Source organism: Drosophila eugracilis, unplaced genomic scaffold, assembly GCF_018153835.1.
Source record: "Drosophila eugracilis isolate 14026-0451.02 unplaced genomic scaffold, ASM1815383v1 contig_2152, whole genome shotgun sequence".
Lineage (NCBI taxonomy): Eukaryota > Metazoa > Arthropoda > Insecta > Diptera > Drosophilidae > Drosophila > Drosophila eugracilis.
The window spans coordinates 2,426,404-2,561,948 of NW_024573036.1; the positions used below are offsets into that span (position 1 = coordinate 2,426,404).

General features: G+C 44.8%; 3 protein-coding genes across 3 annotated transcripts; 1 reads left to right on the top strand and 2 right to left on the bottom strand.

The window, feature by feature from the left end:
• Positions 1–5,646: 5,646 nt before the first annotated feature.
• LOC108110470 (60 kDa heat shock protein homolog 1, mitochondrial) lies at positions 5,647–7,808 on the bottom strand. Its single transcript, XM_017219538.2, has one exon. It carries the CDS (start codon positions 7,701–7,703, stop codon positions 5,751–5,753), a length of 1,953 nt encoding a protein of 650 aa, XP_017075027.1. The 5' UTR covers positions 7,704–7,808; the 3' UTR covers positions 5,647–5,750.
• Positions 7,809–22,114: 14,306 nt separating this feature from the next.
• On the top strand, positions 22,115–88,687 carry LOC108110826 (protein dachsous). Its single transcript, XM_017220062.2, has 12 exons — positions 22,115–22,816; positions 29,563–31,544; positions 70,735–71,407; positions 72,493–73,085; positions 73,637–74,090; positions 75,132–75,634; positions 78,042–78,401; positions 78,588–79,362; positions 79,483–79,890; positions 80,054–80,426; positions 82,945–84,224; positions 84,358–88,687. The coding sequence occupies exons 2-12, from the start codon at positions 29,664–29,666 to the stop codon at positions 87,717–87,719; spliced, it is 10,662 nt and encodes a 3,553-aa protein (XP_017075551.2). The 5' UTR covers positions 22,115–22,816; positions 29,563–29,663; the 3' UTR covers positions 87,720–88,687.
• Positions 88,688–131,635: 42,948 nt separating this feature from the next.
• On the bottom strand, positions 131,636–132,345 carry LOC108110570. The gene is made up of 2 exons (XM_017219666.2): positions 132,127–132,345; positions 131,636–132,064 (listed from the first exon to the last, which is right to left on the bottom strand). The coding sequence occupies exons 1-2, from the start codon at positions 132,260–132,262 to the stop codon at positions 131,793–131,795; spliced, it is 408 nt and encodes a 135-aa protein (XP_017075155.1). The 5' UTR covers positions 132,263–132,345; the 3' UTR covers positions 131,636–131,792.
• Positions 132,346–135,545: the final 3,200 nt, after the last annotated feature.

Consider the following 135,545-nt stretch of genomic DNA (forward strand, 5'->3'; position numbering starts at 1 on the left):
GTGTGTGGTGCGGCGAGCGTACACAGGAAGAAAAGTCTGGGACTAACAGCTGGCATTAGCTAGATATTCATATCTTTCTTTTACTATTTAAAAATAATTTCTTTATACCAACAATTGGTAAATATAAATTTCACTTTTCAATAACGACTTGATCTTCCTCTGTTTTTTTGTGTGTGCCATGCAAACGGATCAAAATTTTCGCCTCGGCCGCTTTCAGAAGTGCGCAATTGCAAACTCGAGCTGTCGAGCGTCGAGCGTCGAGCTCTCTTGCCAGTCCAACTGTCTGCCCCCCTGGCATCTCGTTCGGGGGCTCTTGGGCCCCTTTAGCCCCCCTTGCCACCTGTCCAACTGTCCCACTGACTGGCTGAATAATGCTGAATGCCGAATGAATGCTCTTGTGACTGCGTTGGCTGCGACGTTGCTCCGACTTTTGCGACTGAAGCTGGCGTTGGAGTGTTTGGCGTCTGAAGGTCTACTTGGCAGCGGCTTTGGAGTGTGTTGGCGTTACGTTGGCCCCCTTCCACCGACCCCGACCCCGCCCCTCCCACTTCCTCATCCATTTTCCCTCCGTCACTGCCCGCTAAAATGAAATACGAGTGCAAATAAGCAAAGGGAAAGCCGAAGGAAACTATCGAAGACTGGATACTCTGAAATATGAATTTGGGAAATATTTTGGGTATTACAATTCCACGTCAATCTTATCAGCATAAGCTTTATCAGTGAGCTAGGGGATTATCTGCACCTCCTTAAATGTCAAGATGACCTTGATTCAGACGGAATCATTGGCACTCCGTTGATCCCAACACCAGTGAGCAGAGAACAATGTTCATAGCTCGACCACTGGCATTTACCATAAAAGGGGCCGGTTCCCCTTCTTCGTGACTCCTCCGGCAATCGAGAACCCCCTTTGCGTGTGACAAAGTTCGTGATCGACCCATTGGACCCTATATAGGGCATGGGTATTCGTCGGGGGTATCTCATTGTGGAATTGTGTGAAGAAACAAACGGCGGCTGCTTGACTCAAGTTCCGAGCTCGGCCTGCGGCGCATTTTGAAGAATAATGGCCAAGGCACATGTGTGCCAGCAGAACACGGCTAACAGAACTTGGCTCACGATATATTGACACTTGACACATATGGCATGCAGAATATATCTATGCAGAATGCATTATAAAGCCGTAGTTCGGGTCTTAGCCGAGGCATTTGCATAAGCGCAAGCTAATTAATTCAATTAAGAGGCGAGTCAAAGCAAATCTCCGCCGGGGCGGTTTCACTTTCTTGGCTGGCGATTTGTGATTTGCTTTGCTCGATTCTTGATTCTCGATTCCCAGTGCTCCACTGCTCGATTCTCCAGGAATGATTGAGCACTGGCGGAAGTTGTTCTCGTGTTGACAACGACAGCGCGCTTATCGCCATGACGATTGACTGGGATTGAGATTGACTCTGATCGATGCGGTCGGCAGCTACAGCTGCAGCCCAAGTACAGATGCAGATTCGGAGTCGGAATCTGGCGGAGATCCAAGGCACTGGCACGACTCGCTGCCGCTGCTCGGACATGAGTTTATGGCCAATCTGCTCGTCTATAAATTTGCAATCAACTTTTATCAGCCAGCGTCCAGAACGTGCCTCCACTAACGTTTCTATTCACACGCTGCCGGTCAGCGCGAAACGGGATTGTGCCAGTCCCAGTGCCAGTGCCACTCTATCTCAAGTTGTGCACTGAAAGAAAATAACGAGTTCTATGCAAAAGCTAACTTTTATTTTAACTTGACAAATTGATTAATCCTGCAAGGCTAGGATAGTTTCAATCTTATGGCAAAGATTATAACTATTTTACTGATAACTTCACTATTAGGATAAGATAAGATAACACTCAGACAGTAAATTTTTGAGTATATATAAGTTAAGGGATTTCAGTATTTTCTACCAGTGCATGCTCCGCTCTACTGCAGACAATATTTTGTTGGTGTGACTTTGAGCGGTGATAGATTGGCCCACATTCGTCGCGTTGCAGTTGCTGGTGCAGATCATGCTGCCCCTGTTGGTTTCCCTTGGCCAGTGGAAAATGCAGTTTCCCCGCTGCAGCTTCATGTGTTGCATCATCCCCATCATCCGCATCATTCGCATCATCATCGTCGTCGTCGTCGTCGTCGCCAGCCTGGTAATCTAACCAAATTACTGTGCTGTTCACAAACACGTTCTCTAAACGGTTTCATAATAACAACGCGCTCCTCAAAAGAATTTCCAAAGCGGGCTTTCTGGCTTTCTGGCTTTCTTCCAGCTTCCTCTTCTCATGGATTACATATCTCGGCGTATATCTATATACCCCCTGTTTCGGTGTGTTGGTCTAATGCAAATTGCAGTAATAATTGGCCTATTATGCCACAGAACACAACTGAGCGAGACGGCGAGAGAAGTGGACAGGGTATCGAATCTGCAGTAGGTCGCCTCCTCATCTGCCACGCCCACCCCGTACCCACTACGCCCCCTTTCGCACAACAGAAGGAAGCGGCGAAAGCCATTTAATACTGTGCTTTCATACTTAAAAGTTGGCATTAGACGCGCTTACACCAAACCAAATATGGTTATGAAACGGCCAAAGGGGCCGAGGAGGGGTTAATATGCCTTAACCCCCGGAGGCGGAGGAAGAAGCAGAAGCACCGGGAGTAGATTGCATTGAATATTGCGCTCATTAATTAGCCGACATTGCAAATTAATGCCTAATCAAATTTTATTGAATTATAAACCAGTCGGCAGTCGAAATGCCAAAATGCAGAGCCAACTGAGAGCTGGGCCCAAGGGAGGGGAGGGGTGGGCTCCTCGCTCGTTGTTGGTAATTAATGTGCAGCAAAGCGGCCAACAGGCATTAAAATTAATTTGATTTTGTCAAAGGCAACAACATGGGAAGCGGAGCTTTCGAGGTCTCAGCCGCAGCAGCAGTCGCAGTTTCTCTCGCCGAGACTCAGTCCCAGTCCCTGAATACAACCTGACAAGTGTTGGCAGTCTAGCCGAAGTGCACAGCGAGAAATTATTGGTGCTTAAAATGATCAGTACACGTTTAGACCTATGAAACTTCAAGAGGAACCTGGCTTCGCTACCTGATCAAAGGTCCAAAAGCTTCCAGTGTATACCCGAATCCTTAGCCACAGCTATAAATGATAGACTTTGCATATTCCCTACTAGCAAGGCACCCTTAGATTGATACAACATCGTTCAAAGCCATCAACTAATGATCTCAAATAAAGTCGAAAGATCTGCAGGGAATGCCGAGAGGGAGTATCACCTCCCGGGAGTAGAAACTCCCCTGCAGTATCCCTCCATCCTCCCATCCACCTTGGCACCCTGCAGGGTATCAGACGGGGCCCATGGCCAACTTTACAACCTGGCCAACAGATCGTTGCTATTTTAATTAACTGCCCGGTCTGTGCATTAAAATTGTTTTGACTTTGTTAAATGCTTGCAAATCGCAAAGCGACATGAAAATTTACGCGCCAGCCGAAGAAGCGGCCAGCAGATGAAGATGGAGATGCATTTGGCTGAAGACGAATAGGAATTGGGATCCAGAGGAGCGGTACTGGGAGCGGTAGCCTGAAATCGATACTGCGAACATATACCAGCTTTAGTCGCCGCATTCGATGCGGACATTCGCCATTTACCATATGCTATTTGCTGACTGCTATTTCTGGCAAGATGTTTTTCCACCCAGCTGACCGAGGCAAAATACCGCAATCAGGCAAATGGCCAAGTGGATGATGCACTGCCTCATCACCAGTTCCAGTCCATCCCCGGTCCGTCCTCAGGCCAACCCATCCCATTCTCAACGCCAACCCCTTCCCATCCGGACACTGAGAAAAAGCCAAAGTCTGTCAAATCTTTCAGCTTAGTAAGCTGCGCTGATGATAGATGGCGCTTGAAGACTTTCACTTAGATCATCAATATATTTTCTCAGTGCAGTAGCATTGTTCTACACCACCCAGGGAACGCGAAAATGTTTGCCAATGTAATTAAAAATGCATTTGTGTTAAAGAGCAGTGAGAAGTGAGCGTAGGCCGATCGGCCAGAAGGAAGTGGATGCTGGGATGCTGGGATGCCGGGATGGTTGGATACCAAATGCTGGATCTGTAATCGGCGATCAGTGCAAATTGTCGTGAATTAGTCGGTCACTCAAATCTATGGCATTAGCCCAGAGTCCGATCTGCAGTCACATTAAAGCGCCGCCGCCCGTTTTTGGGGTCGCGATCGGGAAAGACCAAAACGGGAGAGAGCGAAAAGTAGTGCCACATCACACATACGCCGTGTATGACGGCGGACTTTGAGGAGCAGTACGCGTGAAATGTCAAAAGCTAAAAATGCCATTTGCTGTGCTCCAATCACTCGTTGGCCTTTCGGCGCTCTACACTGTCAGAAAATGTGATCTAAGCTGTAAAGATGAGTTTAGAAAAAAGAGAAGTTTGGAGATTATATTGTCATAGCAAGTCTTGCCACAGTGCAATATAATATCGCAATTTATTTATTTTAATACCGTTTTTAATCTCTTAATATGATATTAAACACCCAAGGAGTTAATGGGGTGTTCTTAACGAGGCAGCACTCTGAATGCGGGGCTTGAACGCGATTAATGAGATAATCTAAAAAACTAGTTTGATTGCTTGTCAGCTGCGAACTTTGCAAGTGTAAATTAGATTGAAAAGCCGATAATAATTATTTCTGAGTACCATACAAAATATTTTGGTTTTGTCGACGTGTAGAAGAAGTTGACGACAAGAGGGGTCCATGCAAAGTGCCCATGATTTGCTCATTGTTGTCATTGTCCGCAGACTCACACGCAGGCAAAAAAAAAGAGGGAAAAGGCAAGACAAAAAGCCAACTTGCCTGCACATGCAGATTGGCCAAGAGCGATAGCGATAGCCTTTTATTTGCCTTTCGTCTGTTTTTGGTTTTGGTTTTTGGAGCTCGGTTTTCCGACTTGCGGAATGGAGTTGTTGCTGAGCCTCGGCGATGGTGCCCAATATGTTTGCCAGATGAACAATTTCCTTTTCGACGCGAAACCACCAAGCCACCTGACTAGGATCGAATCGCGAGGTCCGAGAGGCTGTGGCTTTTCCCTGGCCCACGCTCGATGGGTCCACCATTTTCGGTTCGTTTGCGGGCCTCGATGAAAAATTTGCAAATTGGAATTATTTATTTATTGATGCATGTTTGATGTGACGCTTTTGTGGAGGCTCCGAGCTCCAGGCCCCCCTTTTTGCACATTCACTCTCATGTAACGAATCGCTTTTTTAGCTGCGGGCCACAAATGCAATCCGCTAACACAGAAAACCCAAATACGAAGGGGAGCAGGCTGAGAGCGGAGTACGGCCGCACATGTGTGAGAAATTGCTGTTTGTTTTATGCAAATGATCATCGCATTGCAGCTGGATTCGCTCTGCCGCTCGCCGTTCCAAATTTTCGGCTTTTGCAATTAAAAACCGAAAGTGTGAAGGAAGCGGAGTCTTTTGTAGACCAGCATAATGAACCGATTGGACGAGAATTCGAACGGAAAAGTGCGGGCCAGGGAAATGGCAAAGGGAAAATGTCCACAAATCAGTCTCACTTTCTCACTGTTTTCCTAAAGGAGAAAGGTTTTTAAATTTTAAGACAAATAGAATTCCCAACTGAAATTTATATTTCCAAAAAATAAAATAAACAGCACTTAAAATTTAGCATCCTCCAAACAACAAAGTCAAGTAGAATTGGAAATCGTTGAGGTTTCTACATAGCTGCACTGTCAATGTCATGCACCTCGACCTGCTCCATTCCAGGAATAGCTTTGACCATCTCGTTCATCTCCTCGGCAGTGGGTCCCCCGCTGCTGGAAGCGCTTTTTCCACCACCACCTGCCATTCCGCCGAAACCACCACCCATTCCTCCCATGCCACCGAATCCCCCCATTCCTCCCATTCCTCCCATGCCACCCATTCCACCCATTCCACTAAGGGCTGCCAGCTCCTCCAGTCCACCCATGTTCATGTCAAGACCGTCATCCATTCCGCCACCCGCTCCTGCCAACTTGGCCAAGAGATCATCATTCCTCGAGTCAGTGATCACCACCTCAGTGGTGCTAAGAAGGGACGCCACACCAGCTGCGTCCGTGATAGCGGTCCGCAACACCTTAGTGGGATCAATGATGCCCTTCCTCACAAGAGGACAGTATTCATCGCCCATGGCATCGTAGCCGTAGTCTCCTGAGCCAGCCAATACCTTAGCCACCACCATGGCGCCATCCACTCCAGCGTTCTGGGCAATGGTCTGGCAGGGCATCCTCAAGGCATTGCAGACGATATCAACGCCCTTCTGGAGGTCTGTACTCTCCACTTTGAGTTCCTGGAGATGGGGAATGCAGCGCAGGAAGGCAGTGCCGCCACCAGGAACAATTCCCTCCTCGATGGCCGCTCGAGTGGCATTCAAGGCGTCTACCACACGGTCCTTTTTCTCACCCACCTCCACTTCGCTTCCTCCGCCAATGTGAAGCACGGCCACGCCCTTCGTTAAGGCAGACAGGCGTTGGCGCAGACGATCCCTCTGCTCCGCTTTGGTCTGCTTGTCAGCCAGTTCATCCTGAATCTGCTGGATGCGCATTTCCAGAAGTCCTGCCTTGGGCTTGCCCTGCAGTAGGATGGTGCTGTCCTTACTGATCACAGCCTCACCCACCTGACCCAGATCCTGCAGTTTAGCCTCTTCCATCTTGGAGTAGTTGATGTCATCGCCGAAAATGGTTGCTCCCGTGGCAGCGGATATATCACCAATGAGCTCCTTGCGATGGTGTCCAAAACTGGGCGACTTAACTGCGCAGACCTGCAGACCCAACCTTAACTTGTTGAGAACCAAAGCGTTCAGGGCCTCGCCGCTGATGTCCTCGGCTATGATTATCAAAGGACGTCGTTGCTTCATAGATTGTTCCAGACCCTTCACGATCTCAGAGAGTGCAGTGATCTTTTTCAGGGAAATCATCACAAAAGCGTTGGCGAACTCCACCTTAGAGCCCTTAGCGCTGTTAACGAAGAAGGGCGACACATAGCCAGTATCGAAGCGCAGGCCCTGGATAATGTTAAGTTCATCCTTCAGCCGCTTGCCGTCCTTCACAGTAATAGTTCCTTTAGGCCCCACTTTATCGGTGGCCTCTCCGATCAGACGACCAATCTCGGTATCTCCATTTGCGGACAGGGTGGCTACTTGTTGGATCTCCTCGCGGGTTTTCACTGCCTTGGACATCTCTTTCAGCTTATCCTTCACAACGTCCACGGCGAGCATTACACCTCGACGAATCTCGACTGGATTTGCTCCGTTGTTGATCTGACTGAAGCCTTCTTTGGCAATCGCTCGAGCCAAAACAGTTGCTGTGGTGGTGCCATCTCCCGCTGATTGATTAGTGTTGTCGGCCACATCCTGGACCAACTTGGCGCCCAGATTCATATGCTGATCCTTCAGGGCGATCGAACGAGCCACCGTAAAGCCATCCTTGGTGATCTTTGGTGAGGTCCAGGGTCGTTCCACTATCACACTGCGACCCTTGGGACCCATTGTCACAGCCACGGCATCCGCCAAAATATCAACTCCCCGAATCATCAGGGCTCGGACTCCGGGTCCGAAGCGCACTTCCTTCGAGTACATTCGCGTGAAAGAGAGGCTCGAGCTGATAGCCTGCGACACACACGAACGGAACATCTTGTAATTAATATCAAAACCGCAACAAATGGAAAATACGCAGTAATTCAATGTTTAAATATTTGTAGTTTGATTTCAGGCACGAAATGAGAACGAATAACAAGTATGGAGACTGTTCAAGCAGCTGTGACGTTCTGAAAGGCTATCGATCTAGGCCTACTGTCGCATGGCTTTTCAATCCTATTAGAACGGTGACCCAAAAATAACACCCTGCCAGGGGGCCAGGTCTTTAGAAGTCGGAACTTTGAGTTAGATATTATACTTTTTTATGGGAGTTTCAGCTTTGTAAGATGAACTTTGTACCCCGTTCGCATGTACTTTGCAAAAGTAGGAAGCATTCTTTAATTTTATTGATTTTCCTCGAGCACTTTTCGGACTGTTCATTTGTGTGTAGAAGTTTTCAGGCAATCGCCAGTTTTCACAACTTGCATTGGTCTGGCGCCTGGCCGTCTGCGATCGAGGCTCTGAAGTCTTCGACAACAGAAGCCCGGCCTTCTGTTTGCCGGAATAAATTAGCGTGCAGCTAATAAGCCCCGACGTTCTGGGTGGAGTCTGCCCATTTGCAGTTCTTTTCGGCTCTATGGGCTGACCCACAAACAAGTCCGTAGACTGCAGATTTCCCAGAACTGCTCTGGAGGATGGATGCATTTTCCTTGGCTGGCCGTTCCCATTTCGAAGGCAGCTGTCAAAAATTGTTTGCTGCCTACTGCAAGCCAAAGAAATTCACACATGTTGCTCGTAGCCAAATAGCAAATGGAAATGGGGAGTTTGCGACGGAGACGGAGATGGAAATGGAGATGGGATGGAAATGTTGAGTGCACAGCGCTCAAAAAGCCATTATTTTCACACGAAGAAGCATAAACAAAAAATATATTTTTTATTGCTAATATTTTCTGTTAATAGCCAAACCATTTACCACGTTAATGCATTTGGAGGACTAGTGTTGGGGGAGACGGTTATTGTTTAAAATCGATGTATCATAGAGCCAAATCTGCTTAAACCCAATATAAAAGTTTGATTCCGTGACACAGTCCATCGATTTAGGTTGCATATTTTCTCTCTGTGCTGGAGACAGGGATCTCTCTCTATTGGAGTTGGGGTCGGAATCGGGGTCCGTTTCCTGGCCGCTTGACGCGTTGATTGCCATGTGCAAGCGGTAGCATAGTAGCCGGGTTTTGTGTCAAAACCCCGTCACCGATTTCGGGGGAAGGGCGGAGGAGCTGATTGATGAGGCATTTGCATGTTCGACTCTCGGGGAAGTCGAACTTCCCTTCCCCTCTCAACATTTCTCTGTGGCTTTGCAAACTCTGCGACATGTGAAAGTGTCCATGGACTCAAGACCACCTGGTGGGCCTTACGATAATCGAAGCTGTAACCCATCTGCAGGGTCTCTGGTGGGCCTCAAATTACTTTCGCTGAAGAAGAGCCTCGATCTATGATTAATTGCAGGCCATCTTCGGGGATTCTCCAATTGATTTCTGTGTGTTTTTCGTGGCTTAAATTAACCCATTGACCGCTGCAGCGGTCGATGATTTCCTATTTGGTTTTGCCAGAGTTTTGCCCAGTCTGTCATTAGCCGCGGATCTCCATGGATCGAGCAGATGAAGTCGTTCCGGTAATTGTGGAGCAGACAGCGAAGAAAGTTTTAATGAGAAGTGGGTAGACGGCAGACTGGCGGTTCAATCTGGCGATTTGCGTAAGTACCAGGGCAGACGGAATTCCAGGACCTGGGATCTGGGGCAGCCAAGTGCAGATTGAGCTCATGGGATCGATCAATCGATGAGGTGCACTAAAAGAAATGTTCAGAACTCTGAAAGACAATAAGGAGTAAATATTTTGTTTTATTAACTACTAGCTGGCTTCTTACAGAAGTTGCAAGAAAACAACTCAGACATGTCAAATTAAAATGTTAGCTGGAGCTTACACCATTTGTCAGTGCATATTTCTGAGTGCATTAGGGCAGCGACAGCAGCGTCTCAATTTAGCCTTTGCTCCCAGGTTTTTCAACTCAACTGAGGAAAACTGCGCGCCTCTGAAAGACTGCCTCTCATATTGTCACGTACCGGGCGGTGTCAAGAGTGCATGAAAATCGTTTGCCGCATTGACTGTAATTAACTTTTTGACTCGATTTGACTGCAGTCGGGAGCTGGGGCCCAGTCCGACCGGCCACCGTGTCGTATGAGCAACTGGCACCGTTCCCAGCCCCCGAGGAAACGGAGAGCAGGTGCTCCGAAGCTCGATTTCGGTGGCGGGGCAATTAAAATTCCTATATGGCCTGCCGATCTGTGGCCAATCGAGTGGCCAGGAATGCGTGCGGCGTCCAATTCGATTTCGGTTTCAATTTGTGTTTGCTTATCAGCTGGAAAAACAATGCACAAACAAACGTTCGCTGGCTAATAATTAAAATTACTTTACACGCCGCCACTTAAATGGCATCGCTCATACGCCGCGTTAGCCGCGCTGTCCCCCGCGGTTGACTTGCCAAATTGGCTGTCAGTGGGCAGGCGAACAACTAAAGCCACACAACGGCTTTAACTTAAAGTTAGACAACTGCAGCAGCCGAACGGCAGCCTTTGTGGCAGCAACGGTGGCAAAATAATTTGCATAACCCGCAATCTGTGTAATCTCCCGAGTTGGTGGCATAAATTAAAAGGAAAATGTCAGACTAGGCCGAGGGAAAACTTCAGAGGCAGAGTGGGCGGAATTTGACCCAGCTCTCACGGCAAAGGTTGATCTAATTAAGTTTACTAAAGTAACGATTATAAAACTTTAAATTAACCTTTGGGTGGTCTTGATTTCTACCTTTGGTTTCCATCTGAAACTTTGTTAAGTCAACATAAGGATATTGTCACTTATGAGTGAGCCCCTCACTAACAGAAAGTGATTCTTCACAAATCCACAAACTGGTGAGTAACCCCCTGCTCCTGCCCATGGCCACAGAAATCCAGCCACCCACTCGTCCAGCGATTTGTATTGTCACATCGCAACGAGTGTCGTACGAGTGTGGACAAAAGAGTTGACCCGGAGAGTCAGAGTCGTCGGAATGGAGACGGCACTTCACACGCCGCCGTGGCAAAGACAACTTAATGCTTAATACTTATTGTCGCGCCTTAATCTAGATACACTCGGCACTAACAACTAACAACCCACCGCCGAGCAGCCAGGGGATGGGGCGAGGGAGCAGTCCAATCCCAGCCAATCTGCAGCTCGTGCTCGTCCGGCAAACATAAAATTGAGTGGCAAAATGTTTTCCTCTGTGGTTTTTTCGTTTTGTTTTTGAACATTTTGTTGTCACGGCTGTCGCCCCTGCTCCGCCACACATGCCAAAAGCCGATGGCCGGGACTGTCAGTCTTCCTATGACTTCCACTCCCGCTTTCAAAAACCAGAAAGAAACAGAGAAAAATCCCAACCCCAGTCGGACTGTAAATCTGCATGCGCGTCGCGGTGTCAAAACTTTTTTAAACAAAATAATTAAATGTAGAGAAGAGGGAAGCCTCGGCAACAGCGCATAAATAGTTGCATGGTTTGCTGCCCCCCACAAAAACCCGTCTCGGAGTCCCCTTCGATTCCCCACAAAAGCTCATGCAAAGAAATCCGCTAGAAAGTCATGTTCGTGTGCTGCAACTTCGAATTGAAGCTGCAGAATCAGCCGAAAAATGCGCCTGCCTCTCATCCACATATTTATTCCCCTCTTCAGAGGTGGATGCGTGATCGGTCCACTCACGACTGATTCCTCTAAAAGGAAGAAGGATTAAAACCAAATAATATTTTCAAATGCTGAAGAAGTAAACTATTAATTTAAAACACAAATATTAGTCAGACAAAAATAGTTCTGATTTGTAGTCCTGTTTCCATTAAATTAGGTCATATTTTGGACATCATCTCCCTCTCCCCATCATCAAGAATCACGCGACCATCTCAGGCCGAGAGACTTCTGCTTGCTGCCTGCTGCCTGCTCCCAGCTGCATAATAATTTATGATCGCGTCCAAGATGTGGGTTAATCGTGTTTTGGGCTAGTTTCTTGCCCCAGCTTGTCTCTGCACAAAGACTGAATCCCCTCCAGTCGCCGCCATCTAAATACAATCCCGAGATTGCTGCTGGTTGGCTTTCTGCGTTTTGGCATGTTCTTCACATCCAATTACTGGGTCAGGGACCTGCAAGTCCTGATCTGCACTCGGCAATTTCCACAACGAGATACTCCCACCTCAGGCCGCCTTCTTTCTAGCCCACTTTTTCCCGCCGCTCACCGTCAGTCAGTCAATTTCAAATGGGGCATTTAATCTCTGGGAATGCGTAACAGGCGTCTACAGGCCACGCACGATTCCCAAGGCAATTAGCCATGGAAGATGGCTATTGGCCAAGGACCCCAAGTCCCTCTTTGCCACCCACCTCTGCACCACCATTGCCATTTTGCAGTTTCATTCTGCTGTGATGAGCCGCCAAAAAGCAATAAAATATCATTTTATTAGCATGCGGACTCGACTCCAGTGCCAAGGTGGAGGCGTTCTCTATTTCCACAACACCCTCCCGCTCCGCCTTTTTGTGGTAAATAGCCTCCTTTGTGAGCAGCAACAAAAGCACGACGCGTGCACTTGCAACCAAACGAGTTGGGCTTAAATTTCAGGACAATTAAAGTGACATAAGTGCGAAGGGGAAATACCCTGACTTAACTTTCTTGTTATCTTGAAAAATTTGGTAAGCAAGGCTCTATCTTATCAATAAGTTACAAGCGTTTCGGGAATGGATCATCCCGTGATTTTGCTTCCAAAATATAAGTATTTTTCTCATAACAGTGCCAAAAATGGTTGGAATATCGAATGGGATACCTCCTTAAGTTTGTATTTTAATTTCCAATAAAACTGTATTCACAGTTTAAAACGTAATTTTTTGGCCATTTTTCGTAAAATTAGACGATGCTACCCCTTTCCGAAAATGAAAAATTCGGTCCACCCTGATTTCCCCCCTAAAATTCAGTATTTTTCTCATTGCAAAGCCAAAAATGGTTGGAAAATCGAATGGGATACCTCGTTAAGTTTGTATTTTAATTTCCAATAAAACTTTGTTCACAGTTCAAAATGTACATTTTTTGACAGTTTTCGTAAAATTAGACGATGGTACCCCTTTCAGAAAATGCGAAATTTGGTTCACCCTGTTTTCCCCCTAAAAATCAGTATTTTCGTCATAGCAAGGCCAAAAATGGTTGGAATCTGAGCTGGTAATTCGATTCCCAATAAAACTGCATTTAAAGCTAGAAATGAAAAGTTTAAGCCACTTTTCGCGAAATGAGTTGGCCAACTGCAGAGCAAACTGTAGTCAGTATTTAGACAGGCTTAAAGATTCTGTACCCGTTTGCGGCTCTCTATGGGTCTCTGGGTCTTCGGAGACCGTTGCCCAACGTCCAACGTCCAGTGTCCGTGGCTGCTGGTTCAGAATTTATGCATATGACCTTAGTTATTGACATAATTTCGTGGATGGCGGCTCGGGCACGAAACGAAAACGAAATGCGCATAAAAATGCTGGTTGGATGCCAAAAGGGAGAGGGGTTTCAGATTCCCCAATTCGCCAGTTACCAGTTGCCGATTGTGCGAAATGTTCACGCTGCCTCGGACAAATGCGCAAATTTGTATGGAGGAGAGGATCCAGGGGGATCGGATCAGGTGATTATCACGGCCTCCTCCTCGCCGGGGCATTTGTCAAATTTTCCACTTAATCCGACGTCAGCCGTGCTCGCATGGAAAATTGTCACAGGCCCCGCGTAAAGGCAGGTAAAAGGCGCCCCACGGCGACTCAGCTCCATTGAGCTTCTCTGGATCGCGGCGCTTTAATTGGTCTTATGAAATGGACAAAGTGCGAAATGAGTTATGCGCACGCGCGCACCCGCAGCCGAGTCTCCAGTCCCCCAGATCCCGTTCCCCAATCCGGTCTCCACCCCGAAGTCCACGTTCAGTCCCGATCTCCGAATGCGAATCCGAATCCGTGGCCGATAATGAACGCATGTGGGAATTCGAAAATTGGATTTGGGTATTGTGCAACCAGCTTGGAAGCCAGTGACAGAAGGAGAAAAAAGTCAGGTGTTTAGTACACTGAGACTAAAGGGGATTGCCTTTAAAAATCGAGAAATAATTGGCAACTCAATACTTGGCTCGTTTAGGTTATACTTGTTGGTGCCTAAGTTTGCTTTTTTCCGTGCAGTGACTCTGCCGCAGTCTCAGTTTCGGATTCCCCGCCTGAATTTGTATCTTTTTCTGCTGCCGTCGCATTCGCACAGATACAAAAGTGCAGATGCGATGCAAGTGTGAGTGTGAGCACGCAAAGTATCTATTAGCGTCGCCTTTGCGCGCTGAAGTCAAACGGAATCTGTTTAGCAGCCGCTGTCTTTTGGCGTTTCTGTTTCTGTTTCTGTTTTCCACGTTCGGGTTTCGGCCATCGCGAATTATCTGTTAATTTGTGGCAATTTAGAGATTTGCAGATACGAAGCTCACTCTGTGCATTCAACGGCAGCTGCTGATACGAGAAGTCAGCGGACAGAAGTCAACAAGTGGCCAAGCGATATGGATAGCGGATGATCATCAGCAGTTGATCGGTCAGGAGGCTTTTCCAGTCGGTGGTCAGGGCTGAAAATCCTGACAAAGTCAAAGATGTAAAATCATATACTTCTAGGGATGGTTTTCGCTTCAACCAATTATCAACCCCGAAATAGAGAATTCCGTTTTCCACAGGCACCCTTTTTCACACAGACTGTCCCAGCTTTAAACTTGGCCAAGACTAAGCCACCACTGACTTGCGATAAATTCCTGACCAGCAGCAACAATCCAGCCACAAACGAGCTGCCGAAGAAGAGGGGTTCGCAGAGGGGCTTACTCGGCCTCAATACGCATGCGCAATTTTTCAAAAGCTTTTAAAGTGAAGAGCCCAGAAAATTACGATGTAATTTTTGTAATTTCTGTAATTGCCTAATTCTGATTAATTTGAATTGACGAACGGAGGAGCACTGGAACAGGCTTTTGAGGGCAGAGCTCCAATTGGGAACCGAATGCCGAACACGACTTTTTTGCCAGTGCATTGGCTTGTAGCCCCAATAAGCATTCCCTGGTTACCTTTTGTGATTTTCTCGCTTCCATTTCTATGTACAGAGAGAATTATGTGATGGTCTTTTCTTATTTGAATTAAGTAAAGAACACATCTTTAAACTGTAGTCAGGACATAGTCATTGGAAAAATCATCGCTCAGCTCAATAATTTCTGAGTTTCTTTGTAGGCATTGAAGTATAATTTTTGCCAGTGTTCTCTTTCTGCACACTCACATCTCGTGGCCAGCTAACCGCTTTAGTTACCTGGTTAACTTGCTCAGACTTCTTCCTCGGCGGCAGATTGAGAGGTCAAAACTGAAAAGCTGAAAATTATGCGCCATTGTTGGCTCGCTGCTTCGGTCTCCAGAAAAGAGGCGCAGAAGCAGCTGCAGAGCAGCAGTCTCGGATTTATCCCCCAGTCGGACTTCGGCCTTCTTACACTTGGCCTTCGCGTAATCCTTACTTATGCGTACTTTTGCATTGAGCTCAGCTCGAGCCCGATTCCCAACTAACTTCAATTTATTTGTGGGTTGCCCGACACTGCGTGGCCTTCTTTAATTTGATTAAAATTTATGAAGAACTATCGTAGATACCAGAAGAAGTTGCAATTGAAGATTCGTCTGGGTTAAAATGATAGAGATAGATAACATTCAATTGCTGGATTTCTTTAAGTTTTTAATGCTTAATGAAAGGCTGTGATTAGCATGGTTTCTATTTGCATCTAGAAAGTGTCCGGCAACTAGCCCCAGGGATCACCTCAACTTGGTTAAGCTAGTTCTGCTATCAGATAAATTGACTTGAAAGTGGTGACAAGGTCGCTGGGTTAATCCACGACCAGGGACCAATAACAGGGCCACAATAACTCAATTAAATGCCGGGCCATTAATCATACGCCAAGTGGAACCAACGCAGATGCTGCGGAGATGTTCCGGCGATTGGGGACTGCAGACGATGTGTGAAAATCTCCCGTTGCGATGAAAAATTAAATGCAACTCTACGGATCCGTAGATCATCAATGAAATTTAATATGCAAGAGCAGCAAACGAGCATCGGGAGCAGCGTTAAGAAGTAGGGAAGTTGGTAAGCTGGTGAGCTGGCTAGCTGGTAAGACAGAGAGGCGATGTCATTGTGTAGCTTAATTAGCCAAAGTTGTTGGCGACCCGCTGATTAGAATGCCATCATAGAATCGGCATCAGTCCGGGCAGTACGATCCACGATCTAAGATCTATGCTCTGCGATACACTTTCCACCGACTGGAGGCAGCGGGCTAATGAAGTCGTTGCCGAGCCTGTTGATGTTTCGGCAATTAATCAAAACTCGAATCAAAATGGAAATGGAAATTTAATGGCAGACAAAACGATTCATCTGAACGATGGGAAATTGTTGAAATCAGATGGAATCTAACGAGCGTTACACAGAAAGAAATCTTATTGATCCTATTACTACTAATAAGCTAATAACTAATGTGTATTAAAGTATGAAAATTGAAGGAAAAGTTCGGAGTGTTCTGTAGAATATTTCCACTTCACTAACTATTTTAGCTTCAAATATTGTTTTCTCTGTTTAAGAGAGAGTCGTAGTCATAATCTTGGCCATAATCGTGGACATGATCATGGCCAATCAAGCCGCACTCTCTCTTTCTGTCCAGTAACTGCAACCGCAATTTCGCGGAATGCTCAATAGACTTTTGTTTAATGCTCGACGATAATTTATGCGGCAACCACGAGGTGCAGCAGGAAGAGGAGGAGGTTGTGGAGGACCAGCTAGTACCAAGAACAAATGCGAGTTTTGGACATAATGCGCGAACTTATGCAAATGCAGGGATTGGCCGTGGACCAGGGCCTTGTCTTTGCTGGCCTGACTTATACCTGAAATTTGTCTAGTTGTCAGTAAATATGGGAAATCAGTTTGCAACATGCGTGCCACAGTGGGAAGAGGCTGCCCGGAGGAGGCGACATTGAGACTTAAGCGGAAGGCACAGCAGGAGCGTAGATAGCCAGCATCAGATACAGATACAGACGACTAGTAAATGGCGACAACATATAGCCGCAGAGAAATCCCACAAAGGCCCAGGCAAAACCTCTGTGGGGGCAGGGTAGTTGAAGAGCAGGGAACATGGAACATGGCTTTTTTCCTCCCAGAGATTGATGCCTATTGACTATTGATGCGGCGGGGTCAGCTCCTCCAAATTCAGCTGCAGCTTTGGGCTCAGTGAGTGGCATATGCATATGAGCAGCCACCGATATCCGCGGCTCTATAAGGATAATGCTCACAGAACGCAGGAGATCGCAGGTTGCTCTCAGACAGCTAGAAAATTTGCAATGCAAAGTGTGGAAAGATGTGGAATGGTACCCAGAGCCAAGTGTCTGGAAACTCTACACTCAACAGTCTACACTTTTCAGACTACAAGATATCTCTGGCTAGGATTCCTAAAGATTTTCCTTGATTTAAAAAGATGGCCATAAGACAAGGACTAAAGGTAAAAGGATTTAACCTATATAAAAATAAAAAATTCATTTTTTCAGTATTCAAAATTCAATACTTCAAAGTTAGTTGTTAGTTATATACCCATTAAAGTTTATTAGTACGTGGTATAAATATGAGAAACTTTTAGAGGTTCGCTGAACCAGCTAGAGAAGTTCTTTACCACACCCCTTAGGCTTGTGCTGCCGTTTGGCTCAGGTTTCCGGAGAACTCTCTCTGAATGCCGGCAATTTATGCATAATTTTGGTTTATGGGAAGCGTTTACATAATTTCGGCGACAAAGAATCGATCAGAGCTAGGCTCGAATCACAGAGAACCCAGGGCTCGTTCGCTTCCCGCCATAAGTCATTTGACAAAACGATGGGATTTCAATAAATTTCGCATAAAACCGGCAAGTATTCAATTCGCTTGTTGTGTAACATAAATTCACCGCTAGAATTAATCCCCAGTTGGAGTCAATTAGTATTTTATGGCGCTTTTATGGATTCAGCTCGTCTTTTTTGGGGGAACTCACAGAGAGCGAGCTAGATCCCAGGCAGACATCAAAGGCCAAGCGCCAGAGCCAAAGGTTAGCCAAATTTAGGAATTAATTTTCCCGTGCTATTATTTATACCAGATCGGCGCAGCAGTCCGACTTCATTAGCACAGCCGGAGAACCCACCCAAGTTGTCCGCTCGGCTCGGCTCATGGCTCATGTAAGTGGAACGCCGCCTTATCAGCCGACTGGCTGGAGAGAAGTCCAAGTCAAGCTGGCGGCCAAGTCGGGCCATTCTAAACCTGGCTTTATATCGAAAGCGTATTTCAATTAAAACTAAAACAGAAGGCCAAACAAGTTGCGGAACTCCCGAGATCCGAGAGAGATCTTTCTCACCCGCGAGCCTATACACTGAGAGAACTTAGTACTACTTCTTAAGTAGTTTTCCTTTAATTATTGAAGTAAACAAGGTGAATCGGGCATAAAGTCTTTACTAAACATAAGTAAAAACCTTGAAATTGGTATAAAAACTTTCATATCTGCATAATTTCATATCATTTTCTTCGAGTGTATGGCATCTTCAGAGCAGGAGGCGTACGAACGCATGAAAAATCGAACAAAATGCGCGTCTCATTAAAAATTCGCATAATTTAGAGATTAATGAACGACGCCGGGGTCGACAGAGCGACAGCGACAACGACAACAACGATGACGGCGTCGGCTACCGAAATAAAATAGCGAAATTTATTGACATTTCCCCCCAGCCCCTCTCCCAGGAAGATCGGGGCGGGGGAGGAGTCGGCGGTATTGAATGGTATTCTGGATTCAAATTATGATTTGATGATGAGCCCGTTGACAGGTCGAGATCAGAGCAGGAATTCCACCAGTTCTATCGACCAGATTTGCATGGCCATAGCGAAGGATTACGCCGGTATCTTAGAGGTGGACAGGAGCAGAATGGAGGCAAATGCGCAAATAAATAAAACTTACTATCGGGCCAGGAAATCAGCGAGCAGCAGAAACAGCAACCGAGGGGAAGGAAAAGCTACTTCAGTTGGTGGGTAGAACTCGCATACCCTATGCTGCCAAATATCTACGATGAACTTTAGGAAATGGTGGTTTAGAAAGCTTGTTCTAGAATGTTAGCAATAGAAATGTGGTTTTATACGATTATATATACTTTTTATAAGTATAAAAGTGGCAACTCAAAAGATTTGCAAAAATTAAGCTATAAAGATTAATTTATGACCATATTTTATTAGCACTTAAGGTGGCATTTTTGGCTTAGACATAAGCTGTTAAAATTTTTATTCGTTGAGAATAAAGTTAATGATATTATGTAAATGCGAAATAAAACATTGAAAGATGTTATTGCTGGTGTCCAATTCGGACCATTTAAAGCTAAAAATCCTTATATCGATCCGCGGGTCTCAAGTCTAGAATATTCCTAAAATCCATATGATGTTGAAAAGACCCAAGTCCGCAATATACATTTGGGAAGTGTGTTAAACAAGAGCCGCGCCTGCAGAGACCAACGGAAGAGAGAGCCTGGCAGGAGGGAGAGTATTTGAGGAGCCTGAATAAAGCCAAAAGACGGAGAAGGAGATGCAGTCCAAGTCCCAGTCTCATTCTCAGTCGGAGTCGGAGTCGCAGTCGCAGCCAGCAACATGTGGCTAAACAACAATTTATGATGTTGCCGCTGACAGGCGAATGTTGTTTGCAGTTGTTGATGATGACGATTCCAAGGATGATGACGACAACAACAGCAAAAAAGCAACTACAACAACGACAATGTTGCTATTGATTTTAAGGCGAATGAATGGCCCAGCCCAGTCCGCATCCCCATCCCCATCCTCATCCTCATACCATCCCATCCTCTTCCTCCATATTTTTGCCGGCTAGGATGTTGCAGCTATGTAACTTTGCATATTACTCGCATGATGGATTCCGATTCGCTTCGTTTTGTCGTTTTGTGTGTGGGCTTTCAGCAACAAGCTGGATGTTGAACGTCGATCGACGATCGCTGAAAACTGAAAACCGAGATCTGAAATGCTGAATTGTCGAGCCTTGTTCTGGGCCCGAAATGTTGACAAAGCAGGAAGCAGCTGGAGATGCCGATGCCCGCTGATGGATTGATCTGATCTGCTAATCCAATGCCATCTCCCTTCCTCTGCACCGGAGTGCCAAATTTCAATGGCTGCTGCAAATTATCCACCATAACCATCCGTCCATCCATCGCATTCCATCCATAAATCCATCAGCTCAACTCTGGCTGGGTCTCAATAGTACCCGTTGCCATTAACTGATTTGCAAGCTGCGGGCGGGAAACGTTTCCCCCTGCTTACCACAAATCCAAGTACGCCTCTGATCTGGGTCTGCGTGTGGGTGGCGGCAGTGACCAGCTTTATCCGCTCTAGCCCAGATCTTTGATGGCTTTGTATACACCTAAAAAATATATGCCAAAATTATATTTAAAATGTATCTTAAATATTTCAAGAAAAAGTTCACACTTCCAGCTAATCCACTCTCCTTTCAGGATTCCCAATAAATTATAAGATTTCTGTTAAATAATAAAAGCTTTTTAACAAACCCTTCGACAGTTTTTCTTTCTGTGCAGCCAGACATTACTCTCTTGCTTTTCAAGTGCCTGTCAAGACTGTTGTGTGCCCGGTGTTGTTGCTGTTAACTCATTTCATTTGAAAAGTGGCAAATGCAAGCCGACAGCTAAGCGACGTCATTTACGGTTTTGACAAGCGGCGAATGACCAAATGGTTAACCATTGTCCATTGTCGGTAAGAGAACCTCCCGCAATCGGCGTGATCCACCAGGGCGATTCCTTTACCATTCCCACTTGACCATTGAGCCACCAACGTGCTGCATTCCCAATAAACGAGCTTCAAATCAAACAGAAAACGCTGCAATGTTGCTGCCTGGGATGTGGCACGCACTTTTCGTGTACGTTTCCCAGACAAATTGCAGAATCTGCGAGTGCTCGAGAGTTCCGCGGAATTGGGAACGGAATCGGAATCTGCTCTGTGGCATCTCCACGATGGTCCCACCCCAAAAAGCGGGTCGGAATTTCAGCTAATGTTGCCGCAGCAACTTTTACTCGAGGCGCCAAATTTTCCGATGGTTCGTGAGGAAAACGAATAGTAAAAGTATTTAGTTCTTAAGATCTGTAATTGCTTCCATTGATTGGCAAGCGCGATGAAGGCTGCAAAAGTCAACCACTTGAAGAACGGGAAAGTGAACTTCGATTGCCCTTTCAATGGCCTGAAATTATTATATTTAACCCACATTATGGGGCTATCAAATAATTAGGAATGTGTAATAAAGTATTTGTTCTTACTACTACTGCATTTTTAATCTTTTCGCTGAAGTTCAGATTTTCTCGCTACTCTGAATATATCAGTTAGAAATTGTATCTTTGGATCGCAGCACAAATTGCCATTATCCATAGGCGATCTCTATAACTCCCTTTCCTTACCCCTTTCCTTTTTTCGTTTGTTGCAACTTACGCAACATTTGCATTGTCTGGTTGTTGACGCAACTTTGTTGCTCCTGCCTAATTTCGAAGCCCCGAAAAACGAAAAACAATGGGAAAGAACCAGGAGCAGGAGGCGTACGATGGTGCAACGGAAGGGGTTGGGGCCGGGGGTCTGCATACCAAACACTCAACGCCGCACTTTACTCCCTGGGTCCCCCTCGATCCCCTTTGACCACTCCACTGTACACATTGGAAAAATACGTGTTCGAACACGGCGGATGCCTTTTTTTTCTTTTACTACCTAAACTTAACCTACCTGGATTTTTAACTCATAAAATAAGTTTAAGTTTATGTTGCGATAAATCCAACTCTGTAACACAATTCTTCTCAGTGTAGAGCCAGCACTTCAACTGCACTCGGCAACAACAACTTGGCACACAGGTGAGCATGACTGCCAACCGGTTTATGCTGCTCAGGTGAGCTCTCTCCCTCGGAGAGCAGCTAATTTACATGCCAGAAGAGCCTGGACTCGCCACAAAAACAATGGGTAGTTATGGTGGCTATGGGCTTCTCTTGGAGCGAGAGAGCACATGTAGATAGGTAGCTCTCTTCCCTGGCTAATTGTGGACCTGTCGTCGATCTTATTTTGTGTATTGTGTGTGCACCTCTGAAATTCTTCTCCGGATCTCTGGGAGAAACCGACCAAACCACTCTGGGGAGAAACTATTCACCACGCGGCGATTCTTCGGGGCTCGCCATCTTCATTACAGCGATCTCTTGACCACAGGTGGGTTTCGAGGTGGGTTTCGGGCATCCTGAAGACAGAGAGAGCGAGCCCGGCTCCAGTCTCCGTCTCCGGTCTTCAGGGCTCGTCAGTCTGTCGTGTGTTTTCGTCGCAGCCACATTGGAGAATCGCAGCGAGCGGAGGAAACTCGTTTCTCAGTCGCGTTCTCCTCGTGTCGCCGTCGGAATTTGAATTTGAGTCCGCAAAAGTCTGGCTATAATAATAATAATAAACGTATTCAAATACGTCCGAAAGAGAGTGCAAGAAAATCCAAGTGCAGTGCAGACAAATCGAAGTAAATCGAATGAATAACCGATTATTGTAGCCCCTGAAAATCGCCGTCGCATTCTTCGCCGCGTTTTTCTTTTTGTTTTCGTCAACGTTTTTGGTCGTCGTCGCCGCTGCTTTTTCGCCGCGTGTGAGTAAAGATTGGTGGAAAATCGTAAAGGAAAATAATCAAATCGCCTAGAATATCGTCAAAAAGCTAAATAGTGTGTTTCTTAAAATCAAGCCGAGAAAATCGAACGGTGAATACACAAACAAAACACGGCGGCAGCAGCACAACAAATACACAGAGTAAAAGGCGAAAAAAAATATTGTTCAACAAGTCAAACGAGTTCTTTTTGGCTCGCTTCGGCCGTGTGGCTAAAGATACAACAACATTGTGTTTGTGGCAGCGGGTTTTCGCCCTGTTGTTGCTGTTGTTTCCCTGCTGCCGTTTGCGCCTTTGGTGAAAAATATTGGCAACAGCCGCAGCGCTCCAGCGGCTCCAAAGCAAAGGCAGCACCGCAGCAGCGAAGAGGCCACGAAATGTAAGCGAAAAGATGAGAAGTACCACCCAAAAATGAGCCAGCTCTGAGGGGGACAATGTCAAGGAGGACAGTTATCATCTCAAGAGAAATGGCCAATGAAAACACCTAAGTTAGGCGTCCGTTAGAATCCATGAAGATTGAAGTTAGACAAACATATTTGGGAATATTTAATGGGACCATAGAACGGGAAATTTCAGAAGTTAATTAAAAATAGGTTGGAAAGAAAGATAACCCTCGCAGCAATATATAAATATTATCAGTCAGCACCTAAAGCTTTTCCTAACTATTTTATACAGAAAAACGCTTAGCAATTTGGGGCAAACAGTAGGTAAACCCAAAACGGTTGAAAGTACAACATTGAAAAGCCCATCGAGAGTTAAAAATAAAAGATGAAAGGGCCCAGAATCCAAAGTAAACAGCCAGAATATGGAAAGGTATGGCTTGGCTGGGGCCTAATTAGATGTTTTCTTTTCTTTTTTTGTGCTGGGGAAACAGGAGCGAAAACAACTTGAAATAGTCAAATTGGTAATCGAAAGCGATGGACCCGAGAAAGAAAGAGGTGGTGGCTGCAGAAGAGGAAGACACACACTCGCCGTGAATGTGAACCGCCTCCTCTTGGGTGCTGCTACGGCTGTCTATTTCTTCTTCGCCTTCCACTTTGTATTCCATTTCTCCAAGTGCTGTTCGAGTTTTCCTCTTTTCCGTCGTCGCCTCTTTTTATTTTTGGTCCGCTCCCGAGGAAAATGTGAAAAACAAATAGAGTCGGTGTTCTTGGCGTTGGTGTAGTGCTGTGTGGCTGGCAGACCGAGAACGGCATTGGGAATTTTATTCTACCTGTTTTACACGTCGCCAAGCGACTGCGATTGAGGCGATCGATCTCTAATCTCCGTCGATACGGAGCGACACGTGAAGGGAATGGAAATGTGCGCAAAGTGTCGCCCAGCTGTGATTCCTGGAAAAACACCACTCTCTGTGACAATACCTCAGAATTGGAAGACAATCTGAGAAAAGAGAAGATACGAATGTGGATTAGATTGGCCAAAGGCATGGCTTGTTGAAAATAATAAAAACTTTAATTTCCTGTTATTTAAAAATCAAATGCAGTTCTTAGTTAATATGATTTGTGGTACATAGCTCTTTCTAGCCACGACAAACTATTTCATAATTGACAATTTTCGAGAAAGAAGTCCGAGGCGTGCTCGGATTTTTTAATGCTTTTCCAATTAAATTTGTGTGCGTTGTTAAATTATTACGAACCGCTCGTCCGGGGGCCTTATTCAATTTTCATGCTGCTAAAAGCCAGAGCAGTCGGACATTAGGGCCCAGTTTTTATGGCCCTTAATTTACACTTCCCTTCAAGTTGGCCTGAAACCCCGAACGGGAAAACAAAAGGCCGCCGAGTTCAAAGTTGAGCCGAGAGAGAAGGGAGAACAGAATAAAATATAATTTTCATTTCCCATTCTGTGTCTGTGTGTGTGTGTGTGTTTCCAGCCCCGCCCCTTCTAAATATTTGCTTTATCAGACCTAACGGTCACGGACTCGAAGTTCATCTTACGGTTTATCTCTGGGCGGCAGGTGTTCGTCTAAAGGTGCGGGCGCTCAAACGAAAGACTGAGGACACAAACTTGCAAAACGCAGTTTAATGCGCTTTAAATTGCTCCAGTGTCCGCCGGCTTTCCCCTTTCCCCACTAATTGCCGCAATGCTTAGTGCTGTACAAACAAAGATTACGCTTTAATCTATTTTCGCATGTGTGCGGAGGAAAAAGCCATCAGAGCGGACCACACACATTCAGCTCGATGTGCCGGGAAAATTACATTAGACGATGCCGATGTCTACACGGCAAGAAAAAAAAAGCAGCAAATTAGAGACATATTTTTATTGGTGTATTTAATTTCTGACTAAAATAAAAGCACATCCTGAATAAAAATAAAATAAATTACTATGATCATAGTATCCATATATTTCCGCAGTAATATCTTTATACATTGAGCGCATCGTAAATATTTTCCTTTCTGTACGGAGAGACACGCACCTGCTGCAAACACCCGCTCTGGAAAGAGGGAAAAGGGGATTTTCCTCGCGCTAATTTCTTTGTTGAGCTTCATGCGAGTTGGCACCGCGGACATTCGAATGTGACTTGGCCTGTGATTAGTCGGCGAATATGTTCATCGTCCGTCGCTGGATGAAGACACTTCTCTAGCTGGGAAAAGAATGGAACAGGTTGTAGTTTCGACTCGCGTCCCCATCTCGTGCCAGGTGGGCATAAATATTTGCTAACACAATAACCATCTTAATTCGAGCATGTCGTATTGAACCACCTGAGACTCGGGCCCGTTTTATGGCCCACATGTGTTGGCCCTGATATTGCACGGGCAAAGACCATTAAAACGAGATTAAATTCGGAATGATATCAATCAGATCAGAAGACAGAATCACAATCAACAGAACTTATAGCTTGAAGAAGAGTTTTCTAAAATAAGTTAAGTAACAATATTTGTAATATGAGTACAGAGAAGCTCTACTGTAAACTGAGTGTATTTTATGGATATTCTACCCAGCTTAGGGAAGCTGTTATTCGTTTTAAATTTTCACACTTGTTTCTCAGAGCCATAAACATGTTGGCTACATAATTTGATTTGTTTTATTGGTCAGCCTTCGTTATAGAACCAGAATGAAACGCCCGAGATAAACGGGAACGGAACGTTATATACTCGGTTTAGCTTCTATCGAAATCGGATGCTGATTGAGAAATATTTGTGTGTTTACGACGAGGGGCGGGTGCTGCTGTGGGTTAATGAACCCCTCTCCGGATCGAGCGGTCGGGGATTAGCATTATGGGCTGCCTTAATGGCGACCATAAAACGCGCCAAACAATGGCCAAAACCACACTCAGCCATGACAATCATTGCTAAATGCTTTCGGCTACCCAAACACAACTTAGGAACTGAGTCAGCGAGAAGATGATGCCGTGGACAGGCTTCCGGTGATGGAGTAAATCTATTAATACCCCATATAATTCTAGCGGAGATGCGCTGCCCACGGTTAGGTCGAGTCCCCTTGATAGGTTGGGACTAGCTAAAGAATGAAACAGTTGAAAATGAAAATATACTATTCCCTTGTTCTGTTTTATAAAATAAAAAACCATGTCATACGAATTCTTGATGCAACGCCTTGTAACTTCAGAGGAGGAAAACCCCAACTGCAACTTGTGGATGCTGCCGCTGTCGTTGTGGCGATAAGATATGATCCTCAACATCTCATCTGTGTCCCTGTTTTTCGCTGTCACTTGCCACTAATTAGCGCTCATTATGCTGTGCGATTCCTCGCCAGAATCAAGCATCCTCCACTGGCAATTAAAAAGTGTCAATCCCACTTGATTTACACCGGTTAAGGGCCTTTAAAAAGTGAAATGCAATAAATGCAAAACGAAATCGAAATGAAAGCGAAAATCTTTGTTTGCCACTCGGTTTCACTTGCATTTTCGCACTTTTCCTAGCAGAAAAACTATCGTGTCTACTTCACGCTTTCGCAGGTCTGAATATCTGACGTGATCCACGCTTGGTTGGCTTTGGATCTGGCCTGTCGGATCTTTTGGATTTGCATCTAAATGAGTTCGATTAATATGCGGACAATTAAAGTTTCGCTGTTTATAGCCCGCCGTCTCGTGTGTGTCGGACAATTAGAAAGTCATTAGAAGTAACTTATTAGCTGGCAGACTGGCCGTATATAAGCCCAGACTCCGGTCTCCGATCTCCGCCCCCCTCGGCAGTTTTCATAAATTACTCAACATTTAATTAAACACGCTCTAAAGCGTCTACTTACCACCTACTTAGCCTCTGGTTTTAGACAACAATTTTGCATAATTTGCAGTTAAATCACGAGCGGAACCCCGGCAACAACAACATCCCAGCCCAAACAAGTTGATTTGCCTCTTCGACTCTTTTAATTGTTCGAGTAGAAAATCTCGGCTACATGTGTAATGTGCATGTTAATGAAGTCTCTAAAGAGCCTTTATTTTGTCTTAGCTGCCCGCTGTTTGGCCAGTGATTAAGCGTTGGCAAAACACTTCTTCCGGCTACCGATTCTCCCATTTTTTGTGGCCATGCGAAACTCTTGCTCCAGTAAAGTTTCCCATTTGATTGCCGGTTGTTGAATCCACGGCTCCTTTCAGCCCATAAATTGGAGCGTAAACCCCGGCAGTGGATTAGCCATTTGGCTCTTAGCAACGACAACCACACTAGCAGACAGACTGACCCACGATAGAAAGTTTCGATAAATAGAAGACTTAAATAATATTTGCTCCTACTCTTTGTATGCAGTTTCCCAAAGCACACTGATTTTTACGATTAATATTAATGAAAATTCCCCTATTGCAGTTACAGTAGCTTTCTGCCAGCGAATTCCCCCGGATTGGGACTCATCCTCTAGGTTTCTGCATCCCGAGGCTCCCACCTCCCTCTCCTCATTCCCAGACTAATTAGTTGGACTGTAAAGTTTACGCTGTTATCGTTATGATTGTGTACGTTTTATTTCGCTCTACAGGGCTATGGGTATTCGCTGTTACCTTTATTTGCTATTAACTAGATTTTATTGATGCCGCTCTGTTTTTGTTTCTGATTTTTCAGCTTTCCTCCTTTTTGTTGGTACGGTTTTACGACCTTTTGTGCGCTCGTAAAAACAACGAAAAAAAAAAGAAACAGAAACATCAAAAATTCTCCCGGGAAAAGGCATAATTTTTAATGGCCCGAACCTGGGTTGGCAACGTGAAATTGTTAGGAACTCCCTGGAACTCCAGCAAACAACTGGAACCACAAATATAATTACAACTTTGTCATTCGATATTAGATGCCGGCAGAGTGCACAGAACCCCAAGATACCCATTCTGCCATATTCACTCTTTTATTAGTGCACAGAAAGAAATATTGCCCACCAGACTGGCTGTTTAATGGGGGTTTATACAAAATCAAATCAAGAGATTTATATTCCTTGAAACATGCTTTAGGCAGTCATATTTTATTAGAGTTGACTTACTTCTTACTTCTTCTTAGATGATGGGGTAGATCTTAACTTATTTTCTCGCAGTGCTAGCTCCCATTTGTTCCATCCACTGGTCATTCCCACAGCCCTCATGGTCTGTCCACTCCACCATTTCCAACGGATCTCAGATCTCAGGTGCAGCCACACGCAAGGCGACCGACCGCCAGCTGGCACTCAAATCGGACTGCTCTACGATCCCAGATCTGCGCATCTGGACGGGAGCTGTCCACCTTGGGGCGCCAGGGATCGGGATCGGGAGCGGGACTTGGGGATCGGTAACCGCTCCACGGGCTTTCTAATGTGTTTGGGTATTAGCAGTTCATCTAAACTTATGACAAGTGCAAATCAAACTGACGTTTCCGCAACGGCAGCTCACTCTCCATCTCCATCTCCATCTCCATCTTCATCCGTCTTCTCCTGGGGTAATTTGCGTATCACAGAGTTCAGACCTAACGTACTCCTCGACTTTTTGATGGAGGCCCCGTTGCAGTTTATTAAATTACGCCTCATGTCATGCCTCATGGAAGGAAGGGACATGATCATTATAAAGTTATTAGATACCTAATGGTAGCGGCATCTCTCGATGGACATGAAAGACTGGCTCCGGCTGGCTAATTTATCCGCAGAAATCTCTCTTTCCTCAGAGGATGATGGTCGTATGTCAATCACTGGAGGGGAAGAATCCGACAGTCTTCTAACGCCAAGTTTGATCTCTTCGTTTCCCAAGACTCATTAATTCGGTTTTAATTGCTAGCCACGATCAAACAGGATCATCTGGGCCGAGTTCTCGAGCGGTTGGAGTTAGGAGATCTCTATCTGATCACGAAATGAAACTTCTAAGGCATTCCCAAAATAATAATCATAATTTTATATATTGTTCGTCTGCGCGCCCTCCCTTTTCCTTTTATTATTTTCGCTTATCGCGCGAGAAAAATCTTTCCAAATTGCAGTGGAAACAAATGTTGTTTTGGCCACTCAAAAAAAGTGTTAGTCATGGTCTTGTTAACTAAATTGTTTGCCACGAATTGCTCGGCCGTCGAAGCGTTCCCATTTCGATTCCAATTCCAGCCACATGGCATTAGTTCTGAGTCTGGAATTGGTCATCCAGCAATGGCAACTTTGGCCGAGGAATTGTTTGTTCGATTTCTCTCGGAATGTGTGTGTTTGCGTCTGCGTTTGTGTGTGCCAGCCATATTTCATCGAGGGCCCAAAACCGAAAACCCAAACCCAAACCCAAACCCAATCCCAAAACCAGAACCAGTATAACAGAGGTCCGAAAAGCATACCGAGACCCTTTTAGCCTTTGAACCTTTCGCACGCAGGTAGAATCGACATCGTCTGCGTCTCGGGTCTTTTGTCTTCGTTCCTGATCTTTCTTGGCCGTCTATTAGCATTTCAAATTCCCCCAAATGGCCAAATGGAAATGCATCCACCATGCGTAAGCCTCCATCTCCAACCTCACCATCATCATCGTAGCAGTCATCAGGCGGAGCTAAGCGCATTGGGGCAGTTATCAGTCTATTAGCTGCGACTATGGGTTCTGCTCTTGGGGGTTCTTTAAGTTGGCTCTTTGTCTAGGTGCAAGGCTTTAAGTGTGGGCGGTGATTATGGTCAGCACATTTGTCACTAGTACACTGCTAAAAATTTATGCATTTTCATAAGTTACCAAAAATTAATTGATGGAATCTTTTTTTGGTTTCCTTTTAGATTTACCATGGCCATGCTGGACGGAGGCAATCTCAGTCAAGGACGCTCTTAGCTCCTGTTAGTTTCTTTCGAAACATCCACCCAGAGTGGATCCGTCAGCCATGAAAGCCGCATTGGGTTCGGCAGTCGCCGGGAAAATGACGAGGGGTAATCACCAGCCGAAGAACTTAACAATGTTCCATCGATGCCGGAGACGTTCCAACATCAAATCAAAGCTTATGCCACCCGCCCTGCATCCCTCACACCTGCTGAGGAGTAGCTTACTACATCTGCTGTTGATTCTGCTCCTGGGATCCACGCAGGCTGCCTCTAACGATAAAGAGAGGGAGCGAAAACTGGAGGTCTTTGAAGGCGTGCCTGTGGATCACCAGATCGGTTACATAGGGGACTTCGATGGGATAGATAGTGGTCCGCCGTATATAATCGTGGCAGAGGCGGGAGTGGAAACGGATCTGGCTATAGATCGAGCCACAGGAGAAATCCGCTCTAAGGTCAAACTGGACCGAGAAACTCGAGCTTCTTATAGTCTGGTGGCCATTCCGCTGAGTGGCCGTAATATTCGAGTGCTGGTCACGGTGAAGGATGAGAATGATAACGCCCCCACGTTTCCACAACCCTCGATGCACATAGAGTTCCCAGAGAACACCCCAAGGGAGGTCAAGAGAACTCTGCTCCCAGCTAGGGACCTTGACCTGGAACCATACAACACTCAGAAATATAATATCGTGTCGGGGAATGTTAACGAAGCCTTTAGGCTGTCATCCCACAGGGAGAGGGATGGTGTCCTGTACTTGGACCTGCAAATCAGCGGGTTTCTGGATAGAGAAACCACACCAGGTTACAGCCTCCTAATCGAAGCTTTAGATGGCGGAACTCCTCCGTTGCGGGGGTTCATGACCGTCAATATTACCATTCAGGATGTGAACGACAATCAGCCGATTTTCAATCAGAGCAGATACTTTGCCACAGTTCCAGAAAATGCCACTGTGGGTACGAGTGTTCTTCAGGTGTATGCCTCAGACACGGATGCCGATGAGAATGGCTTGGTGGAGTATGCTATTAATAGGAGGCAAAGCGACAAGGAGCAAATGTTTCGGATAGATCCTCGGACAGGAGCTATTTACATCAACAAGGCCCTGGACTTTGAAACCAAGGAGCTTCATGAACTCGTGGTGGTGGCCAAAGACCATGGTGAACAGCCGCTGGAAACAACCGCCTTTGTTTCCATAAGAGTTACGGATGTGAATGACAATCAACCGACAATAAATGTGATTTTCCTCAGTGACGATGCCTCCCCAAAGATATCGGAGTCAGCTCAGCCGGGGGAGTTTGTGGCCAGGATTTCCGTACACGACCCCGATTCGAAAACGGAGTACGCCAACGTGAATGTGACTCTGAACGGAGGAGACGGTCATTTCGCACTGACCACCAGAGATAACAGTATTTACTTGGTGATAGTTCACCTGCCGCTGGACAGGGAGATGGTTTCCAATTACACCCTCAGTGTTATAGCCACCGATAAGGGAACTCCCCCGCTGCACGCTTCCAAGTCGATATTCCTGAGGATAACCGATGTCAATGATAATCCACCTGAGTTCGAGCAGGATCTTTACCACGCCAATGTGATGGAGGTAGCTGATCCGGGTACATCGGTGCTACAGGTTCTGGCCCACGATCGCGATGAGGGCTTGAACTCGGCGTTGAGTTACTCGCTGGCCGAAACACCTGAAACCCATGCCCAATGGTTTCAGATTGACCCACAAACGGGCTTGATCACCACCCGATCGCATATCGATTGCGAAACGGAGCCGGTGCCGCAGCTAACAGTCATCGCCAGGGACGGAGGAGTTCCGCCCCTCTCCTCCACCGCCACCGTCCTGGTAACCATCCACGACGTAAATGACAACGAACCGATCTTCGATCAGAGCTTCTACAACGTTTCCGTCGCTGAGAACGAACCCGTGGGCAGGTGCATACTCAAGGTGAGTCATTAGCTCAGTACTATTTCATTTCCAGCTCCCGTTTTCCCAATGGTGACCCACTTTCCGGGCGGGTCATTAAAACGTTTGTCTCGCCAACTGCCTCGAATCCACACAACGAGCGTCGCTTATGGATTTTCCACGTACTTGGGCCCCAAAACTAATCTCATGCATCAATTACCCGCTCCCAGTCAGATCAGTCAGTCGGACATCAGACATCGGACGTTGGACATCAGAAATCAGACATCGGGCCTCAAACATCGACTTCGACATCCGTAGGGAGTCGTGAGGGGAAGGGGGTTAGATGGAAGCGGTGCATGCCACGAGTTGCAGTTAGGCTCGGAAGGGTATGTGGAAACCATGTTGAGGTTGGTAACGTGGGTAGTGCAAATGCAGATTTTAAAAATCTTTTACTTAGCCACATAGGATCAGGTCAGATCACTTTAAAACTTCAATAAAGAACATTCATTGGTAATAAAAATATTGAAATATTGTGGAAAGGGTATTTACCACACTGATTGAATGCCTTGAAGTGCTGTTAACGTCTTGTTAACTTCTTTGAGCACAAATTCCAAGCAGTTCCCGTTCGGAGTCCCTCCAGAAAAACACCACCCAAATCCCCCCAACTACCATCCTCATTCGGACCCTGAGCCAAGCAGGCTTCTCACTCTTTTGTAGTTAATCCATTCATCATCGGGTAATTACATTTTTATAACATTTTTCTCCGCTTACAAAAACAAAATGGGCAGCCCAAAAATAGGGAACAAAGTTTGGAAAAAAACATCAACAACGGAGATACAAGGCCTGAAACCGTTGCCAGCGCTTAACGAAGGCATTTTGTTCGCTCTTCCCTCTTCGGCGGCTGGGCCCATTCTTCTCTGAACACATAGATATATCTACCAGAGCGTCTCGAGACGTCGACAAGATTTTTGTTCAGACTATCAAATGTGACCTCTCTTGTCTCTCAGAAAACAACTAAAAAACAAACCGACAACGAAACGGAGGGAAAAACCCGCGACCGACTGACTGAAAATGTAGCCGCGATTCCAAGCTTCCCAGCAATTTAACAACAACACGAGTTTCAACTCAGTGCAATGTTTACAACAAAAAGTAGGCAAAGGCGAAGAGTACATTACTATCGAAAAGGCTAGGAATTTAGTTAAAAACGATGAATTTTTATGAAAACATAGGTCAACATTAGGTTTGTGATAATCTGATTCACTCAATATCTAGTTAATGTTTCCCCATTTTCTGGGTGTAATTTGGTCCGGAATGCCTATTTTTGGCAGATCCAAAGCACCCTCCGAGCTAATTTCGTCTTAACTACACAGATCCCTTCTCCTCGCCCGTTGGCTTAGATGATTTCCGCAAATCAAGGCAAATCAAATCGAATCAAATCTCATCAAAAGTACAACAACGTGAGAGAGACCAAATTAACGGACACGGGGACAGAGAAGCGAAGCAACAATAAGTTGGAATAACAACGCCAATTCTCGACAACGAAGAGATTTGATGAAATCTGACAAAAAGTCACGTTTCCTTAATTACAATGGAGAAAAATCAGATTTGCTGCCGCTGATACCCGGCTCTCCGAAAATTAACCACAAACGAACAAAATTCGAGATACAAAACGCATAATTGGCTCACGCAAAAATAAAATAACAGAAACAGAAACAGAAACCGAAACCGAAACTGAAATGATGAGGTCTGAACTGGGCAATCTAAAGAATTGAGAAAGAGATGGATAACCGTCCATACTAAGGGATCTCTCAGTATCTGGTGCGATTTGGGAGCTCAATAATCATAAAATGCGTCCGCAGTCCGAGGCAGAGGCCCTAAAAACTAAATTCGAACGCCCGCGGTCCCCTTTCCTTGATCTTTTCGTTATTTGGCCGCATATTGAAGCCAATCTGTGGTCGTGAAGACAATAAAAGACCCAAAAACCCAACCCAAGCTTGAAAAAACGCAAAATCGGAATTTCGTATATAAAAACACACACAAAATAAGAAAAAAAGCGAAACAAGAAGCTCTGGCCAAAGGGCCAGACTTTCAGCAAACTTTTTTATGGCCCGCAACTAAAGCAAATTAAAAACAAGCAACGAAAAAAGTCGTTGAAAGAATCACATACGAATATAAGTCAGGGGAGGTGCTCTCCGAAAAAAGTCAATAATTCTAAAAGCAAAAGCCACAAATAGTTGCACCAAGTCTCCGAATCCCCGAAGGCTGAAAGAGAGCACTTCTCGGCATAACTGCCACTCGCTTTTAGTGAGAAGCCGAAATACTTTGCCAGCTGCTCGTCATTGTTTTGGCCCGAAAGTTTGCATCGGATTCGAGCCATCGAAAGGAATTTGCAATTATCGAAGATAATTGCGGGAGAAACTGTGGGGAATAAAGAGAATACTTGAGAGGAACTTCTCTAATTTGGGAAAACTTTTGGATTGAGTAAAGGCAGTTTAAAAGAAAAATCTTATTTAACGCTTATCTTTGGCGTTCATAAACTGCTTTAGATTCTAAGATAATCATTTGGTTATATATCCTATACATATCATTCGCTTAATACTCTCTGTAAATTCCTTATTCTTTTTGGCCATCTTCCCTTTCCTTTCCCTTCGCCTTTTTTCGGGCCACACCTTTCGCTTCTTGGCTACTACAAGCAGCTGTTGTTGCCTTTACTGCCGCCGTATTATTTTCTAGCCGAAGAAGCGGAAATGCTATTTAATTAGAGGCGATCAAATGCCGCCATTCCGGCTCCGTAGTCGTCTCTAGCGCGTCTGACCAGCTAATGGCTAACCAAATTACACTTTAATTCGGGCCACGAAACAAAAGACTTAGGCAACGAACTTGCGTCCAAGTGGGAGTGTCGTTGGGGGATTACTCATCATCCCATCCCGCTCGCTCCCTCGCTCCATTTGAAATTATTATGCGAGCGTAAAAATTAAAATCTCATTATGCAAATTACAAGAAAAGGAAAAACTAAATAATACAAAAATGCGGCCTACGCCTGCCCTCCTGGCCCCCGTTTCCCTCCACTCCTCCGCCCAATTTGGAGTTTCCTTTTGGCAATGGAAGAAGTGGAAAAAGACAGCATAATTTGCTCGTCGTGTGGTGGTTGTCATCTTAGATTTGTTGTTGCAGTTGCAGTTACACACTAAATTACAGGCAATTACATTGGGGGAGAGGGTGAAAAAGGGAGAGTGGGGCTATCTGGGAACTGCACTCGCAGATTCCTAAGACGTTCTGCCCCCTTCGGCGATCCCCTTTTCACCACCCGAAACGAAAGCCAGCGATTTGGCAGCTGGAACCTCGGACTGCCAACAAGTTCGGAATAAGTTCGGTGCCTTAGTGGCTTTAACATCTAATTTCGATGTTATTGCTGTTGCAGAGAGAGAAAAGTCCACTTCGAAATATAAGTAGAAGATATTCAGCAGAAAAATGTGGACCTATCCAATTTCATTTTGAATCAATCTTAGGACAACTCGTAACTTTTGATCTTTGATTGACCATATAAAGAAAAACAACTTTAAGGTTTCGCTTTTTACATTTTTTGCGCGTGTTCCTTGGTGTTGCAATTTCACATTGTTTGGCTAATCTACGTAAATCTCATTTTCGGGTGGCTCCCACAATTACAACATAGGGTTGGCGGGGGCAGTGGCGGTGGTGCAGGGGAGCCGTAGAAAGGGGAGGGGAGCCAAAGGGAACACGATCTGCCCATTTGGCCAAGTTATGTGGTCGCTCCTCTAATGCACAAACACTCGCACAAACGCACACACACTGAACTGGTTTTTCGCTGGCGGAGGGTGCAAGTGGCAGGTTCCCCTGCCGCCCCGTTAACCCCTTTTCTCCACCTTTCCTTGATTGCGTATGCGGCGCTCAGTGTGCACCAATTTTCTTTGTCTCTTGACTCAATTCACTTTTTTCTAAACATCGATGCGATGCCCTTTTATGTGGCTATATCTCGGCATTTTTCTCAGGGAGTTAAGGAGAGAGGCCCTCTCTCTCCTCGTCTCGGGAGAGTATTTACTCAACTTCTCTCCTTCTCTCTTGCGTTTACGCGACTTGTTCTGCACAATTTTAATTTTATAAACACCTTTAACGCATTTTTGAGCGCTCACATTCCATAAATGCCAGCCCAGAGAGCGCGAGAGAGAATTCAGGAGAGAACTGGAGAAACTCACCTCGAATTCGCCGCACTTCGAATGTGTCCCAAGTCGCTGCCATTCAGAAATTCAGCGATTTGGAGCGAAATAGTTTTGTCCACGATCTCTCTCTCTCTCTCTCTCTTCTCTCGGCCTCTCGCCTTCTCTCTTTATCTCTGGGTTAAGACAAAATGGTTGGAAAAATCATGGCGTAGCCGGTTTTTTCAAAATACGGTTTCAGCTTTTTTCCTTAGTGTGATTCCATGATATACTCCAACCACATGGCTGAGAGCCCACTCTCCGTCTCCCTCTCGCTCTGAGTTAATATTTTAATTAAGTTGCGAGGGGAGACCGAGATAAGAGCCTTGAATGGCCATTTGCCGTCACACGACAACATAATTTTTGACACAATTTCGCGGGCCAAGTTAAGCATCGGGAGATAATCGCCTCTCCTGGCCCATAACAAACACCATAAGGAAGCCACCGAGGAGCCGATCAGCCATTGAGCTGAGCAGAAAGAACACGGCGAAAATAGCCGAGAGCGCTGATGGCTATCAAAACATCAATAAACCTTAACTGATAGGCTCGAAGGAAGGAAGCAGGGGGTTGGGAAGGGGGTTCGGCGGGGCAGCGCAGAGAAAGAGCTTTCATTTTGCATATTTGATCCAAGGGGAGAAGGACCCAGAGAATCCGCGACGTCGACGCATCAAATGTGCATCAATTTGCGGGCCAAACGCGACAACAGGCAGTCAGCCACGCGTGCAATACTGTGGATGCCACTGACCAAGCAGATTCACTGAGAAAAACGTTTGATAAGGTCCATCGAAGATTCTTGTCAGCACATCGGATAAAGAGGTTGTACTAAGTAGTAAGGTAAGGGTGCCATTATAAATGAAAGGATAGATTACAGATTCCCTCTTAATCAAGGATAATAAGAAATCGATGACTGATTTCTGCCAGTGTGCCGTGGCTCCTGGGGCTGCCTCTGTGGCCATATTTAGTAAATACCGCTTCTGTGGCTGCTTTTAAACGTGCAATTAAAGCGCGCACACACACAGTCGCGCGAAAGAGAAAGAGGAAGAGAGCGAAAGAGAGGGGGCGTGTGGAGGACTGAGACGGAGATACTGGGATCTGAAATGCTCAACGCGCGCGCACACATCACAACAACCCGAGGGCATTGGCTACTGCATTTGCATAGCCGCCAAGAGCTCAAAGCTCCGAGATGAGACTTCCGCGGGAAGAGCGGAGAAAGGAGTGAAGAATGGAGAATCGGAGGGAAGACAGCTCCTCCAAGTCACGGAGACAGCCGGGAAAAGGAGATGCGCGATTCGCCAGGCAGATGCCAAACTGAAGAATTCGCAGCAGCCGAAGAGGTTACACCTATTTCAGGGGATTACAGGGTACTACGGGTTGTAATGGATAATACAATGAAGATAGCATTTTAGTTCAAGTAACAAGAAGAGGTTTTAAAAGCTATTTCTTGAGTAGTTTAATCCGTTCCGCACAATAACTTTAATCCGTTCCGAAGGTCATTGCTTAGTCGAGCTATTACGGTGTCCAGTTCTGGCCACTAACTTCATTTTCCGTCCATCAATCGCAAAAAGCTTCTATTCTTTTGTTCCACCCATTTTTTGGGAGGATGCTAGTGCTAGCCTGGCTCAAACAATTAACTCGTCTCGCTGTCCATTAGGCCGGACTTGTCGGCCAAAATCAATACGCTGCCAGATGAGCTTCGCTAGCACTTTGTGGTCTTCTCGCAACGGCAGCACAGAAAACTGAAAGTGTGTTGATTGATGGGCCAAAGTGGAAGTCAAAGTCCGCGGCTCAGATGAGCTGCCAAAGTCTGAGGTCAAGATACGTATGCTTGTGACGGTCTTCGGTCCCCGATTCTTCTGCTCTTCAGCTCATCTGCATGCGAATGGCAATCAATGCAATCGCTCCGCCCCCTTCGAGAGCCAAGACTCTTAACAACTTCTGGGGAAAAAACGTGCGATTCTAAATGAGCATATCAACAGCTTACAAGACCCAAGAGCCCAAACCAAACCCAAACCCAAAGCCAGGTCTGTAGAGCTGGAAAGCCCGGCCAGAGATGCTCCGTTGATAGCTTTTGCATATCGTTGTTGCCTGTAAAAGTATTTACCACAGCCACACAAAAAGCAAACAAAAAAGGAAGAAGAAAAATCAGCAGCCAAAGGCTGGCAGCTTATTTGGCCCTAATGTACCCAGGTCCTGCGACGAGAGCCGCAACAAGCGGGTTCACAATTTTAATTAGTTAATTATTTTTACTTTTAAGCAAACAAGATTTCAGAGACAAATAAAAAGGGGAGCTCAACGCGAGCCAGAGACACAGAGCAAAGCTTTTTCCAATCCCAAATCTCGACCCAGCTTGATCCCGAAACATTGTGCCCCAGCTGGGGATTTGCTTTTTCCTCCCGTTCCTCATTTTTTCCACCTTTTTTCGCCAAACCTTGGAATGGCCGGCAATCTGCATACGTGCATCTCGACCAGTCTTCGGGCTCCCTTCTGCCATTCTCCGTAGCCTGTAGCCTGTGGGCTGTAGCCTGCATTCTCCTATCTGCTGTCTACTGTCTACTGTCTTCTGTCGTTTGTCTCCCGTCTCATTTGTCGTCACCGGCGGAGAGCTGTGCTTCCAACTTTACAGATTCCCGAATCTGATTTTCATTCCTTCCTCTACACTAGAATGCGGCCACATAGTTGCCGAAGAAAGTGTTCTGTAATTTTTAATATTTAAGAAGATTTTTTTGTTTTTAAAGTTGTTTTGACACTTGAACTTTACTTTATTACGACACACATTAGTCCACTTTATACTCTTTCTTGTCAAGTGCAAAAACCAAAAAAGAAAACCAAAAATCTTGACCAGCTTGTGGACGAAAAAATTCCTCGTGTGGGTTGCCCAACATTCACAACATCGAATCTGGCCCATTGTTGCTGAATGCTGGCGATGATGATGATTATGGCCAAACGGATTTGCATATTTTTGTGTGTAGAACACGGCCCATACAAAGCCAAGTATTTCATAAATCCCCACAAGAGTTTTTGGCTTGCAAATTAAATTGTCAATCATTTTTATAACTTGGCCCGATCGACGTGTGCGTGAAGAGAAGTTAATGCCAAAATGATATGTGAAAAGCGGACTATGGGCAACAACAACCACTGACTCAAATACCAAATATAAACGATAATTTTTTGTTGAATTTTTAAACAGTCATTGGCTTGTCTGGTCTTTTGTCTCTCGTCGCTGTTGTTGGCACTTTGTCGGTGGTGGCCAAAGATCTAAAGATCTATCAAGATATCTCTGGCTATGTTTGGGCCAGAGCCACACATAAATAATGAATTATGCCCGATTATTAGGCGACTTATGCAGAGGCCAAAACGACACAACACAAAAACCAGCGACTGCTAAAAAATTACCGCGATTAGTTGATTTGAGTGCTCATGGGAAGTGTTTATCTGGGCTGGCTACTGGAGCTATGCTGGCCGAACATAAATCAAATCCATCTTCAGGTATTGTCAACCTTTTTCGAGTGTTTTTTCAAATCCGGCTTGAATGTGTAACATTAACGAAAGCAGTGGAAATCGTCATCAGCTGGGAGATATCATCGCATGAGCTCATTTCTCAGGGTGCCGCCGCCTCAATAAAACCTGCAACATTGTAGCATGTTGATGGGCTGCCACGACAACCCGAAGGCCTTCCACAAGAGAGAGGGTAGCGGGGCATATCCGCACAGTTATTGATTAAGAGCCATAACAAAGGCAGCGGAGCCAAAAATTACTGATTGAAAGCGGACAGAACGTGTCGAAAGCAAGGGATCGGCAACAACTGAGCCTGGAATAACTGTAGAGCCCCGAAATTCGTGTAATTGCAGTTGCAATTTGCAAGGGAACAAAGGGAAAATTGCAGAAAAAATGGGCACGGGACTCGGGCCGAAACTCCGCCCAGCCCCACCCTCTGCTGGGCTGTAAATGCCCTTGAGGAAAGTCAGAGAGCAACAGAACTTCCCCTTGAGGCAGCCAGTCGTATGACGTCCTTACACTGCAGGAAACACCAGGAACTTGGTTCCAATTAACATTCCGTAGTGGCTTGGGAATTCCATTTGCTGTCACCATAGATGACTTACTTTTAGAACTCAAACTAACTTTTTGCGTAATAAGTGTTGTGATTTTTCTATCTGCAATGTCAGAACCCCATCATTTTAAAACCCACTTTGAAAATGGAGAGCTCCAACTTTGACCCACTTCGATTCTGGGTCCCTCAGCTTGCCCCAAAGTTCCATAAATTACCACATCGACTTCCTGCCACTGGCGGGCAATTCATAAATTAAAGCAAGTTAATATTTCAGTGTCCGGAGTGCAACACCTCCGTGGCCTCGGATATTAAAATGCTTAATTGAATTTGTAAAGGCCAGCGAATGGCCCCCGATAAGGATAACTCTGGACTGGAGACCCGGACGCCTCCTCATCTGGATTTTGGAGCCCATCCTCCTGCCTTTTCGGGCTCACCATAAACAAACGCGCAACTTTTATTGCCGCTGATTGTTAATTTGTGAAGCGATAACGCGTTCGCGGATAGCGACCCCAATTTCTCAGTGTCTCTCCGCCTCAATTCTCTACTCCGTGCTCCGGACTTTTCTCCCAGTGCGAATTTGTGACACCCTTGAGGGGAACTCCTCTAGATATCCCTTTCTTTTGCGATGCAGCGCGTCGTATCGATAAACTCATCCTTTTCTTGCAGGGATCCTCCTCCTCTCCGAGTTCCAGTCTCCTCCATATGCTGTTTCCTGCCCCGCCAGAAATGACATGACAAATGTCTTTGACCAGGGCCCAGAGAAGCACAGAATCAGAGAACCGCATCGAACTCTCGGATCCCCGCAGGCAACAGCCCCCCTCGCCCAGCCTTCGCCTTTTGTTGTTCAATTCAATTTATTGTCGAAAGTTCGTAGTTGAAAGAACATTTTAATTTGGCCAGCAGAGGCATAAGAGAGAATTCGCCAGAGTCGAAGAAAAGGTTGCAGCTTTGGATCTCTGGGCCTGTTTTCCTTATAGTTTATGTGGCATGAAGTTGCAAAAGTCTCGTGTCGAGCGTTAAATTCTTTTCGACTTGGCAAATTGAACGAGCACTCGTACACCGGAAGAAATAAATTCATCCTCTGTCTGGAATTCAGCATTTGATCATACTATCTTGTGTTGTCTGTTATTCTATCTAAGACAGAGTTTTATTAAAGAAATTGAAAATATGCTCCCAGAACACACCTTTATTTCTTTCTCTGCATCCGTGTTTTGATCCACGCTGCGGATGAATTCGAAAAGTAACTGTTGTGCTCAGTGTCAGGCTGCAAAGTTCGGGGTGTCGAAGCGTCCCGAGTTCTCTTATTTAAACTCTTATTTATGCACACTTGCCGGGGCTTTCGTCTCCGCATTGCGATGCCCCTTTACGGCTGCAATTCCTTTTTTGTGGCTTCATTTCTGCAGACAAATTTATTTGCTGTGGTCGTCGCCACACTGGCCTGTGAGCTGTGGTTGCTGTTTATTAGTGGATTTATGACGTTTGCCCCCAGTGGGGCTCTCTCGTTAGTCGAATTGTGATCACTCTGCGCCGGACAGCGCCGTCAATTGCCATCAATCAATCAAGTGGGCCGCTCTAACTGTATCTTTTTGGGTGACTTGGCAAGCGGGTGAGGGGGTGACGAGGTGTGGAGGGCAGACCTATGCGGATGCCCAGATTTGAATGCTGAACAAAACTGCGCCTGCTTACCGGATCATAAATTTCTGTGCATTCGTCTCATTAACCAGCAAAAAGGGAACGAAAATATCAAATTACCTCTGGCGGGCTCTTCTCTTTTCTCCCCTGCTCTTTCTGCTTCTTTCTGGTTCTTTCTTCAGAAGAGCAGAAGAAAGCGAGGCCGGAGGAGAACGCAGGAGGAGGACGCAGGTTGATGGACAGGAAAGTGTATCGTTGTTGGCATGTTTGAAATTTTATACACTTGGGATTGGCGGATTAAGAGATTTTCTTCCTTTAAAGAGCTGCCAAGCCAACAAAAATCCCTACTTTCATTTCACTTCCAAAAAAAAAGAAAATAAACGGAACGAAGCGAGCAGAAGAGGGAAGGCGGTGGGGGAACGGATCCCAATCCCAAATTAAACTTAACAAGACAGAGTGTTAATGAATTATTTGGAGGACACGCTGCAATGTCACAGAACCAAACCGCAGACATAAAAAAGAGCAGCGACAACCGGCAAACGAATTTCATTAAAAACTTGCCACAAACATTGTCGACAATTAAAAAGCTTCGAGCAGAAAGCCGCTGCGTACAACGCTCGTACAACCGGCAAAAAACGAAATACAATCGATGTCGCTGGGGATGAGCTCTGGCTCGGCTCTGGCTGGAGAATCGCAATCGGAATCGGAGGAGTCAAGGTGGTGCTCCTGATGTTGCAACCGCAGAACCACCGATCTTAAGTGGCTCACTTGGCTTTCCGGCTATTTTTAGGACCTTGCAACGAGGCCTGAAACCGAAAGTGGGAACTCTCTGGAGCATTCGGCTCTGAGCCTTGTTGGTTTTCGATTTTTCTTATTGTTCGTACTTTTTGTGGACGGCTCCCTATGCGGTTTGCCTGAAAAAACCAAGCTTCTGAAGGTTAAACAGTCGCATGAATAGACAGGGAAACAACGATATCCCAAGCCTTTTAAAATCTACTTTAATTAAGAGGATATGTTACTTAAGACTTAACAAACTCATGTCACAGTATTTTAAAATTGCCTTAATGACACTTCTCTTAGCTATTTTATCCCAGTGTACCCTGGGGACTCAAGCATATTAGCAAACATTTAATCCTCAAACACATTTCGAGTTCGTTGCCCAGCAAGTCCTTCGTTGTGTTTGGAGTAACGAGTTGCCTGCCAAGAAGTTTTGTTTGCGCAGCTCTCGTCCGGCCAGAGAGCTTGAAATTGAGCTTCTTAAAGAGCTCAAATATTGGATCTGCTGCTGGCCTCTAGTGGGTGGCCATTCTAGGCACCGCAGCCTTGCTAATTTATTTGCCTTAATATCTCCATTCGAAAGGTGATTAAAGGCACCTCGAGAGCTGAACCAATATGGAAAACGGAAAGCCACAGCTGATTTTGGCCAGACGCAGAAATAAGGCAAATTAAATATGCAAATTAAGCCAGAGACTAATCCCCACCGGAGGGGATAGAAGCGAAGTTCGGGGAGAGAACAGCAAATCATAGCTACTGACATTTGTTAAAGTTCATTAAACGCGACTCGCGATGCGAGCGCAAAGAATACCAAATAGATGATTCTAAATGTGAAAGAGACGAGACGGCTGCAGAATGGGTGGAGTAATCACACTCGAGGCCCACCAGCGGCGCTTCATTGCGAATCGGACTTTAACTTCTTTCTTTAAAAAGCAGCAGACGAGCAGAAATTGCCAACATTTTTGCCAGTTGACAACTTAATAAATTTTGAACGGAGAGAGAAAGAGAGAGGCACTAAGGGGGCAGCAAAGAAGAGCAAGAGAGATCGCTCGAGTTGGTTATTAAACTCGCATATTTCTAATAATTTGCTCTGTCCGTTTGTCCGCGTTTTTCTGTTGCTGCTGCTGCTGCTGCCGCTGCTGCCACTGCCGCTGCCGCGCTTCTTTCTGCCATCGTCTTCTTGCAGACATTTCCTCTATTTATCAGAAACGCATACATTTCTAAAATATTTCTTCTTCTTCGGCGGCGGCCACGACACCGAACAAGAAAAAGCGCGAGCAACAACACGATGCAGCTGAAGATGCAAGAAGTGGCCAAGAAGCGGCAGAAGATGGCCAGGCTGCAACACACGTGCACGGACTGAAGGAGGTAGACAGTGGGACAGAGACGGAGTAGAGCAACAAGTTGGGGTTTGAGATCGAACTTGGAGTGCAGTGAGAGATCTTTGGGAGGTAGTGTTGATAGTGTTGTCCCATTAAAAGCTTCTGGATCTCCAAGAGATCGGCAATCCGAATTAGGTATGTGGCTCTATTTAAGGACTTCGCAGACCTATAATATCTACAGATGTCTATATCCTTACAGGATATTGCAAAACTCAACTCCCACGTTAGAAGTTCTCTCAGTGTGAGCGGGGAATGTGACCAAAACTTTTTCCGATCGTGGTTAGTCAATAGTTACTCCCTAAACTCCTCCAGGACTTTTCGCTCAGTGCCCTTGCAGTTCTTGGTTCTAGCATTTCATTTCAACACCAAACGTAAATTTGTACTTCCTCAAAGGAGTCAGCATGATGTTACTGTTACCCTCCCTAAAGCCCCCTTGCCAGCTCACCACGCTGAAAGGAGATTTATGTTCATTATAGATTATTTCTGTCTGATGATGTTAATTTTGTTGCATTTCTCGCATTTGCTTGCAGCTCGGCTGCCTCCCCTGCCACTTATTTTCTCGTCTTCAGCTGTTGCTCGCATGTGTTGGTTACAGTTTCCAGTTGAAGAAATACCTGCCCAGGTGGGGCCCAAAAAGAGAAAAAGGGGCAGAGCTGGGGAGAGGTGAGTTCAGCTGGCGCTGCTCATAAATGTTGTACATTGTGCTGCCTGGTGTTTGTGTTGTTGTTGTTGATGGCATTGCATGGTCAGCATTTGATTTGTTGCGCGCACGCCTTGGCAACATTGTTGCCGCAGAAAGAGCAAGCTACAGAACCTAGCCGAACGAATGTCCAATGTTGCCAAAGATCAAACGCAGAATATCGGGGCTTGTGGTATTCCTGTGATCGGTATCGAAAAGAGTGTAAATGTCGCGATAAAAACGCCTGGGTCTCTGGATCGGAAAGAGTTCGGTCCGCCAAATTTGGGCTGTGGATTTCATACTTGTTACTCACTCACATATATTAAAGCATCTCTATTTTACAATACCTTTTGAACTAAACCCAGCTTAACACTAATCTTCTCTATATTATCTTTTATTCCAGGTAAGTCCCCGATGTGCGATGAATCCATACGAATTGCTTAACTAGGCGTGAGTATTGGGTGACTGTAATTCTTCTTTTCCATCCTCACCTTTGTTTCGGATTCAGTTTGCTGCCTTTGTTGGTTGTATTGTTTGTTGTTTTGTTGGTTGTTCTGTTGGTTGTTTGTTGGTATGTGGCTGCCTGTCGTCTGTCAAGACGTTTGTCAACACACAAAGCAACATGTCGAACAAATGATGTGAGCTAACGATGCCGACACGAAAAACAAGAGCATCAGAGTAGAAGAAGCAGCGGCTGCCACAGAAACTAAATCAGATCGGACCACGCCCCCTTGCAACGCACTCCCCTCGGAGATGCAGCCATATTAGTGCCATGTTCACTCGCTGTTGCACGTCACTCAAAAGTGGTTCGCGCTAAGGTCACCACCTCACCCGCTTACCCCCTTTAGGATGCAGATAGAACCCTAGCCCTATCCAATATTCATTTCTATAAGCTTAAGTTAGGCAGGGAGTTAACTACTCATTGAGACTTAAATCATTTCTTGACCTTATCAGGGGAAGTAATAGGCAAAGAGATATCTTCAGTGGGGATAATCCACTGGAAAAAACTGTTGGAGATGTTTGATAAACTAAGTCCCAGGCTTAGGCACAGCTGGTTGCGCTCTCCAGTGAAGAGGCATCTGTGCGCGAGCTTTTATGTGCACCTTAAACTTCACTAATGAAAATTATATAGGAGCGGGTGGCACGGGGTCTTCAGGGGAATCCAATCGAGATACAAGAAGGTGGAAATCGAGACGAGAAAGGGAAATAGAGCTGCCCTAATACGAATAGGGCCCGATGCGAGTGTTGCCGCTTTATGGCCGCGTTGACATTTTTATTAACGCTGGTCTTAATAACAGCAGCCCGAAAGAGAGATCCCCTGGAAACCCACGCCCCTGTGTTGTAGATTTATGATGGCCATAACAATGAATTAAATGTGACATCGATTGCTATCGATAGAGTTGTGGCCAGCGTTCTTTATCGCCCGTCTCAATCGATGCATATGAAAATGGAACTGGACAGCATATAGATATTTATGCATGTGTGATCAGGATGGGTATCCCGTTCTCCCGCTGCGAGGTTATGCAATCGCCTGCCTCGTATTTCAAATCGCCTGACAACCGCATTTCAACTCCACTCGAGGGGAACCCCGACAACTCCTTTCCCACTGTGGCGTCTCCTCTTTGCACTATATAATTAGCTTCATCAACGCAATAATCATGCTGTAAACAAATGCAGGGGATCGCAGGGCATTAAAGCTGAAATTGCCCCCCGAATGGGAGCCCAAAAAGAAGAGGGTCTTGAAGAACAAACCGAGGCAAGGCTTCGATATAATTATTATTTTATCTCCACAAAGTAGAGAAATTCTACCTCTTATAATGACGGGTTATTCTCCCGGCCATCCAATTCGGATTGTGTGGGTACAAATGTCTGGCCAAAAATTACAATCAAATTATGATGCGAAACAAGACAATTTCAGGCCGTAATTAGAGCCAGGGGAATTCGAGTCGTCGTCTGCGATTGTGTCCGTCAAATGGAGCTTTTGTCCAACTCGGAGATTCTCCGTTTCACTTGTCTGCTGCCAGACAGCATCGGGTTTCTCAATTCTCGATTCTCGATTCGGAAATAAGGCCAGACGACGGCGCAGAACTGAACCTAAACCTACAGCGACGAAACCAAAAGTGCTTGGATCGCAGACCTAACCGCGAAACTCGCACTGTGAGCTTGCATGTAAAGCAAAACGAGACAAGTGGCGAAGAACCCCCCTTGTCCGTATCTTTATCGGGGCTCCATCAAGCTCCCTTAGAAGGGAATAGACGAATTGATTTTGCGCTCGGCTGGAGAAGATCAAAGCGGTCTTAAAGCCGTCTCAGCTTCGGATTGGGTGTCGACAGACTCCGACTTCGACTCAGACATCCGACATTCTGCGGTTTGCCAAACGCACAGAGGTTCTTCGAGGGTTCAATAAGTATGGCAGACATTCCTATTCAAAACGAAAAATGGCAATTCAAGTTATACTCTTAGAATATTTGGTAGTAGTTACACCTTACAAACTTACACCTAATACAAAAACTCTTAAAACTTTGTAAGCCATTTTTAATTAAAATGAACAACTTTTACTGCCAGAAGATGGGAAAAGGCGGTTTCTTTTGATGATAGCTACTCGTAAATAGAATGCATAAGTTTCAAGCTTACGAGCTCCGGAATGAGTTATTTCTGGAATAAAAAGAACTGTTTAAAGTTTCTATTAGGCAGGCGGCATTCTACTGATTTATTTTTCGGCTTCCCATTTTCGCTGAAATTAAGGTTAAGTCGAGTCGAAGCAAGTTAACTACTTTGTAGCAGCATCATCTTTAGGATCTGACCACCCGACAAACTGACAATGTTTGCCCGTTCACAGCATGCCACTTGCCCCAAGGTCCCGCACTTGAATTCCGCGGGCTTCCTTGGAGTTTTTTTGCCGAACTTTACGACTTACGGCTTACGAGTCGGCGGTAGCGCATACAATTAGAGTTTTAATTATCGTCTTTGGCTCTTTATTTCTTTTGTTGGCTGCCTCTGCACCCGAATCTCCTGGCTCTTCATCTTCTTTGCGGCCGCTGTCCATTTTTTGTCGTCAGCGGTAAAAAACTAATAATTTGCAGTAAAAAGATAACAACATTGCCGATGGAAATGCATTTCCCCCGGCCCGAGCCTTATTCCCGGGAGCCACACAAGATGCTCAAAGCGTCCCATAACTTTCGGAGCGGTGTCCCCTTTTCGCCCGCCACAGGTTGCCGATTGCTAAAAACAGAACAAAAAGTCGGCAAATAATTTGCAAAATTTTATGGGCTAGTCGGAAAAGGGGGTTTGGGTTTGAGTTTAGGCTGGGGATGGGGAAATGGACAGGAAGCTGCTTAGTTAAACAGTTGCACCGGCTGCTCGGCAAGATGGACGTCGGATGAAGAATTCGACTTTGGGCAGGTTTTGTCAACTGCTTAGACTTTCATAACGAGTCCAGAGCCAACTAGTACTAAGATAACTCGGTAGTTCTCTCTCGGTACTCGTCCATTTTGATAAAATCAACTTTAATTACAAGTTCTGTGTTTCGTACATGAATATTCCTGATTACCTTTAATGAATTATTTTCCTTTGAGTTGATGGATTCGAGAGGCTCCAGTCACAGTTTTAAGCTCGTTACATTTCACTCGTTAGTATCTGATCGAAAGGAAACGAGGCATGAATTAATCGCCTGTGCCTAATCAATTATCTTTACCATCTTTAATTAATTCTATATTATTCGCCCTGCCTCGGTTTTCGACAGCAGCTGTTACTTCTGCTTTCCTACCAAGGTGCACTTCCACTTCCAGTTCGACGACCATGATCAGCTCTAGCACCTTGGTCTTGCAAATTGCACTCCACCCCCCGCAAATCATAAATCGTGCGGCATATAACTCAGCCCAATCGGAAATTGCTTTTCGCTTATCGATTTACGCGCCTAATCGATAAATGCGGCCCAAGAGTGTTTTCAATTTTGATCTAGACTGACTTACAGAAACACTTCTTTCTTCTCTTGAAAAACAAACTGACAACTAATGCCCAGTCGAAATTTCGGGTCACCTTCTACCAAGAAACCAACAAAGGTTGGCAGATGGAAACAGCAAGCTGAAACAAACGGCAACGTGTACGCAGCTAACGTATTATCATATATCTCCGACTGATTTACATAATCTGCTATTAATTGCGTTCAGATAGAGCTCTGCGAGAGCAACAGAGAAGGGCTCACAAAAAGAGAAAATTGATTGGGCCCGAATGCCAACAGAAACATTTGGACAGCCCGACTTGGGGGCAATGGATCCCGCTCCCTCCGCGGGTTTGTCATCCATTGATTAATAAAACAAAATCGAAATCTAAATTACGACTCAGAGAGATGCCCCGGCCGAGAAGCGGTATTCAAATGAGCAAATAAGTGTTTCCACTTCCATTCCCCAGTTTATTCATATCAGAAGAAAGTGAGTGAGTGAGTGCCTGTGGGCCAGGTCTCGTTGGCTGCTACACAATTAGGGAAATTTATATTTTCCAGCTAACCTAGCATCGGAATCAAGATGTGTTTGATGTTTGAATGGAGTTAAGTATATATTTTTAGCTGTTAATATCTGCTTATTGCTGTGATCTGTACTCGAAAATCCAGCAGACAACCCCAAACATAAATTGCAGCTACTCTTCCACTATCGGAACACCCACAAGATACGAGTATATAGAATGGGGGCCTAACAGGATCGAGTGGAAAACAGCAGGTTGTCCCGCCGAATCGAACAAATGCTTTAATTAAAAATGTGTTCGCCTATTTCGTTGTTCAATCCACAAAATCCGTTAGCCGAGGCAAACTCATATGGGGAAAAAGGGGAACTGCCAAGCGCCAGTCGGAAATCTGTCATAAATTTATTATTTTCAATTAATTATTAAAACTTGCCTGGGCTGTTGTTGCTGTCTATCGATCGTTTTTTTGGGACGCCCCAAAAAGCTGCTAAATAAATTCTGTGCGATGGGAGGGACGTAGGCCAAGTCAAATGCTTATTAAAGACCCCGATAGGCCAGGCCAAATGCCAAAGTGCTCATTAGTTTGCTTAGGATGGAAAAAACAACCTGAAACCGAACCATAGCGAACTGTGCGTAATTTATTGCTCGCCTCGATCTCAAATTTGGAAATTAACCAAGAGGCAAGTTCCACTTTTTAGCCAACCAAAGTGTCGTTGGAAATTTGAGCTATCGGCATTTCAGTTTTCGTACGGAAAAATGGCAATGGCAATTTAGCAACGCATCGGCATTTCTGCTATTGATTGAGTTTTTCACAGTTTTTCCGATGAATGAGTTGCTTTTGGCCGCAGAGCCTGAATGAAATCGGAAAAGGCAAAGACAAGAGCTGGGCACTCAGGACAGGGTTATGCAATCACGGAGCCGTTTTGGGTGACACGATCGAAGCAATTTCGCGATTTTTCGATTTCGATGAATTGAAATGCAACGAGGGGAGCGCACAAAAATGTCATTCGGCTGAAAGCCAAACTGCGAAAAGGGAGATATGTCATGAGAAAATCAGCTAAACTATGCTCTGGTTTTCCAGCAACTAAAATAAATAATATATTTTATGACAGAAATGAAAACATTGGTATTACGATATCAAGAGAAGAGATAAATAGAATGGGAGACATTAAATGCTGTGACTTTACGGAATCACCTTGCCAGTTGGCATGGGAATTAGCCATAACTAAAGTTACTATAACTAAGTCCATCCAGTCAGCATTGAAATCAATTGAATTCCACATGGAAAGTTCAACCATAATTCCCTGATAAAAGCCAAAAGCGAACAACTTGACCAGCTTAACTGCAACATTTTCTCACAGCAAGTGCTGCTGCCTCTTTGCATTTTATGGTCCAGTCCAGTGGCCAGTTAAAAAGCCAAGTACCAGTCCCCTTCAGTCTTCCTCTCCGGGCAACTTCCTGAAAACTCACCTGGCAACCACCAACCAAAGGAGTGCGTTCATGGCCATGGCGAACTAATCAGAAAATTGAATCGCTTTAATTACTGCACAAGCAATGGGCAGTGGAAAAATGCTGGAGGATCAGATCGCACGACAGGTGAGGAGGGTGCTCCTCCTCATCAGCAGATGGTCCGCTTTGCAGCTCCTACTGCGAGACGGCGGCTACTCGTCTTCTATGAGAAATGACTATAGAAATTTTGCAATAAATTTTAATATGCGTGTAATGAGTGAATGAAGAATGCACCCGAACTATGAGCGAGTAATTAGAAAAGGAATGCCGAGGGGCAGAGAGTCTGTAAGCGAGGTGAATCTCTATAGTTAGAAGCTGGGACTTTAATTTCCCGAAAAATAATAATGGTGCCCCCAGCAGGGAGGTCTCCCTGTGTCTCTTGCGGACTCCGAAGATCGTAACTAACCCAGTGACACATAAAAGTGTCGCCTGTCACGCTGAGAAGGTGGAGAAGAACAACCACAGACACCGTTAGACAACGGAAATCTCTTGGTGGAGTTCTGGAGGAGCTTCGGTGTTCCTGAGTCAAGAAATAAAAAGCCAGCGGTCAGAAGTTCGGATGGGGCGAGGGGTGCTCAGAGACCTTCCCGACCAATAGGCAGTTAGCACTGGGAATAAAACATAGAGAACGGAATGAAAGTCAATCAGTAAATGAAGAAAATAACACAAGTAGAAAACATATCAAATTATTAAAGTAATAAAATTGAGCAATTTTTCATGTTTATCCCTGAATTTATATTCATTAACCCATTTTGGTATCAGTATTTTTCTGAGTGTCCCGAGCATTGCTGGCCCTAGTTGATCTGCCAGCTCCCCGGCTCAGTCACAGTTGCAGTCTCCCAGTCACCGTGACTTTCCTCCCTGGGGCTGTACAAACTGTAATTTGAGCTGCCGAAGCTGTAACATCTTTGAGCCACGAGGGGGATCTCCCGCTCCTGCGCCTGCAAAACATACATGATCCCCTTGCAACGGCTCTATTTCCCAGTCCCCCATTCGAAATGTTTACAGGCGCGAGAGCCAAAGTTCCCAGCAGTTACTGCTCAGAGGTACCTGGTAACTGCTTACTGCTACCATTTACCACTGGGAATGGGTTGCAGCCATTGTAACTGACACTTTAACAGCAACAAGTGGGTGGACGTTTATGTCTCTTTGTCTTCCATGGTTGTTTTCCCGGGGCCTTTTTCATTCTGCTTTTTTTTCGGTTAACTAAATCACAGAAATCTAGCTTTAATGGCCTGGTTTGTGGGTTAAAAGGGGGCCTGGAGAAATGCTTTCTGGCAAACTTCTGCTGTCAGCGATTTTGACAGCTCTCCTCTTTCTGCTTTCCTCGAGGTGGGTGAACCATTTGTCGCTTAGTGAAATGAGTTGTCGGTAATTGCTTACTTCAGGAGCTCGGCGGGGGAATGGGCTACGGATTCGATACGGGTAAATAGCGAGGAGCGTGGGCAGGCAACTGCCTGTGTGGGCGTGTCATTTGATGAAGTGCTGTCGCAGTCAACGGTGTCGCTTTCTAAGGTTTTACCCATCTGAAATCCATCACAGCAAATAGGAGGAGCCATACAGATTTATCGTGAGTAGCGTGAGTCATTGATGATAGAGGGTGATTTGTATATCGATTCAGTTTTCTTGCAGTGTATCTGGCTGACAATATTTCTTCACAAGCAACTATTTAATATGATCCTGATGAGTCATAAACTCAGTTTAGACCTGGTTAGGCATTCATCAGACTCAGCTTAACCCACTCACGACTCAGTTTAATAACTCCCTCACGTTTCCATCCCGAATCAAAGCCATAAAAACAAAGAGCTTACTGGTATAAGCGAACACGCTGCCGTGGCAGTAGCTCCCAAGTTCCAGCATCAGCAGCCGAATCGCTGGTCAGTTAATTTGGGGCCTTAATTAATTTCGAAAAGCATTTCATACGCTTGATCAGCATAAGGCATTTGTCACTACCACGTAGTCTCGATATATTTTCCACTTTCACATAAATAAGCTCTGGGCAGAGACCACCGTTGGTTTCACAATTTAGTTAGGAGGGAAAACTAAAGAGAATAATTTAGTACCCAACTGCGAGCTAAGTTGCTGGCTGAGTCACTTTCGATTCGGGGCTCAAGTTCGTTTCGTAATTCGTAGTTGAGAATGGTTCTCCCTTTCTTTTTTCTCTGTGCGGTTCTCCCTTTCTGGAAGGCAAGGCCACGCCCTCTTTGCCAGAGTCGTCCCAATTCCGTGTTTATGAGGTGAGAGCTGAGGGCCAATGATGATGATCTTAGGAACCGACCCAAAAACCGAGTCAAAGTCACTGAAATTGGAAGCCATTTTCTGGAGCCCCCTCTTCCTGTCTTCTCTTCGGTCTCTCGTCATTTTTTGCTGCTTTCCTCTGCTCTTTTTGCTGCTGTTTTACATTCTCGTGCAGGAAAGACAATACCAAGTTACTTTCCTTGCCTGGCTGGTGGGGCCGGTGGGCTACCGATTGAACCGCCTGTGGTGGTTCAGTTGGCTCAGATGGGACGGGGACGCCATCATCGTGGCTTCTTGCACCGCCCCTCGTCCGCTGTATCCACTCGGGTTGGCTGTTGGTCACTGCCATGGATGCCATGGCCATGATGATGATGACGTGACTGAGTGGCCCTCTCCGAGCTCCGAAATGCTGTCAGTCAGTCAATCGGTCATTCATTCAACATTGCTGCACTGTGAAAATTATATGGATTCAACTCCTTTATTTATATTATTATTTAAAAAACTTCTGTTATTTAAAAATAATTTTATTCAGATCCTCTTATAGTCGAAAGTCAGTTAATTCTCTTAATTAATCTCTCATCTCAAGACTACAATCGCTAGTGGGCGAGGTCCACATTGTTAAAGGAAGAAACAAAAAGATACAAGCTCGACCCCAATAAGTCATTTGGACTCGGATTCGTCCAGCAGTTTAAGAGCATGGTCGACGTCTCATTCCTCATTGTTCTCGGACTCGGACATGTTTGTAATTACCAACACGAGGAGGAAATTTCTTGGCAATATTTTTCTGGTCAAAGTACAAGACAAAGAAACCAAACTGCTAAATGTTCAGCCGAAGCCCAAAAATGGAGAGTTCTAGCAGATTTGCCGTACTCTGGCATTTTACCCTTTTTGGTTTTTTGAACTATTTGGGAGAAGAAGAGGGTGGAGTTCGGGGGGCAAACGGGGCAAACAAGGCCAACGGGGGTCTGCTGACTATTTTACACGCCTTGCCAAGTTCGGAATTCCTCTTCAGCTGCCACTGTCAACCTGCATTTGCATTTCGCGTGACTGGCGGTGAGGTTCCAGTCTTCCTGTTTCTGAGATCTGTGGGCAGCAGAATCAGAATCAAAGCTTCCCACCGGAGAATTCTTCGAGAAGAGTGACTCAAAATTAGCCGCCGCCTCATTAGGCAGGCGAACCTTATCTGGCCACGGGGGAAACTGTTATTCCATAACCGAGACTCTCGTTTGCAGTTCTCTGGGTTGGGGTTCTGGGCTCTACGGGCGAAAAGATATGATTTGACTATGACAAGAGACCTGTTTCCCGTCCCAGAGGTGTCGCCTCATTCAAATGGCCGATGTTCCTCCCGCTCGAACTGCTCCGCCATCCGCTCCTCATGTCAGCGGTTGAGAAGCTGCATGATTGATGCCAGTTTTGCGTGTCTTGGCCCCCTTACTTCCCCTTGGCCAGCGGCCTTGCGAGCTGGACTTGAAGTACAGTTAGAAGTTGCGGCACAGTTCGTTCGCATTCGATCGAATCGGAACCGATCCGCCAGCGCCTGCCATTATCTCCAGTCAAGGCGGTTGCTGCTCTCCACTGTTCTCTATGCAATCGCGACATCTGTCTGCGGTACACTCCCAGAAATGGGAGTGAAAGGATCTGTTAATATAATATTTAACATAAGGATTAACTTATGGATATATCTATGCTGAATTAGAGTGCACAGTAATCCCCGTCAAATACCTTTCTGTATGATCATAGTTTCACAGAATAAAGGGTATATACTCGGACTTAACATATTTCTTTAGACCAAACCTTGACCATAATATTTCCAATCTAAGTTTGGTTCACTGTATCCTCCTTTTAGAGTGAAACCTCGTTACGCGCGATAGTTTTATATACGACCGACCCTGGCAAGTATTTTTTCTCATTTTCCGCTGAAAAACGCACTTGACTAACATAAATTTTCTCATTGTTTACTTTTGGCTCTGGCGAGCTGCAAAACCCTGGCGTTGCAGTTGCAACTGCAACTGCGAAGTGCAACTGCAACTGCTTCATCTGCCTCTTAGCCTCAAGGTGGAACTAGTCTTCCACTTCCCTGGCCCCATGAAGCCCCCGTCTTCTGCATTCGGCGGCATTGTCAGTTTTGCGCGTTGTTTGTTGTTGCATTTACATTTTTGGTGTCGATTCAATTAGTAAATATAACCAAAAGCAAACAGACAAACAAACCCAGGAGTCGGGGGCTTTTGAAGGGGGCCTGCAGATGGCAAACGGAGGGGTTATAAGGCAGGAAACCTGTACAATTGTTGACCATGCTCATGCCTAAATAGCCGCAGACGAAGAAGACAGCTCCAGCTGTGGCATCCTCGCTGATAAATCTTGAAGATACCAGCCGAGGGGCCCCAAAAAAGGGGGTGTGCAAATAGGAGGGAGTACGGGCACTGGGCAACCACTTCCTGCATCCAAGTTGTATTCAAAGTCGGAGAGCTGAGTGTGTGTGCAAATTAAATTGCTCGCTAATGAAGTGCGGGGAAAGGGGTAGCAAAAGGTATACTCGTATGTATGGGTACAAGGAAAACGAGGGGTCTGATGGGTTCAGGGTAAGGTGGCATTAGCCCCCTCCTTCGGTAATGTCTTCATCATGCCGCACAATATGACACAAATTGGCAAACAAAATTGAACAGTTTGTGCTTTGGGTCAGCCAGTTTTCAGTTTTTTCACCAACGAATTCAGTTACTATACTCCTCCCCCCCCAAAACCCTCCATTAAATGGCAATAAGCAGGCACGAGGTGATCACAGCTTATCACCCAGAGCCAAGAAGCGTGAGAGGGCCAACGCTTTCTGACATTTAAGCGGGCAAAGGCGCCGCCGTCTGCCCGAAAAAAGAAATAACACTGTGCAAAACCCGCCCAACAAGACTCTCTTCCCCCCTGGGTACTCTCTTAGTTTCTGCACTGAAATTTAAGTCATATGAAATCTATGAAAATATTAACTGCCTAAAACTTTATAAGGCAATAATAAGAACAGTACAGGAAATTTTTAAGACGTAAAAGAAAAGCTCAATTAAAATGTTAAATGTTAAAAGTAATCGGAAAGTGGAAGGAATATTTGAAGAGGATTATGAAACCACAGGAAGTTTTTAATTGATATTTAAAAATAATATAGTCCCAAAGTCTGACTTAGCCAATTGATAGATCATCGTATTTTCTTGCTGTGCAAAGATATTCCCCTCCATGCACAGGGCAACAATGTTGCTGATTTTGATTAGAAGGTGAAATAATGATGTTAACCCCGTAGCTTGCTTTTGGCTTTCTCGCGCTGTTTCGCAAGCTGGTGTACTCGGACATGTGGCTGGAAAATCGAAAAATGGGGTCGGGTTATGGAGTTTATCGAGGGGGAGGTGGGGGGAGTTACTCTTAGAGAAATAACCAGGAATCCGGGGACAACAATCAGCGAGCTGGCGACAGGAGCAAGGCGAGATTCGCCATCCTCGAGTGCGCAGCCGATGATTTAGTGTCCAGCTGGGTCTGTGCACATAAATTCACCTGCGCTGACAGTTCTCTACCAGGTTCTCTGCTCCCGAGAAAAAGCGAAAGGCCGCGGATGGAGGGAATCTGAATGCGAGTCGCGAAATTGTTAAATTGAATTGAAAATAAAATATACGTTTTTGGGAGGAAGCTGCAACTGCAGGCACACACAGCGGTTGCCTCTTCTCGGAAACTCTTTGGGGGTATGCAAAAAAGCCAGGGAGAGAAAACAAACCAGAAAAGTCACCAGAGGAGTAAGAACAGGGCGAGTGATTGACTCATGAAAAGGCGCACAAAAAGTTGAGGCTAAATTCGCATCTAATTCAAAAGAAATGTGATTAAAATCGAGCTAACCCCCTTAACCCTTCGTCGATGGTTGAGCCTTTTGTGATGTCATTATATTGAAGAATGGCAGCGCAACCTATGGCAGACATTGACATTGAAAGGAGCAGAAGCAGTAAGGCAGAAAAGGGATGCCAACGGCAGCAGACCCTTGCCTTGGGCCTGGTGCCTGGTGACTGGTGCCTGGGTAATGCCTGGCTACCTGTGGTATCCCTGACTGACTGAATGTCCATGTGGGTCTAAGCTCAATGCGAATGCCAAAAAGCGAGGCTAATCGCTGCCCATGGAACGCTGAATAAAATGCAAAGCGAAGGACAAACCAAGACAAAGGCTGCTGGAAGAGGGGCAGCGGGCAGCGGGGCAGCGGGGGACAAGAATGGCGGCATTTGCGCTTAAGCCATGGCAATGAATTCATCGTTGACATATCTCGTTAATTTAATTTCTTATCGTAGGGATAGCATCGTCTTCGACTGGCTCTTGGACTTTTCGCTCGGAAGCCGCATGGCTGACTGATTCCTGGGCAGGGGGGCTGAGATGACCAGGGGCAAGGGCCCCAGTCTGGTATGCAAAATAGCTGCAAGGATGCGCCGCGCTCTTGACTTGCGGGCCTCCAAACAAAGACAGTCACCAGAACAAGACCTGGATCTGTATGTAGACCTGAAGGCTGCTGCTATGGGACAGAAACAGAAAACTGGCCAATGCTGCGAATGGGCTGGAAGAAGGGACTGGGACTGACTAAAGGAAGCCGAAGGCTACACAGAACAAAAATGTTAGGATTTCCGCGGTGTTTCTAATATATCTTTCATTCAACATTAGGCAAGACTGAGCTGATGCTATGAGTAATCAAAAACCAAACCTGCCTTAATGTTTCATGCTTTATATCTGAATAGATTGTTATCTTATGCAAGAAAGTGGAAACCAATTGTTGACAGTGCATTGGACTTGGCCCCAACTTCCTTCTGCCCCTTTTATCCCCTGGCTGAGCTCTTTCCTGATCTGTGCTCTTGCTCTTTTTCGTTACCTTTTGCTACTATACATTTTTGTCAACGATTTGTACGCATTGTCTTGGCCTTGATCTGCTTTCCCCTATCCCTGCTTAACCACTTTTCATGGACTCCTCCTTGCAGCTGAGTGAGCATCCGAAAGATTTTTTAGCATAACATTTGATTATCATTGTCAATTGTGTGTATTTATTTGCAGATTTAAGGCGGGTCCCTTTGTGGACCCCTCTCCCCTTCGATTGACAGCACAAATGATTTAGCTGAACTGTCAATCAATTTTCGTTTCAGATCTTTCGGAGATAGATCGAGCTCGCTCAAGTTCGTTGCTTGAGTCTTTTGTTTTGGCTAATTGTTATTTGCTTAAAATACGGAATAAGTCCGAAACGCTTTCCCCAATTAACGATAAGGCATCTGGAAGGGAGGTGGATCGCACACCCCCTTTTCGGAAGGTAGCGCACATTAAGCCACATTCGCGCAAATTAACGCAAAATGCTTATCACAGAAGTCGCGTCTGGAACTGGGAAATACACCCCGGGTACGTCCCCGGGCATCACTCACTTATTGAGCCGCCTAACGAACCACGCGTACTTTTTGAGAGGGCAACACCCCACATAAAAATACCCACCCCCTCTCAGAAAAGCGTCTCCGCTGATGATTTTACGCACCAAGTTTAGAGGAAAGGAAGGGAGCACTCCGGGCACCACACCTTGCCAACTGGTGTTGAAAGCAATTTCAAAAATGATGAGTATGATCGAACGAACAGTTCCCTTGGCAGCAGCCGCTGTTGGCTTTTCGATTTGCTTTCAATATAATTTGGAAGCCCCCTTCGGGTAACCTCTCTCTCATCTTCCGCCTTCCGAGATCCTCGATCCCCATAAATATATGCTGCTCGGACCTTCCTGCCCTTGTCTTGGGCTCCTCAGCCCCAGCTTCAGCCTCAGCCTCAACTTGGCGAAGAAGCCAATAAGCAGTTTTGCTTTATCGCTTATTAAAAATCATTTCGCTCTTCGTATTTTCAGTTTCCAGACTGGCTCCAGTCCCCTTTTCCCCGACCATCTTCCTTTTCCGCATTCCCCTCCCTTTGGCTGGCTTTGTTATTAACTTTGACTCACATGTCGATCACCGCTGATGATTTTGTTCAATTTTAGCGCACATGAGAGCGCCGTCTACGTCTCCATCATCCCCATCATCAGCGTCTGCAGCCTCTCAGCTTCCTACATTCCGAAATGTGTGTATATCCGAGCTGTGATTGCTATCTGACGGAGCAAAAATATTTATTCAGCCCCCAAAAATGTAATGCTGCTGATGCACAGCAAGAAAATGAGGAGTACTTAGCTAAATTTCTGTTTTTAGTTTCCATTGCCTTTGCTAAATTCACAAATTGATCATAATTATTATGTATATATTTTCAACTTGATTTAAACATTAGCCATTATGTTTTTTGTGGTGTAACTTTTTCCGGCTGTCCCTGTGAGTGCCCATCAAGCTTGACGATGCTGCTGATGATGACGTGCCGTTGTCAGAGACTGAAGTTTAAGTCGGACTCTGAGTTGTTCGATCCTGCTGCCCCAAATCGACTTCGCTTTCATTTATGCCTCTGCTGCCCCTGCCGCCTCTTTCTCCTCCTCCCTTTATCGCATGTGTCCGCTATGGCAAATTATGGCAAATACACACCTTATACCTTGTACCTGATGCCCGATTCCCGATGCCCGATGCCCAGGGACTTACCTTCGCATCTGCCACAGTCAGCTCTCGATGCACACGCACCCCACACACAACACACCACACACCAAATTGGAGATACGGCATATAGGTCTCAAGATGGAGACACTCCATGGAGTGGAGATCGCGCAACGGAGTCCGAAAACTTTTAATACTTTTCGTTTCTTCGTCTCCTCCATCGGCCTGGCCTGGCCTGGCCTGGCTTTATTTCTTATTGTTTTCCTGGGCCAGCTCTCTGGCTGGCCGATGATTACAAGATCACTTATCTGGCTTCAATAAACTTCGGCATCGGTTGCTGTTATTATTTTTTAATGTAGTTTTTTAAGTACCATCAAACACTTGAGACTATGAAGCGAGAACTACTCCCCCTTGGCCTGTCTGGTCTCGAAAAATCATCTACAAAAGTTGTTTAGCCCGTCGGTCGATAGCAAGAGGTAATTACCAGCGATCGATTGCTTCTATCCCTTCTTCTTCCTCCGCCCATGTGGGTTTTTATTTTTCTAGGGGGCGGCGGAGCGGGAGATTATCGTAGATCTCGTCGAGCCCAGCCGAGGAATTTCAATTTCGGACCGATTTTTTTGTCTGAACTCTCATCTGCTTTGTGCACCTGCCCTGCAACACTTTCCTTCCGTTTATTGATATCTTTATGGCATCAGTCCCCTTGTCCTCTTACCCCGAGTACCCTACATATACTCCCTATAACTCCGATCTGCCATTCCATTTCGTTGCCCATCAATCGCAAGTACAGTAATTTGGCTCGAGTGCAGCCCGAATGGATTCCCCATTACCACGTAACTCGGGTTTATGGCCACGCATGGCTTCAAGACATTGGAAAAGGGATCGTACACTAAGGGAAAATATCTCGAAGAGCTTGGGAAAATCTATATCTTTATACATTGATCTCTGATCATGGGAAATTCCAAACTTTCAAGTATTTAATATGCTTTCCCAAGATGATGGCCAAAATTCCTTCTTAGAAAGATAAAGTTAATAGTTTCTTTTTTTATGTTTACACTTACATTTATACGCTGATAAATAATGTTTTAATAGTAAAAGTTTTTGTTGATCCTATTTGTACAGTGTGATGTCTATTGTGACGCACTTCAACTCTATAAACATTCCAAGGACTTCTCCTTGGCATCTGTAGTTTTCGTGGCTGCAACTTATTGGCTTAATGCCAGACTTAGGGATTTGCAAGATTCTTCTCCGCTAATAACTAGCAATCTGCGCCCTTGGTTCGATTCGAATCCAGCGAATAGCTCCTTTGTTTGCTCTCTAAGAATAAACCTTCTCCGGGCTTCTATCGATCTTTCTGAGCCGCTGATCTGACCGGCATTCCTTTCGCTCTCCGTGGTGGAACATCTGGCCTTTTGATTTTAATTATATATTGTGACCAGTTCGAGAGTCCGAGAGTCTCGGTCTCGGGCGAAGGAAAAGCTTCATATCGAAATGGGCGTGTCACTAAATAAATTACTTTTCTATACTTGGAGTCGACGCTGTCGAGTTTCCCACATGTGGCACAATCTGTTTTTGTTTCAGGCTTTAGTTTTTGTCTGCAGTGAGTAGTTTGTAGTTTGTAGTTTGTAGCTTGGTTACTTGGCTTCTTTGCCGTTGGAAGCTCGGAAAATTGTTTGCTAAACGCCCTTTCCTGTGCTGCTGCTGTCGCTTTTGGGCTGAAGCTGCTCGTAATTAGCATAAATCACTTCGAAAAAGGCTTCCATTTTGGCTTGACCAAATTTGTTTATAGACTCTGTGGCTCTTTTGGCATTTTGGCATCTCCTGACAGGGGGTGCTGCCTATGGGATCCCCATTGCCCCCTCCTGCCGCCGGGGAAAACAACAGCAAAAACAACACGACATGGTCCAAGTCACGCATCGCTGACCAAAATTGGCCTCCAACTCGAACTCGAAGTCAACTTTTGGGATGGCGAAGGCGATTGGATTGCAGTTTGGTTTCGCTTTGTTTGCTCTTTTCTTTTCGGCCCGAAAGTTGGGCAATAAAGGCCATTTGCATTGCACTTTGAAATGCAGCAAATAGAAAGTACAATTCGTTAATTGAAAGTTTAAGCCAATCGAGGCAAAAAACAAATGGCGAAACAAACGCAGTGTCCACAAATGAATCGAAGCGCCAAGTTGTTCCTTCGATTTCCCGCTTAAATCAACTTTCCCATAATGGTCGTACATTGCAGTTCGGCTTGAAGGTGTCCTGGTTAATTACTCCACGTAATGGTGACCTCACCACTACCCGTTTCCTGGAGTCACTGGATTCCCACATGGTAATTAGTTTGATGCCATTTGGTAACCATCTGTCAAAATCCATTCGAAAGCATCTTCATAACTATTGCGGCCAAAGACTGGTTTGGATTTCCACTCTGGCCGCCTTTTACATTGATCACCCCGGCTATTTCCACTTTTCCATAATCGCAATTACTGTCAATCAGCGAACTTAATTTCGAGTTTTGATTTATTATCTTGGCGGAACTTAGGCTCAGTCACTTAGTTGATATAATCACGGGTGTGGTGACCCCGAATTGCTTATATAAATGATCTTTTTATTAACTGTTAACAACTATTTATTTTAACATGTTCAGTTCATGTTAGTTTTGCAGCTGCTTACTGTTAATTGTGGATATACTTTCCTTCCTATAATCAAAATCTTTTTGTCACAATCTTCGACTGACGCCGCACGTATACTATGGGGCATCTTTATGACTGGAAACTGGGCTCTTTGATTTGGGACTGGTTTAGGGGGTCCACTGCACTCACTTTTCCATTAAGCCCGTGCTCGCTTTTTGCCAATGCGTCGTCGTTGTCCACCACTTTGCTATTTTTTAGTGCTCTCCAGCGGCCTAATTGAAAAAATGGTTTATTAAAATGGCTTAGGGGAAGGGGGCGATGATCTTAACGCACATAATATTTCCGTCATTAGGCCCCGCAACGAGTTTTTCGGGGGCATTGCATAAGCAGCAAAACGCTCCACTGGGAGCGCTCCAGCGTCATTTGTTCCCCAAATTTGTGGGACGTGATGGTGAGGCGGCCGAGTCTGTGGGACTCTGCGCCCAGCAAGGTGATTCTGTCTCGCCTCCCACTCACAGTACTCCCTGTACCCACAGCACTCACAATAAAAAGAAACTCTGGCCGAGACAATTACGATGGGAGAACGGCGTATACCAATTATGAGGCTGCGCTTGTTGGCCATAAATTCGCGTCCGCTTATCATTTTCATAAACAAGTCGCGGCCAAATGGAAGCCGCACTGGAGCCTCGGACTTATGCAATTCTCACTCGAACTCAGTCCGACTGCCCCGGCATTTTCCCGGGGTAATGACAGGTGTTTGTAACTCGTTTGTAGCTAACGGAGCCCCAAAAAAAAATATGACTGGCCCCAGAAACAGAAACCCAGACAGCTAGAGCACAGACAATCGGCATGGCATCGCCTGCACAGAAGAGTGGGCCTCCGCCACTAAAAACTACAAAACTTCGGCTGGCAGGGGGTCGCCAACGCAGCAACAAGCCGATATTTGCATTAATACAAAGCCCAAGCCAATTTATGCCCGCCAGCGTCCGGGGCATCAGTATCAGATACAGCGGCTGCAGTTGGCGATCCTCGGCCCAGTGAAAGTGATCCTCGACAGATGCATCTGCGTCTGCGGTCGCTGCCCAGATATTCTAGGACTACACAGGTCAAAAATCGAAATAATCAATTTTTATGATATTCCATTAACAGGCTAATTGTATATTCAGCAAATATAATATTACTTGCTTTTAGAAAAGTAAAGCTAGCTAGTTAATTATGATTATTAATGCTTACAAAGAAGACATCTATCTGACTTTCTCTCTGTGTAGTCTTGCAATTTCATTACGATGGCAATTTCCATTTGTTTTCTTGTGGTCAAAACACACAGTGGACCTGGACCCAAGTATGATGATGATTTTGATTTCGATTGTGTTTCCGCGTGGAGTTGCGGTTGGGAATCAGAAGATTGTCAGCTCACACAACTTCATCACTTGATGGCGGGAATAAAATTGATATTTGCGGTTGTCTTGTGGCTTGTCTGGCCGATGGAATGTCTGCTGGGGCTCTCGGATCCCTGGAATCGGATCATATGCACAGTGTCCACTCTGGGTTCATTGAACCCATCGAAAAGTTTGAAGTTGGGAAAACTGTGGCTGATTAGCCAGACAACATTTGTCATTGTTAGCGCGTAATTAACTCACGCCCCGAAACTAATCCTCCCCCTCCGATCACCCATTCCGCCCACCGCCCACCGCCCCCAGTACCATAAGCATAAATCACTCTGGAAACCACCGGGAGAAAACGGCACCATTTGGGATGTGGTGCTTGGAGCCTGGAGACTGGCAACTTAATTGCAGAGTTTGCATAATGCATTTAAGTGAAAAAAGAGGAAAACCAAGCTGGCGGTTTGCCTAATGGCGCAAAATATTTCAAATAAACATTGAAAAACACTTCGAGGCGACGGGCCGCGAAGTGAAATTCAATTTGGCCAGACGCCGCGCTCCACCCTGCACCGCCGCACCGCCGCACCACAATCATAATTAATTTCGGCGGTTATCGCTTGGCCTGCTTCCGAGTAATCCACTTCGCAGTCCCAGTCTACGTCTGGCGTTCCAAGTCCCACCTGCTGCCAGGTACCCAAAATCAACAAAATCGATATTTAAAATCGCATAAATCGCGGTGCGGGCCCACACATAGAGAAATAACTGGGTGATTAGGTGGGGTTAAATTACTCATAATGATGTTTAGAAGGAATGGTATCGAAAGAGTACAATGAAAAGGGAACTTCTAAGAGCTCCTTTTCGAGGATGGCTTCAGAGGGTATGGATCTCCCATATCAAAGTGTGTGTATAATATTAGGAAATATACTTTAAATCTAATTCCACGTATGACTCTTTCCTACGAAAGGGATCCTAATGCAGCAACTCAAATGTGTTGCTTAGTTTTTGGCTGTGCAACGCATGCGTTCCACATTCCCGCAATGCACATATGTTCCACACAGTTTACCACCGCCTCGACTTTGGCTGCGACCACTTTGCGATTTGATTTATGCGGCTCTTGGCCCCGCTGGGAAGCGGAGGATCGATCGGCTGTACAGTGGAATGGCCCAGTGGATAGGCGGCTCAGTGGTGCCCGGTGGGGTGTGTGGGTGCGTCTCGCCTCTAACTGGAATTGCTTTAAATTACGCAAATTCAAATTGCACGGGCGAGCGAGCAAAACAAAGCCGCAAACAAAAACAAAAACAAAAACAGAAACAGAAACAGAGACCAAAACGAATCCAATCGAATGCAGTTGGAGTTGAACTTTTGATTAACTTATTGGACACACGGACCACAACAAGTATGCCCGGTACCGTTAGCCGCTCCAAGATCCAAGATCCCAAATCCGCGATCCAGGCACTTGCCATGTACAGAGAGTTGTCCACTTTACGTGCTCGCCGTTCGCATTTATCAAACCGAACTAAGAGTGAAACCGAAGCCCAAACCCAAACTCGCAGACAAGCCGAAAAAGCCAGAGTCGCAGACCAAAAGCCAAGATCGAAAGTGACCAAAGTCGGCGACAACAAAATCAAATCGAATTGCTGCGAGTGCAGCTAAGTGTATAAAAATTGCTGGCTGGGAATAAAATAAATAAAAATGCTGGCTAATTTATTGGTTCGCCATTTTCAGTGGAGTGGAAAATCGCCAATTTCTATACCAGGTGGAGTCTGTTTCCTCTGGCAGAAGGTTATCTTTTTATGCAAATTTGCATGATCAGTTCAAGATCAACTACATAGTATAAAATATAGTCGAAACGGTTTTTTCAAAACAAGAACCATTCGGAGCATAAACAATATAGAGATATTATTTATGGATCCAGAGAGTGTTTCCTCTCCTGCTACATTTCTATGCCTGCCCATTGCACATTTCAATTCTGGGCAAATATTTACACAATCTCAATAAATTTATGCGCTCTTCTTCACATTTTCAATTTGCCGAGGAGGCCTCCTCCGGCTCGCCGCAGAATTTATGCAAAGTCACAGGGAAAAGCGGGGCCCAGAAGACTGTGATTGTTATTGGCCTAGAGAACGAGCGATCAGCGATCGGGAATGGGAATGAAAATCGAGAATCGAAAACTGGGAATCGACTATCCATGTGTGGGCGGACGAAATCGAATTCAAATTCAAATCCAGCGATCGTGGTGGGAGTTTGCTGAGCACGGAACACCGGGTAATGGAGTCAAGTCGCGTCTAGGGCTGGATCATGATTCTTATCGCCTGGCTTTTAGCTAAAGGCCCGATCCGATCTGCAAACTGGGCTTAAAGCCATTCGTTGCTGTTTCTCTTTTTGTGCTCACCACTTTGTGTGTGGCCCAGTTGTGGTGCAGCGCTTTATGGCCATCGACAACTCATTGACAATTTCCTACTTTGGGTGCCACTTTGGGGAAAGTCGCGCAGTTGGCAAATACTTGCCATTAGGCGCTGGCACACAGGATGAAACTAGCTCTTAATAAAAGACTTCGGTAGGCCCTGACACATATTTTCATACACATCATATCATAGTATCAAAAGAAGTCTTTTGTTTCGAACAGGCTTCTGTGATCTCTGTATGTTAGTCACCATGGAATGGTCATCGTAGTGCACTTAATTTTTCCTATACAGGCCAGGAAATGGGGAACACTTTCCTGGAGGTGTGTCCACACGTCTATCAACCACACAAAGTCCTCCGCTTTTCCTCCATTCAAGCGGCGCCAATTAGAATGTTTTATTGCCCGGACTGGACGGCATTTCTTGGGCTCCTCCCAGAGCCAGTAGTTGCCTGTTGACATGCGCATGACTTCCTGTCGCTCTTGATTTCATTCCCTGTGTGGGTGAAGTCGCATCTGGAGAGTGGGGGGTCACAGGGAAAGGGCAACTCATTAACGCTGAGAGGCCAGAATCTTTGGAGCGTGCATCCAACTTAATTAGCTGCAACTGCATCTACCGCCGAAGGAACTGCAGTTTAATGAGGAAGGCATTGACTAGCGCCTCCGATTACTGAGGGAATGAGCACTAAGCGGAGGCAGAATAAAGGACCTCGCGAGGGTTTAGGAAATGCATTCATAAATTAACTTCTTATTCAAGAAATTAAAGAGATTTTGAAATATATTGATTATATTTTAACATTATATTGTATCACAAGGAACACTGAAGTTTGTTTCTGGCAAGCAAAGAGGAACTGATTTTGACTCAAGTTCAGCCTCAGCCGGCAAGCGACGCACATTCCAGCGAACAACGTTAGTGGACTTGTGCAACGATCGATCATCGCAGTCATAGTTGGATTCAGAGTTCAGATCGGAGGATGGGAATTTCGAGAGGGGCAGCGAAGGAGACCCAGGCGGGTGGTGCTGCAGCCAGCTAAATGCAGCTGCGGCAGGAAAATCGGAGAGGCATTTGAAACACAAGAAACGCATTCAGTCCCCCACTCGCCAGTCTTTTCCTAAACATTTTTCTCCTTTTCCCTGACCAGTTGTGTTGTGTTCGCATGTTTTTGGCCATTTGCAGACGCAGCCTCGCAGATCTGCAGTCAAGTCCATGGCCAGCGGGTAAATGTAAATCTCCCCCACTTCTGCACCACCCTGCACTCTGCACCACGCATCTATTGGTATATTGATTTATCAATAGACGCTGTTTTCTCGCAGCGGCGAAAGCAAAAGTTGAGCCCGAGTCCGACTTCGACTCAAAGGTTGAACCGTAAACGTAACCGTAAGGGGGGCGTGGCTCGGGGTAATGGGCTTCGGCTAAGAAGACAGCTGCAGCCAAGTGCCAGCAAACATAAATCAAATGAAGGAAGAAATGTACAAGATAAATTTTTAAGCACACTTATTTAACACCTAACAACCTTGTTAGATGCATTTTGATGATGCCCCAGCACCACTGCACCACTCAGAGACAAGGTGGAGCACAGTTCTGGCAGAAAACCACGAAAAGAAGGATCACACTTGGAAAAAACGTTAACTACCATCTTTTCTGTTAACAGAAAACTATTAAAATTTAAGTTTGAACATATCATTAAGCTCTTACCTTAATCCAAAATTGAGTTTAAATATTATTACAGAGTAGATCTCAATACTGATTTCTCTCTGTGTTGGAAAAACATTACAGCGTAGAGAACGCAGCGGAGAACAAGTCAGAAATCTATACCGGAAAATTAAAAATTCCTAATAACACGACAAGCGGCACAGCGGTGGTGCAGTGGTGGTGCAGTGGTGCTGCAGCGGTGCAACAACTGTTAGAATTGCTTTTTGGTGTTTGACGATGCACAGCGACAACAGAGAGAGAGAGCCGCAAGAACAGGGGAAAGACAGCCTCAGCCACAGAAAAGTAAACAGAAATAGATCGTTCCCACCTTTCGCTGCGCCACCGCCACGCCCTGCGCCCCTTCGCTGCACCACTTTCCCGGTGGTGCGGCCCCATCACATCTGCTCACATATAAATCTTCAGCTCTTCGAGCGCAAGCGCGCATCTTTTAGGAGAGCGAAAAATAATTTATAAAAATTGCAATAAATATTGAGGGGCCCTGATAAGGCGTCAACATAAATCAGCTGCCATGTTGGAGACCCGCGAAAAGCTCGGGGAGTTCGGGGAGGTGCGAAGCCCGTGACTAATCAAGGCAAAAGTGTGAAATCTTCACACGCCGCAGAGGATTCTCCAGGTGCGCAGAGGAGACTTTATTACCGGGCCCTCAGCGGTCTAAATGTCTTTATAACTAATTCGATTGCTGGTCAATCACCTGTGGATAAAACCGCAGAGGAGTAGGGAAGGTACACTGTAACAGAAGTATGTGTAAGTCAGGCGGCAAAAGTCTCATTTTTATCTCAGTGTGTGGTGAGTAATCTGCTTGAAGACCGCAGACATTTCACGCTTTCTGCTTAAGCCAAAGATGGAATGGAACATTGAAACCTCGGCGACGACACCCACATGGCCAACACTTTCTTCACCCCAATATTGGATTTCACAGCGACTTGGCACTGGAGATGGCAGTGGATTGACGACGATTGAGTCGTGTGTTAAGAGGGGCCGCCGAAAAGTACTCAAACTAAGTCGCCTAAGAAAAATAAAGTCCGACCCGACACTTGTGAGCACGTAGCCATTTCTCATCAGCCACATTTCGTATTGGCCGTTGCGGCGGGGCCAGCTAAATCATCCACATCTGCCGGAAATTGCATAAGAAATATGCAAGCTGCCGCACGCTGCGATTCGCGAAGTGAGTCCCTGTCTGAGAGGCCCAGAGTTCCACAGCCTCAGAGGTTCCTGCTCCGGGGATGTCTTATCAAAACTGTTCGCTGGCCTCGGATTCAGAGACTTCGAGCTTGAGTCTTTGCCACTCACTCCACTCGTTTCGGTGATAATCCGCACCAGAGACACGACCGACATTTGGCCAACTTCTATTAGCCAGAACTGTGGTGTGACTTAACTCTGTTGCCTTAGCTTCGCCATTACCACTGTGAGAAAACCTAATGCCCACATTGAAGAAGGTCCTAGCGCAGGGCTTTGGCGAACCAGGGAGTTAATATTGAAAGATATATGAAGAACCCATTTTCTCTCAGTGCAGAGCTGTTAATCAAACTGCAACCACGAACATCCGCATGGATGCTGAAGAACGTTCTTCTGCAGCAATCATCTTCATCCTTTTGTTGTTAACTGCTTTGGTTTGAGCCAACTCCCCGTCCCCGACACCTCTCTCTTTCACTTTATCGCCATCTCCCTTGCTCTGTCTCGGGCCGTTTTGGTTTTTGTACGTTAAATAAGGTAATTGAATGAAATTACTTTTGACAGCTTATTTGCATACATCAACAGCAGCCGAAAGCAGAAGCTCGGACTTTTCGAGTCAGAGTCGCAGTCCCAGTCGTACTCGGAGCTGGAGTTGGAGGCCTTGTTAGGCCATAATTGGCCATTGAATGCCGCCGCTGCTGCCCCTTTTTAGCATCCCCACCTGCAGGAAAGTGTGAGAAATGCGTGCTGACAAAGATGAATAACTCTCGACTTCCTCACTCCTCACATTTGGAAACGAACTTGAACTGTTTGCCTTTTTATATTTTTGGCTGCCTGAAAGATGTCACTTGGCTGTGGCTTTGGCTTTGGGGCTTCACTGCCTTCGATTTGATTTGCCTTTCACTACTGCCTGTTTCTGGTGTTGACATAACCGCAACCCGTTGGCAGCTGCCTTATGGGCGCTATTCAGCTTATCAGAGCAAAGGCTCACTGAAAATAACGCAAAGTAGGAGGAGGTTCTTGAAAGTGGAAGAAGAAGTAATATATATGAATTTTCTCCAAGTGCAGATCCTTTGCCTGTCTTATTCCAAGCCCACGATCCCTGAATCCTCTTCGATTCGTGTGGGCGTGCATTTATTTAACACTGGACCCTTGCCGCCTCCCCTTCCAGATCCTCGCATCCCGCGCTCCGAATACAGTTGCACACAGAACTTCCATGTTGTTGACAGATAAAATTGCCAATCTCTGGGCTGACGACGTCCCATCCCATGTCCCATCGCAGAACTGGGACTGCCCCCGTCCATTCGCCTGGCGACAATTTCACCGGCCGGGTTAAACGGGTTTAAGCTGCTACCCAACTAAGCTTAATGAAAGTCTTTAGTCGAAGCAACAATCTAAGCAGATCTTCGCCTGGTTTCAGTTCAGGTCCCACTGCCCAGCACCCAGTACCCAGTACCCGGTACTCCAGACTTACAAAAAGTGTAATTAGCACTGAAATTCAACGAGAGGAGCCCAGCAACTGGGTGCTGGGATCCCGGACACGATTCGCTTTAAATGCATATCAGTCTGGACTCTAAACTGACGGCCTGGGGAAGGGCTTCAAGTACACAAAGAAAAAAGGTTTACAGCTTGGAGTTTAACAAATAAGAATGGTCTAGAAAAGCCGAAACTTTTAATGAAATGAATATATAAATAAATAATTACCAAACTCTTTTGTTTAACAAATCATATTAGGTTGGAATTTTCATAGAAGTCTGTCATTTTGGTATCACAGTGTGACAACTCCTCAGACTTGGCCAGAAGGGGGAAACAAAGCGGTCTCCTTGGCCTCCTGCGCCTCCCATTTAAAGTGAAATAATGACAGTTTTAATTGCCAGTTTCTTGGCTTGTTCGTTGGCGTCAAAATGCAATCGATGCCTGACCCGCTGGTTGGCTACTTATAAGACAACTTCCAGCCATGCCAGCTCTATCCCCTTTCCCAGTTTGTTTCCTTTGGCTCAGAAGAGACAGCCAACAAAATGCAAATGTCGATTACGCAAAATGCCAACTAATTGGGTGCCATTAAGCGGGGTCATTGCTCCCATTTTCCGCCAAACTGCAACCTTTCTGCCAGTGATTCACCCCGGGTCTTGGGCTCAAATTTAAGTTGACAGCCGCCTGATACGACGTCTCGGGGGCGGAGGGCCTCCAACTCGATCCCGAGCATAACAAATTGCCAAATTAAGCCCTGAACAGCGTCCGGAGATAAGCCCCGGAACGGAAGCCCAAAAACCAACGGCAGCCGCTGCCCGTAAATCAAATTAAAATTTTGACAACTTCATTTGTACCTGTTGGAATATGCAATCTCCAAGACAGAACTATGCTGCCAATTTCTTTGGCTTGAAAATACTTAACTAAAGGCCTATCATTACCAGCTTTTATATAAAAAATATCTCTTTTTCAATCAGGGTACTAATTTAATTTTATATTCCATTTTTCAGGTTTCTGCCAGTGATCCGGACTGTGGAGTTAATGCCATGGTGAACTACACCCTGGGCGAAGGCTTCAAGCACCTCACCGAGTTCGAAGTGCGCTCCGCCTCTGGAGAGATCTGCATTGCTGGTGAACTAGACTTCGAAAGGAGGAGCAGCTACGAATTTCCCGTATTGGCCACCGACCGCGGGGGCCTAAGCACCACGGCCATGATCAAAATGCAGCTAACGGATGTGAATGACAACCGTCCCGTTTTCTATCCCAGGGAATACAATGTGTCGCTACGGGAATCCTCGAGTGCCCCATCTATAGCCTCGAGTACCCCGATTGTCGCCGTTGTAGCCACAGATCCGGATTCTGGACTCTTTGGCCAGGTTTCGTACCGGATTGTGGCCGGAAATGAGGCGGGAATCTTCCGAATCGACCGATCCTCGGGTGAGATCTTCGTGGCCCGTCCGGATATGCTATCCGTTCGAACACAGCCTATGCACATGCTGAACATCTCGGCCACCGATGGCGGTAATCTAAGGAGCGGTGCTGATGCCATGGTCTTCCTGAGCATCATTGATGCCATGCAGCGACCTCCAATCTTTGAGAAGGCCAGATACAATTACTATGTGAAGGAGGACATTCCGAGGGGCACGGTCGTGGGCTCCGTGATAGCTACGAGCGGAGACACTGGTAAGTAATCCTTGAAATTCTATAATTTTTGGGTAGCTCATTCATTAGTTCAGTGATCTGGAAACCAAAATATGCGCATATTACGGACTCACGGGGCAAAGTCGGGCTACGAGCCTGAATGTATAGAATGGAAGGAGAGATGAACAAAAATAAAACTTCTAAAAGAGAAATATACAACAAAAAATGCAACTTCTGTTAATACTCTAACATTGTCTTCAAACTGGCAAATAAACTATTCAACTATTACATACGCTACTTAAGAGACTTATTTAGCTATTATGCAATATTAATCAGAGGGCCTTTAAAAATGGTCTAAAAATGAAAACACTCTTTCAATGAGCACAAAAGCTTCACCAAACTCTCACAACTCGTCCATTTTGAGTTAAAGCCATTTCGGGCCTTTTTAGTGAAGCAACAAAGGCAAAGCAAAACACTTCAAACGCAAATTTCGGCAGAAATCTGCACCCATCAACGACGTCCTCGTCATCGAGTTGAGCTGAACTCTGAGCATGATACAAGGGGCTCGTTTTCAATGCCAGTTCCCGACTCCAGACTCCAGACTACAGACCGCAGTAACAAAGTCGAAGTCCAAGTCGCAGTGAACGATCCACGATCAACGCTGGCTATGCAAAATGATTTTGCGGTTTAATTTGCTGCTTTCGCTGTGCACTTCCTTCCATGCCCCATGTGCTTTGAATGTGCTGCCCCATCTCCGTCCCCGTCCACTTCTACCTGCCTCATGTGTCAATCGGTGACGAGAGCTCCTTCTCCTGCCCGATTCTATTGTTCCTGCAACTCATTGTTGAGGCCTTTGAATGGCTTTTAATGAGCAGCGGCGGCTCCTAATTTCGAATTTCGGAGTTCCTTCAACTCCACTCCACAGCCGAAGGAGAAGAATGTGTTGGAAATAATTGCACTCCTCGTCCATTCATTGGGAGCACTAACCTGAATTCCGCGCTTGAACTTTTCGGTATATCAAGGGAAATTCCAGGGAATCAAAAGAAGCATTATAGATAATTAATATAAAAAAAATTATTTCAATAAGTCAACGGCTAATATAACACTGTGTACTTTTCACTTTACAGCCCAACGCAGCCCAGTGAGGTACTCGATATACTCTGGCGATCCCGATGGCTACTTCACCATAGAAGCCAGCTCAGGAAACATACGCATTGCCAAGCCCTTGGATCATGAGGCGAAGGCCCAGGTATTGCTGAATATCCAAGCCACTTTGGGAGAGCCTCCCGTTTACGGACACACCCAAGTCAACATCGAAGTGGAGGATGTCAACGATAATGCTCCGGAATTCGAAGCCAGCGTTGTTCGGATCTCCGTACCGGAAAATGCCGAGTTGGGAGCTCCACTTTACGCTGCCCATGCCCACGACAAAGACTCGGGAAGCAGTGGTCAAGTCAGCTACAGCCTGGCCAGAGATTCTGGCAAAAGACTATTCGCTATCGATGCGAGATCTGGCCATTTGGTGTTATCCCAACACTTGGACTACGAGACCTCGCAACGCCACTCCCTCATTGTAACTGCCACCGATGGGGGAGTTCCAAGCCTTTCAACAAATCTAACCATCTTGGTAGATGTTCAGGATGTGAACGATAATCCTCCGGTTTTCGAAAGGGATGAGTACTCCGTGAACGTATCCGAATCACGGTCCATAAACACACAGGTAATTATAATAAATATTAGTTTTTCCTCGTTAAATAGTGTTGCGAAAGTTCTTCTTCTGTTGGCCAGGATTCATTTCCATTGAAATGGCTTCTGCTAAGGATGTTTTATTGAAAAATAAATCTGTGTAATGCAAGCTAAATGGGCCACATAAATTTGATTAACAGCCTCTAAAAGTCACGCTTTTGTCAGGCGGCCGTCATATCGCGTTGAAAATATCTCAACACCCAGGAGGAGCTCCTACCGACTGAAGATATTGGGCAAAGTCTTTGGCTCCCAAGTGGCAGCCACTCCACTGATTCCACTCCTGTGCTCCCTTCAGCTCGTCAGCTCTTCAGCTCGTTCGGTTCGGTTCGGTTCTTTGGCCTGAACTAGTTTTGATCATAAAATCACTTCATATCTTTGCCATCGGAAACGAGTTCTCCAGAGGTTTGCCAGATACACAAACACCGCCTGATTCTCGTTGTGCTTGGTCCCAAATGATTGATGCATTCCCCGTTTGGTATTCCGTGCTCTAACTTTTGTTTTTGGCTCTCTGCTTCTCTATTACAGATTATTCAGGTTAATGCCAGCGATCTGGACACGGGAAACAATGCCAGGATCACTTATAGGATTGTGGATGCCGGAGTGGACAATGTCACGAGCTCCATTAGCAGCTCGGACGTGGCCCAGCATTTTGGCATATTCCCCAACTCGGGATGGATATACCTAAGGGCTCCTTTGGATCGGGAGTCCAGGGATCGGTATCAACTGACGGTTTTGGCCACTGACAACGGCACTCCTGCTGCTCATGCCAAGACGCGAGTCATAGTTCGAGTCCTCGACGCCAACGACAATGATCCCAAGTTCAGGAAATCAAAATACGAGTTCGTCATAGAGGAGAATCTGAGGAGAGGCTCCGTTGTGGGAGTGGTGACTGCCAGTGATCTGGACTTGGGTGAGAATGCAGCCATAAGATACAGCCTGCTGCCGGCAAACTCCAGCTTCCAGGTGCATCCCGTCACAGGTGAGTCAAGCTTCCTTTTGGCCATAAATTAAGGCCACTCTAACAGCGAACAACTCACTCAACGCGGCTCCGGTGGCGGTGGCAACTGTCAAGCCACCAGCCATGACCCACGGTCATTCATTACTGCTCCTCAAAGCTTCAAAGGAGATCCAGCTTACATTGCTTACACAGTGAAAAACTAAAGTTCTAAGACTACTTTCTTTCATAGCGATTTATATTTACCCAAAGTCATTATAGCAATAGACCAGTGTGTTCCTAAAACCACTCTTTTATAACACTTCAATTTAAGAATTATGTAAGAATAAGAAATTTAAAGGTTTAAAATAATGTGAAAGCTATTCCGGGGAAGTTTGTGCCGGTGCATCCCCTTCTTTGCCACTGGCCCATAGATCAAGCGCATGGCAAACCTGTTCCTGCCAAGCGATAAAATGCGATCGCCGAGATACCCGAGATCTCGACTGGGTCTCAAACTCTGTGCCCGATGCCGATGCCGATGCCGATGCCGATGCCTGACCATTAGTGTTCGGGCAACAACAGTTTTAACGCTGTCAGCTCATCCGTCAATGGAATATCATTGGCCTGACATCCAGCCACTGTCCGTGTCCAAGTTCGCCTCGCATCCATGTGCGTGTCCGCTGGAGGCGAGCGGTACTCGTATTCTTGGAGGGGACACCTCTCCGTCTCGTCTCATTTAAATTAAATATGGAAATCTCGTGCAGCTAATCCTGGCAAACAGGTTCCGCTCCGCTCGCACTCTCATGACATGAATTTCTTTCGGGGGCATTAATCATCGACGACCCAGTTAGGCGGCAACAATGAACCCAGTCCCCTCTGTTGGCCATTATGTGGCAAAAGTAGTCCTCTGTACAAAATAGTTTATGAAAATGATAGTATTGGGAGTAAGATTACAAAACCCTAAAACCAGAATAAAACTATTTGGAAACTAAAAAAGAGGATAAGGTGTAAAATTTAAGAAAACATTACTAAAATCTAAATAACTGCAAACCCATAAATATTTCATCATTTAATTTTCTTTTTAAGGTGAAATATCCACCCGTGAACCCCTTGACCGAGAGCTCCGCGAGCTCTACGACCTAGTAGTGGAGGCCCGTGATCAGGGAACCCCGGTAAGAAGCGCCCGCGTTCCAGTGCGCGTCCACGTTAGCGATGTGAACGATAATGCCCCCGAAATCGCCGATCCGCAAGAGGATGTGGTCAGCGTGAGAGAAGAACAACCACCGGGAACTGAAGTGGTGCGGATTCGAGCCATCGATCGGGACCACGGGCAGAATGCCTCCATCACCTATTCTATTGTGAAGGGTCGGGACTCCGATGGCCACGGACTGTTTAGCATCGATCCCAGTAGCGGAGTGATTCGAACCCGGGTAGTCTTGGATCACGAGGAGAGGAGCATCTATCGGCTGGGAGTGGCTGCCTCCGATGGCGGAAGTCCTCCAAGGGAAACGGTGCGGATGCTGCGCGTCGAGGTCTTGGACCTGAACGACAACCGCCCAACATTCACCAGCTCCAGCCTGGTCTTCAGGGTGAGTGCGAGATTTATGCGAGGGTCACTTCGGGATGGGATGGGATGGAATGAAGATGGGGCCACAAAGTTGGTTTCCTGGAAAACTTTTGTCTATTTGACGCTTCTAGTTTTACACGACCGTTTTCCCTGCGATCGTGAGCAGCGCGTTTGTCGCCTTTTCCAGTTTTCTGGCTTTTAGCCAAGAGCCTTTGCCTTGCCGCCTTTGTTGCGACGGATGATTTGTAGTCGCAGCCATAGCCTAACGTGACAATGGCCGAGAACACGACTCTGCCCGACCGAATCCCTTCCTGGTCACCTCCGCCTGCTGATGCCGCCCCTTTAAAGAGCTCGGAAGCAGATGTCACAGAGTGCCTCAGACGTGGGAAGTATCGCGTTTTGCATTTAAGGCCCTAAGACCCCAACATACACTGAGCAAACAGGAACTTCTTGGTAACTAACTGTCGAAAAGTGCTTAAAACTAAGAGTTCTTAACCAACAGATCCAGAGTTCTTAACCAGATCCAAATCCAGAAGAAATACCGAAGAAGTGCACGAGACTACATTTACACTTTCGTTTTTGGCAGTGTACTGTATCTTCATCCTCCTCCATTGTCGGCGTTTTCATTGCGCACGCGTAATTGTCACTACGCTCTGTGACACGTCGCCTTCCCTTCTCAGCCTCCTCCCCCAGAAGGGGAGATCTCGAGCAGGCCTATTAAGTGCGATTCGCGACGTCAGTTGAGAGATCAGAGAACAGGAGGATGGAGGAGCCGCCTCGTGCCTCGAGGAACTCGCCTGCTTAGATTTCGGCATGCCGCTCTGCTCCTTTTCCCTTCCTTGGCTTGGCTTGGGAACCCTTTAACATTTTTATCACGTTCGATTCGCACATGTTTTGCATACTCTCCACTCCCAAGTACCTGGTTCTCCGGCCTCCCCGGATCCCAGGTTTTCCTCGGATTCGGACTGAAACCTGGCTTCAGCCGCTGATGGCTGCGACGCTTTGACATGCATTTAATTGCCTCTCGCAGCGCAAGGCAGTCTGTCAAGGAGGAGGGGTATTCCTTACCCAGAACAAAACTGGTGGATCTCAGGTCGGGACCTTGTGCGTCCCTTAAATCCGTTTCGGCCACAATTAAAATTGACACATTTCGTTGCATTTCGGTCGGCCTTTTGCCATCGCTTTGATACCGCGCCGCGTTTTCCTTTCGGCTTTTGTTCTTTTGCGTTGGCGTTGAACTAACAGCGATGCACTCCGCCGTAAAGTCGCAGTCATCGTCGTCGGCTGATGCCAATTACTCAGCGACGGATTGCCGCAAATAAATCCGATGTAATTAAGCAATTCCCCCACCAGCAGGGTCCTTTCCTTCAACCCCCGGGGCTTTTATTCCCTTTTTTCGTCGTTCCTGGTAGGCCCTGCCATAAAAGTCCAGAACAAATCATTCGCCATTTTTGCGGCTGGGCTCTGTGAATAATTTGGCCAAAGTCGAAATGAAAAAACCACAGCCTCCAGTAGTCGTTAGTTGACCCTCCACTTGAAAAACGATAAACTTTACTAAAAATATATTATATAATATTCGGTTTAAGTTAAAATAAACATTTTAATGCCTTTGACTTATTATTATTAATTCAATTCTTTCTACTTATAATAATGTGCTCTTCCCAGAGAAGAGAAGGGAGTCGAAGTTTGTTTTTCTGAGTGTACTGCTTCTGACGGCCCCCTCAGTCCCACCCCTTTCAGGCAGCCAACTGCGTAATCTTGGCGGGGCATAAATCTCGTGACTGTCATTTTTGTGTCTCCATTTTGGCGACCCAAACAATATTTGCAATGTTTTTATTTTATGAAAAGAGATACCCTCTGCCGGAGAGAACCTTTTTTGTTTCGTTCCGTTTTTTTTTGTTTTTGTTTTTGACGGTCGGTGGGACCCTTTGGAACGGTTTTTGCGGTTTTGCATATTAAATTCTTGTGCGGAGTTTCTTCGGTCTTCGGAGATTCTTCCTCCCCTCTTCCAAACCCCCCAAACCCGCTGCTCATATGGCTAAGAACATTTTTCTGCAGTGATTTTCGGGGCCGACAACTTGGTCGGAATGCATAATTTCTTTTTAATGCCATTGGTCGGCGACTCGAGACCTGGGACCAGAGACTGGACAGGCTTCCTCTCCAGATTCTGGTTCCTCTGCTCTGCGCCTCTCTTCTTTGGGAAGGGGGAATGAAATTTTTAAATGTTTGCTGCCTTCGTAATCTTGAAGTATGAATTATTGCTTTAAGATTGGATTTTCAACACTGTTGTTGAGATTAAGATACGCGTCGAACAACACCCAGGTCCAAGTAGAGCGACCCAAGAAGTCAGCATCCTCCTCTTTTCGACCGCCCCTCCCATATTCCTCTTAATAAGCCAAGAAAGTAATCTATAATTGGTATTTGCGCAGGTACGCGAGGATGCCGTCGTTGGCCATGTGGTCGGCTCCATCAGCCCCAGTGAGCGTCCGTCGGATGTGATCAGAAATAGTGTGGAGGAGTCCTTCGAGGATCTCCGCGTCACCTACACTCTGAATCCCCTGACCAAGGATCTAATTGAGTCCGCCTTCGACATCGACATTCATTCAGGAAATCTCGTCGTGGCTCGTCTCTTGGACAGAGAGGTTCAGTCTGAATTCAGATTGGAAATTCGGGCTCTGGACACCACCGCCAGTAATAACCCGCAGAGCAGCGCCATCACAGTGAAAATAGAAGTGGCCGATGTCAATGATAATGCCCCCGAATGGCCCCAGGATCCTGTGGATCTTCAGGTAATTACAGCTAACTGTTTATATCGCTAATATATAGCGAAGAACTTTGTAATGGAGCTACAAACTTAGAATAGAAAGTTTGATCTCGAAGCAGATTGAGACTGCCGATTTTAATCACTGATCATAAAACTTAATACCGCAGGTTTTAATTATTGCATTTTATTTTTTCTTCTATGCCTTCCACAGGTGAACGAGGCCACTCCCATTGGCACAATAATCCACAACTTTACGGCCACGGATGCGGACACGGGTACCAATGGGGAGCTCCAATATCGCCTGCTGCGATATTTCCCACAACTGAACGAAAGCCAAGAGCAGGCAATGCCTCTTTTTGGCATGGATTCTCTGACAGGTTCCCTCAGTCTTCAGGCACCCTTGGACTTCGAAGCCGTGCAGGAGTACATGCTCATTGTCCAAGCCTTGGATCAATCTTCAAATGTCACAGAACGGCTGCAAACCTCGGTCACTGTGAGATTACGAATTCAAGATGCCAACGATAATGCCCCGCAGTTTGTTTCCCCAAATACAAACGGTGGCAAAACGGCTTCTCTTTTCATAAGCGATGCAACCAGAATTGGCGAGATTGTGGCGCACGTCGTGGCTGTGGATGAGGACTCTGGCGAGAACGGACGCCTCGCCTACGAAATCACAGGTGGCAATGGCGAGGGCCGCTTCAGAATCAATTCCCAAACTGGGATCATCGAGCTGATTAAGTCTCTCCCACCGGCCGCAGAGGACGTGGAGAAAAGTGGACGGTTCAACCTTGTTATCAGTGCCAAAGATCACGGCAAACCTGAATCCAAGAAAAGCTCTCTAAATCTTCAGCTCATAGTCCAAGGCAGTCACAATAACCCACCTCGATTCCTTCAGGCGGTTTATCGAGCAAGTATTTTGGAGAATGTTCCCAGTGGAAGTTTCGTCCTGCAAGTCACTGCAAAGTCACTTCACGGTGCAGAAAACGGTAAGACTTTCACATTTTAACGAACTATTTATGACAGATTGCAGAAATTTAAATGATCTTTTAAAACTACTACATATATTTTCCAATTCTAAATAATAATTTTCTTACACTATTTTACAGCCAATCTCAGCTACGAAATTCCTGCTGGCGTGGCCAATGATCTGTTTTACGTGGACCCTCAAAGGGGAATCATCACATCCCGGGGCCAATTCGATAGGGAGGCACAGGCCAGTTACGTTCTGCCCATCTATGTACGAGATGCCAATCGCCTGGCCACGTCGTCCCCTTCTGCGGTAAGGAAGCAACGCTCCTCGGACAGCAATGGAGAGGCATCGAATGGTCAGCACTTCGATGTGGCCACTGTGTACATAACGATAGGAGATGTCAATGACAACTCCCCGGAATTTCGGCCGGGATCGTGTTACGGTCTTTCTGTTCCGGAAAACAGTGATCCAGGTGTTATCCACACGGTGGTGGCCAGCGATCTGGATGAGGGCCCAAATGCGGATCTCATTTACAGCATTACGGGTAAGAAGAAATCTTTCGTTAATCTTATTAGTTCGGAAACATTTCCTTTTTAATAAAACAAGTTGTTCTCTTAAGGCACTACACCTTCATTATAAAATTATATAAAAATATACTTCATCTGCTTTAATATGAGTCCGTTATCATTTCCCTCTCTCCCTTACAGGCGGCAATTCAGGCAACAAATTCAGCATCGATGCCTGCTCTGGAGAGCTGAGTGTCCGGCCCTTGGATAGAGAGCAGCAGTCTAAGTACGTCCTGCAGATCCAGGCATCTGACCGGGGGCAACCGAAGAGTCGACAGGGACACTGTAACATCACTGTCTTCGTCGAGGATCAGAATGATAATGCCCCACGATTTAAGCTAAGCAAATACATTGCCAGCGTGCAGGAGGACGCACCCCTCGGCGCAAGTGTGGTGCAGATTAATGCTGTGGATGCGGATTTGGGCGTCAACGCCAGACTCGTTTATTCCCTGACCAACGAAAGCCAATGGCAGTTTGCCATCGACAGCCAGAGCGGATTAATCACCACCGTCGGGTAAGTTTCAGTTGGTTGTACTTAGGGGATCACCTGGGTATCGAATCTGTGGGTCATTGCTTGGCTTGATCTTATCTCGGAGTACGATCTCCACCAAGGACGCGACAAAGAACCATTGCCATAATTTCCTCAACTAATGTGGCATGGAAATCGATGTATCCGAGATATATCAGCATCCTACGCATCCAGCGACAATGTTGCCGATCCGTCTCCTGTCATCGCCGCTCCTCCTATACTCCTTTTGGACACTTTTTGCCCCCAGCTCCTCCTACAGATATTCCTAAAAATAGCTTAAGGTGGAGCTGTAACTTGAAATGGAGTCCAATGTGAATCCTCAATGAGTCCCTTCCTCATGTGTGTTCTTCGATCTTCGTCTTTGCACAGGGAAAAGTTTCTTCAAATATTGGAAAACCGTTTCTACCTCGACAAGAATATGACTTTTACTTTTCAGCTATTCTTTTTTAAACAACAACAAAAGCCAGTGGGAAGTTAATTATATTATATCTCAAGGGAGTTCTGATGTCTAAAATAGTTTTAAAGATTTTTTTCCTGTGCACTTTTGTTGTGGCCTCCTTGGGCCCCCTCTGGTGCAAATTTATGCTTATTGACAATCAATGATGACAACAATTGCTTGTTCCGTCTGACATAGCTCTTGCTCAGTTCCGGCCAAAGGAGATCGCGGAGTTTAAAGAATCCGAGGGGCTGGATGAGAGAAGGGAGTTCCCGAGCAGGGGCACTCGAAATGACAGTAGCGTCAGTGTTGCCATTTATACAAACGCGATCCGCTGTCATGTACCAATTTTTATCTTTCGCTGATTGTCGGCAAACAATAAAAACGAAATCCCCGCCACCGCCGAAAAGCACAGAAATAAAAGACCGGAGTCGAGAATAAAGATCTGCAGCTCCACATGGAGAGGTAATAGCGCACAGAGCAGAATTGTAGAGCAGACAGTCGGACGGACCGAGAGACAATTCGTGACGTTGTTGTTAGTCTTGGCTTGCACTTGGACTTGCAATCGGTATTGGGGCTGGCGACTTGGTCCCTGGATTGCAACTCAGTCTTGGATTTGCTCTTGGACTTGAACTTAAGCCTGGCTTTGCGGTATACACGGGTCGCGGGGAAGCCAAACAGGGAGGAGACAAAAATGCGCCTGCCGCTTGTTTGGGCCAATGTTGCTAGTTTTCATTTTTTTCCAGCCTTAGCTGACTGACTGGCGATGGACAAGCGAGCAGAGTCAAGAGCTTAGGGCTAACCACTGCACTCCGCAAAATAATGAAAACTAATAAGAGGCGAAAATAAATTACTCTTTCCCATTAAAAATCAATCGTGCATTTGTTGATCACTGATTTTTTAAGTAAGATACCTCTAAGTTTAAAGTTATAGGAAAATATTCAACGATATCGCTAATGGCGATGAGAAATAGCTATCTCCTCACCCTTTCACTTCGAGTTAACAGTTAGAGTAAAATTCTTCGACCACTATATTCTTCTTACCCAAATTTTTCTCAGTGAGAGATCAGTCTAGGCCCAATCCCCGACATGGCTTGTTCGCCGTCGCCTGTCCCTCATTTTCTACCCCTTCCTCGACCCCTCCTTGACCAGCCACAAACCCCAAGTCCGCGCCTGATGATCAACAAAAGAAACAACAACCTCGACTGATGACTGACCCTTGAAAGCATTTCTGCTGTTGTTTCACATTCAGGCCAAAAAAGGGGAGGTGGTGAGCGGTAGAACCGAGGAGCTCAGAGCTCTGAGATCTGGACAAGCCAACTCGCTGTTCCTCTGCTTCGGTTTGACTGATTCAATTCATAAAATGGCCCTCTGCCGGGATGAGCTTGTAATTTGCTAAATTCGTTTTATTGGCCAACATGCAAGCGCGGAATGGAATGGCGGCGACTGCCTACCGACTGCAGCGACTGTGGCTGCAACTGCGAAGGATTGTAATCATTTAGGTTTATTATTTGTGGCAGCAAACATGTTCCAGGGGAGCTGGAGCCTCGTGATAGCGATAGGCCGTCCCGACTGCCGGGATTAGTTTTCTGCCCAAGAAGACGAGTCAACTGAGGCCGCAGCACAAGCCAGGCGAATGCTAATGTGAGTGTGCATCTCCAGTGGGAAGACTTCAAACAAATGACTTAATTACCACTCAGCCCCTAACCCCATGCACTGGGGGAAATAGGGCTAAAAATGAGATTATAAAATTACGAATTTAATAATAAAATTAGTTAGCCATTAGCAAAGAAACCGGAGCAAAGCTGCATCAGAATTTCCACGTCATAGTAGTTTTTTTTAACAGTGCAAGCCACCTTGTCAGATTTCTTTCTTCCTGCCTAGATCCATTGCGAATCATTTCGTGTGGCTAATTGTCGGTGGGATTACGATTATACATAATATGTAAGAGAGCAGAGGCTCCCAGAGATACCTAATTAGTGTCGCAAGCGGCGCCCATCGCCGACTGATCGTGTTCAGGCCATTAATTGAATCGTTTCCCCTTTGCCTCTCTCCTCTTTCCCAACAGAAAACTGGATCGCGAGCTGCAGGCGAGCTACAGCTTCATGGTATTAGCCACGGACGGAGGACGTTATGAAGTGAAATCGACTTCGGTTCCGGTGCAGATCAACGTGCTGGATGTTAATGACAACAGACCCGTATTCGAGCGATATCCCTACATAGGACAGGTTCCAGCTCTCATTCAACCTGGCCAAACTTTGCTGAAGGTTCAAGCCTTCGATGCCGATTTGGGGGCAAATGGAGAGGTTATTTACTCTCTCAAGGCAGAAAATTCAGCTGTTAGTGGAAAGTTCCGGATAAATCCGAACTCTGGAGCCTTGAGTGCCTCACAAAGCTTGGCCAGTGAGTCTGGAAAGCTGTTGCAGTTGGAAGTTATCGCCAAGGATAAGGGGAATCCACCGCAGTCCAGCCTGGGTCTTATCGAACTGCTAATAGGGGAAGCCCCACAAGGCTCGCCGGTTCTTCGTTTCCAAAATGAAACCTATAGAGTCAAGATCAAGGAGAATTCCCCCTCGGGAACAAAACTCCTTCAAGTCGTGGCCCTCCGCAGCGATGGACGTCGGCAAAAGGTGCAGTTCTCTTTTGGCGCTGGTAATGAGGACGGTGTATTGTCCATGGATTCCCTCTCAGGCGACATAAGAGTAAATAAGCCCCATCTACTTGACTTCGATCGGTTCGCAACGCCCTCGATGTCGGCTCTAAATCGTGGCAGAGCCTTGCATTATACGGATGAAATGGAGGAACTATCAGAGGAGGATCAAAATAATACCACCCGATCCCAAAGGGCCTTGAGATCCTCCTCCTTTGCCCTGACCAACAGCCAGCCCAATGAGATTCACGTAGTCCTAGTTGCTCGCAGTACAGATGCTCCCTTCCTAGCCACTTACTCCGAATTAGTGATCGAGCTGGAGGACGAGAACGACAACAGCCCAAAGTTTTCGCAAAAGCAATTTGTGGCCACCGTTTCAGAGGGTAACAGCAAGGGAACCTTCGTGGCCCAAGTTCAGGCCTTCGATTCGGATGCGGGTGCCAATGGTCGGATGCGATACCATATCGTAGATGGCAACCACGACAATGCGTTTGTGATCGAACCCGCTTTCAGTGGCATAGTGAAGACCAATATTGTGCTGGATCGGGAGATTCGCGATGTCTACAAACTTAAGATCATCGCCACAGATGAGGGAGTGCCCCAGATGACGGGAACTGCCACCATAAGAGTGCAAATCGTAGACGTGAATGATAACCAGCCCACTTTCCCGCCAAACAATCTCGTCACTGTCAGTGAAGGTAAGTGATGCTTCAAATTTTCCAAATATTTTCCGTGATTTTCCATTAAATGAAATTCCTTTCCTTATCCAACTCTCTCCTTTTATCTTCCCCGTTTAATATTATTTTCCTTCTTAATTACTTTTCTTTTTAGCCACTGAACTCGGAGCCGTAATAACCTCCATTTCAGCCAACGATGTGGACACTAATCCTGCTCTGACCTACCGTCTTGGTAGCGATTCCACATTAGAAACAGAAAACATGTCCATCTTTGCTTTGGATCGATACAGTGGAAAGCTGGTCCTGAAACGTCGTTTGGACTATGAACTCCAACAGGAGTATCAGCTAGAGGTGATTGCTTCCGATGCAGCCCATGAAGCCCGCACCACCCTAACTGTCCGGGTGAACGATGAAAACGATAATGCCCCAAAATTCCTGGCCCTGGAGCCTCCGGCCTACTTTGCCATTCTGCCAGCTCTAACAGAGATCAGCGAGAGTCTTTCTATGGATCTGGAGCTTTTGACAGTGAACGCCTCTGATGCGGACTCAGAGGGCAGTAACTCAAAGGTTACTTACCTTATTGAACCAGGCGTGGAAGGCTTTTCGGTTCACCCGTCCAGTGGAGTTGTGTCTGTTAATATGAGCAGGTTGCAGCCTTCGCAGTCGCCAAGCGGGGATCACTTTGTCAGAATTTTGGCAAAGGATGCAGGTATACCAGCTATGAAAAGTTCAACTCTACTAAGAGTTCAAGCTAGTGACAGTGGGTCAGGACGTTCACAGTTTCAGCAGAACCAATATAGGGCCCAAATCAGCGAGGCAGCACCATTGGGTTCCGTTGTCCTTCAACTGGGACAAGATGTTCTCGATCAATCCTTTGTCATCATCGCTGGAAATGAAGAATCTACTTTTGAGTTGTTACAATCCAAGGCCATTGTCTTGGTCAAGCCCCTGGATAGAGAACGCAATGACCTTTACAAACTTCGTTTGATTTTGAGCCATCCCCATGGGTCTGCCCTTTCGGCTGGAACAAATTCTTCTGCTGGAATCTCAGTGATCATAACCATTTTGGATGCCAACGATAACTTCCCCATTTTCGACCGAAGTGCCAAATATGAGGCTGAGATCAGCGAGCTGGCTCCTCTTAGGTACTCCATTGCTCAATTACAAGCTATCGATGCGGACCAGGAGAACACTCCGAACTCAGAAGTGGTGTACGACATTACCTCTGGCAATGATGAGCACATGTTCACGATAGATCTCGTCACTGGTGTGCTTTTTGTGAACAACAAATTGGATTACGATTCCGGGGCCAAGAGCTATGAGCTTATTATCCGAGCCTGCGATAGCCATCATCCAAGACCACTTTGCAGCCTGCAACCCTTCAGACTGGAACTCCACGATGAGAACGACAACGAGCCCAAGTTCCCGCTCTCTGAATATGTACACTTTCTGGCTGAAAATGAGCCCGTCGGCAGTTCCGTATTCCGTGCTCATGCCAGTGATCTAGATAAGGGACCCTTTGGCCAACTCAACTATAGCATTGCTCCCGCTCGCAGCGACGAAAGTTCCTGGAAAATGTTCAGAGTGGATCCGGAAAGTGGTCTAGTTACATCCGAATTCGTCTTCGACTATGAGCAAAGGCAGCGTTATGAACTGGAGCTCCAGGCCTCCGATATGGGCGGCAAGAAGGCCAGAGTGACTGTTCGAGTCGAGATCGAGTCCAGGGATGAGTTTACCCCTCAGTTCACTGAGCGCACCTACAAATTTGTGTTGCCGGCAGCGGTGGCCCTTCCTCAAGGTTTCGTGGTTGGTCAAGTGACAGCCACTGACGGTGATAGAGGTCCAGATGGCAGAGTGGTTTACCAACTGAGTGCTCCACACTCGCACTTCAAGGTCAACCGCAGCAGTGGTGCCGTTCTTATCAAGAGGAAACTCAAACTGGATGGCGACGGAGATGGCAATCTGTACATGGATGGCCGGGATATCAGCCTGGTTATATCAGCTTCCTCGGGACGTCATAACTCTTTGTCCAGCATGGCTGTCGTTGAGATTGCCTTGGATCCATTGGCTCATCCAGGCACAAATCTGGCTAGTGCTGGTGGATCGTCAAGCGGGTCTCTCGGCGATTGGGCCATTGGTCTACTGGTAGCTTTTCTCCTAATCCTTTGCGCTGCTGCCGGAATCTTTTTGTTCATCCACATGAGAAGCCGGAAGCCCAGGAATGTGGTCAAGCCACACCTCAGCACAGATGCTGCGGGAGTGGGAAATTCCAACAGCTACGTGGATCCCAGTGCCTTCGACACGATCCCAATAAGGGGAAGCATTACTGGAGGTGCGGCGGGAGGTGCCTCTGGTCAATTTGCTCCTCCAAAATACGATGAGATTCCTCCATTTGGTCCGCATGCTGGCAGTTCGGGGGCAGCCACGACATCCGAATTGTCTGGCTCGGAACAGTCCGGCTCCAGTGGTCGAGGATCGGCGGAGGATGATGGTGAGGATGAGGAGATCCGTATGATCAACGAAGGACCACTTCATCACCGCAACGGAGGAGGTGGCGTAGGCAGTGACGATGGCAGAATCTCTGATATTTCTGTTCAAAATACCCAGGAGTACTTGGCTCGCCTGGGTATCGTTGACCACGATCCAAGTGGTGCCGGCGGTGGGGCATCGAGCATGGCTGGTTCCAGTCACCCGATGCATATGTTCCACGATGAGGATGCCACCGCACGATCGGATATAACAAACCTCATATACGCCAAACTCAATGATGTGACAGGAGCCGGTTCTGACCGAGGAAGCAGTGCAGATGACGCGGGAACCACTGCGGGGTCCATTGGAACCATCGGAACTGCCATCACCCATGGCCATGGTGTGATGGGAAGCTATGGAGAGGTTCCTGTCCCAGTGCCCGTTGTGGTTGGCGGCAGTAACGTTGGTGGCTCCCTTAGTTCCATAGTTCACAGCGAGGAGGAATTGACGGGCAGCTACAACTGGGACTATCTCCTCGACTGGGGACCGCAATACCAGCCACTGGCGCACGTGTTTTCCGAAATAGCGAGACTGAAAGACGACACCATATCGGAGCACAGTGGACACAGTGGGAGTGGTGCCTCCTCATCCGCCAAGAGCAAGCACTCCTCTCATTCCTCAGCGGGTGCTGGAAGTGTGGTGCTCAAACCGCCTCCCTCGGCACCGCCCACCCACATACCACCTCCCCTCCTCACCAACGTAGCTCCAAGGGCCATAAACTTACCGATGAGGCTGCCACCCCATTTGAGCCTGGCTCCCGCTCACTTGCCTCGATCACCCATTGGCCACGAGGCGAGTGGCAGCTTCAGCACCTCATCAGCGATGTCACCGTCGTTCTCACCCTCTCTATCGCCCTTGGCGACGAGATCACCATCCATTTCGCCTCTGGGGGCGGGGCCACCCACGCACCTGCCTCACGTGTCGTTGCCACGTCACGGCCACGCCCCTCAGCCCAGTCAGAGGGGCAATGTGGGAACGCGGATGTAAGCGAGACTCGGAGCTGAACTTGCATATAGTATTACTTGCACAACCCCACTTACTCATGCACCAATCACATGCACACACATCGATGATACACCCACACCATCTACAATTGCTGTACATATTACATAATTTACATTTAAGTTAAGATTGCCGTGCACAGATGTCCCACTGAACCAAGTTACCAGTACCCAGTTAGACGGGCAGTAACAAGTATTCTAATTTGGCTTAAACGAAGTAACTTTAGCCCGATTCCTTGGGGCAGAACGCATTGCAATCGCAGCAACGACAACAAAGCCAACAAAGACTCTCTGAAACTCACTTGCTTGCACAGAAAGCCAAAAAGCGAGGAGCAGCAGGAGCCGGAACAGCCATAAGTTGTAAGCATTTAGAGCCTAGACTAGCATCCCATCTGGAACCGAATTCACCCCAATCCGTATCTGTATCCATAGCTTAAGTATCTCATATAAGCATCTGTAACTGTAGCTGTAGCGTAGGACTAATCCTAAACTAGTTTTATGGGAGCAAACCAAGTGCACTTAAGCAGCCGGCAATCCCTGTTTTAAGGGGGATCCGATCAGGCTGCGATTCACATTTCCATCCCAATCCATTCCACGACGTGAGGGGAGAATTGTAAAAAGTCGTTTTAGTAATCATCGGGGAGGAGGAAAAGAGTCCCTTGTATAAAACCGAAATAAAATGGGAACATACCAACGAGTAAGAACGAAGGAGCAATCCGAGTAGGAATCGAATCTGTTTAAGTATATAGCCTAGTTACTAGTTATTATATAGCTGTACATGCCTAGCGTAGGTCCTAGTGTATGTTCACTTGTGTGTGATGCTACTTGTGTAATTTCTACGTTCTAGCAAAAAGCTGTAAAAATGTTCACCATTCTAAGGATCCTCTAGCCGCTAAGCCCGTATATTGTAATAGCTAAACGAAAGCAAGAGAATAAATATTTAAAAGTACAATAAATGAAAATGAAAAATTTAAAATGTTTTCGCGTTTTTTATTAATTTGATTTCGAAAGAAAGGTGAGGAACTTTGGGTCACATGGTACGGGAGAATCTTTAGTACTCCATTAAATTACACATTCACTGGCGAATTGTAGATTTGGACTCCTGAATCCGATAGGATGTGGCCACTTGCTCGTTCATCTAGACACTCTGCAGACATCCCCCAGCTTCATCTGAGAATCAGAGGCCACAGCAACCACACCAACCAAGAACCGACATCCACTTTGTCTTCATTTCAAAGTCGTTGCATGAACTCATTTATTTGTTGCTGATTTCTGGCCTGCACCACACCTCCGCGTGGATCATCACTCTCCAGCCCGCCGAGCGCCCTTGCCTGCCATCATTATCATTATTCGCCCCAGTCCCAAGTTTCACGTCCCAGCCCAAGTCGCAGCTTCACTCTGAGTCCCAGTCTCGGGGCTCGAGTCCGGAGTCCAGTGAGTTATTTCCATTTGCCAGTCTTCGACTCGCGCTCGTATCAATGGCAGCAGATCAACAATGCTGAGCTGAAACTGCTGAAATTTGTTTTTCATTTTTCTTACCTTTTTTGAGAAAAGGAGAGTATCGGTTTTGGTAAGAAATTTTGAACCAGTTTAACTATTTGTTTCTTTGCTAAGCTATTGTAATTCTTTGTCAGATGTCATGAAGAACAAATTAAAATCGCTTTCAAAAGTATTTATTGTAATAAAAATAAAGGGTATTTAGATCTTCGACGCAAAACAAATCTTAGTTTCATTCCTTTTCGGTCACATTTTGCAGGAACGCAAGTTCAGCGCTATCCTTAGTCGGAAGGAGGGCATCTAAACGCTCGTGGTTATTATTAGTAGCAGTCAATTCATATTACAGCGAATACAAATAACGACGAAGCCACCTGGATGTGGATCCGCCAAGAATGGAGGCTAAGGAACAGCCAGAAATGCGACGACGATGATGATGATGATTATGATTATGGGTTGTTGGAACTGCCTAGGTATTCATTTGGGCTACGCATTTTTTGGGGTGTGTACACACCAGACAACAACAAGGATGGAAAGTGAAAAGCCTTAATTTGTTATGGGCCTCATCCGGAAAAGGCAAAAAGCTCAAGCTAAGCCCATGTATCCTGAATGCACTGCCCAAAAAGGGGTAAGGCAAAAACAGATCTTAAAAAAGATTATAAATTTGAGTGTTAGTCCTTCTTTTTCATTAATCAATAGTAAGTTTTTACGTAAAACCATTATCGAACCTACTTATATAAAGGAATTATAATAAATATAAGTTTTGTTCTCCGTGTGAGTTGAGTTAAGAAGCGGCCCTGGCTTGGTTTATTTTTAAAGCCATTTAAGTGGCTTGCCAAGTATGCGCACGTAGATCGAACCTTGGCATTGTTCTAGGACCAGGCATTTTTCACTTGGCCTGTCAAATCGGGACTTCGACAGCTCCGCCACCAAAGTCCACAGACCACAGCCCTGCCCACTTTCAGAGGGCACCACCAGGTGGTGCTAGCTTTGCCAGCAATACTGGATTCTCCTCTGATTGCAAAATAAGTGATTTGCGGAATGCGTGTTAAGGCTCAATTCAGTTACAGATCTCCCCAGTTTCTCCCCTTCCCTTGAACGCCTTATGTTTTTATAATTTGTCAATACATCAAGCTCACAATAAAGTGATTACTGTACGGTGAAAAGGGGTGGATGATCTAATCCCTCATACGAAAATTCAAAATGAAATACAATAATAATTTTATTCCAACTCGAATGGCAGCACTGATGAGCAAATTAAAGCTGCAGCAGCGACAGCAAAGAATCAGAAGAAACGCATCCACACGGACCATCAAGAGGTGCCTTTCTTCAGATCTGCGGATTCTCCTCCTTTTCCGTTTGCAGATTTCTTCCAGAGGCGCGCTTCTGCGGCTTAATAACAATTCCATTAGCGGCTAATGTCTTCATTGCAAGTGTCAGTTTTGGCAGGGCAGGGGCGTCGAGCGAAGGGGTGACGCTAAACTGACTGGCCGGGCACTGCCCAAGTCGCCATCCCCAATCCAATCCGCTGGACTTAAGGTCCATCATCGGTGTTAAATTCAGCGACTGGCCATGCAACACACTATGAAAAATCTTATCTTATTTTTAAATATCTTAAAAACTTTCAGATACAAACCAGCTAAAATTGGTGTTTATTGTATTTTGCACTTTCGAATTCCAACTTCTTATTTTTCAAGTGCAGAATTATGGCTTTCAGAGCATGCAACCGCCCCAAACGCATCCTCATCTCTCTACGATCACCCGACCTGCAGCCTTGCCATCTTCTCCAACTTCTTCCCGGCTTCTGCCTCTCATCTCGCATGTCAGTTTAACACTTTTGAATCCTTTGAAGTCCCAGCCCGACTGCGTTTTATTGTCCAAAGTTATGGCAATGGCAATGGCTGCACTAATAAGCTCGTCCCTCTCCGTTTCCATTCTGAAAACCCATTCCCATTCCCATTCCCATTGCCATTCCGATTACGATTGCAGTCCCGGATCATTGGCATTAGCATTCGCAAGTGGCCAACAAATGCGAAAATAATTGCTGCCACGAAATAAATGCCAGAAGGGATAGAGGGGAATGGAAGCCAATTGCTGGCCATCGCTAATTGCCGACTTGATTGGAAACGATCGGGGCAAGATGAGGGATCCGGCAAAGAGAACAATCACAATAAACAGACTTTTATGAACGAATGAAATCAGGTTCCCAGCTGGCCATTTCCGTTTCCGTTTGATGTGGGAGGAGCTGCAAGAGACCGAAAGACCCTGAATGAGAGATCACTGAGATCGCGGATGAGCTGCATCAAAGGTTGGAGAGCCGACGGCCCAAAAAAAAAGTATAAAAAGCAGACGCCAAATGTAATTCGATACGTTTGAGAACTGCACTGGCGCCGACAGAAAAGCCAAAAAACAACAACCATGAACCCACCAAGGAAGAGGCCACCGTCTGTCCCAATCTCAGCCGAAAAGCTTGTATTTCTTCGCTGATCCCCAGTCCAGGATCCAGAATCCATTAGAGACTGACAAGCAAACGCCGCATAATGGAACAAGCGCATTCGCGGCCATAATGGCAATAGAATCATCCGCCAGGCCGAGCAACCAGCCACTATAACGCCATCCATCTATCCATCGACTCAAGGAACCCAATCCAATCCCAATACTGCAACAAAGGTAGCCATTAAAATATAATAATAGTTGTTCTTTTTCAGCTGCTTTTGACGGCTACACTGTACAAAATATTAAATTTAAATGGAAAATGAAAATTAAATAGATAAAAGTTAAATTTTTGAAAATAAAGAAGCTATGTCAGGTTATCTAATAAAATTGCATTTCTCACATTCATCTTTTGTGGTAAAATTTTAAATTATTTAAAATTATCTTCGGTAACAGATTTTCTCTCTGTGTCTAGCGAGAACAAAAGGAGAATCATCTGCTACTGTGGCCAAACAATTTGGACACACACCGACGAGGCGATGATAGAATCTCATAATGCAACTTCGGATCAGGGGAATAGAGGGCCTTTGAAAGGGGTAGGTGGCAGGCTGCTGGCTAACGTCAAAGCCAAACAAGAACAATCTATCCAAATGTCCATCTATTGAGCAGATAAAGCTGCATCCATCTCATCCGCATCCGCGTCTGTGTAGTTTTCCCGCCGTCCCGCTTTTCCTTACCCTTTCTCCGATTTAGCGATTCTGCGATTCTGCGACTCTGCGCTTCTCCTGCGCGCCTCTTTCTCTGGAGATTTGTGTGAGCTTACACTTTGCGCCAACTACAAACGGCGGCTGATGAAGATTAGCCCGTCTCCTGTCTTCTTGCCTCTGGCAAGCCACCACCACCCCCAGCACCACTGTCGATGCCGTGACATTGACGTGCCACCAACAGTAACTGCAGCAGCAACATTGCAACTGCACCAGCAACAGCAACGGCAACAGCAAGCGAAGCCATTTTTGCTGCCATTGTTTTGTCGCTTGCATTTGGATTTTCGGCTTGGAATCTCGGTATCCATGGTTTTGGAATCGTTTTTGGGTTTCAATTGCTGGCTGGTGTCCTTTTAGCATCAAGAGAGATTTGCATTTTATCGCATTTCGCTCGCCAGCGGATGTCGTCTGCCACGTTTGTTGTCTCTCTTAAAGTTTTGCTGACATTCGAAGACAGTTCCTCAGCTGCCGCTGATTTCCCGATTTCTTGGGGGTTCAACGAGAGGGGGTGAGCTCAGTGGGCTTCATTTTCGGCCAAGCGATTGTCAGTTAATTGAAATATTCGTGCCGTCGTCAGTGTCAGTTGCCAGTCGCTATTCCGCGGATCTCAAGATCGCATCACACAGGAAAAAACTAATATTAAATATTTTAAGTATTTAATACCTCAATGTCCTATGGATATTTCACTCTAAGCTAACTTTAGGTACATATTATGTAGATTTTAAATGTTATGCTCGATATCGAATGACAAGATGCATATTGACTTTTTGCACTGTGTACTTTTTGCTGATCTCTTCTCGGAACTCTTGGCCTTGATCCCTCATTGTGTGGACTCATTAAAGATTCGCTTAGGCATCACAATCAAGCCGAACTCACAATAAAATGTGTTAATGTGCCAAAATCAAAAGAGGCAACGCAGATTGGCTGGCTTGGACAACTGTTGCAGCGAATATGTCCGATATTGCTGGTGTGTTGCAGCAACTGTTGCTGCCGCTGCTGTGCTGCCGCTGCTGCGGGCACGAACAGAGAGGCGAACAAGTAGCCCAAGGAGCGCTCCCGCTGTGCCACAAAGTTAAGCAGAATCAATTTATAAATCAGCGCGCTGGCGGCTTTAAAGGTCAGCGATAACAACAACAGCCAGCCGAGGGGATTGGCCGAAGCGGCTTTTTGTCCCGCGATGAGCAATTTATTGTGTCAAACTCAATTATACTCGTGTGATATTTTTGTTGCCCACCAAAAAAGAAAAGCAGCCCAAACGAAACGAAACGAAAAGAAATGAAACCAACAGAACCAACAGTGCCCCAAAACACAGGCACACATGGACTCGGATATATACGTATATATTTTTAAGAAGGAGCAACCCAAATTCCCGAAATGCTGCAACTTTGGCCGAGAGAAGCCACAACCAGAAATGCAATGGAGAATCCGAAACCGAAACACAGAAACACAGGCTCCAAATGAAGGAGGAAAAGTTCAAGATAAATGAGCAGAATTGGTTTGGCGAAAGGCGCAATTCAACTGCCAAAAAAATACAGACTCGTACGTATATATATATATATATATATATATATCCAGAAAAGAAGGGGAAGCAGCAGCAGAACAAATAACAAAAGCTTCGAAAGAGTTTGTTCTGTGTTCACGAACTCAAAATTCCCTACAACTTAAAGGATTCAAACATGTATAAGGCGATGCTGTTTATATAGAGCTTATAAGAATGTTAAGAAAACTGAATAATTACTAGTTTACCCCGAACATATTTTTTTTAGTTGAATGTTATTTTGTGAAATAGAAATAGAATAGAAATAAAAAGTCAACCTCAAACTCAAAAACTGCTGAAATAGCAGCACCTAAACAAGTACCTTAGACCACTCCCTTGGCCTTCTTATCCGCCAAGTACTGCCAACACTCAGTGAGTTTGCCGACTGTTGCTTACATTTTTTTTCCGCTGGGCAGGCAAGAATTTTACGTTGACACTTTTAAGTGGACATCAAGCAGTTTGCGCATATTTCCCCCTGCCAAAGAGCAGCTGCAGTAGTTGGAACTGGGCAGCATTTGGCTCGGGTCTGGGGTCTGGATTCGGGTCTTTTTTCGGAAATTCACAGTTGAAACTGCAGCGCAGGAGAGATTGCTTGAGTAAAGCTCTTTGGAGGCGAGGGGCGCGAGTTATGCGATCCTTGGACTCTTAACGATTCGCTTTTGTCGTTGCAGCCTCTCTTCCAGCACTTCTCTCTATATATCTCGGCGTCTTTTTTCGGCAGCTCTCCCTTGCGAGGTCAGAAATTCAGTTAATTTAGTGAGAAATGTACAAAAGTTGTCAGCGATCGGCGGCTCGCATTTTGAGGCCAGAGGTCGAGTCTTCAGGCGGGGACTCTTTCAATAGAAAGCAAATATGCGAAACAGTTGCATCAAAGGCACAATTAGGCTATGTGAGATGGGTGACTTAGGGGCCAGAGGGGCCTGCGCAGCAACCCATCAAAGTGGATAAGCCGCCGCTGCTCGTAAATCTTCGACACATAAACAAAATCCATCCAATCCAAAGAATTTTTATTGCTTATTATTGCGCGTCTTTCTCTGCCTTGCATTTCGCAGAACCAACAATAACACAAATGCACAAAAGTATCGAATTTCATTTCCTGTGTCCCTAAAGAAAGCTGCCAAGCACAGGGAGAAAATGCGACCAACTGTTAAAGGAGACCTATTGGGTTAAATCGCCTTCTTTAGTATGCCTGGCAGTGTGGTAAAAAGACAACAGAGTGGCCCAATAAAAAGATGTTTTACCTTTATAAGAAGTTTAAAACAGGTGTTTTCTCTATGTGCAGACAAACTGCCGATCCTCGTCCACTTGTCATTACCGATCCAAGCACAATGGCGAGCTCATCCTGCTGCTCCAACTGCTCCTTGAAATCAGATCCTGGCCGCACAATCAGCGCACACAAATCGTAACGATTTCTCATTTTAATCAATTAAAAAGTCAACGATACCGATACCGATCCCAATCCCGATGCTGATGCCGATTTCAGTGCTAACTGTAAACCTCTGACACTTGCCGAAAATATGCCAAGGTATATCCCCGAAATCGGAGTTGCCGTTTGGAGTTAAAATCGGACCCTCGCAGTTTGTTTGATTAATGAGGTGAAATGTTGTGAAATATTGTCGGAGTCTTTTGGCTTGGAAACCGAGAGGGGGCAGTAGAAGAGGAGGAGCCAGCGACAAATCAAATGGAAATCAATACCTACACCAAAAACAACGCCTCTCGCCCCGCGCCTACCCTGTTTTTAAATAAATGAGCCGCAGAGACGCCCCCAATCCGCTGGCCCCTCTCGGATCGCTTGGCCATCCCTTATAAGGACAGACAACTGTTTGGAGTTGTCAAAAATACCAAGCCACGAAATAAAGAATTGCAAAACTCCCAAAAAATTCAGCCGGCAACGTTTCAGAGGCCCTGGGCCAGAACAAACAATCCGGCAAGTGTGAACATGTAAGTGTCAGAGCCTCAATTCAAGTCATTCGAGCTGAAAGCAGCCGGATGGCAGATCGAAGATCGTGCAGGTGTTCCCGAGGTAATGGCCATAATGGCCGGGGCTCTGGCTTTCTGCCAAACTTTTGTGAAAAGCGTGAAAAACGTAGTTAGAGTGAAACTAAATCAATAAGCACGCGGCGTATACTTAATCAAGACATAAAAAATCGACATCAGTCTAAAAAATAGAAACGCTATTCAATTGTCGAGCAACAATAACAACTTTTAAATGCTCTCAAAAAAATATTATCATATTAAATCTTTTCTTGAATATATGCAAAATATATAAAATCGTATCCTAAAAATAAATTCCCTTTGCTAACCGAACATTTAATCGCACATCTCAGTGAGTTTTCCCTCCGTTTAATAATATTTATAATATATAATAAATACAACCTTTCTGTAATGACCGAAATACCCTTTGCAAGATTATCACTAAAAGATATTTTCGAATCGATCGATCTGGCCCAAAGCTAATCTCCCAACGTGGCGAGCTGAATCGCAAACCAAATGATCACCATGATTAGAGCCACTCGCAGATGGAGATCGATGCGGAGATCTCCCTGGCAGCCATGGGAAATTATTCAAGCCGTCTTTGCTAATCAGCTGGAGGCTCTCGGGCCAGGCAATAATTGGTGAAGCGGCGAATGCCAAGAAACGCCCAGTGGCCAAAGGTGGGTTAAGCCAATGGGAATTTAAAAAGCGACAATCGCTTCAATTAGAGAAGATCGAAAATGGCCACAAGCAGACATCGAATTTTTCGCACCTTTACGCAATCATCAAGGCATGCTCCGTAGTGGCATTTGTGCTCGGAAAATCGGTAAGTTGTCGACCTAGTTAAATATGGAACAGGCTGGCGATCAACTCTTTAAGTCGGAGCCTGGGTTCACATCGTTTTGTGACCGCATTAAATTCTAATAATTCGCTATTATGACATGATAGTCACGTATTAGGCAAAACAGCAACCGAGTAACCGCATAACCAATAACCAACAACTCAGACCCCACGACAAACTGCATTCAGAATTATGAGGCGATCGGCAACCGGCAACCGGTTGGACGACCAACCTCAGACTGGGCCACTGAAAATGGGAGGAGAATCTCGAGGGGCTAGGAAAATTAATGCGAAAATGCCAAAATATTTGAGACAACCAAAAATTTGCATTTGCAAGGAGTATGGAAAATGTTTGAGGCAAAGGCGAATAATATTTCAGGTATGCCAGACCGAATTTTCCCCTTAATTTAGCAAAATCTCAGAACATTTTGAATCTTGATCAAGGTAAGTCCTTTAAAATATAAGTGTCTGCTTTCAACCCACAATTTGGGGCTCTACACCCTTCGTTACTACTGGGTGTAGCAGAAACAAACAATTTACATAACAAAAGGCGAAGTTCCAGTTCCAGTGCAAGATCTGGCTCTAGGCTCACTTTTGGTTTCAATTTGCCTTTTTTGTTGTACTATTTGGAGCGTTGACACATTTCCACATGCCCACACACATTGCAGATCGTTCTAATAGCTGCTGGAAAATCTGCATAGGAATCGGAGCGAAGCTGAAGCCAATACTCCAAGGGAAAAAATGAAAAGCTCGCTCTGATCGATTTGTGAGCGGCGGCGAGCTGCTTAATTTGGCTTATGTTTCATATTTGCCCTGGGGCAGAATCGTTTAGTGCTCGGCCCGTTGATTTATTTCGCCCGTATTTGGTCAGATCGAGGTCCACTCACGACGAGGGTGTTGCGTTGGTGCTGTGCGGCTGCTGCTGCTGCTGCTGCCTCCTGTAGCATGTTGCTGCTGCCGCTGCTGCTGCTGGTTGCAACCCAAAAACTTGAACTTCGACTTTCGAAAACAACGGCCGGCAAAGGCTGACTAATGAGAGAATTATGCAAAGAGATAGAACGGGCGCGATGGTGCAGGAACTGGGATCGAGAACTGGGATCGGAGACTTTTTGCGTGCCTCAGAGTCGCTTTATTCATTAGGCTCAGGCTTCGCCCGCACCTCGCAACTAATTGCCAGTATCTGCATATAGAAGTGAAACCTCAGGCAGCAGCTAAATGGCAGCCACATCAACATGAACACACATCTTATCGGGCCAACCAATTAAGACACACAAAAACTTACCTCGACGGCTGGAAATTGTCAGCAAATCGAAATGAAAATCAAAGTCAGTCGAATCGACAGGCAGCCGTTTTAATTTGATTTGATGTGAGGCCAGCGTAGAGTCGAGAAACAAATCGAGCAGAGAACCTCCGGCATCTAGTCTTACAAAGATTTACCATACACAAAAATTACTCTCTTATAAAATCATTTTGATTGCATTTAAGAATTATTTTTTTAATGAAAGGCAGTCTGAGCATCTTACGAACTATATTTTACCTATATTTTATATCCAAAATTATTTATAACATTATTTCTCCTATCATTACATATTTCTTCGTGTGTACTTGGTCGATTCTCAGTCCCCTACCAGTCCCCTTGGTTAGTCGCTTTTCGATTTCGTTTGCGATTAGGCTAGACCAAAAACATAGGCCAGCAGCCGCGATATTTGGCCGCCTGTAATGAGCTAGCGACATGCTCACTTGCTCAATTGCTAAATTGCCGCTTGGCGTCCAGTGTGCCCGATTGCCAATTGGCAACTGCCAACTTGTGAGTTGCCAACAGCAGTTGAAGGCTTTAAGCTGCCACCTGCAGCGATATCTAAGCCACCATTGTTTCGGCTACTACTCCCAATTATGGGCTTCACGTGCGTCGACCCAAAAATTATCTTGTTAAGGGGGTTTGTAAGCAGTGTCGAAGGATTTATGTCCAGTTTTTCTTAGAGTACTACATATCCCTTACAATTTCATAAAGATTTAGTGAGGCGATTAATTCCCCTTGAGCGACGCTACTGTGTAGGAGAGATTCATATCGGGCGATGTCAACAAGTTGGACATAACTCAACTTGGATCCAATCGGATAGATGTGGCGTGAAGGTCGAAAACAGAATGGGTCTTTTCTTGAAGGGGGAAGCCGGGGAAGAGGCTAATTGAATTCAGTCGCCAAGTCGCCAAGAAGAGAGGCTTCAAGAAGATGAAGTATTCAGCCCACGCAAAAGCTGGCCGGATTTGTCTGTTATTTTCACGTTCAAAGGTTATGACGTTGTCGTGTCAACATTTTATTATTTATTGTTGTAGCCTCTAGCCAGGCGAAAAGGGTTTGCCCCAAAACAAAAGCCAACTAATGCGCCCACTCCTCTACTGTCTCCAGGCTCCAGTCCTCCGTCCTCTGACTCCACGATCCAGAGTCTTCTGTTGCCTGTCGGTGGCTTTTGAGCTTTGAGCGTTGTTTGAGCCGCAGTTTTGAGTTCCTGTCCTGTCCTGTCAGTTATTAATGGAGCGCCATTGTCTACCCCCCTTTGTCCCACTAACGGCGCTTTGATTTCGCCATAGAAATTAGCATTCAATGCAATTTACGTTGCCATGCCAATCAACGCCCTCCACCTAGGTTAGGAAAAAAAAGGGAGTACGCGTTCGAGGAGAAAGATTCATGCCAGCCGGCAGGCTAATCAGAGAACTGTTTTTATTCCTCGGAGCACCAGAAAATAATTCACTATTAGGTGGAAAAGAAACCATCTATAAAGCTTATGAACAACTTCCGACGACGAAAAACAATTCTTTCCAGTGCACCGCCACAATTCTGGCTGTCTCTGTCTCTTGTCTCTATTCGAGATGTAGGTGGCGACATCGACATCACTTACGGTACACAGATCCCGACATTAGATAGTCGTTCTGCTCTTCCCTGTCGGTCCTCACTCTCCGCAGAATTCTTCCGCACCTTCGCTCGGTTCGGGTTCCCCGGTCGCCCAGCTCACCGCAATCGTGCACGTTTCTTGATTGTTAGACGCGGATCAAGACGGACCAAGAACGTAGGCCTGTAGGTTTTGGACCCTGGAACTGAGACTGTGCGGCTGGCTTGTTGTCGACATTGTTGATTTCAATGTTTCATCTGCCGCAGCAACAATGAGCTAAGCAACAACATAAACAAACAGAGCGTGCCTTTTAATTGCCGTGCCGCCATCAGACATTAACATTGACATTAGAGGAGTCTCGACGAAAAGAGTCGCAAATGTCGGCGATGTATCCGCATTTTTCGATTACTCTGTTACTCCTGCGTGGGAGGAGTATATGACTCAGCTAGGGTGGATAGTGAAGACGGGCTAGCAAAGCCAAAAATGGTCGGAATATCGAATGGAATACCTCGTTGAGTTTGTTTTTCAGTTTCCAATAAAACTGTATTCACAGTTTAAAACGTAAATTTTTGGCCATTTTTCGTAAAATTAGACGGTGTTACCCCTTTCCGAAAATGCAAAATTCGGTCCACCCTGATTTCCCCCCTAAAATTCAGTATTTTTCTCATTGCAAAGCTAAAAATGGTTGGAATATCGAATGGGATACCTCGTTAAGTTTGTATTTTAATTTCCAATAAAACTGTATTCACAGTTTAAAACGTACATTTTTGGCCATTTTTCGTAAAATTAGACGGTGTTACCCCTTTCCGAAAATGCAAAATTCGGCCCACCCTGATTTCCGCCCTAAAATTCAGTATTTTTCTCATTGCAAAGCTAAAAATGGTTGGAATATCGAATGGAATACCTCGTTAAGTTTGTTTTTCAGTTTCCAATAAAACTGTATTCACAGTTTAAAACGTAAATTTTTGGCCATTTTTCGTAAAATTAGACGATGTTACCCCTTTTCGAATGTGCAAAATTCGGTCCACCCTGATTTCCCCCCTAAAATTCAGTATTTTTCTCATTGCACAGCCAAAAATGGTTGGAATATCGAATGGGATACCTCGTTAAGTTTGTATTTTAATTTCCAATAAAACTGTATTCACAGTTTAAAACGTACATTTTTGGCCATTTTTCGTAAAATTAGACGGTGTTACCCCTTTCCGAAAATGCAAAATTCGGCCCACCCTGATTTCCGCCCTAAAATTCAGTATTTTTCTCATTGCAAAGCTAAAAATGGTTGGAAAATCGAATGGGATACCTCGTTAAGTTTGTATTTTAATTTCCAATAAAACTGTATTCACAGTTTAAAACGTAAATTTTTGGCCATTTTTCGTAAAATTAGACAATCTTACCCCTTTCCGAAAATGCAAAATTCGGCCCACCCTGATTTCCCCCCTAAAATTCAGTATTTTTCTCATTGCAAAGCCAAAAATGGTCGGAATATCGAATGGAATACCTCGTTAAGTTTGTATTTTAATTTCCAATAAAACTGTATTCACAGTTTAAAACGTAAATTTTTGGCCATTTTTCGTAAAATTAGACGGTGTTACCCCTTTCCGAAAATGCAAAATTCGGCCCACCCTGATTTCCGCCCTAAAATTCAGTATTTTTCTCATTGCAAAGCTAAAAATGGTTGGAAAATCGAATGGGATACCTCGTTAAGTTTGTATTTTAATTTCCAATAAAACTGTATTCACAGTTTAAAACGTAAATTTTTGGCCATTTTTCGTAAAATTAGACGGTGTTACCCCTTTCCGAAAATGCAAAATTCGGTCCACCCTGATTTCCCCCTAAAATTCAGTATTTTTCTCATTGCAAAGCTAAAAATGGTTGGAATATCGAATGGGATACCTCGTTAAGTTTGTATTTTAATTTCCAATAAAACTGTATTCACAGTTTAAAACGTAAATTTTTGGCCATTTTTCGTAAAATTAGACGGTGTTACGCCTTTCCGAAAATGCAAAATTCGGTCCACCCTGATTTCCCTCCTAAAATTCAGTATTTTTCTCATTGCAAAGCTAAAAATGGTTGGAATATCGAATGGGATATCTCGATAAGTTTTTTTTTTAATTTCCAAAAAAACTGTATTCACAGTTTAAAACGTAAATTTTTGGCCATTTTTCGTAAAATTAGACGGTGTTACCCCTTTCCGAAAATGCAAAATTCGGTCCACCCTGATTTCCCCCTAAAATTCAGTATTTTTCTCATTGCAAAGCTAAAAATGGTTGGAATATCGAATGGGATACCTCGTTAAGTTTGTATTTTAATTTCCAATAAAACTGTATTCACAGTTTAAAACGTACATTTTTGGCCATTTTTCGTAAAATTAGACGGTGTTACCCCTTTCCGAAAATGCAAAATTCGGCCCACCCTGATTTCCGCCCTAAAATTCAGTATTTTTCTCATTGCAAAGCTAAAAATGGTTGGAAAATCGAATGGGATACCTCGTTAAGTTTGTATTTTAATTTCCAATAAAACTGTATTCACAGTTTAAAACGTAAATTTTTGGCCATTTTTCGTAAAATTAGACAATCTTACCCCTTTCCGAAAATGCAAAATTCGGCCCACCCTGATTTCCCCCTAAAATTCAGTATTTTTCTCATTGCAAAGCCAAAAATGGTCGGAATATCGAATGGAATACCTCGTTAAGTTTGTATTTTAATTTCCAATAAAACTGTGTTCACAGTTTAAAACGTAAATTTTTTTGTCCATTTTTTCGTAAAATTAGACAATGTTACCCCTTTCCGAAAATGCAAAAATTCGGCCCACCCTGATTTCCACCCTAAAATTCAGTATTTTTCTCATTGCAAAGCCAAAAATGGTTGGAATTTCGAATGGGATACCTCGTTAAGTTTGTATTTTTAATTTCCAATAAAACTGTATTCACAGTTTAAAACGTAAATTTTTGGCCATTTTGCGTAAAATTAGACGGTGTTACCCCTTTCCGAAAATGCAAAATTCGGTCCACCCTGATTTCCCTCCTAAAATTCAGTATTTTTCTCATTGCAAAGCTAAAAATGGTTGGAATATCGAATGGGACATCTCGATAAGTTTTTTTTATTTCAATAAAACTGTGTTCACAGTTTAAAACGTAAAATTTTGGCCATTTTTCGTAAAATTAGACGATGTTACCCCTTTCCGAAAATGCAAAATTCGGTCCACCCTGATTTCCCCCTAAAATTCAGTATTTTTCTCATTGTAAATCCAAAAATGGTTGGAATATTGATTGGGATATCTCGATAAGTTTTTTTTTTAATTTCCAATAAAACTGTGTTCACAGTTTAAAACGTAAAATTTTGGCCATTTTTCGTAAAATTAGACGATGTTACCCCTTTCCGAAAATGCAAAATTCGGTCCACCCTGATTTCCCCCTAAAATTCAGTATTTTTCTCATTGTAAAGCCAAAAATGGTTGGAATATTGAATGGGATATCTCGATAAGTTTTTTTTTTAATTTCCAATAAAACTGTGTTCACAGTTTAAAACGTAAATTTTTGGCCATTTTTCGTAAAATTAGACGTTGTTACCCCTTTCCGAAAATGCAAAATTCGGTCCACCCTGATTTACCCCCTAAAATTCAGTATTTTTCTCATTGCAAAGCTAAAAATGGTTGGAATATCGAATGGGATACCTCGTTAAGTTTGTATTTTAATTTCCAATAAAACTGTATTCACAGTTTAAAACGTAAATTTTTGGCCAAAATGGGATACCTCGTTAAGTTTGTATTTTAATTTCCAATAAAACTGTATTCACAGTTTAAAACGTAAATTTTTGGCCATTTTTCGTAAAATTAGACAATCTTACCCCTTTCCGAAAATGCAAAATTCGGCCCACCCTGATTTCCCCCCTAAAATTCAGTATTTTTCTCATTGCAAAGCCAAAAATGGTCGGAATATCGAATGGAATACCTCGTTAAGTTTGTATTTTAATTTCCAATAAAACTGTGTTCACAGTTTAAAACGTAAATTTTTTGTCCATTTTTCGTAAAATTAGACAATGTTACCCCTTTCCGAAAATGCAAAATTCGGCCCACCCTGATTTCCACCCTAAAATTCAGTATTTTTCTCATTGCAAAGCCAAAAATGGTTGGAATTTCGAATGGGATACCTCGTTAAGTTTGTATTTTAATTTCCAATAAAACTGTATTCACAGTTTAAAACGTAAATTTTTGGCCATTTTTCGTAAAATTAGACGGTGTTACGCCTTTCCGAAAATGCAAAATTCGGTCCACCCTGATTTCCCTCCTAAAATTCAGTATTTTTCTCATTGCAAAGCTAAAAATGGTTGGAATATCGAATGGGATATCTCGATAAGTTTTTTTTTTAATTTCCAATAAAACTGTGTTCACAGTTTAAAACGTAAAATTTTGGCCATTTTTCGTAAAATTAGACGATGTTACCCCTTTCCGAAAATGCAAAATTCGGTCCACCCTGATTTCCCCCCTAAAATTCAGTATTTTTCTCATTGTAAATCCAAAAATGGTTGGAATATTGATTGGGATATCTCGATAAGTTTTTTTTTTAATTTCCAATAAAACTGTGTTCACAGTTTAAAACGTAAAATTTTGGCCATTTTTCGTAAAATTAGACGAAAATGCAAAATTCGGTCCACCCTGATTTCCCCCTAAAATTCAGTATTTTTCTCATTGTAAAGCCAAAAATGGTTGGAATATTGAATGGGATATCTCGATAAGTTTTTTTTTTAATTTCCAATAAAACTGTGTTCACAGTTTAAAACGTAAAATTTTGGCCATTTTTCGTAAAATTAGACGATGTTACCCCTTTCCGAAAATGCAAAATTCGGCCCACCCTGATTTCCCCCCTAAAATTCAGTATTTTTCTCATTGCAAAGCCAAAAATGGTTGGAATATCGAATGGAATACCTCGTTAAGTTTGTATTTCAATTTCCAATAAAACTGTATTCACAGTTTAAAACGTAAATTTTTGGCCATTTTTCGTAAAATTAGACGTTGTTACCCCTTTCCGAAAATGCAAAATTCGGTCCACCCTGATTTACCCCCTAAAATTCAGTATTTTTCTCATTGCAAAGCTAAAAATGGTTGGAATATCGAATGGGATACCTCGTTAAGTTTGTATTTTAATTTCCAATAAAACTGTATTCACAGTTTAAAACGTAAATTTTTGGCCATTTTTCGTAAAATTAGACAATCTTACCCCTTTCCGAAAATGCAAAATTCGGCCCACCCTGATTTCCCCCTAAAATTCAGTATTTTTCTCATTGCAAAGCCAAAAAATGGTCGGAATATCGAATGGTATACCTCGTTAAGTTTGTATTTTAATTTCCAATAAAACTGTGTTCACAGTTTAAAACGTAAATTTTTTGTCCATTTTTCGTAAAATTAGACAATGTTACCCCTTTCCGAAAATGCAAAATTCGGCCCACCCTGATTTCCACCCTAAAATTTAGTATTTTTCTCATTGCAAAGCCAAAAATGGTTGGAATTTCGAATGGGATACCTCGTTAAGTTTGTATTTTAATTTCCAATAAAACTGTATTCACAGTTTAAAACGTAAATTTTTGGCCATTTTTCGTAAAATTAGACGATGTTACCCCTTTCCGAAAATGCAAAATTCGGCCCACCCTGATTTCCACCCTAAAATTCAGTATTTTTCTCATTGCAAAGCTAAAAATGGTTGGAATATCGAATGGGATACCTCGTTAAGTTTGTATTTTAATTTCCAATAAAACTGTATTCACAGTTTAAAACGTAAATTTTTGGCCATTTTTCGTAAAATTAGACGGTGTTACCCCTTTCCGAAAATGCAAAATTCGGTCCACCCTGATTTCCCCCCTAAAATTCAGTATTTTTCTTATTGCAAAGCTAAAAATGGTTGGAATATCGAATGGGATATCTCGATAAGTTTTTTTTTAATTTCCAATAAAACTGTGTTCACAGTTTAAAACGTAAATTTTTGGCCATTTTTCGTAAAATTAGACGATGATACTTCTTTTCGAAGTGCAAAATGCGGTCCACCCTGATTTCACCTTAAAAATAAGTATTTTTCTCAGAGCAAATTCCACTAAAACTGCGTTCAAACCTGTACAAGATCATTTTCGACGATGATTAAAAAACTACGAAATTTTTTTATACCCGTTACTCGTAGAGTAAAAGGGTATACTAGATTCGTTGAAAAGTATGTAACAGATAGAAGGAAGCTTTTGCGACCCTATAAAGTATATATATTCTTGATCAGGATCAATAGCGAAGTCGATTGAGCCATGTCCGTCTGTCCGTCCGTCCGTCCGTCCGTCCGTCCGTCCGTCCGTCCGTCCGTCCGTCCGTCCGTCCGTCCGTCCGTCCGTCCGTCCGTCCGTATGAACGCTGAGATCTCAGGAACTATAGCAGATACAAAGTTGAGATTAAGCATGAAGATTCTTGAGGTCCCGAGACAGCGCAAGTTTATTACAGCATCCTGCCACGCCCACTCTAACGCCCACAAATCGCAAAAAACTAAAATTACTGAAATCATAGGAACTATTGCAGTTAGAAAGTTGAAATTCAGAAAGTATAATCTTTAGATGACAGCGCATCTTATAGTAGTACTACTATCCGGCCTCACCCACCCATACGCCCACAAGGCTCAAAGGCGGTTTTTGTATTTTGTAGAAAAACTGATATCTCGGTAACTATAAGAAATAGAAAGTTCGGATTAAGCATGTAGGTTTTTATGATGCCCCCAATGCGAATTGTTTTTTCCGATCAAGCCACGCCCACTCTAACGCCCATAAAATCCGAAAAACCAAAATGCAAAAATCTCGAAAACTATAAGAGCTACACAATTTTGCTTAGAAACACATATTTAGTAGATGCCTCTGCAACTTGCCACGAAGTTGCATTAGTCCACGCCCACTCTAACGCCTACAAACCGCGGAAAACTGTGGCGTCTATAATATTATTATGAATGCCTTTGTTTGACCTTGTATAACTTATTTCTGTTAATATCTATCGATTTGCCAAAGGTTTTTCAAATCGGAACATTATTGCGCTATTTATGAAGAAATTAAGGTTATAAGGCCTCACATGGGAAGTGACGTCACTATAAGCATACTCAACATACTTCCTCTGACAATAGGTGGCGCCTTGTGAATTTCCACTAGCAAAATTAATATTTTAAAATTGTGTAAAACAGTAACGGGTATCTTATAGTCGCGGCACTCGACTATAGCGTTTCCTCTTGTTTTTTGTTAAATTCCTCGAAATCGTTTATTTATTTTTAAGCAAACTCGAATTACAGTTAAGTGTTATTATTAATTTGTCGCTATTTGGCAGATAAAAAAGTATTTCTCGCTGCACTTTGAATCCTTCATTTCACCGTCATATAAATACACACAGCCTTCATAAACGCTCTCCTTGGGCATGTCCCTATACCACTTGAAGAACGGAGGGCTTTTTCCTGTGGCTAGTGAAACGTAGCCACCCCATTTCGCCAGGTCTGTGATGTCTAACCAGAAGTCTTTAAGGGAGGTGGGCTGTAACTCCTTTCGAATGGCATCCAACTGCTTCTTGTCCGGAATGGTCAACAGGTGACTGTCCATTTGATGGCACTTAGTTGTCGCATCAAACCAATTCACACGGATTTTCTTCTCGATGTAAAGGTACATGGATCCGATCTTTTTAAATGTGTTTGGGATTTCAGTTTCTTTCTTTCGATTCACTTTGTTGGCTTCCACAGAAAGGCGGAGAGCGTTCGTTGTTTCCTGCACTCCCAACTCCAGAAATGTAAAATCACCCGGAGTCATCTTTCCTCCCATAGCCTTCAATTCACTTTCCATCTTTTTTATAATCTCCTCTAACTTAGCCGTTGTCTGTTTTTCATGAGCTTCGATTTTGGCCAAGTGATCCCGGGTTTTATTAACTTGGATGTCGTCAGCAGAGGTCCACTGCATTTGCTTGTTCTTGTTAATCTGCTCGAGCACTGGCGATAACTCTACAAGGCAAACTTCATTGTGACTTAGTGGATCTTGCGTTGGAATCTGAGGACACTGATCAGCAAGGGCGACTCCACAGATACCGCATGTCACAAACGCGTACAGAAACCAGCTGGCGTAGTGGAACATATTAACTTCTATGCCCTTAAAGTTTGAATGTTTCTGTAAAACTAAATCAGCATTTATTTTTTACAGTAGAAGAGCGTGCCCTATGCCAATTCGTCACAACAGTTAATGAATTTCCCAGCTAAGTAGTAGTATAAAGTTTGTACAGATATAATCAAAAAAAAGTGAGACACCAAAGAAATTTGTTTATAAACACGAACACCAAGGAAATCCATCTTAATCCGTATGATCTCATTTTCCCAGCGCCTCATATTGCTTGGTAGAGCCACATACCGTTTTAATCCCGTTTGGGGATCCACAAATAAATCAGTCGCTGGCAAATTGCTCAATTATAAATTGCCCAACTCGGCGAACCCGGCTTCATTTTCCATTTTCCGGGCTTTTCCGCGGCTCTGCGGTTGCCCAATGTGAAAATTAGCATTTTGGCAATGCTTTGGCAGCAAACTGCTGTCATGTAAGCGACTAATTAACATGTCACTCAGTTGCAGCAGCAACTGCACCGCAGCAGCACAGTGCCACTGCGACTGCCACATCAGCAAGTCGGGGCTTTAAGTCTTTCGTTTCGACTCGTTGACCATTCACTAAAGATACGCATGAGGCTGAAGTTGAATGGATCTAGAGGCAGGGGTTTTCCAACCCCCTGAACCCCTTACAACCAATGGAACAGCAACCTGTTGCTTTGGGTACTACGAAAATCTCTCACGAGTTTCGAATTTGCCAAGCAAAGCAAAACGAAAATCGCCAAAAAAAAAGGTTTAACTTTTTGAATTTATTAGCCGAAAATTGTTGCCGGGGTCTGAAGGGGTTAGAGGTTTTCCATTTGTGCATAAACAAAAATTTAATTACTTTTTCATTATGCAAGAAAATTCCAATAAAGTAACATATGTTCTTAGTTCATATGACTTTCAATCTAAAAATTAGTGTTTATAAACCCTTCTGGAATTTTGAGTAGATCAAAAACGAAAACTAACAAAAAACGATGTAGAACAAAATCAATTTTTTCTTTCTGTGTGTGGGTCTCTTTTTCGAGGTAATCTCTCGGCTGTCGTTTGCACGGCGCTAATTATCGCTGCTAATGATGCTTTAAAAGGCAGTCGTCGACGACAGGCGGTCCAGCGGCAGCGGTAGATATAGCTTGGGATTCAGGTTCGGCAACTGGACAGGTCTGGTCCTTCCTCTCCGCGGTTCCCCATCGGAAACCCCTGAAATCAACCGAAAACCTCTGCCTTGCGATGCTCCTTTCGCTCATCGCATGAGTAATTGACAATTTGCTGAAGTCAGCGTGCCTCCTCTCCTGTACGTGGCCACCGCTGGAAGATCGGGTCGGAGGATTCCCCGCTCAGTCCCTTCCCTTCGACAGTATTTGTATATGTTAATTGTGTGACTAATGACAGCCAACTTGTCATATTTTTATCAACATGCGGAGTTAACATTTGTGTTTCGTTTCCTTTCGTTACGGAGTCTGGCCCAAGGAGAGTTCAAATCACGTTCTAAGCAGGGTTGGCAGCTTGACTTGTAAACTCGGTTTATTTCGTGTTTCTCCGGAAGCAAGATTGACTTAAAAAGTCCCTGAAGTAATGATTTAATGGCAAAGCTGGAACTCAGCTTAAAGGTTCTTAAAATTCTTAAAACTTGAAACCAAGCTTGGTAGTTAATTTTCGATTTATTATTATAGCTTAGCTGTAAAAACTTAGCTTACAATAAAATCAAAATGTTAGATTTTTGCCATACTGAGCATCCCTGGCCCAGACATTCGGCTCGCGTCGACGTCGATCGGTAATCTGGGTTACTTGTGTGTCAAATTAACGCTCTTTAGGAGCAATAAGCAAGATATGGATACGAGATGCAAGACGCCCACAGCCTCACGACGGTACTCCTACCAAGATCAGCTCTTTGAGTAAGACAAACGGCGCAAACAAACTGAGAAACTAGAAAAAAGAAATCAAGAAAAAATTCGTTAGTTCAAAAAACTCAATCAAATGTCGAAACTTGAAAATCGTGATCATGGTCCTGGCTCTGTTCGACCGCCCCCCAGTCCCTTCCTTCGGTTATTTAATGGTTGTTGGCTCTAGGCGGTAGCTGCAACAGCAACACACACCAACTCAAACAGAAGTAAACAAAAAACGGCGAAAACCCAAGGAAAAACAACAAACGGTAGCTGCAAACAAGACAAAAGACAAACTTATCGTTTGAATTATCGGCATTCATTTGCATTTTGGAACCCTGCGATATCCCTCTCCTCCCTTGCCAACCTCTTTTCCGCCTTCATATAAAATCTGGAGACATTCGGAGAAACAGAGACGGCGATAGTAGCGGAATGGCGGAAAATCATTCGAATCGAATGACAATTGTCTCAGGCTTGAAAAAAGAGAGAGCTAGGGGGAGGGAACACGTCACCTAGAGGAAAAACAAATATGAATGGAGAAATAATGAATGAATCAATAGTTTGTGTACCCTAGAAGTCAGCGTAGCTCATCGTCTAGAAAATTCGTCTTTTCAAACAACCCAAAAATGATAAAAATAAATAAAAGTAAAGTAAAAATAAATAAAAGTATCGCACCCTAAGTAAGCTCACCCTCGGAAACACCTATCCTCTTCTACAGGGTAGCAAAATCACACACATTCTGTTTGGACTTTCATGCTCCATCGCTCACTTGCCTTGCGTTGCCTTTTACAGTTAGCCACCGAGGGCCCGTCTATAAGTCGAAGTCGAAGTCGAAAAACGAAAAACCGTTGGGCTTCCCCAGCCAAGGAAATTAGCATGCGCGAAGCTCCTTGGCAAAAAAGAGCGAGGAGGCTGGGGACTGGGGGAGGCATGGAATGTCAACGGCAGCAGAGATTTTACCTTGCTTTTCCCCAGCGCAAGGATTTTGAGACTGTAGTTGTTGTTGTCGCAGGAAAACGTGATCGTTTTAACATTTTTGCCTGTTGTCCGCTGGTGATTTTGAGTAGCTTTTAGCAATTCTAATGTTTTTGTTGCTTCTGCAGCTGCACAGCGGAGCTACCAGATACGAGAAAAAAGATGAGGGAGCGTAGTGACTATCGGTTCTCAGAACGATACCACATGCCCAAATACCGTAAGATGAGCGGTTAATTCACTGCCGACCCGATTATAGGTGATTTGGAGGCATTAAAGGCATCTCTCTATCTAACTTCCGGTCAGTTTATAAGTCCCTTCATTACATTTTTCCCCAGATATACAATTATTGGCATGACACGAACTGACTATATCTATAAACTTAAAGAGCAAATATAAATCATTAGATACGGTTAATTAACCCGTTTCAAATATCGAGCAGTAAAATGAAATCTACAATCAGTTAGTCAGAGTCATTAGCCCTAGCAGGTGATACAAACTCAAGATGTTTAGGTACGCAACATATTTCCTGTACGTGCTCGTTCTACTAGATCTGCACAAAGCCGAGAAAAGAAAATGTCCGAGGTTCCCGTGGTACGACCCACTAAAGGAACGCGGAGACGTATGCCTTGTGAACTTACCCCGAATACTGGACCACATTTCCGAAATGCAGCATCCGGAAATACTTAAGAAAATTGAAGCTCAACAGAATATCACAAAAAAGCACTTGGAGTCTATAGAGTCGACGATGAGAAGCCAGTTGAAGACGTTGGAGGAAACATTAAACCAACAGAGAAAAATAGAATACTTAGAACCTTTGTTGGAACAAGCTCAGAGGGCTCTCTTCTGTTCTCTGGAGAACAAGAAAGTTCCGTCAGCTGAAAAACCCCATCCGAAGTTTCAGAAGATCGGATCGAGGTACTTTTACATCGAAGAGCATATAAGGCATGATTGGTTCAAAGCGGCGAGCAAATGCCGAGAGATGGGCGGTCACTTGGCGTTGCCAGAAAACAAGCAAGAACTGAGCCTCATCAGCGAAAAACTTGAGAGCAAACCTTATTGGATCGACATCAGTAGTCTAGTCGATAAGGACGAATACATTTCATTGGTCTCTGGGAAGAAAGCAACATTTCTGCCCTGGCGTAAGGGCGAACCCAAAAAGGATTTGAATAAACATTGCGTCCGTTTACTAGATTCAGAATACTACACAGTTCCGTGTGGTGTGGGAGGTTTATATGTTTGCCAGGCTAAAAACTGATTTATAAGAGTGTCACAGTTTATATAATAATTTAACATCCAACATATATTGTTGCCTTCTGACTGTTTTTTGCATAACTTATGGTGAATGTATATTACACCTCTATCCGACACGTTTATATGAGTTTCGTCTTAAAGGGGAAAGAAACAAAGTGTTGGCTGCTGGAAGCTCGTTCCGACACATTTTCCAGGGGGTTCTGATCACGAGTTGGTGGCATCACAGCTCGATAGGTCCGACTATTCAAGATCTGCCGAACGGGCTAACAAGCTTGCCGTGTGCAAATGATCCTATTAAAGTAGCATTTAAAATTTTGGTTGCCACTTTTTTTCTCTTTTGTTTGGCCACAAAACGAAGTCATTTCTTCAAGCCACAAACTACTAAAACGGAGGGACAACAATGGCAGAAGCAGATAAGATAGAAAATTGGAGAGCATTATTTATTCAATGTATTGGAATAATTACTAATACCTAAAAAAATAAACTCATAAGGTAACTTTTCTCCTAGCAATGATCTGTACTTAGTTTTTTGTCCAAAACGTATACAATATTAATGGAAATTTTCAAATGTGTTTTGAATTTTTTAAAGTGTAGGCGACATCGACATCAGCGACACGACTTTTCTCCGGATAGTGTTTTGCATATGTATGAGAGGCTGTAATTTGCACTTGTGTGCCCTGCCCCGTAAGTGTGTGAGTGCTTGAGTATCTGTGTGAGAGCATCTAAGATGCCGCCTGCCGATGCACGCTGCTCGTTTAGATCGTCACCGTTGCCGGCGTCTGCCTGACCCCACAAGCAACTTGCAACTTGCAAATGGGAACCAGCAACCACCAGATACCATTGGAAGCACCAGCAACATTATGCCCAAAACCAGTGAAAAGTTTTTCTTTTGGCACTAAGGAAAACTTTCTTTCAAAGCACAAAAACTACTTTTAAAACCCTTAACTGCATTTAGTATAGGTATTTATATAAAATGTAGTTTAAAGATGAGGTTCCTAGCAAATTGAAATAATGGCCTTATCGGGACTTAGATCTCCCAATGAACAGCATTTATTTCGCTGAGTGTAGATTATTTAGTTTTTCCTCCTCAAATAATCAACAGCAGCAGCACCGCAGCAGCAAATGCAATTGGCAAATGTGTTACGGTCACAAATGCTTAACTTTTACTAATAGTTAACAGTCTTTGTGGTGTTTGTTGCTTTTTGTCGCTGTTACTCCTTCACGCAGCCGCTGTTGTTGTCGCGATTTCATAGATAAACATTCTATTTGGCAATTAATTGGCATTTTGTTACTTTTCCAGTTGGATTTGTATAAATTGTTTTTCTGCTCACGATATTGAAATGTTGTTGCTGTTTCAGTTGCTGCTGCTAGTTGCCAGTTGCCAGTTGCAAGTTGCAAGTTGCAAGTTGCTGTTGTGGGTTGCCAGTCGCTGGTGGATTTTCGTGATTGTCAGCAATGATTATTTGGTCAACACTTGGCGGCTTCGGCTTAGAAAGTAAGCCAGCCAAAGTCGAGAGGCCTTCTCTGCCATGATTTGGCTAATTAAATTGAAGGTGGATCGGATTTTGTCCAGGAATCACACAAGGGCCGGCACCAGCTTCCTCCAGTTTAATTTGCTTCTCCCTGGCCTCGAATTTATGGCACCGACTCGGCAATTGACATTAACCCTAAGAGCGACAGATGCAGCAGCAACTAGCAACGTGCAACAACTGGTTGTGGCTGTGGCAATGGCAATGGGCTAGTTCTTCGGATCGGAATTGGGGATTGGGATCGGAGACTTGGCATGGATCGTTGCACTTGGCACACAGATGAATTTATGTATGCAAAGCAGGATAACAAGAGGACGGGGACCCAAAGGGGCTAACCGAAACCGAAAGCGAGCGAAGTTCGCTTGCAAGCTGACTGACAGGACAAAGGAGTTATTTTTCACAAAAGAACAAAAATGAAAGGGGCAATCTTTCCGGACGGCGAGGGCGGGGGAGCTACAAGGAGTCCCAGAAGATGAGGAAACTTAAGTGGGGTACGGGGCAACAGGAAGAACACAAAGGCAGCCACAGTAGTCGCCGCTCAAAAGAACCGTGGTCAGAAACGCATTTGACTAAGCCTGAATATATTCGTTAAATGTTTAATATTCCATATCAACGACCTTTGTGAAAAAGCCTCATAAGTATATTTTTCTAGGCAAACGGAAATAAAGGAAAAATAAAAAAGGGATTTATATTTCTGTACCAGATTTTCAACTTAACAATTACTAAAAACAATGAGAACATGGACACTGGCACGGCGGCTTCAGAGCCGCCACAAAAGACGTGCAGCAGTAGCCGGAGTCGCGTAGAAACAGAAGCCGGAGCATTTCGAATTCACCTCCTGGCCAATACAAGTGATCGAGAACCAACGAGCCACTGGGGAAACCTCAAATAAAATGTGCGGAAAAGTAAAAGTAAAATAAGTGCGCCAGCGATTACCAAAGACCTTAAAGCGGGCTTAAAAGGGGCAAATAAGGGGCAGCAGAATGAGATCGCGTTGGGTATTGGGTATGCAAAGAGCTGGGGATGGACATAAATTATCTTTGTCCGGGCGGCGGACAAATCTTCAGAAGCCCGACAATGTCAAAGGAGCCTGTCAATTGCAACCGAACAAAGAGAAGAGGATCTGCGAGGAGGAGGCCGAAGTACAACGAAGCCTGTCAGTGGACTAATCTCAGTCGGGGCAAAAGCAAAAGTGCGCCAGTGGTGCCTGGGAAATGAGTCAGGATCGGGATCGCCGGATCGAAATCGTTTGGGATGCCTGGCTGACAATTGTGAAATGCAAACGACGGCAAGCGAATGGCCAAAAAAATAAAGTCAGTCCAGACCAGGCTTGATTAATTTATGGCCCCCGATCTTCGCTGCCGATCCATTGTGAGCTACTGGATCTTGGCCCGGCCCTTTGTTTCTTGGCCTTGACTGCAGTAGCGGCGGTTCTGGCATTTGAATCACGACCTATGGAAGAAAGAAAACAACTTGGACGGAAGAGGTGTTGGCTTTGTCACCAGGGAAATTCGCGGAAAAGTCATGAGCCCAGGAAGCTACTCAAAGCCACGATCTGGACATTACCAAACACAGGTCATTAAAGAAAAACAACACAGTTTGTGAAAAGTTCCTCGAAAAATTACTGATAATCCCAGATTATTAAAAGCATTGATAAATTTGACCATATTTTGGCCGTAGCAGAGCCTAAAATTTATTTAATTTACAAACGGTACTTTAAGAAGCGATTTATATACAGTTATTCGTACCACCAATACAGATACCACCATCCTAAGCTCCACTTAAGCTGCAACGGTTTTTTATTCGTATATTCCTCATCGCTCTCTTCCTCTTCTTCCTCTTCCTTTTTCTTTTTCGCTTCCTCTTCTTTCTTCTTTTTTTCCGCCTCCTTTTTCTTTTCTTCTTCCCTCCTCTTTTCCTCTTCTTTCCTCTTTTTTTCTTCTTCTCTCCTTCTTTCCTCTTCTCTCCTCTTTTCCTCTTCCCTCCTCCTTTCCTCTTCCCTCCTCCTGTCCTCTTCTTTCCTCCTTTCCTCTTCTCTCCTCCTTTCTTCTTCTCTCCTCCTTTCTTCTTCTCTTCTCCTTTCCTCTTCTCTCCTCCTTTCCTCTTCTCTCCTTCTTTCCTCTTCTCTCCTTCTTTCCTCTTCCCTCCTCTTTTCCTCTTCTTTCCTCTTTTTTTCCTCTTCTTTCCTCCTTTCTTCCTCTTTCCTTCTTTCCTCCTGTCTCCTTTCTTCTTCTCTTCTCCTTTCTTCTTCTCTCCTCCTTTCCTCTTCCCTCCTCCTTTCCTCTTCCCTCCTCCTTTCCTCCTCTCTCCTTCTTTCGTCTTCCCTCCTCTTTTCCTCTTCTTTCCTCTTTTTTTCCTCTTCTCTCCTCTTTTTTCCTCTTCTCTCTTTTTTTCCTCTTCTCTCCTCTTTTCCTCTTCTTTTCTCTTTTTTTCCTCTTCTCTCCTCTTCTCCTCTTCTTTCTTCTTTTTTTCCTCTTCTCTCCTTTTCTCCTCTTCTTTCCTCTTTTTTTTCCTCTTCTCTCCTCTTTTCCTCTTCTTTTCTCTTTTTTTCCTCTTCTCTCCTCTTCTCCTCTTCTTTTCTTTTTTTCCTCTTCCCTCCTTTTCTCCTCTTCTTTCCTCTTTTTTTCCTCCTCTCTCCTCTTTTCCTCTTCTTTTCTCTTTTTTTCCTCTTCTCTCCTCTTCTCCTCTTCTTTCTTCTTTTTTTCCTCTTCTCTCCTTTTCTCCTCTTCTTTCCTCTTTTTTTCCTCTTCTTTTCTCTTTTTTTCCTCTTCTCTCTTCTTTTGCTCTTCTCTCTTCTTTTGCTCTTCTCTCTTCTTTTCCTCTTCTCTTTTCTTTTCCTCTTCTCTTTTCTTTTCCTCTTCTCTTTTTTTTTCCTCCTCCCTTTTCTTTTCTTCTTCTCGTTTCTTCTCCTCTTCTCTTTTCTTTTCTTCTTCTCGTTTCTTCTCCTCTTCTCTTTTCTTTTCCTCTTCCCGTTTCTTTTCCTCTTCTCGTTTCTTTTCCTCTTCTCTTTTCTTTTCTTCTTCTTTTTTCTTTTGCTCTTCCAATTCCTTTTCCTTTTCCAAATCCTTGGGGTCATTTGCCCGGCAAACGAAGAAGTTGCGATCGTTACAGTTAGATGTGGCATACCGACTGTTACTTGTGAAGACACAGTGATTGGAGTTATTTTTTGGCTCTCCTTTGTCCCATTTTAGGAATCGTGTGTCCTCTCCGGTAGCTAAAGAAATGTACTGGTCCGTATATACCAGATCGCTGATATCCAGCCAATAGCGACCGGGCTTAAGTTTCCGGCTGATGAGATGCAGTTCATTCTCGTTTTGAGGCGAGAACAGGCGACCGCCCAGGGCACGACATTTTCTTGCTGCACTAAACCAATCCTGCCTCACATGTCCTTCTATGTAAATGTGCATATCGCCCAACTTCTCGAAGTCCGGATGTAGTTTTCTAGTTGGAACATTCTTGAAAGCCAGGGAACATTGAAGGGCCTTTTGTGCTTCCTTCAAGGACTTTCGCAGGGTTATGTTCTTGACCACCAGCTCCATCTTTTTCTGTAGATCTTTTAACTGTCCTTCCATACTAGATTGTATTGCCTTTAAATGGGTATCTACTTTCTTCTGATGGCCTTCAACCCTGTTCAGAGCTTCCTGAGTTTCTTTGTGGAAACTGGAGTTTGCGGTGATCACATTCTTCTGGTTGGCGATTTTCGCAAGCACTGGTAAAAGTTCCACAAAACACACTTCTCCCTTTTCTTTTCCTGGATCGTTCGATGGGGGACACTGTAAGCCTTCAATATCAGCAAAGGCTATTGCTGTGATCAGACCGAAAGAAACAAAAGCGTACAAAAAATGGCTCGCGTACTTCAACATACTTCTGTTGAGCTTTTGTACATCGAACTAATTCTATTTTTATTTCCAATCTTTCCAAGTCCCAAACCTAATTTGTCACACCTTTTAAAGAGGTAATTAAGTATAACAATCTAATTTCTCTGCAACGTAATTTCCACGTATTTCATATTGTTTTATTACATTTTTACGAGAATTTAGCAGGTATGGCTGCAGTAGAGTGCAGAAATAAATATATAAAATTTACAATATTTTAAAACCCATTTTTAATAAAGTATTTTTCGGAAATATCTTACTAAAACTGCAACTCTCGAATTTGTGGGGCAACATGAAAAGTTCAATGTTAACAACAAATTACGAGTTCGGGAGACGCCCCCTCGCCGCCCCCTTGATCCACATCAATTGGTAAATTGAGAAATTGAAGCCTAATCAGATAAGGCGAGCGTGTGACTGCGCCACAATTGCAACCAAACCGCAGTTGCAAGTTTCAACTGCAGCAGCACCCAAAATTGATTAAATATGAAACACGCAACCACCCCTTTGCCACCTTTCCCACCTCTCGCAATCTCCCGCTAATCGCCGCATTTGAAAAATCGTAAAAAATAAATTGAATTCATAAAAAGATTTATTAAATCGCACTTTTTTGGCAACCACATTGGCTGCTGGAGCTCCGAATCCAAATCGGATTTCTTATCGCCAGCTGCGGATCTGCAACTCTGTGGCACAGCAAATGGGGGAAACAAAATCTCCGACCGATTGCACCTCGATTCCCCGCCCTCAAGGTTAAGCATCAATTAAAAAATGCACCACCAGCACCACCAAAAAATCTCAGATCTAATGCTGCACTGAGAAAAACAGTCGGAAATGTTTTGAAGCTTTTGGCAGGTCTTGGCAGGTTTTAAAACGGTTTTGTGGATATACGAGGTGTGTTCAAAAAGTAAGGTGACTCTTCAAATTTCGCGAATTTCAAATTTTTCGATTATCGAAACCTTTTAGAAGTTATACGAGGTGTGTTCAAAAAGTAAGGTGACTTTTCAAATTTCAAATTTTTCAAATTTTTCGATTATCTTCAGTTTTGGGAACAAGAAAAAGTCACATGGGGCCAAATCCGGTGAATATGGTGGCTGAGGCATTATTGTGGTGTTGTTTTTGGCCAAAAAAATCCAAATCCTTTGATCCATATTTTTCGATAGCAAAAAATCGCCGAGCTCGCAAAATAACTTGTAACTTTACGCCTCTCACAACCAAACAAAAGAGGATGTTCCATTGAAACTTGGTACAGATGTTAGGGAAGAGTGTACCAATATAACAAAACAAAAAAATCGATAATCGAAAAATTTGAAATTCGCGAAATTTGAAGAGTCACCTTACTTTTTGAACACACCTCGTACAAGATCAAGAAAATCTAACAATTTGTTTTTCTCTGTATAATCTGTAAAATTCTTAGACAAGATTTTTGTTGCCATTGGCCGTAGCAGTTTGTCACCAAGTGTTCGTTTTACAGTGTCGCAGTGTTGATGCCGTGGCTCATTTGCATAAAACAAATTTGGTATTAAATGCTAAACGCAGCGATAAGATCAACACCGAGTTGTTGTCGTCGTCGCCTCTGTGAAAATTTGGCTATAAAAAAGCAGAGTAGACAGGAACAGGAGGTTGGGCAGCTGGATTTCGTTGCTGGACACTGGACAGTGGACACTGGACCCCTTACAAATGTTGCCGTTAGTCAGCGAGCAACTACTAACGGCACTTTATGAGCAACCATTTTCATTCATCAGCAAGGGACAGGGAAAACGAAGAAATCCAGGAAAATCCTCATCAGCGGCGATTGTTGCGAGGTTTGTTTGCATAACCTCCTAATGAAATCACGGCCATGGAAATCATAGCAACGGCAGCCAAAGCAACAGCCACTGAATGTCCAACAGCACTGACAGAAAAGTATTAGTCAAATTAGTTCTAATTTAATCACAACACAATTTCCAGATATGCTTTTGAACTCATTACTATATGGAAAATTATAATAGTTTGACTTAAACCTTTAAGTCAAATAAATAAATGTATGTATTTATTTGGCATTCGGAAAGACTTTTTTCCTCTGTAAACTTCAGTGGCCGCTTCTTGGTCGTGATTCTACAATTTCTTCGTTTTATTTATTTTAAGCATTGCAGACATATTTTCTTGTCTCTGAACTGCTCTCTGCTTTCCCCTTGAGTCCTTTTATTTTTCCAGCCTCTTGTTCTGGCTCCGATTTAGATGCTGAGATTTGCATTGGAGAGGGCACCGTGAGGCACGAGTGGCGTGAGCTTCGGGAACCCAACTAATTCCTGGCCATTTATGGAACAGCGATACGCAACACGCATACATCTTTCCGAGGACCAAATTAGCCCGAAATTGTCCGTAGCTCCGTGGGGGGCTAAAACTGCAGCTGGCCATCAGCCAACTGCGCTGCCAAACATGCAACACTTGCAGCCACACTCATACACTAAACAAAAAGTGTATGAACTGATTTCCAGCGAGGGGTCACATATAATACCTCAAGAACAGTTTTCACTAGGATTGGAATAAAAATCATTCATAAAAGAAAGCTAATTTTTTATAGAACTTTAGATATCTCCCTGATTTTTGTCTGTGCAAATTTGTGTGATTCTGGAGGAAAGTTATGGCCTCCCCGACTCCCCACTTTCGATTCCATCTTTCCCCGGAGATAACGCACCAAAATGAACCCGACCCAGAGGCGCAAGAAAAACCGCGCGAAATGCGAAACGCCGAAGAGGCTGAAGCCTTGGGCTTTTTGGCCCCGAAGGATAAGACATTCTGACCTCGCCGCTGGTCATGAGCGAGCCATTTCGGTGTGGTCCCCCCACTGACACCCCCGCGATCCGGCTCGATCCCATCAGGGGTTAATACACTTGGCTGATGTTTAATGCTTAATGGCATTAAAATATTTTTAATAAAACATATTTGACTTTGATTTGCCAAATGCGATTCGTGGGGGAAAATTGGCTTTTCTCTGCCAGATTACACCAGCCTACTAGATAGATGACTACAATTACTAGCCTTTTAGTTTGGATTCATATTTGTAACTTGTGGCGAAAGCATGTTACTAATGTTACCTTTGAACACCTCCCTATCCTAATTTAGGGATTAGATTTTTAATTTACAAAAATTCAACTTTACCTTATAAATCCTAGCATTTTATATCACTCAAGTTCTTTGGGCTCCTTGTTGGCAAGTGTTAATGGAAAATTCTGCCAGGAGGAGAGAAATTGCATAAAGCAAGCGTGGAAAATTTGAAAAAGCGCTTGAAATATTACTGAGCGAGTACAGAGGAGATCATGGCAGGGGAGGCGAAGTGGGAGGTCGAAGGGTAAGCAACGCACACAAAACACTGGAAAAGTCTGGGGAAACAGGCTCAGCCTTTGGTTCAGGCTGGGGATTTTCTTGCTGGGACCTCGACTGTGGCACAGTTAGACGCCCACTTAGTACGGTAATTTCGAAAACGTGCGCCTTTGATGAGATACAATCTTGGGGGGAAGCTACTCCACTGGCAAACTGATGCCAATGATGCTGATGGAACGTTGACGATCGACCGAGATTAAGTGCAGCACTCCAAGGAGAGTGCGGAGTTCGGGGAGTTTTCCCCTGTCAAAACGCATTTGGAGGCGGCCTGATGACGTCGTCAGAGTCAGCCAAAGCCATTCTCTAATGGCAAATGGAATATCTACATTAGAGCATCCAGCTAAATGCAGCCAAAAGAGTTGCAGACATTAGAGAAAGAAAGCCAGCGGCAATCGGCAACTGGGTGTAATTAATTAAACCCACAGTGGCATCCCAAGTGGATAACCTCTGCACCAGGTTCCCATGCTCCCCCCAAAAACCACAAACTGAAAAGTTAAGCTATAAATTATGGACAACTGAAATACCCTGTGAGGTAAAATCCAAAAAGTGCAAAATATTTTCAGTATCTTATCTTAATCTTATATTTTAAAGAAATCTACTTTAATATCTACTTTATAGAAATGGATTTTTGGTTTTGTAAGTAACCTTGTTCCTACATTCTAAGGCAGCCTATCAACGACTTAGCTGGAGACTCGAATGGTATTTCTGTATCTCATTTAAAGTGAGAGGTTGGGACTTAGTGCTTCACCTGCTTGTGGGTGGGATTCTCTGCTTTCTTTTCTGCTTTCCACATTGGTTCTTCTTTTTGGAAGCAATTAAAGGCTTAACAAATTACAGCCGAGTGGGAAATCAGGGTACAGAAAGAGGAGTCACACAAAATACATCTCTTTGGGCTGTGTTCTCGTTGCTTCAACGCCGACCTTTGATTTATCGTTATTTTCATTTAAAAGGCAAACGACAAAAATCAACAACGCGACTCAAGAAGAGGATCAACGATCGAGGATCGCCCAACAAAAACATCAACTGGAAAACAGCAACAACAACAACCAGTCGATGTCCCATCGCGCGTTTTAATGACAACGAAACCAAGTCAAAGGCATTTCTTCCAGGCAACAACAGCAGCCGCCACAAAAAAAATTCTATAAATTAACAATAAAAAAACACAGAAAACTTTATAGACGCAAAAAACAAGACTGATCAAGTGAGGAAGGACACAACGATAATAAGATACTCTTCACTTAAGTGATTAAGTTCTTAAAATAAGAAATTTAAAGCTATAAAATATAATTAAAAATTGGGATGTAAAATTTCAATCAACATTCAATGTTCAAAATTTTCAAAATGCTATATAAGTTTTGTTCTTTCAAATAGGTTTTAGAATTTCTCATATTTTATATTTCCAGTAAGCTGATGTACCCCTCAAGGTTAGTCCATTGAGACACAAACGAGCAGAACTGGGAGCTTCAAAAAGGATGGCCGGCGGGGCCAAGTTGTAAGTGAGCCACTGGGCGATGGCGACTGCAACTGCAACGATGACTTCAAACCGAGCGACGACAACATCGATCCGAGGACAACAACCACGGCAACAGGAGCAAGGGGATCCTCGAGGCAGGAGGCAGAGGCAGAGGCGAAGGCGGAGGCGATGGCCCCAGAATTCGAATTCAATTAAAAAACGTTTATTCCGCAATTGCAGCGGCAAGCAGGGGGCTCAAAGGGGGTCATCGGACCCACGGGGCGTATGAGTGTTGCATAGTTCTCGAAAATTCAATTTGTGCATGCAGCGACAAAGAGGCGCGGCAGGGGGGTGTGTAAACGGGGTCGCTCCAAGAGGGGGACCTGTTTTCAGCCTGAACTAGTTTTTCATCGCCTGCCCTCCTCTTGCAACCCCGTTGTTTCACTTTTGCGATGCGTCTGCGTGTCCGCTTTTGGCGACGATCTGCGATCCGCGAACCGCGATCCACGATCCTCGGCTGCTGCACTCCTCCTTCTGCTTAAATAAGTTATTATCATTGCTCGCTTTAATTGCTGTAATTGAAAGTGAAAATGTTTGCCTTTTGATTTGTGCCAGAGAAAAATGTGTCTAGGTGTCAGTTGGTCCACTGGAGTCCAGGCCAAAGACCGCACACCACGAGAAAAAAGAGGTGATGCAGTTGGGATCTAAAAAGTAGTGAAAAAGAATACGAAATATTTTATACCTATGTTACCTTTACAAGTTCACAAGTTTTGATTGCATAACGCCTTCATTAATCATGGACCAGACTAATTGCTAGCTCTAGTGGGATTCCTCAAGGACACCCAACCCAACAGTCGAGGAATGCCGAAGGCAACTCACATCCACTCTGCAGTTCTCTAACTCCAAAAACAGTTGCCACATGCGGTGAAATGTTGCCATAAATAAGAACTTGTAAAATTGATTACAACAATATTCCGTTTCTGGTCAAAAAAGTTGTCGCTGTGTCTGCCGTTGTCTCTCGGTTTTTGTTAAATTTGAAATGGATTCTGCTTCTGCTTCTGCTTCTGCTCCTGCTCCTGCTCCTTAGTCTCTGTCTCAGGCTCAGCCTCAGATTCTCAGTTCCATATCAAAGTCGTGCGCTGTCAAATAATGAAGTTGCCAGATCAACAAAAACAAACAGAAAAAGCCCAGAAATAAGAAAAAATCGGGATAGGCTTCCGCCGAGATGGACTCTCGGTTCTACCTGTTGCCCTGGCTGCAAATCGTGCAGACGATATCAGTGATCAACATGTTGCACCACCGCACCACCATGGCCATGGCCACCGCCACAGTCCTCGGATTCGGATTTGGTTCCCCAAGTCCTTCGTCTTACCTCCCTTTGGCCCGGCAACAATTGCAATTGCTACTGATTTTTATTATTTGCAGCAGACTCCGCTGTGGAGTCAAAGTTGCTGACAAATGTTTGAGTTCCTTTGGAGCTACTGTTGCTGCTTCTGCTGTTGCAGGCTCGTTTGTTTCTGCTAAGTAGTCCAACACTTTAACTAATTTTATTCTTAAGCTAAGCAGTTATTAGCTTGAATTTGAATTTATTTGGCAGAAGAGTTTTAAAATTTTGTGCTAAGGAAGAACTCATATGGTCAAAGGGAATCTTCTCCAGTCCTCATTTACCTCCGCTTTCTTTTGCCGTTTTTTGTCGATTTGGGAGCTGAAGCTGCCGCTTGTGTTCCTTGGTATTTGGTCGCCCCTAATTACAAGGAGACGGATATTCCGCTTTTGATTGCTGGCGACAGCCGAAAACGCGTTCCCAGCTAATTTAGACACCTCACATGCCGCAGATACTCCGCTTGGTCGATCTTTCTTGGGTTTCCGTTGGACTTTTCCTTGGCTTCTGGGCTCATTAAGCAGACAGCAGCGGCAGCAATCAATTCCCTGTAACATGTCGCAAACAAAAAGGGGGCAAGAAGGGGTTAAAGGAGCGAACAATTATGGCGACAGTGAGCGGAATTCGCAGCGCTTGTAAGCGGCTGCCCCAAAGGCGACTGGTGTTGCCGATCGGCCGTACCGCCGATGTCGCTGGTTGCAAGTGACCGCAGCAACAGCAATCGTGGCCGCTGACCTTCGCTTTGGAAAGGAAATGAGGCGACGAGAGCGCTAGAAACCAAGCGGATGGAAACAGCCTGCAAGACAAAGCAAAACGAAACAAAACAAAAGGCAATTATGTTCGATGTTCTCTGTTGCTGGGCACTTATTTAAATTGCAGCGCCGCCGCATTGTTGCCGCGGCCAAATGACAACAGCAACATTGCCTCAGCAACTGGCAACTAGCAACTACCAGCATCTCCAGCACCAACAACAAATTTGCCCACATGCCACACACGTCAATGTTGCCATCTGTCTCTTTCTCACTTCGATGCTCTCTCAAAATGGTCAAGAACAATCGATGATACATGCGACCATACCCAGCAGCAACAACTTCTGTCTGCGACCATTAGGTCTTTGTTAGAGTGAATTAAAAGTAATGGAAACCTTTTGGTGGAATCTCAGCTTCTTTCCTTAAAGGGAATCAAAGTGCTTCCGTAATTAAAAATATTTTATTTTCTATAATTTTTTTTTTATATTTGTTATGTTATTCCTGAGAACTGAAATAAAACAAATTTCCTTCAAATTAAATCGGAATTCCACCTCGCAAAACTCAGCCTTATCTCAGAGCAATTCCTTAGCACGTGCGACTTTTGGGAATAGCAGAGAGAGAGAAGTCCAGCCCCGCCAGTAAGCAACTATCAGAAGTGACAATGCCTCCATCGAGAATTCTCACGTTTTCTCCAAAGGCACATAGACGCAGGTCGCTTCCGCCCTGGTGCTCGACATCGAGTCCGATCCATCTAGCATCCAACATCCAACATCCCGATAATAATTATTATTAACACCAAAAGCAGCAGCGACAAAAACGTCCTCGCAGCAATCAATCAAAAAGGCGCGCTCCAGATCCGCTCTCCTTAGATTCATATCAGTCCGCAGCTCTTTGAAGCTTCTAGAGATGTGTCAGCTCTGGGAGATCTGGTGGGGATTTGCTGACAGGGAATTGTGTGCACAGAAAGAAACGTCATTCCACAAATCTGGGATTTAAGAGCTACTACAATCTGTTTTTTCTGTCAGGAAAAGACTTTACCATTAGAAATAAGAAAGTTAACATTTTATCAAAAAGTCATTTTAAAAATATTTATTCTCGGTGTAGAGATGTCAAAGCCGGAGAAGTCAGAGCACACATCAGAAATACTCAACCTCCGGTTGGAGGCCTCGGCTACTGCCACTGCCGATTATGAGATGATTGCTTAAGATGACAACGAGCAGGCTGAGAAGCTGGAAGGCTGGGAGCCGCAGGAGTGGGATACCTACATAGCGAAGGCAGGAATGCCCCAATGCGAGTGGCAGCAATAAAATTGACGTTCCAGATTATTGCACACTCGGCACAGGCAGTGAGAGGCAGCGAGAAGAGGGGCAGGGCAACACGAACGTGTTCCCGCAGCTGATGATGCTTACGCGCTTTTCAAGTTCCACACATAGTTGCTGTCATTATTAAAGACATTTTCAACTACATTCTAGTAGGTACTTAATTTCCCTCGAAACAAGAGGCCTCCCTGACAGGCGGCAAGAAACTGAAAAAACTGAAATACGAAAATGCCACCTCACACGAGCTGATTGGATTGCCGGGAGCTTTGTGTCAACTGAAGATAAGCCCTCGCACAATGGAACCAAGCCAGAGCCAGACCCACTCGCTGGAAATCCTTTTACCCTCGGACAATGCTAAGTAGGAGTAAATGCATCCATCAGATACTTGCTGAAAAAGCAGAGGGGCTGGCGAAAAAAAATTGATGAGTTAATTAACGCGCATTGCCAACATTCCGTTCGACTAATAACCAACTTGTAGACGACAGCCCGGCCATGGAGGAGATGGAGATGGCCTCAGATGGGAACGGGAACGGGAATGGCAATGGGATTGGAGTGTGGGTATATGGCTACGGGTATGGGTATGGGTATGGAGCTGGGGCAACCATATTTATGAGCATGGCTTCGTTCAGTTGTCGATCTGGCACTTCAATGTCAGTTGTTCATCATCATCGCATCGCATCGCTCGGATGCAATGATCATCATTGGGAGCGTTGGGAGAGGGACAGCAGAGCAGAATCACTGGGAGTATCATGACTGCAATGCGTTCTTTAATTGAGTTTTGCGTTGAATTTGTGCAACTGCAACTACGGACTCTTTATGGCCAAGCAAGAAGCAAGTAGCAACAGCCGCCACCAACCACCAGTGGCATCTACATCCACGGCAGCGGCAACGTGGCATATTATCACACAACCATTAAATATGATGAAGACTGCCAAGGCGATCGAGAAGTCCTAGAGATGGAGGCTCTCACGTGATCGTGATTTAACTTTTACTTTGGAACTTTGGAAAATATTAATAAATTATTTATAATTAAGTTTTATATCGATGTGACTTATAGATTAATTCTTGATAAAAATGTATTTAAAATCTTTAAAATCCCACTTTGCGTTTATATTAATCTAAAAAGAAATAGGACTTAATGATTTGAAATTATAAACGTCCAGCAATCACTGGTCCATCGCTGACAAACTCTTTCGGTGGCTGCTGTCGTCGGGTTTACGCATTTATGACGCATTTTCTCATCGCGGATTCGCCGGTCGCGGAATCTAGGCAAAAAGGCAAACAACCGCTGGTTGTTCCCCCATCGGAGGAAAAACAGAGAATAGAGAATCTTCAGAGCTCCAAAGCTCCCTGGGGCCATTACGCATACTTTGAGCTGCGGAGTTGATTTTCTCATTTGGAGGAGGTTGCACTCTAGATGTGTTTTCCGCAGCCGGAGCTGCCGATGCCGCTGATCATTATCAATGATCTGGCATCGCATCGCATTCCCATTGCAGTTGCTGATGCCGCTGATGTTGCTGCTGTGACTGACACAATGCCAGCTCAGTGCTCCGAAATGCATCATCCTCCGATCTTCCGATCCTCCGATGCCAGAGATTCCCCTGCCCACATCCGCGATCCATCCTTCGCAGCGGGATCATTGACTATTGACCGCGCTGATTGATTACTTTGTTTCTGGCACGTTGGCAATTTATTGGAGAGATGCCGAGGCGAAGGAGCTTCTCCGGCTGCTCGGGCAGCCTCGCTTTGGATGATTAAAAATGCTTTTGTGTAAATTATTAGCTGCAAATTCACTCGCAAAGTCATTTGTTGTTGCCGTGTGTTGTCGCTCATAATTCTCGCCTTGAGGTTTCTCCCCTCGATTGCTTTTTGGTGTGAAAATGATGTATGTGGCTCTGCGGTTGGTTTCGGTTTTCACCCGACCACTCATTCGGTCTAGCCTTTGACTTTGGCCATAATACTCCCTGGTATTATGCCACGGATTGCCATTGCCGCGCCGCGCCTTCGAATTGGCGGCGGTCGCTTTGACTTTCCAGCCTCCTCCCAATCCCATGGCTCCTCCACTGGTCCTCTCTATTACCCCACCCGAGAGGAACCACCTCGCTTTTTAGGATAGCATGTCTAAATTTCCTTAATATTTCCATTTGCTTGTTTGATAGAATTTATGTGCGCATTCGGAATTGGCAGAAACGAGCCACAACGCGAGATTATTGCTGGCATTCCAAGCAGCTGGTGCACTTGTCAAAAATCTTTAGACCTTTTCTCTAAAATAACTAGAAAGACTTGGAAGGTATAACAAACGTTGGTCACTTGATGTGGTAAACTAATTTGTTTAGAGTTTACTTTTTAGTTTTCCTTAAGGTCTACCTAATTCTGTGAATAATTAGTTATTTTTTAAGTGCAGTATTGCTGGGACGGCAACCACAGCAACCATGACAATGACAGCGTCTGGGACGAGAGCATTGCCAATATTTATTGACATTTAACCGGGGAGCAGCGAGGAGGCAGCAAAAACAGGCGACTTCCCTCAGGATGCGGCAGCAACATGTTGTCGCTGTGACTGCAATGTTTGCATTGTTGCTGCCGTTTGCTGCTGCTGGCTGTTCCAACTGTCAGTTATCATTCACTCAGCTGCAACATTCGAATCTATCAAGAAATTCGATTCCCTCCATGCAAATGCTGCCGCAGTGGCTGCAACTGAGTTATGGTTGCAGCCGGCGACAGGATGTGTCTCTCTCAAGGCAACCACCTACCTCTGCTCCGCCCACCGCTAACCGCCCCCGGCCCCACCGCACCAAGCCATCCACCCAATTAACAGTGGACATCGACACCTCCTTGGAGCCTTTCTCTTTCCCACACCTGCAACCTGCCTCAGCACAAATTTGAAATGAAATATATTCGATTCTGCTGTCAACATGAGTTTTGTTGACAACACATTAGCAACTGTTGCCGTTTCTACCGTTGTCATACACTGAAAAAGAAAAGTGGTAAGCCATTTCATGACTTAGAGTGCTGTGGCCTTAAATTCGAAATTGAGTTTAACAATATCAACTTATCAAAACCATCATTGAACAATCCAAGTAACAATTTGAGATCAGAATATCAGGGTGTTTCTTGCTGTGTGGTGTTGCAGCAGCAGCAACATGTTGCCGCCGTTTGTGGCGACATCGCATCGGGACGTTGCGCATGCGCCGCACGATTTGCAATTTGCAGCTAATTGAACGCGTGCGCAGGCAGTTTGTTGTCGACTCTCACGCTTCTCAACCCTCTCGGCGAGCATCCCCGCCATCCGAATCTGCCTCCTCCGTCTTCCCAGTTCCAGCGCCACTCCTTTTCCCACAGCAAGTTAGAAAAGTGCCAGGCGACAAATGGAGAACGACATAAAAAAGCCCCATGCGTGGTAACCTGAAACTGGAACCGAGTCTCAGCCCGAGCTTAAATCTGAATCCGCGTCACTGCCTGAATCTGAATCGGATTCCCAATCTGTTGACTGGTATATACGGGAGTATGGCTATGGATTGAATGAATTGCAAAAGCAGCTAACTCTCAAATTCCATATAGCTATCGCTTATGAATGGTGATGACATCTGGATCAGTGGGCGGTGTCAGGAGTTAATCGTATTATTGATAGGATCCAGTGCCTTATTTCAGTTAGATAATCTCAATATATAGAAAACAATTATAGAATTTACACTATTTCATATTCTTTCTGTTATAACAATAAGAAAAGCAGCAAGAACTTTATTTCAAAGACCTGTAAATTATTTCCCTTCTTTCTTTCTCGACATTTCAGCCCAATTTCTGTCCTGCCATTTATTTTAGCCTTTTTTACCCACCATTGGCTTCTTTTGCAACTCCCCCTCAATGTGTCCATGCACATATGTGGCTAGTTGACTTTTTGTCAAATGCCGCCTGCGGTGTTTTCGTGTTGCTTCTGTTTCTGTTGCTGTTGCTTTGGTTTTTCGGGTCGTGCTAGTTTTATTCTTTTTCTGACCGCGTGTTCCCCCTTTAGCCCCGCATTTAACCCCCTGTTGCCCCTCTTAACCCCCTCTAACCCCCTTCAACTACCCGATTGCAGCGCACTTGTTTGTGTCCAAGAGCCTGGCAGCTTTGTTTTGTGTTTGGCCCCTTTATTTATCTCCCCAGCCCCCCAAAAAAAGGGTAAAAAACAATCTGCAATATGTTTATGCATTTCTTGTGGTCGCTTTGGCGATAGGGAACCAACAATGGCTTCTAGACTTTGCCTCTGGAATGCGGTTCCATTAAAATGTGAGCCTAATACACGATTTGTTGCTGCTGGAACTGCAACAGTTTCTGCTGTTGTTGCTGCCGCCGCTGTTGCTGCTGCCGTTTTGTTTGTTGTCGCTGTTGATTAGCAATTTAATTGATTTGTAGGCAACAATTTGTCTGGCACTTCAAATGCACCCCGGCTGTCGCCGGTTGGCCTCCAAAACAGCCGGTTGCCAGCTCATAAAATATTCATATGCCGCGATGTCTTGCCATATCTGAGAAGTTGGGGGTGTTCGATCGCAGTATCATGCAAATCAGCAGGCAACATGGCGTCGGATAAGGAAAGAGGGAGAAATCCAGAGGCAGAGAAGCCAGAAAACGGCAACAGGTGGCCACAGCCACAGCCACAGCCCTTTTGGCCAGTTTGTCTTGCCTTCAGCTCCTCATGTTGCCGTTGTCGATCTCTCTCCTCTTTCTCCCTGTTTTAGGTATATGCAACAGCTACACCCCTTTAATTAGAGACTTCTCCTTCACACTCTCTCGCTTTTTACTCTGGGCCTGGCCCTCGAGGCAGCCATTTTGCTCGGCGGCTTCTGTAGCAGCTTCTTGGCCCTGCTGTTCTACACCTTCTCAGATATATTTAGTAATGTAATGAAATGCTATTAGCAAACATGTTTGGCCTTTTAAAAAGGTTCCTAAGAAATCCAAAATTTCATGGAGCTATTTGAATTTTCTAATGTTTTGATCAAATTTAATCAGATTTTTTATATATACGATTTTATGGTTCTGTTGGACTTTATTTCTGTGTTATTGCTCGTATCTTCGGTGGGTGGAGCCAAACTTTCTTTTGAAATCTCAATTTCGATTCGGCTAAACTTTTATCGCTCCCGTTTGGTGAATGTCCAACTGTGATTCCCCAGTTCCCATCACAGTTTTTAGTTTTAGCTTAAGTTTTAGTTGCAGTTTCCGTTCCCGTTGCAGGCACAGCCTTATTAGCTACACTGGCGAATATTCGATTGGTTTGGCTAGCAGAAATATTCAACTTGTATCATGTTATAAAAACTGATATCTTTCTAAACGTTTTTAAAGTTTCATTGTGTTTTACAAGAACTTAAAAAAGAAGAAAGGTTGGCCTACACTTTAATTTTTCCGCATACGGTGCCATTTTTCTTTCAGTACACCACCAGTTGCTGTTGGCTTACTGCTATTGCTGCCGGTTGCAGGTGGCCGCCATTTGGACCATGATTTATGCAGTGGCCGGGCATTAGAAAGGTCGTTCGCAGTTGTCGTCGCCAGTCGTGATTTTAGAGGAGGACGAGGAGGTGGTGGGAGAAGAGCTTCGAGGGTGGAGTTCGGGCAGGAGAGGTATAGTGCGGTAGATGTTAGGGAAGCGGGATCCATTGCCACTCAGAGATGGACGTCTTAATTAGGTTTTCTGCTGAAGTGCCGAAAAATGTTGGCTAATGCCCGTCTTGCCACGCCCACACGAACAGCAGACATTGTCTCTGACCCACAAATGGTTCTCCGTCCCCTCAAAGAAGGCCTTCCCCTCTTCAGTCATGCCCCAATTTGACGCTTTCTTCTTGTTCTTCGTTCGCGATTACAAATGAGATCACATTAGTCTTGGACGGGTTAATGTGCGTTTCCTTTGGCCAAAAAAAGCCCGTCCTCGCACAACTTCATTAGTGAAACTTCATCTGAACATAACAGAATAACAGTTCCGGGAACTACAGCACAGTTCTCGTCCTACGCAAATTTTGGTTCTCAGCCTGAGGCTTTCTCTTTAAAGAATGAAATGACGTAGAACATTTTCAAAAATATCTAGGGAAATACTTAATTTCGAACACATTTAAATGTTTACAAACTTTTTACTCATCATTTTCTTAACTCGAAGTCTATACAAATCGAAATGGTGTCCAAGCAGTGGAGATAATCCATGCAAATAGATTAACTGATAGCTATAATCAGTTGTTTATATAAAAAATCCACAGAACACTAGGTTATCCTAAGCCAATTCTAAAGAGTCGGTGGTTTGGGCAGCTCTTCGATCTCTCAGTTCCTGCTGATGCTTGATGGTCACCTCCAGGAACTTAAGATACTCCTCGTCAATGGGTTCAACTTCCTCCTCATCCGATGAGCTCTCATAGACGTAATCAAGGCACTGCGTTGTTCCAGGTTGCTCTGGCACATCCTCTAAGTCCTGATCCTGGTTCGGATTATTTCCATGACAGAGGCTCATTACATGGTTGTGGTGCCACTCAAATAGGGTTTGGTATACTATGGTGGAGTATAACATATCAAAATATGGATAATACAAATTTCATGGGTGTCTTTTATACTTTGAGATACATTGGTCCACTGATCCCGAGAAGTTTGTGGTTTTGGCTTTTCCTCACATCTCTTCCGTCGTCGACGCTGCTTGCTCCTTTTCCTCGTTCTTTTCCTGGCCATGTCTTCTAAATTTGCCTCCTGCATTAGCTCTCATAAGTTACAACTGAGATCCCATCATTCATCCAACTTTTGTTTACTTCTCAGAAAAATAACAATTCTGATAAGGAGTTGCCACCTTTGTTGAATCAAAACAACGTAAAAAGCTGCCAGATATAAAACTCGAGTCTGCCTTTCACCTAAAAATAAAAAACTCTACGCGTGACAATTATTGGTAGATGTTTTGTAATTTTAATCTTAGTAAATTATATTATCAGAAACAGCAATAGGGTCAGATTGTCACACTCCACATCAACCATCGGGCAGAAACAGCTGTTAGCGAAAAGGTTGCCACGTTGGTTCCAACATTAGCAAGCCACAGGTGGCGTTTACGCTGGGCAGGGTACCAAAAACGAAATATAGGGAATAAAAACGACCAACAGGTGGAAGCACTGTGGTCCCTTTCAGTGTTAAGAAATTAACAATTTAAAATATATGCACCAAAAATCGAACATATTAAAATTTTTTAATTTAATTTGTGTAATCTAACGAAAGATCCATAAAAAATAAAAAAGCTGGAAAAATATTCTTATGATTTCTATGATTAAGAAAAGGCTCCTGTTCATATAATCTTAAAATATTAATGGTTATTCATATATTAAAAATAATAATAATTTTTACAAGTTTCAAAAATCGTATTTCTCAAAATTACTGACTTCAATTTGAAGGTCCCGGCAAAGGGCAAGCGCAAAGTTAAAACCGGAGCAGAAGCAGAAGCCAAGCCGGATCGGTTCGAAATCCATATCCAATTCTATACCAGGAGAAGTAGAGCCAAGCCAGGCTAAGGCTAAAGCCAGAGGAAAAGGCAGAGGAGTTTTGTTTTCCTAGCAAATTCAAATCCCGTGCTTATAGATCTCGGTCGATCGGTCGGTCGGTCAAAGGAGCAAGGAAGTTCGGGAACTGAATCTGAAACTGGGATTAGGGCGGATCAATTTGGCTGTAGTGCGAATGCAAATTGGCCAGCGGTACGATTTAAATGAGGCGGTCAAACAAAGGCCACATTGATAAGGAGTGCATCCTGCAGAGCCGGAACAAAAAGTCCGGGTTGCACTTCCACTTTACCTGCCTCGCCGGGCCATAAGGGAAAATTAGGTTTACACCTTCCCGGCCAATATGTTCATAAAACAATTTAGAGATTTACAAGGGGATCAACTTGAATGTGGTGCACAGTATATAGCCTGTAGCCCATTTTGCATATCTATAGCCCTCGTCCTTTCCCGGCTCTTGAGTGGGTGTGGTTGTGTTTGTATTGCGGTTTTAGTGTAACGAAAAAAGACGCGTGGTTCTGGTTATGGATATGGATATGGATATCAGGGCCATCACCACGCCCATCATCCCTCCCTTTTCCCAGAGCTCTTCACACATGTTTACTTTGGCAACTTGCGCGGGAAACGAAAGCTCTTCATTTCCGATGAAGTAATATGCGTTCTGATAATATGAAAAACATCCTGCGGCCAGGATTTGCACGCACTTATTCCCTTTTTAATGGACTTGGCCAGCGACTTTTTTGCCCGCATTTATTTTGCATATTTTTTCGCGCATCGCAACCAAAAAATTGTAATTCGAGTGGTTCAAATGTGTGCTGTGAGCCCGAGAACTAGTTCGGAGGAACTTAAGCTTAAAAGCAATCCCAAATCATTAAAAATTAAATCACAAATAGAACTGCCGGTGGACAAACAAATAAAAAATAAAATAAATTATTTGAAGAGGCTTTTCAAACTGAATTTAAATCCTAAACTAAAAGAAACTTAGTTTTTTAGTAATAAGTAATATTTTGATATTTTGTCCGTTTAGAAACTAGTTCCCATTCGGCCACTTGAAATCCCAACGAGAATCCTCGCCGCGGGGAGCTGGGCGATTGCTACTTACTTGAGCTACATTAGGGACAATTTGCATTTGCACGGCTCGCAAATAGATCTGTGGCCGCAGGACAACAGGACAATCAGGACTGCCGAAACAATCGGAAGACGGCAGGATGCCTTCACAGGTATCTCGGCCTCTGCTGTGCTGCGTGGGATTATAATTCTTGAGCACGGGATCAAAATAAAGCCTGCGGCCGCCGAAAAGGGTAGCCAGGGCAAGGGTGATGGAAAAACAAAGGCACGCGGAGGGTAGCGAAAGGATTTCGGGTCGGGCAGGACAAGTTAGTAACTCTCATTACTTTAAATGGATTTCAATTAAGTTGCAAATTGATCTCGAAAACAATTGAGTCCCGTCGAGGCGTTTGAGTGGTTCGAGTTGTGTGCTTTCTCGCAGGATGAAGATGAAAATGCTGCCCGGACTACTGCTAAGCCCAACAAAGGACTTGCCTGCTCCTGATCCTGCCCCTTGCCTCCTTCCCTCTGCTGTTGTTATCGTGGGTGGAAAATAAAGGAAGGACAAATGAAAAACGGCTGCTCTTTTCATTCATTTACTCTCGCGCGATGGAGGAAAAAACATGATTCTTAAGACATTGTTAAAATTAACAAAAAACCTGTATAAAAAATGTTTATGTAATGCTGAAAGCCAGTCCCAGCACCGTTAAATAGTCAGTTATGTATCAAGTTATTTATATTTTAGTAAAGTAATTAAATTTGAGCCCATTTTTTCTGAGTGGACGAGGGTGACAGAATCAGAACCGAAATCAGAATCGTTGCTTTCATTCATCTGCTTTCGGACTGTAAGCGATATGCGAGTTGCGGGCAAAAGGACAGCTGCCGAAGCACTTGGCACCAGGCACTCCTCCACATTTCCAAACCGAAACCGAACCAAACTCATAGATGACTGGCAGTTTTCCCAGCGGAAGGAGCGCAGTGCCAAGGCAAAAGAGTCCTGCCGTTGACAGGATAACGAGATTTTTCAAGTGGCCCTCCACTTCACACCCTTTTTATTCAGATGCTGCTGCTGAAATCAATATTAATCTCAATCTGAATCTCAATCTAGTCGAGGTCTGGAGGTCTTAGCAGATTTCTCTCGCAATTAGTCGGCCAGGAAATGGAAAAGGCGCAAAAAACGATTTTCCAAGGACTTAAACACGAACAGAGGGATAACATGCTCGGGGTACGAGGGATACACTGAAATCCGAGGATCGCAGCAATCAAATGCGCATCACCAATCGCCGCAAAAACAAAGGCAAAAAGAGAACAGTATGGCGGAGAAAGCATTTCATTCTCTTGCGGGGCGTGTGAAGAAAGGGACAGAATGCGAAACAAAAAATGAGCAGGGAAATGGAGGGGGCAACCTCCTCTCTTTCACTCTGTTTGCCATACAACATAGCTTATCCGGGCTGATC

Coding starts and splice junctions, on each gene's coding strand:
- LOC108110826 (XM_017220062.2), top strand. CDS start 29,664: ATGAAAGCCGCATTGGGTTCGGCAGTCGCCGGGAAAATGACGAGGGGT. Junction 31,545..70,734: donor TGGGCAGGTGCATACTCAAG/GTGAGTCATTAG, acceptor TCCATTTTTCAG/GTTTCTGCCAGTGATCCGGA. Junction 79,891..80,053: donor TCTCATTTACAGCATTACGG/GTAAGAAGAAAT, acceptor TCTCCCTTACAG/GCGGCAATTCAGGCAACAAA.
- LOC108110570 (XM_017219666.2), bottom strand. CDS start 132,262: ATGCAGGAGGCAAATTTAGAAGACATGGCCAGGAAAAGAACGAGGAAA. Junction 132,065..132,126: donor GTGGACCAATGTATCTCAAA/GTATAAAAGACA, acceptor ACTCCACCATAG/TATACCAAACCCTATTTGAG.
- LOC108110470 (XM_017219538.2), bottom strand. CDS start 7,703: ATGTTCCGTTCGTGTGTGTCGCAGGCTATCAGCTCGAGCCTCTCTTTC.